Below are 117199 nucleotides of genomic sequence, written 5' to 3'. Positions count from 1 at the left end.
GATGGAAAATTTTATGTCAACTTCTTTCATACCACTTGAAACTTGCTCCAAAGGGCTTCCCTCGAAAATTTCCTTGATCTTCATATTTTTATGATAACTCAGTTTACATTTACATAGAATGAAGACAGGTAGCAACAAAAAGACACTTACTCCCTCCTCTTCATCTCCTATGAGCAAAAATAAAATTTGTGTCTTCTCTAATAGGAAACTGAGGTTCTGCCAAAATGGAACCTAATTCCTACATAGAGCAGGGACATACCTATGGGGAAAATGAGAAAACCAAGTAAGTAGGGAAGAGTTCAAACTTCAAAAACTAAGACTGAATTGTAGGAAAACAGTAATGATCTAATCCAGAAAGGACTTGGGTCAAGGTGGACATTCAGGGGAAGAAAATCTGTGCATTCTTAACAATAATACCAGCCAGCGATATGAATGAGCAAGCAGAACAACTGAGGCAGCTGTACTCGTGGGCGAAGCAGACCAGTGTGCTGGCTAGGCCTGGATATTCTGATAGCTGTAATCAATGGTACAGTTCCTGACAGGGAGGAACACATTTACAAAACCTACTGTCCAGCGCCTATGGGGAAAGTGACATCTACATAAATGAATTTCCCACATAAAATTGAAGGTGGTTTCTCTGATTCTCATCCAAATTATAAATTAGCCACAGGTTATATATTTCACTAGCTTCCTAAAGTAACTATTTGCTTTTTCTTCATTTGCATCATTTAAAACCAAGAATTAAGGTCCTGTGCTCTAGCAAATGTACAATACCAAAAGACCAACAGAAGCATATAGGCCTGTTTACCCCTATGATTTGTGATCTCTAGGTTTCTATATTTGCTTTGCTTTGGTCTGTTCTAGTAATCTTCCTTTTGATCTGTGGCCTGGGAAAATGTGGTTTCTTTGGGTTTCAAATAAGAGTAAAATAGTTCTTTGAGCGATTGTCTTAAGTAAAGTATAGAATTTGAACATTGGTTCTTCAGGGTCCTATCTGCTTAAAACTAAGTCCTTTAAAAAAAAATCTCAGCTCTATTTCATGGGACTGGGGCCAAAGTTAAATCTTGTCCTAGTAGGCAGTACTTTCTATTTGTGATTTTAATGAGAACTATGTAAGTATATATAAATTTTACTTACTTGGAAACTGGTTGCAGTGGCTACAGTGAACGGAGTTCATGGAAGAAAAAAGAGCAACTTTTAATATAAAAGTTCAACCTGGGACCAAATTACTGCACTCAGACAGTCGTTTTAGACTAGCTCCTGAAATCATTAAATTATTTTCAGTAGCCAAACAGGTCAAGGATAATAATTCAACTTTAGGAAATTTTCCATCAAATATTAAGTAAAATTAATTCATGTATAAGTACTTCTTCATCTATGTTTCCAAATAATCCTTTACTACTACTACTAACAATAACCCTGGCACTGTCCTGCACACTCTACTTACCTTCAGTAACCCTCACAATGAGAATTACTTCCCTGGTTGAATAACTAGTAAGTGACATAACCAGGAAGGATTCTGGTTCGTAACTATTCTGCTATACCGCCTCGTTATTAACACCTTTGACAGCTCCTGCTTTCCTTTGGTTACTTCTGGTCTCTGTGATTAGCCACTGGAAGGGAGTAATATCAAGTCTATACAGAACCCTAAAAATCACTGTTAGATTATCACTGTTAGTGGAAAAACTTACAAAAAAATCCATAATGACCAGGCAGACCATATCCCAGTTCATTTTTTTACTCCTCCCATCCCATTTGATAAATTTAACTTTGAAATTAAAAAAAAATCTTTATTTCAGATAATATTTCCATCATTTAGGATAAAGCAAACACTTCCTTGAGTCCAGTATTTCAGGGGATAATGATTTCCATGAATATCAGAGCTCTTGAGTATCGCTGAATATTTGCCTACATGCTTGTGGGAAGCTTCTGTAGCCTTTTCTTGGTAGGAATTCCAGTTTTTCTGAATTCTTCCCTTTCCTTCAGGTATTCCATTTTGCATTCTTCATAAAAGGCTGGATCATTATAACTAAAAAAAGGAAATGAATATCTCCTTTTAAAATGAGGTTTCGCAAGCATTTAATGTAAGCTTACTTTAAATAATATTCAGACATTTCATCAGGTATAATCTTTAGGAACAGATTTTAAGAAATGGTCATAAATACAGTGTAAACATTAGGTTATCAAACTCGTTCATTTTTGAAAGGCACCGTCCCGGGACAGAGCAATGAGAAGCACAGTACCCATCCTCAGAAGGCCATGGTGTTCGGAGCACATGAGTAAAGGCTGTGCCACAAGCATACAAAGTGCCGTGCCAGAGCGCAAAGGTGAGGAAAACCTGATGCACGAAGAACTGCAAGTAAGTTAGTGTCCTTGCAGCAGATCATGCACGTAAGAGACAGGGCCTGGGATGAAGCCAGACTGGGCAAAGGCCGCATCACGAAGGTCATTTTATGCCATACCAAGAAGTTGAAGTCTATCCTGAAGGCGGTGGGCCACTATTAACAGAAGAACTTGAAGATCAGTTTTGTGTCTTAGATCACTCTGACAGCATGTGACAGGCCAAAAGGGGGCAGCAAGGTTAGAGGCAGGATGCCTGTAAGGTAAGTAAACTGTTCAACTAATCTAGCCAAGGATGATGAGGGAGGGCCCTAAGCTAAAGGAGGAGCAGTTGTGATGAAAAGGACGAAATGGATCTGGGGGAGATTTAGGAAATAAAATCAACAGGAAATAACCGTTTAGAGTTAGGAGACAAGGAAAATTCTAAACTCTAGACACACGATGTAGAAGGAAAAGGAGGGGAGTTCAGTTTTGGACCTGAAGAAAGTAGCAAAGAAATGTCATGACCGAAGGAAGTAACCAAAGTCATGGGTGCAAACAGCTTTTGCAGACCTAAGCATGAGAAGAGAACCGGGAGCCCACTTTCTAAAGGATTCAGTTCAAGAAGATAAGGATGAGAAGAAGTAAGAGATGTTGGGGGAACAGTAAAGAGCGTAAGAGAAGCCAGGTAGAAGAGAGTTTTAAGGGGCTTCTGGAGAGGGAGGTCAAGTGAAAGAAAAAGGACTGAAACGCTAGTCACTGGATCTGGCTACCGTGAATCCACTAGAACCTTTAGGAGAAGCAGTCTCAGTGGAAGGGGGCAGAAGTCAGACAGCAGTTTACTGAAGAATGAATGAAGACGCGGGTAGAAATAAAAGCAACCACTTATGTTTCAAGATGTCGCTACAACAAGAGGAGAGAGGGCGGTGGTTGCTTACCTTCATTTCGTGGAATGTCAACAGTAAATAAAGCAGAGCACTTTCTTATTCAAAGATGAAGAAACACAGTGTGTTGAAAATTGAGGTCAAGTAAAATCCTTTACTCCATTTAGCAAATGTCATAACCCTCTTTTGTTTCCTTCACTGCTTTTCTCTCTTCTAAAGAGATGCAGCCTCCTCCAACCCCTCCCAGCCCCTTCCCCAGAACAGACTAGAACCTCTTATTTTTTCCTATTTCCAGGGGGTAAAAGGAAGGATATTTAAATAATATTCAGATAACAAAAGCTAACAAATACAATAAAAAAGGAGCTACCACTGATTGACTCCCCACTATGTGCCAGGCACTGTTGTAGTGAATTTACATACAGTTCCTCACAATCACTGCACCAGGAATAATTTCCTGTCTTCTATGAGGAACCTGCCCAAGGCTGTACCACTAGCTAAGCTTTGGCTGGTCCAGAAGGTCAGCCCCACTGCCCTCTCCACAGCCCGCGCTCCTGCCCTTCTGCTCTAGTGATGCCCATCTGGGAGAGAGGGATAATACGGCAAATTAAGAACAAGTTATTATGACAAACTGAGGTGTAAAAATTCTTTAATATATAAAAAAAGCATTCAACAAATCCAGTCACAAAGAAGTTTAACCAGTTCATCGATCCATCACGCATCTCTTAGGAGCATGAGGAACAAAACTGGAAGAAAAGTAAGTCATAGAAGGAACTCTTACCCCTCTATGATGAAGTGCTTAGTGCAGGTCCTGGCCCATAAATAAGGGTGTGTTTCCTCGTCTATAAATGCAGACATTAGTTTAACTTCCCAAGTCTCCTACCTACAGAATTTTTTTTTAAGTTTATAAATTTTAAATTTCTGTGTACATTATTTGCTATCAATGAAAACAGGGGCACCTGGGTGGCTCAGTCCATTAAGCGTCCCATCCGGTCATGACCTCGCAGTTCGTGAGTTCGAACCCCACATCGAGCTCTGAACTGATGGTGCAGAACCTGCTTGGGATTCTCTGTGCCCCTCCCCTCCCCACATTCTTCCTCTCTCTCAAAATAAATAAACATTAAAAAAAAAAATAATTGATTCAGATAATCACTACTTTTTATCTAATTCCCTAATAAGGAAGTATCAAACCATGCGGACCTATATGTTTCACAGGCTAGAGGAGCACAGTTAGAGAAGGAAATATAAGGGATAACCAAAACCACGACCTCACAGCTATCAATGAACAATACGAAAGTATTCTGCAATACTGTGAATAATGTAGATAATGAAATGTGTGGGGAGATACGGCAGAAAGCACTTGCATGCAAAGAACCTGCAAAGTTTTCCTTTAATATTCAACTAAATGTCAGTGAATGTATTTAAGACTTATTTTTAAATCGATTAATCTCAAAAATCAAAATTTACCTTTGTATCCTTCATTTGATGTAGTGCAACTTTCCTAGGAATTAAATTATATTAATCCCCCAAATCACCAGGCCGACAAATCATCTAATTCAGTACATTTTCATTAGAGGAGACAAATATAAACCCATCTGTAATATATTCTATAGATCAACTGTTCACGAAAAGGAATTTGGTAAGTCATGTGAAAAATCCTGTATTTTTGTTCGCGGATCTCATATTTTTAATCAGATACAATGTTGACACATAACTTGACAAGACCTTTCCTAAATACGTTGCTTAGTATGTAACAAACTGAAATCTCAGACTCAGCTAACAATACCAAAGATGTGATGGGGCTAGTAAAGGACCTATTACATGTAATGAGTTAAATAACACACTCTTACCTACTACATACGTCACACACATACACACACAGAGAAGCATAAACAATGGGGTGATGACTTACTGAGCAGTTAGACATTCTTTCAATGCAGAATTTTCTTTTCGGCATTTTACTACCATAAGGATTCCAGAGTCCTTGCAACATTTGGTAAAATCTGAAAAAATGTGGAAAGAACAAAACAGCCTGCAGTTACATCAACACAATTTTCAACAGCTCTAAAATATTCATCCACTTAACATCCGTTACCTAGATTGTGCCTGGCACACGGCACACCCTCCACAAAAGACACACACATGAATAAAAGGCAGAACCGGACGAGTGACGTTAACTCTGCAAGAATAAAGAAGGAACTCTGAAAGGGCGGAGAGAGGACCTCTGAGGAGGCGTCATGGAGAGAGAAGGGACGGAGAGAATAAGGGAGACTTCTAACAGAAATAGGGGATCTTTCACAAGAAATGAGTAAGGAGGGTAAAAGGGAAGCCGTTTCCAGACACGGGCATCTGGCGTCTAGTTTCGCGTGTCTTCGATGGCATCAAGGCACCCCCTTTAAGACAAAGCTGCCACGGTGCCTTGACTTCTGATGACAGAACTCCCACTCCATTCCCAAGGCAACTCTTAGACGCCCCTGAAAATTCAAACGGCTTTCTGTCAAATTTCCATTCTAGCAGTTTGCCTTTTAGATTGTACTGGTCCCTCGGTATCCTGCCTTCTCAGCACTGCCAACCCAGAAGAGCCTGGTGCCATAATCCGGTTTGCTTTGGGTCGGACTCGGTCCGACCTCCCTCCTGCCACAGGACCACGTGCCGTGCCGCAGCTACTCCTGACTATCCTGGTCCTTCCGCCTGTCCACCGGCTGCTCTAGTTTCAGCTCTGCCATCTCCAACCTGCTGCAAGTAACCAACCATGTCAGACTTAAATACGAGATCATCCTCACAAAGAAGCTGTAGGTAAAACAGTGTTTTCTGAGTATCTTTTATAACCCCTTTAATGCAAAGTTAGCAAGAATGCTCTCTTTTCTTGAGCTATGCCTTACCCTCCTAGTGCCTAAAGAATAGAATTTATAATGATCTCAAAGCAAGCAGGTAATTCAGGCGTCTCCATGAAGACACATAACATGTAATAAAATATTTTCAAGCCGCAAGCAAACTGGAAATAACTGAGATTTATGAAATGTATAAAAAAAACTCACGAGAGGGGCTGTGCTGGGATAAGAGTCCCAGAACACAGACATTTGTATCTACGCGAAGCGTCACAGCACGCTCTGAAGGATATGTGGCAGGATAGGAACAATGACAACAGATGCAGGAAATGACTTTAATTCAAATAGTTTCATGTGTGCGATCCCATGAAACTGTGGGTGACACGCAGTGACACTCCACATCAAAGACACACACGATTAGCTTCCTTTAGCTGCTTGTTCTCTACCCTTGGCAATCCCACCGGTGGCCTTCTGGCTCCTGAACCCAGCCAGGTATCGTGTTTATTTCAACTACAAATATTCTTGTTCCTCTCTGTGCACATGAGCTGAGCTCATGAGCCACATCAGACCAAGGGAATTTCCTTTGTGCTCTCTGACTAAAGACTCCCTACAACTCAAAAGGCAAATCAGACTCACAATCAGCTCATTATTAGTGGTGAACCTGAGGGGTGGCTACATGGCTATCAAAAAGTTCATTAACTTCCACTCTGGAATGTCATTAGCATCCCTACATGTAAATTCTCTACTCACATTATGATACTAAGATCTACCTTTCTATAAGTAACGGTTATGATTCCAGATAAGAACTAAGACCTGGGAAATCCTCAAAGGGAATGTGTGTACACAGAAGTGACTAAATCTGGGTAAGGGATTCTTGAAGGGAATTGCCATGCTCCATGGTGAAGAACCATGAGCTTATTCCTCTCCATCACCCAACCTTGGTATAAAGGCACTAGACCAGACCAGTTCATGCTTCTGGATAATGTCTAGAAGAAATATCATTAGCATCCTGAATTTGCCTAATGAAAATATGCTAGCTGATCAAAACCGTCCTTTTCTGGAAAACACAAACACAATGGCTATTAAAAAGCCCACTTTCTGGGTTATAACAGACCCAATACTTTTACATTTGATAGATTCAAAACAGAATACTTAGACACTGTATTGTTTTCAGATGCATTTTCCCTAATATGAATAAAAATGTTCTTAGTAAGGAATTGATGCAAGATATCATTTATGTGTTCTGACCACAATAAAGACACAGTCTATATATTTTCACACTTGTCCAAATCTCTTCAGGAATAACTGTGACTGGCCTAAAGCCTCAAGCTGTTTGTGAGGTTTTTGTCACTTGTTTGGCAACAAGATTTTAATGAGGATCTTTCATACCGTATTAGCATACACTCATATAATAATGATGTTGCGAATCCTGCTAACTGAATGGTACTCTAAGACAATTTAAATTCTTTGTCTTTCAGTGTTATGTTAAATGTTACAAAGTTTGTATGCCTATATATAATTTAACATTAATTACCAGTAAAGATTATCAAAATAAAATTTCATTTATTTAAGTACATCTGTAGGAAATACAAATGAAAATCCGTAAACAGTAAGAACAGAGAGATTGCTAAAAGAGTTATTTCAAAATTTAAAGAAAGGTACTTTTAAAGATAACATTCCAGACTTTTTTCTTAAAAATGTCAAGAACATGGGGTGCCTGGGTGGCTCAGTCAATTCAGCGTCCGACTTCGGCTCAGGTCATAATCTGGTGGTTCATGAGTTCAAGCCCCACGTTGGGCTCTGTGCTGACAGTTCAGAGCCTGCAGCCTGCTTCAGATTCTGTGTCTCCCCCTCTTCCTCACTGCCACTCCCCCACTCAGAGACACTCTGTGTCTCTCTTAAAAATAAATATTAAAAAAGAATGTCAAGAACATGATATCTATTCTTCTCAAACTATTCCAAAAAATAGAAGAGGAAGGAAAACTTGTAAATTCATGATACAAAACCAGTATTACCCTGATGCCAAAACCAGAGAAAAAACACTACAAAAAAGGAAAACTACGGGCCATTATCTCTGATGAACATAGATGCAAAAATCCTGAAAAAAAAAATATATATATAAGTAAACCAATTTCAACAATACATTTAAAAATGCACTACAATCGAGATTTATTCCAAAGATACAAGAGTGGGTCATTACTCACAAATCAATCAATGTGATTTTAATTAATTAATGTGACATTAACAAGACAAAGGGATCAAAAACCATATGATCATCTCAACAGATGCAGAAAAAGCATGTGACAAAATGCAACATCTGTTTATAATAAAACCTCTCAACAAAGTTCAGAGGGATCGCACCTCAACATACTAAGGTGACACATGAAAAACCCATGGCTAGCATCATACTCAATGGTGAAAAACTAAGAGCTTTTCCTCTACCATCAGGAAGAAGGCAAGGATGTCCAGTCTCACTGCTTTTTTTCAACACAGTACTGGAAGTCCTAGCTGTAGTAATCAGACAAGAAAAAGAAATAAAAGGCATCCAAATCAGGAAGGAAGAATAAAACGGTCACTATTTGCAGATGACATGATGTTATATATAGAAGACCCTAAATTCTCCACCAAAAAACTGTTAGAATTAATAAACTGATTCAGTAAACTTGCAGGATACAAAACTAACACATAGAAATTGGCTGGGTTTCTATCCACTGATAATGATTTAACAGAAAGAGAAATTAAAAGAATCCCACTTACAACTGCACCAAAAAGAACAAAATATTTAGGAATAAACTTAACCAAGCAGGTGAAAGACTTGTAACCTGAAAATCATAAAACACTGATGAAAGAAACTGAAGACGACACAAACGAATGGAAAGATATCCCATGCTCATGAACTGGAAGAACAAATATTGTTATAATACCCATACTACACAAAGCAACCTACAGATTTCATGAAAACCCTACCAAAATACCAACAGCATTTTTCACAGAATGAGAACAAATAACCTTAATACTGATACAGAACCACAAAAGAACCTGAACAGACAAAGCAATCTTGAGAAAGAATAACAAAGCTAGATCACAATTCCAGATTTAAAGATATGCTATAATTATAAGCTTTAATAATCAAAACACTATGGTATGGGCAGAAAAACATAGATGAATTAAACAGAACAGAGAGCCCAGAAATAAATCCACACTTATACGGTCAATTAATCTTTGACAAAAGAGGCAAGAATATGCAATGGGAAAAAGACAGTCTCTTCAACAAATGATGCTGGGAAGACTGGACAGCTACATGCAAAAGGATGAAACTGGACCACTTTCTTACACCATACACAAAAATAAACTCAAAATGGATGACTAAAGACCTCAATGTGAGACCTCAAACCATAGAACTTCTAGAAGAAAACATCAGCAGTAATCTCTTTGACATCAGCCTTGGCAACATTGTTTTTAGATATCTCTCCTGAGGCAAGGGAGACAAAAGCAAAAATAAACTATTGGGACTACATCAAAATAAAAAGCTTTTGCACAGCAAAGGAGACCATGAACAGAATGAGAAGGCAACCTATTGAATGGGAGAAGATATTTGCAAAAATCTACTATTTAAAAGAAATTAAAAAGCTTAAGGGGAATACTCAAGATTTATTATCTCTATTTATTAGAATATAAATTAATGGCAATAAGATGTGATTCCAACAAAAAGCATTTAGTATGTAACACTTGGAACAGAGATGACTTCTACTTATGGAAAGCCAAAGGACAATGACACATAAATGACACATATGACCCTGTCCAGGGTCTACAATGGTTCCTGGAGATGTTCTGGGGAGGACTGTAGAATAGGAAGATTCGAAGCTCATGTTGTCCCACGGATACAACTAGATAACATTCACATCAGTATAAAAGACCCAGAAAATGTCCCCAAGACTGGCAGAACAAACCGCACACTGAAGTGTAGAGAAGAGCCCACCTCAAAGAGGGTAGGAAGTGTGAAGACACAGTCAGGAACTAAATGGACTTGTGGGACTGTCCATTGGAGGGAGGGATGCCAGGGTTATGGGAAGGGAAAAGAAACAAACTCTTACACTGGGGATCCCACATGGGAAAGAAAAATCCCCATAACATTTGGCTTTGAAAACCAAAGGGGTCAAATTTCATGAGTTCTTAGAATTAGCAGAGCTTAACACCAGGAATATTAAAAATCAGCAGGTTCAAGCTCTGGGAGAGCTGAGAGGGCAAGAGAAAACGGAGTCCCTCATCCTTAAAGAGACAGTACAACAAAGAGCCCTTAGAGATGCAGCATGGAAGCAGAAGTTTGAAAATTGGGGCATAGAGAAGGGAGAGTTATGTCACTCATCTCGGAGCCTGTCCTGGAGGGACACAGATGGCTGGGGGACTCCTCCAGGGACAAAGGAACTGGTAGAACCATTTCCCTCCCCCCATCACCTAAAATAAACACACGGCCACCTGTGAGAACGAGCCTGGCACACCACTGGCCACCTAACTCGCTACTAGTATGCCATCCCCCCTCCCGCTAGAGCAAGCTTCTGCAGAGCTGCTCCCTCCAAAGCTCTTGGCTGGAACCCATCCAAAGCAGTACCACAAGCTCCAACTGTGTAAGCAGCTGTGACAGGGGCCAGTAACACTCCAAAGGGACTCCTGTCCTGGGGAGAGGGGAAGATAACCACACACACTAGTCCAAATGCGACTCCAGCAGTGGGGTGGGGGCAGGCAGGAGTCTGACTGCAGGTCCCACCCACCCACCAAAAGATTCTCAGGGGCAACACAGGGAAAGCACCCTGCAGTTGGTGCTACTGTATCTCTGACAGACGCCTGTTCTGACTCAACTCAAGTCCAAGGTGGCCCCCGACTGGCCCATGAACACCACAGGGACCAAACCCTGTCCACAACAGGCAAAGAGAGCTACTGCAGACAAATGAACCGAAGGAAAAGGGGCCAAACCGTAACACCAGGGTGCACGCGACACACACAGGAGACACCCCTGAAGTGCCAGGTTGTGGTGAACAGGGGATGCCGCACTGCAGGGCACTACAGGACCTCCTATTCATTAGGCCATTACTTTCAAGAGCTGGAAACATAGCTGAGTTTCCTGACACACAGAAACAGAGTTAGACACACTGAGGACAAAGGAAAATGTCCCAAATGAAGGAACAAAATCACAGCAAGATACCTAAGGGAAATGGAGAAAAGTAACATGGCTGATAGAGAACTTAAAGTAATAAATCATGAAAATACTCACTGGACTTGAGAAAAGAGTAGAAGACCTCAGTAAGACCCTTAACAAAGAGACAGAAAACATAAAAAAGAATCATTCAGAGATGAAGACCTCAATAAATGAAATTAAAGATAAGAATAAATCATAGACTAAAGGAAGCAGAAGAGTAAATCAGTAACCTAGAGGACAGACTAATGGAAAGCAATCAAGCTGAGCAGGTTGAGAGAAAAAAAAAAAAAAAACAGAATGAAAAGAGACTTAGGGAATTCAGTGACACCATCAAATATAGTAACATCCACATTATAGGGATATCAGAAAGGTAAGTGAAAGAAAAGGGGGCAGAAAATATACTTGAAGAAGTAATAGCTGAAAATTTCCCAAATATGGGGAAGGAAACAAATCTAGGTTGAGGTCGCACAGAGTGCCCCCCCAACAAAATTGACCCAAGGAATTCTGCAACAAGACACAGAATAATTAAAATGGCAAGAAGCAGTAATGAAGAGAGAATTTTAAAAGCACCAAGAGAAAACAAAACAGTTACATACAAAGGCAACCCCATAAGGCTATCAGCTATTTTTTTAGCAGAAACTTTGCAGGCCAGAAGGGAGTGCCATGATATTCAAAGTGCTGAAAGGAAAAAAACCCTGCAGCCGAGATTACTCTATCCAGCAAAGCTATCATTCAGCAAAGAAGGAGAGATAAAGAGTTTCCCAAACAAAGTTAAAGGAATTCATTACCACTAAACCAGCCATACAAGAAATATTAATGGGGACTCCTTGAGTGGAAAGAAAATACCATAAGCAGGAATAAGAAAAGTAGAGGGCACAGAAGCACCTGGGTGGCTCAGTTAGTTGAGCATTGGACTCTTGATTTCAGCTCAGATCATGAAGCCACGGTTGTAGGATTGAGCCCCACCATGTCATGCTCCATACTAAGCATGGAGCCTGCTTACAATTCTCATTCCCTATGTCCTTCTCCCTTGCTCATGTGCTCATTCTCTCTCTCTAAAAAAAAAAAAAAAAAAAAAAAGTTAAAAAAGAAGGAAAAGAAAAGTAGAGAGCACAAAAGCAGTAAAAATACTGCTTTTTTTGTGAGTCAAGGGACTCACAAAATAAAAGGATGTAAAGTATGAAAGCATTTACCTAAATGTGGAGGGGAGAGGTATAAAGAATGAGTTCAAACTCAAGCAACCATAAACTTAATATAGCATATGTTAAGATGTTAGATACATCTTAATATAGCATATAGCAGAAGATGTTATACACAAGCCCCAAATCAAAAACCAGTATAAGGCAAAAAATAGAGAGAAAGGAATCTAAATATAATACTAAAGAAAGCCAAATAACCGTGAGAAAGCAAGGGAAGACTGGAACAAAGAACTACAAAAACAACCATAAAATAAGTAACAAAACAGCAATAAGTACATACCTATAAATAATTACTTTGAATGTAAGTGGACTAAAGGCTCCAAAGACAGAGGGTGATGGACTGGATAAAAAAACAAGACCCATATACAAGACCCTTATTTCAGATCTAAAGACACATGCAAATTGAAAGTGAAGAAACAGAGAAGCATTTATCATGCAAATGGATGTGAAAGGAAGTCAGAGTAGCAATACTTCTATCAGACAAAATGGACATTAAACAAAGACTGTAATAAGAGACTAAAAAGGACATTAATCACAAAGGGGACAATTCAACAAGAAGATATAACAATTGTAAATATTCATGCACTTAACATGGGAAGACCCAAATACATAAAAGTTAATAATATAAAGGAATTAATCAATAGTAATACAATAATAGTAGGGGACTTTAATGCCCCACTTACTTCAATGGACAGATCATCCAAACAGAAAATCAACAAGGAAACAGTGGCTTTGAATGATAACATTAGACCAGGCAGGCCTAACAGATGTATTCAGAATACAGCAGAATACACATTCTTCTCAGGTGCACATGGAATATTCTCCAGAAGAGAGCAAATATTAGGCCACAAAACAAGTCTCAACAAATCCAAGAAGACTGAAGTCATACCATGCGTCTCTTCTGACTACAATGCTATGAAACTAGAAACAAACTTCAAGCAACAATCTGAAAAGAGTAGAGATAAATGGAGATTAAGTTGCATATTACTAAACAATGAATGGGTCAACCTAGAAATCAAGGAAGAATTCAAAAAAACGTATGGAGACAAATGAAAACCAACAGTTCAAAATCTTTAGAATGCAGCAAAAGTGGTTCTAAGAGGGAAGTTTGTAGCAATACGGGCCTAACTCAAGAAGCAAGAAAAATAAACAACTTGTTAATACATCTTAAGGAGCTAGAAAAAGAACAAAATCCAAAACCGGTAGAAGGAAAGATATAATAAAGATTAGAATACAAATAAATGAAATGGAAACTAAAACAAACAATAGAACAGATCAATGAAACCAGGAGGTGGTTCTTTGAAAAGAACTGATAAAACTTTAGCCAGATTCATCAAAAAAAAAAAAAAAAAAAAAAGAGAGAGAGAGCACTGGGGCACCTGGGTGGCTCAGTCAGTTAAGTGTCTGACTTCAACTCAGGTCATGATCTCGTAGTTCATGGGTTTGAGCCACGCACTGGGCTCTGTGCTGGTGTTGCAGAGTCTACGTGGGATTCTCTCTCTCCCCACCACCTCTCTCTCTGCCCCTTCCCCACCTGCGTGCTCTCTTGAAATTAATAAACTTAAAGAAAAATACTCAAATAAAATCAGAAAAGAGAAGAAATAACAACCAATACCACAGAAATACAAATAAGACAGTATTATGAAAAATTATATGGCAACAAACTGGACAACCTAGAAGAAATAGAGAAATTCCTAGTCATCTATAACCTACAAGGAAGAAATAGAAAATTTGAACAGACTGACTACCAGTAATGAAATGGAATCACTAATCAAAAAACTCCCAATAAACAAAAGTCCAGGACCATACAGCTTCATGGGTAAATTTTACCAAACATTTAAAGAAGAGTTAATACCTATTCTTCTCAAACTATTACAAAAAATGGAAAAGGAAAGAAAGCTTCCAAATTCATTCTGTGAGGCCAGCATCACCCTGATATCAAAACCAGATAAAGACACTACCCCCAAAAAAGGGAACTACAGGCCAATACCTCTGATGAACATAGATGCAAAAATGCTCAACAAAATATTAGTAAACTGAATCCAACAATACATTTAACAAATCACTCACCAGGATCAAGTGGGATTTATTCCTGAGATGTAAGGGTGGCTCAATATTTGCAAATCAATCAATGTGATACCTCACATCAATAGGAGAAAGGATAAAAACAATATGATCATCAATAGATGCAGAAAAAAGCATCTGGCAAAATACAACATTCATTCATGACAACTCTCAACAAAGTAGATTTAGAGGAAATATACCTCAATATTATAAAGGCCATATATGAAAAACCTACAGCTAATATATATATATATATATATATATATATATATATATTTTTTTTTAATGTTTATTTTTGAGAGAGAAAAACAGAGCACAAGTGGGGCTGGGGCAGAGAGAGGGGGAATCAGAAGCAGGCTCCAGGCCTGCTGTCAGCACACAGCCTGACACAGGGCTCAAACTCACAAACCATGAGATCACGACCTGAGCCAAAGTTGGACACTTAACTGACTGAGCCACCCAGGCGTCCCAAGCTAACATCTTATTCACAGTGCAAAACTGACAGCTTTTCCCCTAAGATCAGGAACAAGACAAGGATGTCCACTCTCACCATTTTTATTCGACATAGTACTGGAAGTCCTATCTGCAGCAATCAGAAAAGAAAAAGGAATAAAAGGCATCCAAATCAGTATGGAAGAAGTAAAACATTCACTATTTGCAGATGACATGATACTATATATAGAAAACCCTTAATACTCCCCCCAAAATCTTACTGGTAACTGAGTTCAGCAAGGTCACAGGACACAAAATCAATTTAAAGAAGTCTGTTGCATTTCTATACACTAATAATGAAGGAGCTAACAGAGCAAATAAGAAAACAATCCCATTTGCATCTACACCAAAAACTATAAACCCTGAAAGCTATAAAACACTGATGAAAGAAATTGAAGACAGAAACAAATGGAAAGACATCCTATGCTCACAGATTGGGAAAACAAACATTGTTAAAATGTCTGTACTACCCAAAGCCATCTACAGATTTTACACAATCTCTGTGAAAATACCAACAGCATTTTTCACACAATCCTAAAATTTGTATGAAACCACAAAAGGCCCCAAACAACCAAAGCTATCTTGAAAAAGAAAACAAAACCATGTGCCACAATCCCAGATTTCAATTTATACTGCAAAGCCGTAGTAATCAAAACAGTATGGCTCTGGCATAAAAATAAACATACAGACCAAAGGAAGAGAATAGAGAGCCCAGAAATAAACCCACACTCATACGGTCAATTAACCTTTGACAAAGCTGGAAAGAATATGCAATAGGAAAACGACAGTCTCTTCCACAAATGGTGTCAGAAAAACTGTACAGCAAGATGCAAAAGAATGAAAATGAACCACTTTCTTACACCATACACAAAAATAAACTCAAAATGGATTAAAGACCTGAAACCATAAAAATCCTAGAAGACAGCACAGGCAGTAATTTCTCTCACACTGGTTGTAGCTATGTTTTTCTGGATATGCCTCCTGAGGCAAGGGAAATAAAAGCAAAAATAAACTACTGAGACTATATCAAAATAAAAAGCTTCTGCACAGGAAAGGAAACAACCAACAAAACTAAAAGACAACCTACTGAATGGGAAATGATATTTGCAAATGACCTATCCAATAAAGGGTTAGTATTCAAAATATATAAAGAACTTCTACAACTCAACACCAACAAAACCCAAATAATCTGATTTAAAAATGGGCAGAAGACACGAACAGACATTTCTCCAAAGAAGACATACAGATAGCCACAAGACACAAGAAAAGATACTCAGCATTACTCATCATCAGGAAAATGCAATCAAAACTACAATGAGATATCACTGACACCTGTCAGAATGGCTAAAATCAAAAACTAAAGAAACAACACGTTGACAAGGATGTGGACAAAAAGGAACCCTCGTGCACTGCTGGTAGGAATGCAAACTGGTGCAGGCACAGTAGAAAACAGTATGGAGGTTCCTTCGAAGATTAAAAACAGAAAGACCATATGATCCATTAGTTGTACTACTGGGTGTTTACCCAAAAACTACATAAACACTAATCAGAAGGGATACATGCCCCCCTATGCTTACTACAGCATGATGTACAATAACCAAATTATGGAAGCAGCCCAAGTGCCTGTGGATAACTAAACAGATAAAGAAGATGTGGTGTGTGTACATACACACACACACACACACACACACACACACACACAGAGGAATATTATTTAGCCACAAAAAAGAATGAAATCTTGCCATTTGCAACAGCATGGATGAATCTAGAGAGTATATGCTATAGATTATAATGTTATACAAATAATATAATGAACAAAAAAGGTCAGAGAAAGAAAAATACCATATGAATTTGCTTGGATGTGGAATTTAAGAAACAAATTATCAAAGGTAAAGTGAGACAAACCAAAAAAACAGATTTTAACTCTAGAGAACAAACTGATGGTTATTGGCGGGGGGGGGGGGGGGGGGGAGGAGGGGTTGCAAAACAAGTGAAGGGCATTAAGAGTACACTTATCTTGACAAGCACCAAGCAATGTACAGAACTGTTGCTTCACTGTATTGTACCCCTGACATCAATAGAACACCATGTGTTGTCTACATTGGAATTAAAATTGTTTAAATTAAAAAATAAATTATGTATAAAGCTGTAAAAAATAAGTAAGCAATAAATAAATAGATACATAAAATGGTTCTTAACTCATTTCTCCACTAGAAGAAACTGATTTCAGGAAGCCGTTTGTTTTGTTTTCCCATTTTCCCATGTAACTTCCTAATTTTTTCCAAGGTATTTAAAGGTGTTAATAACAGCAATAAGAATAAAATGGTAATGGCAACTGAAATACACTGGTTATTTATTACGTACCAGAAACTATGCCAAGGACATTTATTAGCTCGCTTGAATTTTATAGAAGCACCACTAGATAAGCACTATTCTTATGTTCATTTACCAGATGAGGAAACTGACCTTTACGTTGATGTCACATTTCCAAGATCATAGAGCTTGGCACAGAGCTTGGCATAGAGCTTGGACCAGGCCTTTACTAGTTCCGGAAAAATACCCGTAACTACTGTCAAATCTCACTTACTCCTTCCATGATAAGAACACAGGAAAGATCTCCACACCTGGCTGAAATTTCCATGGTCACAAAACAGACTAAACCCAAGCCAGTCAGCTCACATGAGGTCACAACTGAGACCTGGGTGACGGGTGGCCCAGCACACCCCATCATCACCACACGAACAAATACAGTGCAGCTTGCTGCTCGGTTTTATGCTACTTAGCAATCACCTGAAATAAGGTAACATCAGATACCTTCCTCGCTCTCTGGCCCCACCCGTTTTCTAGAATTCCTATAAAATATAAATATTTAAAATGAGGATTTTGCACGTTAGAAAGTGGCTTCTCCGAAGGGAACCTCATGAAATGCTAAATTCGGTGTTCCAGAGTTTAAGCGCTACCAGAATTTGAAAGGTAGACATCAGCATAGCCTAGTGTTGCTGAGGAAAGCATCAAACCACCCCACCTTTGTAAAAAGACTGCATGTAGGAGGTGCTTTAAGTCTCCCCAGATCGCAGAATCCACGATCGTGAATAACAGCAGAGGTGGAGGCTTTAGGTGACAAAGCAAGAGAAAGAGGCGAATGAGCTTGGCTCGTACCATACATTTTTGTTACACGTTTCCTCTTTGCTCCCTCACAGCCTCCAACGTTAAAAGACCCGTTCATTAACAGGCACTGGTCAAAGCGGCTAACCAAGCGGCCCGCCTCTGATCACGGGTCCTTCTAGGCTCCCCTGCCCTCTCCTGGTGGACGCTCTGCCCTCTCCCTCCCCTAAGGAGAAGCAGGACCACACAAAAGTAGGATCAAATGCTTTTAATAACGCAAGCTATACAGGCAACAGACTAACCTCCCGTGCTTTTTCATTTTTGCTAGAGGTTTTACAGCCTCCTCTGGGGGGAGGAATATGAGCCACCAGTGGCCATTTACCACAATTCACGGAGGGTCCACGGAAGGATGAGCTGCCTTGTTCCAAACTTCTGGGACTGAAACGGTCAGAGTGGGGAGGACGTCACGGGCCACTTAATCTGAACTCTTACTCGATGCAGAAGATCCTTGTTAACCCATCTCTCTGTTTAAACACTGTGACAAAAAAGTCCTTATCTCCCAAGGTAGCCAGCTCCTGTGCGTGTGCATGTTGCATGCGTGTTGCAGGTGTGTGGCGTGTTGGGGGAAGGATTTATAGCCTGGGGGAAAACCCAGTAAATCTAATGCCGCTTCCTCATCAAATACTACAGGAAATAACATCCCTGTTGTTCCCTTGTCCTGGTTCAGAGCCAGTGTGAAAGCTGTTCCCTCCTCCTTATTGGACATCACTTCCAGATTACTGACAAAACGTGGTCACGCTCCTCATAATCTTCTGGTTTGTCAAATTTATTCATGTTTTTAACACCTTGCTTTGCTCCCAAAAGGATCTAAAAGAGCTCGGCGCCTCCCTTATAAAACAACATCTGTAAGGACGGTAGGTTTTTCAAATTCTAACACAGTAGGCAATTCAAATATGAAAATAACTATGGCTATGTCTTAACAAAAGTAAGTATGTATATAAATATATAACAAAAATCCTTTGAAGGGAGTCATTACAAGCATGACACATAGAAGCCATTCCCCACTCTGGTCTTCTCTTAGCTAAAGCCAAAAATATTTTTACCCAAGCAAAAAATAGCCTTTGACACCAGTGAAAGCCACTTATCAGCTTTCTTTTCCTCGAATACAGTCACATCAACAACCAAAGCAGAAACACTGTTCTGTGAAGTACTATGCAGCCACTAAAAGAAAGTACACTGATAGGGAATGATCTCTAGAACTCAAAACGCAAAACAGCTAAGGTGCAGCACCACACGGTAGAGCGTGTGACCATTTCTGTTTAGAATCCACACACATTTGCGTACGTGCGCATGTGTATGCATCTATATAGACAGATGTTTACACAGACACAAAATGGCTGTGGAATAGCAAGTAAGAAACTGGTCATCGTGGTTGCTTCAGAGGAGGAAAAGCGGGGATCGGGGGGCCAAGAAATAAAGACACACATCTGTACTGTGTTTGGGTAGTCTACACATGGGTCAACCTTCCAAAATGTAATTTAAAAAAAGCAAGCAAGCAAGCAATAGCTTTGGGTGGAGGAGTGGAGTCCAGCTTCGGCTTTGATGAGCAGCTTTGCTGAGCAGCATGAAAAACTACAATTCGTGCAACTTCCTTCTGAAGCAAGTGCTTCTCCCTGAACTCTGCTCAGCAACCACTTAGCGGCGACCCTTCTGTATATCACTGAGAACATCCGTTCCTCACACTCTGGGGATATTTCTGCACACAGGCCTTAATTTCATTAAATGTGAGTTGTTCTCAAATACAAATTTGGACATTCCTTTTCACCAAATAGCTACATAGATCCTCCTATTCCCATTATACCGATGCCAAACGAAAAGCACCATTCCAAGGTAAAATGACACTATCAAAAGTCACACCATTGGCTTTCCTGTAATTTGACACAGTCACAAAAACTGCCAAAACGAAAGAAATCTGACAATAACACGTGCTACCTTACTCATAAATAGGTCCAAATTCTCAGTTTTAAGAAGAAGAAAAAAAAAGAGAATAAAAGACATATTATGCTAAATTTAATTAGATATTTAGTAAGTATAAGTATCCCTAGTCAACAAAGCAAATCGATCCTTTCAGTTCTGGCTGCAGTTTATTTAAAGACTTTACAATGTTACTACTTAAGAGTAAGTCCTATGGAGGTGTTATCTCACCATTTATATTTTCACAACACTTATGATATTGTTATCACACTCTTAAAATAAATGAAAAGCCCATGCCACATTTCAGACCAAAGTAATGCTACAGATTCCAATTTTATTTCTAGAAATATACATTAAAATAATTCTGTATTGCTCACTTTATTCTTGCAATGTTGAACATTAAAAAAAGTAAAACTAAGGTTTTTGTTTTGTTTTGTTCTGTTTTAGGTCCCTGGTATACTTGGAAAGCAGAAGTTTAATTGCTTGGCTTTAACCTTAGGCACCAGAAAACAGAACAGGATAAAATTCTGACAACAATAGCGTTTTATGACAAAATTATTATGCTTTTAATTTTCTATTAAATTGTGATTTATTATTAGCTTGCTACTTTAAAAATTAGTTTGTGTACAGAATGAATTTAGTGGTGCATTTAATGAGACAAGAAGGTAGGATGATGAACATGAAAAGATTATTTCACATCGTAGTGCATGAGCTATTTGATAATTCTAACATAGTACAAAAGAAAGCTTCTCTCTAGATTGATCATGGTTCAGTTAACATCACTGAATATCTAATACCTCCAACTCAATTAATTCTCACCTGATTAAGATCAGACTGATATTCAAACTAAATCATCTCTCCAGTCAAGTAGAAATCAATATTTCTGATTTTACTTTTAAATTACAATAGAAAATAAAATGCACGCATCTTCAATATGCCAAGAGTAGCTTTTCTATTCTAGTCTACCATGGCATGGATAACACAGTTGATTAAAGAATTATTCTAATTTGAGCACCGATATGTAGCAGAATCTGATTAATTTGAACACAGAGATGGAATAAAGTAATTAAATATATCTTATACAGGGCAAATAGAAAATTGACATAAAGTAAACTTGACTTCTTTAAAACAAACCTCACTATTTATCAGCTCAAGTAGTTAGGAACATGTTTTTACTAAAGACTGATCACTCTGAGAGAAGAGTCTTATTTCAGGTACAGATATTTGTAAGATGGGCAGACACAGTTCTTTTAAAATCAAACTCTTTCTGCCACTGTGATCTCCAAAAAACATGCACCTACCTAAAGACAACCAAACATGACTTTTCCAGAAAAAAGACATACTGACCCATTCTTGCTAGACAGGGTAAAAATTAGTGAATCCTAACAGAACCAAATGCTTACATATTTGTAACTCTTACTCCTGAAGAGAATAATAGGTTTTCCTCCTCTTTCTTCCTTAATGTCACTTCAAATTTAAGATGGAGAAGAGTAAAGTCAAATTATTTGTTGGAGTAACTGAATACAAAGTATTGTTTCGCTTGTTAGCAAACTCAGTAACTCAGAGGAAAATGACAGAAAATTTTCAAATTTCAAATACACTGAAGCAAAGCAAAATCACAGTTAATGTACTGTTAGAATTGAAACTACTACAATTTAGAGAATACTTAGTGTGTGCTATTGTGCATTAGATATTTAATATACACTATGTACATGTCACATATAAAATACTTTTATAAAATACTTTATATATGAAGATATATTTATGTAAAAAATATATTTCACATACATTATTCTCAAACCTCACAAAATGGGTTATTACTACTACTAAATAACTCATAGATGTTACCTACCTTAGATGTACCTTTTCAGGTGTCTTAGATAGATCTATTCATAGAAAAGAACATGAAGAACCAAAAGTTATGCAAATTAGTCTGGAAATAAAAACTTCCAAAATTCATACCCTATGCGAAACAGCCACAGAAGTTACAGACCATAGCTAAGGGCATTAAAATTTAGATTTTATGTTAAGATAGGAATCTCTCCGAAGAAACAGAATCTGATGGTGGGCTGCCTGTACAACTTGCATGCATGGATGCAACTTGGAAGTTGGGCCATTTGCATGTTATACACAAAAGGATATTCTTTGTTTTCATGAAAGACTCGGTTCTATTTTTGTTGAACCACAGACATTTCAGTTTGATTTTCTTATGACCGAAACACATTTTTGGAGAAATATTTATTATGTATATATACAAAGAATATATATGTGTGTGTGTGTGTGTGTATACATATATACATATATATATGTGTGTGTGTGTGTGTGTATATACATACACACACACACACAAATATTGGTAAACATTATATATATAGAGAGAGAGACAGAGACAGAGACAGAGGGAGAAAGAGAAAGGAAAGAGAGAGAGAAAGTAACAGTACAAGCAGAAAGACTATAATGAACCAATGCACATGCCCCCCTGTTTAAAGGTACAGTAGAACTATCTTCCTTGCAGGAATGGAAACATCATTACCAGATCTGAGGATTTATACCTTTTTTTAGGCTGGAATTTTGGTTTTATGTAAAATGCTGTAATTTTCAATAGTTTAGCTAACTTTGTTTTCAAAGACGCTGCACAGAGGAAAAACAAAATATGTCTGCACAATGGCTCCTGGTTGAAAGCTGATGGTCTGTGTCATAGACTTGAAAGGCTTTCTTGAACACTTCACTAGAATAATTATGCACATGAGGTTATCCCTTCAAAAACTACTATCACCCAATAACTACTACAACCATTGTTTCATAATTATTCTAAATAACTGCAGCCCTAGAGGCGAGGAATTAAAGGCAGACTCCCCAGTCTCTAACTCTCCAGGCCTCATCCTTTCCACGGTGTCATGAAAAGCCATCTTGGTCATGATAGACTTAGCACGTTTGCTTCCCTTCAGGAACCAACTACAAGGAATCAAAATGGGCCCTTAACTGACAGTTTACAGTTCCTTCAGGCTAAGCCTTCTCTCTAAATTAATGCTCCAAGAAGCACTTGAGGTAAGAGTGTTCCCTTTGATGGATGCTACTTTATAAAATAAAGGGGTTTCTTTTGCTGGCATACTAAATTACCAGACACTCGGTAAACTAACAAAGTTTGCTGCCTTCAAAAATGTCCAGTGGCTCCGCAAAGCAATGACACACTTAAAATGTTAAACAATACAAAACAAAACCGCAATTACGAAGAAAACGACCACAAATATCACATGACGGTAACAGACTAACTGGCTAAAGAGGGCATGCGCGATGGCTACTAATACCAGTTCGAAGGTAGTGAAAGGACTCATCTCACGGTCAGCCTACTTGAAAGGCAGCACAAAATTTAAAGGACTACTCCAACTATCGAGAAGACAGCAGAATTCCAAGAAATGTAAAACGGCAATCTCTACTCCCCCCCCCAAAAGTAGTCTATTAAGCAATCTGTCAGTACAAAGGATAAAATGAAAAATTCATTAAAATACATCTGATAATTTTTACATTCCCAGAATCCAATGTAAGAGTGATTAATTATACTCATGCAAAAAGCATTATGGCAAAATCTAACAGGTCAACAACATGGAGGTTGGTCTTAAGCTATTTAAAAGATGCTGCCAAATAAGAATTTTACCTTTGTTCTATATTTACTAGTAACTTTCGTTGAGATAATAAAAGTAAAATATAAAATATTTAAAGTATAAAAATGAAAAAAGGATTTGGAAATTTTCCGTCATGAGAAAAAAGTAGAGAAAGTAACTGTCACGAAGTCCTATTTGTTAGATTCCACAAAGAATATTTTTAATTTTAAAATAGAATGTCAACAGGGTTGATTGAAATAAAGAGAAATAAATTAATGCTAAATAATTACTAAGGAAGTTTTGTTTATGGAAATGAATAATTCAGTGTTTTACAAAGTAAATTCAAACAGCAGCTGCTTTGCTGACATTAAGCTTTCTCAAAATACACAAACTTTAAAACTAGAGAATCATCATTTTTTTTTATGTCAAACGAAGTTATTTCCTAGGTCTTCTGGTTTTAGTATAAAATATTACATGGTTACAAGGGTAACCGACCAACTGTTTAAGGAGCCTCGGCATTACATTTTTCACGGGAGGATATCTGTCACATTCTCGTTAACTGAATATATGCATAAATCCTGGCTTGTTAAGTCTTATCACAGCTGGGGGAGAAAGGAATTCAGATTTCTAACAATCTGTTCCCAATCCACTTGGTCCAGGATTTATTCAGATCTCAAAATCAATGTTACGGTTGCCCTGAACTCCACTGCAGCTCCATTGCTGTCTCCCAACCACCACTTGCTCCCGTGTACGGCACAAGAGCCCTTCCTCCTTCAAAGAGAAATGGACTCAAAACACAGTTTAAAGAAATTGCATACGTTACCAATTAAGCTCATGTTTACTAAATCATGTATCCAAAATTATTTTATCCAAATAATTGATCCATACAAACAGTATCTCATAATAGCAGCGAATGGATACAGAAACTTGAAAAATAATGTTGCCGGTGCCCTGAAAGACCAATCTGAAAATAAGAGATTTCCAAACAGTCACATAAGACAAAAAGAAAACCCTAAGATTTTTTTTAGGTTTATCTATTGCACAATGCAAACGGTAGTCTGCAGTTTTAGTGAACCAGGAATACTGCAAACAGTATTTATTTTTAAAAATGAGAGGCACCTGGGTGGCTCGGTCAGTTGAGCCTCCGATTTGGGCTCAGGTCATGATTTCACAGTTCATGAGTGCAAGAGCCGCATCGGGCTCTGTGCTGACAGCTCAGAGCCTGGAGCTGCTTCGGATTCTGTGTCTCCCTCTCTCTCTGCCCCTTCCCAACCTCATGCACGTATGCATTCTCTCTCTCCCTCTCTCTCTCAAAAATAAACATTTTAATTTTTTTAATGTTTATTTGTGAAAGAGAGCGTGAGCAGGGGAGGAGCAGAGAGAGAAAGACAGACAGACAGACAGACAGACAGACAGACAGAATGTGAAGCAGGCCCCAGGCTCTGAGCTGTCAGCACAGAGCCTGATGTGGGACTCAAACCCACAAACCACGAGATCATGACCTGAGCCAAAGTCGGACGCTTAACCGACTGAGCCACTCAGGCACCCCTCAAAAATAAACATTTTAAAAAATGAAATAGAAAATATCGATGTACACTATGCATTTCATCTATATAAACCTATATATCTATATAAATATATTTCTATTTGCCCAAGTCCTGTTCTAGGCACTTGGCACAAATGAGTGAAACAAACTCAAGATCTCTGCCCTTGTGAAGCTCTGTGAACAGAAGAGACAGACAAGAGACATAATATTGTATAGTATGTTCAAATATGGTTAAGGGTTACAGGGAAAAAGGAGAGAGAGGTGAGCCACATTATGGGAGGGTGGAGACAGTGGGCTGCATTTGACACAGGGTCCTTAAGGTAGGCCCCTCTGAGAATTTGGGGGAAAAACTTTAAAGGGGTGAAGGAATCAGTATCACTTATATACCCAATGATAGTATAATATAAATGCTTTAGCTTCTAATTCTATACACGACAGATAAAAAAAAAAATACTTATAAGGAAAACAGACCGGAAGAAATAATAACTGTGGCTAAAACTAAATCTCAAGAACTGGATTCCAAAGCACAATACAGGTGTCCAGTCCACCAGCCAAAGGGGAGGGGGCAGGCTACTGATGAAGTTGCCCTTGTGGAAATCAGACAGGGCTTAATCTTAAGATGTCACTAAAATGAAAATAAAGACTAAAGACAAAAGAAAGACACAAAAAGTGATTTAAAATCTTAAAGCAAAAATGAGCTCAGATCAAAATGCATCTATCGAAAAAACATTGTTCACCAAAAGATATTTCTAGGGCAGCAAAATGTGAAAACAGCATTCTCCGCCTCTTCTAGAATCTACAGATTCTTTTGTTTTTCTAAAAAATCCATACCGTAAGTCAAGCGTCCCTGTAACTTCTACCTGGGTTACAAGAGAAAGAAGAAATAAGTTTAGTTAATTAACCCAAGGCTGCTTTCTACCATAATTAGCTCCCGGTCTTGGAATGACACATCTAGAAGTAGCCCTATTACACCTATGTCCTCTATTGTTTTTAGTCAGAGAACACAGACATGTTTCCTTAAAGAGAAAGTGGGGAAAATAATGTGAACACATCCTAGGTGAAAGCTATTTTCTCAATTCATAAGAATGAAATAGCATGAGCAAATTTAGGATGTCTGGTATTATTACTTTGTGTTGACTTTTACTTATCTACGTTAGTTTCCATTCGTGCTTTAACTTACAATTAGAGAGTTCTATTTCCTTCTCTTTATGAAATGCAAGTAGTAGTTAACTTCTGATACTTATCAATATCCACACAGCTATACAAATACTTTATCTTACTTATTTAGTAAAATCCTATGAAAAATGTCCTCAAATCCATCTGAAATGGTTGGTAAAACTTTATTTCTCCTATATTATAGAAGAAAAAGAGTTATTTCATATGACAAAAAGGAAATATTATCCCCACATTTTGCTACTTAACCACATAAGCTACAACTTCAAGCTATTCTGTAAGAAAATAAAGCAACAGGAATTTTTGCATATGAATGGGGAAAAAAAAAGAAGCATGCCTCTGTTTTGTACACACAACAAATGAGTCAGGGTCTCATAATTGCAATGCCAGTCCTGTAACTGTTTTTGATGGAATTCATTAATGTAATTACCCCAGAACTGGCATTAGGTATTATTAAAGGGCATGCAAGTTATGGTAGACAAGGAGATCCTGTGAAAGCACTTCTTACATAGCTGGGCATTAATATTTTAAAGGCCTTTTTTAAATTTTTTTTTTTTTCAACGTTTATTTATTTTTTGGGACAGAGAGAGACAGAGCATGAATGGGGGAGGGGCAGAGAGAGAGGGAGACACAGAATCGGAAACAGGCTCCAGGCTCTGAGCCATCAGCCCAGAGCCTGATGCGGGGCTCGAACTCACGGACCGCGAGATCATGACCTGGCTGAAGTCGGACGCTTAACCGACTGCGCCACCCAGGCGCCCCTTAAAGGCCTTTTTTAAAAAGAAGTCACTAACTTCACATTTAGTTTACCCAATTAAAATGCGTTCTTCAAAAAAATAACAAATATCCTCTTCCCTTATTTGAAACCCATACAGTTCAAATTTCATCACACATCCAAATTACACAAGGTCTTAGAAAGGAAATTAACACAAACTCTATAGGACTAAAGGGTTTTTGAGTTAGAAAAAGAACATTTTTACAAGGCATATGTTTTGCTTTAAAACTGTTTGTAATCCCATGTATTAGAAATCTCAGACACAAAGCAAATTTTTGTTAAAAGCTGGGTATCTTCTTATCTATGTCTCACCCCACTGACCTCAAACTTAATGCGTCCAGGCCCACTGCTTTGTGCAAATCACTGAAGTCAAACTTTTGGCATCGTCATACTCTTCTTCAGGGGTCATCTTTCCAGTAACCAAGTGCTGCTTCTCATTTTCACTGGCATCTCCCTGAAACAAGCCCTCTACTGGTAGCTTAATCAAAGGAAAAGCATCCCCTTCCTTTTATTCCTCCTCCATGCAGCCACCCCCCATAAATAGAATGTTCCCCAAGTTCATGTTAATATGAGAGACTCACACCAATGGCATTAGATCAGCATGTATTGACTGAAGAGAGGGTCGACTTGAGATTCAAAACAATCTCAACATCATGGACAACAAGGCCAAAAAAACACTTTAAAGGTGAAATTTCTCAGGGATAAATGCAAATATATGTGGCTTAAAAAAAAAAAAAAAGAATTCCAATTTTAGAATAGAATGACACATAAGCTCAATGCCATCCAAACAACATGAAACAAGATAAAACACCTAAACCCAGTATTAGTGCCCCAGTTGCCCATGCTCACAGATAATTGTGCTCTTCTCGCAGGACCATATATTTAGGTGGATCTTGACAAATAAGCATGTTCCTACAGAAAGATGATCAGGATATTGAAAGAAATAAAATCCACAGTGTATATACAGTTGATCCTGGAACAACATGGGTTTAAACTATATGGGTCCACTTATATGTGGATTTTTTTCAATACAGTACAGTACTGTAAAATCTATTTTCTCTTATAATTTTCTTAACATTTTCTTTTTCTCTAACTTACTTTAAGGACACAGCATATAATATATAACATACAAAATAAGTGTTAATTGTCTGTTTATGTTATTGGTAAGGCTCTGGTCAACAGTAGGCAATTAATAGTTAAGATACGAGAGTCTAAAGTTATACATGGATTGTCAGCCATATAGGGGGGAGAGGGGAGGAGGTCAGCGTCCCAAAACCCCATACTCTTCAACAGTCAACTGTATACACCATGTTATGTACTAACCACATCTTGGAAATCTACCCAGGGTGTGCGTGGCAAAATAGAAAAATTTTCAAGTTAGCCAGAAATGAGGCTCCAAAAAGGAAATGAGACTATGATTAGTAAAGTCAGCTTAAATAAAATCTTGGAAGGCCTTACATATAAGAGTTTAGACTTGATTCCTATGGGCAGTGGAGAATGACATGAACTAAACTGTATACTTCAGAAAGTTTTACCTAGCAACACTTGGGGTAAAGTTAGGGGAAATGAAGGAAAACACATTTCTAGATAGGGAAAGCTAGTCTATATGCTAATAAAACAATTCAGGCAACAGATATTGAGGATAGTTCTGGTCAAAAAAATCACAGGATACCACAAGCTCATAAACTCTTCTTCAGTAAGATAAACAAAAGGAGCTTCAAAAGAGGAAAAATTGGCCAGCTGCCACAATACAAGGAAAGAGGTACCGTCTCATGCCATAAACTTCAAAATAGGAAAGAAAGGACTCTGGCAAACTCAGCATGGCAAGGTTCGGCATGGCATGGCCCCTAGTCCCATTTCCACCCCTTAGAACACACTGGAAGAAAAAAAAATGAGTTAAAAAGTCCTGAGAATCTCCACTAATAGCATTCCTTATTCTTGAGAGCAGCAGACCGAGGGCATGAGCATGAATCCTAGAGAAAAGTAAAAACAAAACAAAACATAACAAAAACTCTTAGAATAAAAGCCTCTACCCACCTTCATAGGATCTCAGCAGGGGTAGAAAAGCCCAGAGTATGCCATTTTTCAAGGCTCCATGCTTAATAGATAGGATAACCCAAAAGTAACCCCACAGGAAGAAAAGAAACATTCCTGAAGGCTATTTAACAAAAACACTGCACTGCTCCTTCTCCCCCTCCCTCCAGGCTTCAGGAAAGTACACAGAAGAACACCTCAGCCCTCACACTATACCACAAGGGAACACAAACATAGTAGAGAAAGGTGGCAGGAGTGTTAAAGAGAATTCACCCACAATTTTTCAGAAAAACAGCAGGGCAACTCTGCAAACACCCCCTAAGGAAAAAAGATTCATCTCCAATGTCACACTATATGAGAACTTAATAAAAATATAAATTCAAGAACGCTAGACTTTGGGAATAGTTGATAAAATAGAGGGAAATTTAAGAGGAGGTAAAAATCTAAATTAAAGACCTAAACAAATCTGTAACAGTGTCAATATATTAGAAATACATAAAGAATCAACTACACACAGCTGAAATTTAAGTGAGAAATTTTAGAAGAATGACTTTAGATAACCACAGTAAATATAGAGAAAAAATTTTAAAAGCTAATGTAAAAACAGAAAATCAATATGTGGTAGGCAGTTTCAAAGATGGTCTCAAATGATCCCAGCTTCCTGGTATCCATGTCCTAAAATAAACTAAGCCACTTCTCTTGAGAGCAGGCTAAACCTAGTGGTTTCCCTCTGATTAAAGAACCAGGCAAGGTGAAGAATGGGATGTCATTGCCATGGTTAGGTGACATAAGAGCGTGACTTCTGTGCTGTTAGCAAATGCTCCTCGCCTTCCCAGCTTGCGTGCTTTAATGACAAAAATTACCATGAGGGAGAGGCTCATGTGGTAAGGAACAGAGGGGTGGCTTCTGGACAACAGTCAACAAGGAACTGAGACTGTTAGCACAACACCCCCTGGGAGAACTGGATGTGGCCAACATCCACTGAATAAGCTTCCCCAGTTGAGGCTTCGGATGAGAGTGCAGACCCTGAGCCAACTCGCTGACTGCAGCTTTGTGAGAGACCAAAGCAGAGGACCCTGCTAAGTCATGTTAGATTCCTGGCCCACAAAATTGTGAGGCAATAAATATGTGCTGTTTTTAGCGACAAAGTTTTGGGGTAATTTGTTACATAGCAAATAACATCAAGTGATAATCCTATTTCAAAGTTCTAAGGATGATTGGTATCTTTGAGGTAGAGAATTCAAAAAAGAAAATAATATTTTACATGATAATTTAATAAAGGTTTTCTGACACAAAAAACTGAATCTGCAAATCAAAAAGACACAGTATATTCCAAAAAGCACTGATAAAGAATAAACACCTAAGATACAGTCTAATTAAGTGACCTAACTCAAGAATAGAAAAAGAATTTTTCTTGGGGTACCTGGGTGGCTCAGTCAGTTAAGAGGCTCACTTCTGCTCAGGTCATGATCTCATGGTCTGTGAGTTTGAGCCCCCGCATGGGGCTCTGTGCTGACAGCTCAGAGCCTGGAGCCTGCTTCAGATTCTGTGTCTCCCTCTCTCTGCCCCTTGCCTGCTCATGCTCTCTTTCTCTCAAAAATAAACAAACATTACAAAAATTTAAAAAAAAAAAAAAAAAGAATTTTTCTCTATCCAAGACCAATCAAAACCCCTATGGTAGGGTGGTTGTAAGGTGGATGAAAATCAGGCTGGACCCAGAATCCCAAGAGCAACATTCAACGCCTTAAATACTAATGCAATGTGTACAAATTTCTAAGGGAAAAAAAATATGACCTAACGATTTTATACCTGTATATGGCAACAAGCAGTAATTTCCAAACATGATAGATATCTAGGATTCTAAAACCCAAAGATTCTTCTTAAACTATTTGACAATGAAATCTAGCCAATCAAGCAGTGAATCAAAACAAAGAAATAAGAGAGGGAGAAGAGGTGGTCAGCACTGAATTTACGATTACAGAAAAGAAGTATTATAAATGTCAACGATATAAAAATACAACGTACAAAAAAAGGAACCTAAAAAGCAAGATGTGGGGAAATATAATTACACTTTCAAACCAAGGAATCAATCAATACTGCCCCAAACTATTATATGAAGTTTAAGACAGAACAGTGATTCAAGATTAATGGCTCCAGGTAATATTTTTTCTTGAGATTTGAGGCACATTTAGACGTAATATAGTTTTTAATCAAGAAAATTTACCTGAACTTCAGTAACTCTTTTAGTCTAGCTCAGTTTTGTTTTGCTAAATTCAACTTGAAAAAAATAGCACCTTTTATGTAATCCATTCTGCATACATTCACAGAGAGATACCTGTATCGGTGAATGTTGAGATTTAGGGTAAAGTTTTGGGGGGGGGGGTTCATCATCTTTTTTATATTCCTTACATTTTATAAATGGAGTATTTATCATTTATATTAAAATACTGATGCTATTTTTCTAAAAAATTAACAATATTATGCAGGAGAAAGTAACTACTGAAAGCGTGAATTGGGATAGAGGTACTGAAAATGGAAAATTTCACATATTATTGTAAAAATTCCTGAACTGGGACTAATTACTCTCAAAGGCTCCATCTGATGCTAAGTTTCCAAGATCACAGAATTTCCCTGAAATAAAAATCTTTGCTACATGAAAAATCCCTGTTTTCTATTGCATCAAGTTTAGACTTCTTGGCTTGGCTTTCAAGAAGCACCAAAACATGACCTCAACTGTAACTAGTCTTACATAATTAGGTGAATCTGCTTGCTGTCCCACCAATTCGTTGTGCTATATTCAGCTTTCATGTTTTTAACTCCTATTTGGGATATCTTCTAAACAGAGGGGTACTGAGATGTTAACAATTTATAGGCTATTTCATCCCCAATACTCAGTAAGATACGCAGATTTGAATTTTTAAAAAGCTCTACAAATCTAACCTAGCTAAAATGTAAAATAAAACATAAAACAGAAAGCCTATCTGCTACATAAAGTTTTTCCTAACATCTTGAAAGTTACTACATTTTTTTCAGAATTTCTAGAGCATTCAGATTTTTCTATATAGGAACTTAACTCTAAATTAATACTGCTGTGTAAATTTGGTTAGTCTTAACTCATAAATTTAAAGACAACCTAAAAGAATAGGAAGTTTTAAATATTAAATATATTAAGTTGAAAAAATTTAAAACATTTTGAATTTTATTTTTATTTTTTATTTAATTTCGAGAGAGAGAGAGAGAGAGAGAGAGAGAGAGAGAGAGAGAGAGACAGCACATATGTGCAAGCACAAGCAGGGAAGGGCAGAGGGAGAGGGAGAGAGAGAACCTCAAGCAGCCCCACGTTCAGCTCAAATTCTGATGCAAGGCTCAATCTCAGGACCGTGAGATCATGAGCTGAGCCGAAATCAAGAGTTGACGCTTAACTGACTGAGCCACCCAGGTGCCCCGAAATGTTGTAATTAAAAATAAAATGAAAGGGTGATACAAATAAATCTTATTTGAAATATGTTTTTAAAACTTTGATGTGGTCTTCCCAATCAAATATTTCATATTGGGTATTTTATTTTTATTTTTTAAATGTTATTCATTTTGAGTGACAGAGAAAGAGAGTGAGAGCAAGCAGAGGAGGGACAGAGGGAGAGACAGAATCCCATGCAGGCTCCATGCTGTCAGTGCAGACACGGGGTTTAATCTCAGGAACCAGGAGCCGTGAGATCATAACCTGAGCCTAAACCAAGACTCAGGCATTTAACTGACTGAGCCACCCAGGTGCCCCTCATATTAGGTATTTTAAAAAGAGAATTTTATGCATGTATATAGAATGCTACAGCTTACAACCATTCACAACTATGTGGATGGAAGTAGAGGGTATCACGCTAAGCGAAATTAGAGAAAGACAAATATCATATGACTTCACTCATATGAGGAATTTAAAATACAAAACAGATGAACATAAGGGAAGGGAAACAAAAATAACGTAAAAACAGGGAGGAGAGAAAACACAAGGGACTCTTAAATATTGAGAACAAACAGAGCATTGCTGGAGGGGTTGTGAGAGGGAGGGATGGGCTAAATCGGGTAAGGGGCATTAAGTCATCTACTCCTGAAATCATTATTCCACCATATGCTAACTAACTTGGATGAAAATTAAAAAAATTAATTGATTAAAAAAAAAACAAAGAATGCTGCAGCTCACAAAGTGTTTTAATGCTCCTTTACCTCCAAAAATAGTTTTCTAGTTACAATTATCCATCAAAGGGCAATGAGCACATTTAAACACTAGAAACGATGAAATTGAAAATTATTTTAATTGTTTCAGTAAGAAAGAGTTTATGAAACTTCATAGATTTACCATAGAAATACATTCATCAAAATCCTCTTTAACAAGACAGAAGTACTTTTGCAAGTAAGCAGCTAAATATTTATTTGTTCTTCCTCTCAACTACAATTAAAGTATTTACATCCCTTGTTTTAATATTCCAACACATTCAGAATGACAGTTGTAATTCTGGTTTTCGCCCTTCACTGTAATTATAAAATCTAAAATTACGTTAGTTGACTCCTTGAATAAGACCTAAAACTTTATTAATAAACCCTCAACATTTAATGTTACATTTACAGTGATGGGAAAGAGCATGATAAATCAATGTAAACATGAATATGGCTTCACTAGACTCCTAAGGACAAGACTTCCATGTATTTCTACCACAAGATGGAGATAAAGTAGATGTATTTACACATTCCAAAAATATATAGTTTTTTAAGTTTATTTATTTTTGAGAGAGAAAGAGTGCACGAGTGAGCACGTGAGCAGGGGAGAGGCAGAGAGAGAATCCCAAGCAGGATCCGCACTGTCCACGCAGAGTTCAACATGGGGCTCGATCTCACGAACTGTGAGATCATGACCTGAGTCAAAATCAAGAGCCGGATGCTCAACTCACTGAGCCACCCAGGTGTCCCCAAAATATATAATTTTTTATTAAAACATTTGGTATCACTTAGTTCATAATCAGAAAATATATGCTGACCTTTAAGATAAACAAAAAGGTTAACATTAGTTCATATGAGATCAGTTTCAATTAAAGTTATTTCCAAAATATTCTTCTGATAAAAGAAAATTATAAAGACATAAAATGTTTTCATGTTTCAATTCATTTTACATAGGATACTACCAGTATCTTCAGATATTTTAAGACATACACTGAAGAAGATGACTCATAGGTCTGTACCAGTGCCGCCCAAAAGAACTTTCTGCAATAATGGAAATGAAAAAATAATCTGCATTATCCAATGTGAAAGCAACAAGCCACACTTGGCTATTGAGCATTTGAAATATGACTAGTGCTAAGAAAATTAGGGAGGGGGCGCCTGGGTGGCGCAGTCGGTTAAGCGTCCGACTTCAGCCAGGTCACGATCTCGTGGTCCATGAGTTCGAGCCCCACGTCGGGCTCTAGGCTGATGGCTCAGAGCCTGGAGCCTGTTTCCGATTCTGTGTCTCCCTCTCTCTCTGCCCCTCCCCCATTCATGCTCTGTCTCTCTCTGTCCCAAAAATAAATAAATGTTGAAAAAAGAAAATTTTTAAAAAATTAAAAAAAAGAAAATTAGGGAGCTAATGAGCCTAGTGACTACTAGCTAATAACTGCTACTAAATTCATACCATAGACAGTTTAATATTTTAACATATACATATATGTATACATATCAACATCTAATGGTATATTTGATATTAAAATAATAGATAAAACCTGAAATATAAAAATAAAATGACAAATCAATGGTACAAAAATAGGTTCTGACAATAACTGAGGTTTTTCCATGACCATGAGAATAAAAAAGGAAAAAGCTCAATATAATGAGAGGAAACAATGCTGTATATTAAAAGAAATAAAGTTTTACACCATCCTTTAAAGGGAATAAAAGAGCATTATTAAAACATACACACACTTGGGGCGCCTGGGTGGCGCAGTCGGTTAAGCGTCCGACTTCAGCCAGGTCACGATCTCGCGGTCCGTGAGTTCGAGCCCCGCGTCGGGCTCTGGGCTGATGGCTCAGAGCCTGGAGCCTGTTTCCGATTCTGTGTCTGCCTCTCTCTCTGCCCCTCCCCCGTTCATGCTCTGTCTCTCTCTGTCCCCAAAATGAATAAACGTTGAAAAAAAAAATTAAAAAAAAAAAACATACACACACAATACACATAATCTTTTGAAAATATATCAATCACCATGTGAATTTTCATATTTGATATAGAAATGTGCTTAAATATTCAAAACGTCAAATATTAAATAAATGCACACAAAATAAACTCCATATTTACCACTTATTCAAGTCCAAGATTAGTCAACGTTTTCAACAACAACAAAAAATTGTTCCCTCTTACCAAACAGCAAGTCTAACTGTACAATTACAAAGTAGGGCACTTTGCACCAGAGACAGATTCCAACAAAAATCCATTGGAAACTCAAGCAATTCCAAGCCAGGTACTGTTTAGACTAGAGAGGCAATAACCAGGGGGTTTCTAACCAGAAGTACTCTTCCCATCCAGACAAAGATGCCGATCAAAGGTGCTGAAACCAAAAGGAAAAAATTTCATGATCATGAAAGCAGAAAGATTCATGATCACACCATTTCACTGATGTCTTTATTAGGTTTGGGCTGAAAAGGGAGGGAGCCGACCTGAAGTGTTATCGAGGCAACACTGAGGAGAGATAAGAGTGTTAGAAAACAAACTGTAGATTGGTCACCGAATTATTCTTGAAAATATGTTGATGGTGGTTACATTATTACGGCATAGGTGCTCTGACTTTAAAACCAAAAGAAACAAACAAGAATGTTTAATTACCAGTAGGTTACAAACTCAGAATGTTCTCATTTGCAAAAAAACAGTTAAAATCGGCCTGCCATTGACTGGGCACACTCTAACAGAAAACACAAAACAGAACTCTTCTAGTCAGCAGATCTACCCCTCCCCCAAAAGATCTCATTAAATGATTTCTGCATGTGCTGTGTTAAAACTGAACCCCTAGAGGGCAACTGAGCTTCAATTTTTACTTCTTAATACACTTCAGTTCCTAACTGCTTTACGGATACCATGACCTCTTTCCTTATACCTTGGAACTTCTTTAAAACAAAAGGTAAATGGAAAGAAGAAACCAAAGATATTCCACCCACTAATACAAAAATAGCATTAGTGAGTGTATTCTTTAACACTGATAATTCAAAGATGAAGAATATGGTATATTCTTAGAGGCATAATCCTGAATAGCACAGATCATAAACGAGTATCAGAATATCAGCACTCCCGTTAGGACGAAGTAACAGATAGGAAAGCTGTACTTAACAAGTCTGTTTAATAAAAAATGCTTTGCATAACTTTACATTCATTAAAGGGCACGTTAAAATTTATAGGAAAAGAAGGTGAAGAACTTAATCTCAATAACAATTAACCCTATATAAACTACCCAGTATAACCCACTATAAGAAAATCAGTCTTCCCTCAGGGTCAAAAATGTGACAAGGTTTCCTAACTGCCCTTCTAAGCTAATTCCTTATCATGAGGTACAAGTGCTGACATTCAAATTTTTTTTTTTTCAACGTTTATTTATTTTTGGGACAGAGAGAGACAGAGCATGAACGGGGGAGGGGCAGAGAGAGAGGCAGACACAGAATCGGAAACAGGCTCCAGGCTCTGAGCCATCAGCCCAGAGCCTGACGCGGGGCTCGAACTCACGGACCGCGAGATCGTGACCTGGTTGAAGTCGGACGCTTAACCGACTGCGCCACCCAGGCGCCCCACAAGTGCTGCCATTCAAAGAGGCCCACTCACAACACTGATGTACCAAAAAAGAGAAAAAAAAAAAAAGGAGTTAATATATCACTGTGAAAGAACACTAGCTAGCAAGGCCACTACACTAACCTGTATAATGCAACAATGCTATATTTAACTTTTAGTGAAACGGCTAAATTAGGCATACACAAGTCTAATATGTATATACCAGCAGAGTAACACAACAGAATGAGCTGAGCATTTACTTGCATGACACATGGGATTACGAAAGCAACTTGATAATTTGATTAGTTACGTGTGTTTTTTACTTTATTACTTTATTTAAACAAAATTTTTAATATTTATTTTTGAGAGAGACAGACACGGAGTACTAGTGGGGGAGGAGCAGAGAAAGAGGGAGACACAAAATCCAGAGCAGGCTTCAGGCTCTGAGCTGTCAGCACAGAGCTCGATGCAGGGCTTGAACTCACAAGCCGTGAGATCATGACCTAAGCCGAAATCAGACACTTAACCAACAGAGCCACCCTTTTTTAATATTTTATTATTTTATTTTATTTTATTTTATTTTATTTTATTTTATTTTATTTTATTTTATTTTATTTTATTTTATTTTATTTTATTTTATTTTAATTTTATGAGAAAGAGAAAGAAACTGAGCAGGGAAGGGGCAGAGAGAGAGGTCTGCACTGTCAGTGCAGAGCCTGATGTGGGGTTCCATCTCATGAACTGGGAGATCATGACCTGAGCTGAAAGCAAGAGTGGACACTTAACCAACTGAGTCACCCAGGCACCCCCCTACACGTTTGGTTTTTTTTAATCCAAAAAGGCTTTTAAACATCAACTCTCAGACTTGTATATTTACTTTATAATATGTACTTGTTAACTGGAACAAAATTTTAATTCAATCCACAAAGACTTATTGACTGTAAATGTGCAACCACACAAGGCCTTCCTCCCCACCAGGGTATGTCACCAGTGGCTCAGCGCCAGAACCAGCATCCTCCTGAAGGCACAGAATACATGCACATGCTGGTTAAAGACCTTTTCTCCATGTCACAATAATTTTCTTCACTAACTTTCTAAACTATTCACATTTGCAATTACTTGTAATTATTCACATGACATCCTGTGGACTCACGGATCCAAAATGATCACAAATCAAACTCTGTTCATGTAGGTTAGAATCTGTATATGAAATATGACAAATTAAGCATGGACTAATGTAATACAGAGAAGAGAGAGGCTGCTGAGAAGCGTGAAGTTTGTGTGCCATGAGGTCAGTAATTTTCAGAACAGGAAAGAGGGACAGGGAGTAGGACAGGATAAAAAGGGAATCAAGGTTTAAGACTGCAAGAGCATCCTTGGGTTCATCACTTCCTAAGAATCTTTGGCCCACTAGAAAAGAATTTGAAGGCTGACCCAGATAATGTGGGGCTCAACTTCCAAGATGGAAGTAAAAGAAACAAAGTTTCAGAAATAGAAAACACACACATACCCACAACCAAGAATAACAACAAGCTTATAGTTCATATGGAAGAGTGCTCTAGATGGTGAAGTACTAACTTTAAGATACACAGAATGAACTGAAGACAGAAGTAAAATCCACATGGCCTGTTGCCACGTGCTACTTTAAGGAGCAATTCTGTGTCTGGCCAACCCCTTCTCAACCTTGCCTGCACATTCAAATCACCTTGGGAGCTCTGGAAAAAAAAAAAAAACACAAACACAAAAACCAATACCTTTCTTTGTAGAGAGTAGCCTGTGCACTGGTATTTTTAACATTCCCAGGTAATTCTAATGTATAGGAAAGGTTGAGGACTACTGATCTAGTGTGAGAAGATAAAATCGTAAAGGCAGAGCAGAGGTTCTACCATAAGAATATGACAATTCGAATCTCATGAGGGAGGATGTGAAAGAAAAAGATAATACAGAAGAAACTACATGAAGCCTTTATCAGTGAGGTACTGAGTAAATAGATCCACTCTGAAAATCATGGGGTACTAATGAAATTAGAATTCCTTAATAAACTCAACCACATGTAAGGCAACCATAAGGTCTCATCTCGAGGACTATTAATAAGAGAAAAACAAAAATACCTTTTTCACACTAGTACATAAAAAGTGCGGTAGGTCAAACCTTCAATAAGATCAGAATTTTTCAATGTTTCAGAAGTTTAAATTTTATGAGCCTGGCATATCTTTGGGAGATATATTGGGCAAAGAGCAGGATGTAACATATCTTAAGTTTTTACCCTGTATTGACACAATCTAGGATTCAGTGAAATCTCTAGCTCCTTTTAAAGTGGGTATTAAAGAGGGCACTTGTGATGAGCAATGGCTGTTATATGTAAGTGATGGGTCACTCAATTCTACTCCTGAAACCGTTATTACACTATGTGTTAACAAACTAGAATTTAAATAAAAACTTAAAAAAAAATAAGAGGTATCAAATGATAAAAAATGAACAAATAGGGGCGCCTGGGTGGCGCAGTCGGTTGGGCGTCCGACTTCAGCCAGGTCATGATCTCGAGGTCCGGGAGTTCGAGCCCCGCGTCGGGCTCTGGGCTGATGGCTCAGAGCCTGGAGCCTGTTTCCGATTCTGTGTCTCCCTCTCTCTCTGCCCCTCCCCCGTTCATGCTCTGTCTCTCTCTGTCCCAAAAAATAAATAAACGTTGAAAAAAAAATTTTTTTTAAATAAAAATAAAAAAAAATGAACAAATGAAGAATTGAGAAGGGACGAACGGAAAATTAAGCAGGGAGAGAAGAGAATAAAAGTATAGGAAGGAGAAGCAGAAGAACAGAGGAGTAAACAGTAGTAAAGACAGGGAGAGCTTTCTATCAAATTCAGCTTTCATATGACATGGCCAAGGCCATATGGAGAAACTGGTCTTTACTCTGTTACCTCCACACCAGGGTGACAGAAGGTGGTTGAGACAGGTTTTGAGGTAGTGTCCTATGATCTGAACTTTCATGAGGATTAAATGAGATCATATAACAGCAAAAGAAGAAGAAGGAGGAGAAGGAGGAGAAGAAGGAGGAGGAGGAGGAGGAGGGGGGGGGAGGGAAAGAAAGAGAAAGAAAGAAAAAGAAACAGAGTTTCAAATTTCCAAATACAGTCTTGACTCTTCTCGGATGATCTACTTCGTGGAGGTGAGTGAATGAGAAAAGTAGGCAAGGGGTCTAACTGCATTAATCTGCACGGAGTTGGAATAAAATTGCTCCTACTGGTTCAATAAAGGTATCTTCCACCACAATAAAGGGCTTTTGTCTGGAACAGCCAGAACGGAAAGGAAATTATCTAAGCTCAAGAATCCAACAGGCTTAGAAAGACAATTCGAAGAGTGAGACAATGTTAATGCACGAAGAGATGGGTTCTAATCATGTATTTGATATTAACCCATGGTTTGAACTAAGGTTAGTCAATTACCTAATCTCTTACAGAAAGGACACTGAAAAAGATGACATTTAAAGATTCTCCCCAGGGGCGCCTGGGTGGCGCAGTCGGTTAAGCATCCAACTTCAACCAGGTCACGATCTCGCGGTCCGTGAGTTCAAGCCCCGCGTCAGGCTCTGGGCTGATGGCTCGGAGCCTGGAGCCTGTTTCCGATTCTGTGTCTCCCTCTCTCCCTGCCCCTCCCCCGTTCATGCTCTGTCTCTCTCTGTCCCAAAAATAAATAAACGTTGAAAAAAAAAAAAATTAAAAAAAAAAAAAAGATTCTCCCCATTACTTAAATTCTATGTAATACTTGGCTCTTTGGCAGTGTTACTGACTAGGGAGGTGTAAATATGGGGTTGAACTAGAGAAATAATTTACAGTAAGCACATGGCGAAGTTTAGAATGTCCAGAGGAAGCTGAATTTGTGCGTGGTGACCTGAAACTCTTACATAAATATGTCCTAATAAATCCAATTAAGATTTTCTCAAACTCTGCTAATAGAGATGTTTCGAATTAAAAAGACATCTAATAGTATGGATTCAGACTTAAATTTGTGCTGTATTTTTTAGTTTGGTTATCATTACAACTGGCTTTGGGGTTTTGGGGCACAATCAAAGGGTTAAAAAAATTCAATGCAAACACATTATTCGTTCATGCATTTTAAAGGTAAGGGCATGAGTATTACATCAGAATGCAGAATAAAACTACGGGGGGGGGGGGGGGGGGCGGGGGGGAGAAGCCGCCTCCCAAGGTGAACTTTCAAATTAGGTCAGCAGAAATCAACTGCCATTAAATTAAGAGAACATGCTGCTCTTTAGCTATTTCACCATTCTTAGATCAAAGAAGGTTTTTCTTTAGCTCTGAGGACTCAAAATGTTGTATTTTAAAAATGTGACAAATCAGTCTAGAGAGGATAATAACACGTGCCTAAGGATAACTGCAAAAACGAAAAAAAAGCTATGTCACAGTTAACTCTGTGGAAGTGCCACACTGCAGTTCATCCTCATCCTCACTCAGTAGCCTGACACTTTTCATAAATGCCAGCGGTTATGCTACAGCAGCCTGAGACGGGGTGTCCCTTTAGCTCTGGCAAACACACATCACTGCCTGTCACTTTAATGAACAATACCTTCTAGTTTTAAAAGAAGGCAGAGGGGCGCCTGGGTGGCGCAGTCGGTTAAGCATCCGACTTCAGCCAGGTCACGATCTCGCGGTCCGTGAGTTCAAGCCCCGCGTCAGGCTCTGGGCTGATGGCTCGGAGCCTGGAGCCTGTTTCTGATTCTGTGTCTGCCTCTCTCTCTGCCCCTCCCCCGTTCATGCTCTGTCTCTCTCTGTCCCAAAAATAAATTAAAAAACAAAACAAAACAAAAAAAAAACGTTGAAAAAAAAATAAAAGAAGGCAGAAAGCCAGATTTTAGGAAGGAAATTTATCAGGATGTCCTGTGTTCTACTGCAGAACTAACCTTCTTTCAACTGTGTTTGTATCGAGTCTCTTCCTGGGAAGGGAGGAAAGAAGAAAGGAGAGAGGGAAGAAAGTAAGGCAGGGAGGAAGAAAGGGCGGACTTCAGATGCTTCTGGTTTCTTACTGGAAAACAAATCTAAACTCCTGTTGTAGGTTTTTTAAGGCACTCCGAAATCAGGCTTGACCCCCAGTTGTTACTGGTCATTATCCCTCAAACGCACTGCCGGTCTCCTAAGGTCAATCTCCCTACTGCTGTATAGACCCACTATACCCACTACTACTTCAGGGCTTTCAACCCTGAATCTATGGTGAAAAGGCTTTTCCAGCATCCCTGGACTCACCCAAATCATCAGCCACCCTTTAAGGTCCACTTCGTAGCCCACGTTCTTCTTTCAGTCTCACCTGACTAAATCAGAATTCACTGGCTTTTCTTTTTTCTAAACTAACATGCAGGTATTTCATTATAAATTGCTTTATATGATGTAATTCTATTTTATGTATGGCTGGTTTGTCTCTCATCCAACCAGACAAATTTCTTAAAACCAAGTCTCCTTACTCTGCCTCTATAACACTTCTCACAGTGCTGAACATGTGAAAGGCAGTCAATAAAGATGTAAGAAGAATGCTACTAACATGAACTATGTAAATTAAGAGCAGGTTTTTTAAAGAAATGTTTTTAAAAAGTTTCAGCAAGTGTCTGGTTATCTTCTTAATCTTCTTTATTTTTATTTAAAATTTTTTTTAATGTTTATTTTTGAGAGAGAGAGAGAGAGAGAGAGAGAGAGAATGCAAGCAGGGGAGGGGCAGACAGAGAGGGAGACACAGAATCTGAAGCAGGCTCCAGGCTCTGAGCTGTCAGCACAGAACCGGACGCAGGGCCTGAACTCATGGACCGCAACATCATGACCTTAGCCAAAGTCGGACACTCCACCGACTGAGCCACCTAGGCGCCCCTATCTTCTTAATCTTCTCGGTCTAAATCCAATCAAGAAATAATTGCCAAATATAAAATAATTCTAGAAAACTTAAGAAAAAGTGTAGCTTTTAAAAAATTCTTCTTTAAAGACTTTATGTTTAAGTAATTTCTACACCTAGTGTGGGACCCAAACTTAAAATCTTGAGATCAAAAGTCACATGCTCCATCGACTGAGCCAACCAGGAGCCCTGAGAAAAAATTTTTTAAATCACCAGTACTTCCAACAACTAGAAGTAACTTCTGCCAGCATTACTTTATAGCCCTCTTTCTTCATAATTATTAGTCATAATTAGTAATCAGCCATAACTTCAATTTGAATACTTACTCGTACTTATTAAGTAAGGAATCTGCTTATTAAATAAGCATCTCCCCTGCTTAAACTCAGGAAGAACAAGGGCTGAATCTGCTTCTGTCACATTGATGTACACAGTGTAGTGTATGTGAAATGCTTGGTTCATGGGAGGTGCTCCAAGTTTATGGAATGGGTTAGTTTTGGATAGCCCTTCTTGTGTCTTCTCATGTAATTAAACCAAGGGTCAGGAAATTTTTCATGCAAGAGTCATATGGTAAATATTTTACGATTTGTGAACCCTATGGTCTCTGCTACTCTGCTACTGCAGCCACAGGCAATACTGAAGTGATGGTCAGAGCTGTGCTCCAGTAAAACACAGAGACAGGCACTGGGCCAGACTGTGCCAGGAGACTGTAGACTGCCAACGTCGGAATAAAAAAAACGTATTGTGTCTAGTGACTCATTGCAACGATGGGTTTATTAGGATTGCAAACGCATACATATCATTTCCTTTAACATTTTTTCTAATTTTTTTTAATGTTTATTTATATTTGAGAGAGAAAGAGAGCGCGAGTTGGGGAGGAGCAGAGAGAAGGAGATACAGAATCTGAAGCAGGCTCCAGACTCTGAGCTGCAGCACAGAACTGGACACAGGGCTCAAACTCATGAGCCGTGAGATTGCGACCTGAGCCGAAATCAGACACTTCGCTGACTGAGCCACCCAGCGTCCTACAACATTTTATATAATCAACCAGACTCTGTTGACGTCTAAGTTTGGGCAATACTCCATATTCCATATAATGTGGTACTGAACATACGATGTGTATTTTACTGAACATCTCTGATCATTTCCTTAAGAGACATCGCTACCACTGGAAATGCTAGGTTAAGCAATAGCCATATTTATGAATTTTTGTTAGAAAAAATACTCATAAGCTGGAGGAGCTTGGAAAGATAGTGGAGGAGGAAGACCTGAGCTCACCCAGTCACACATTTACAACTACACATCATCCACATTCCAGTCAATAAACCAGAAAGCAGTGGGAAGTCTGGCAGAACAGACTCTACAACTAAACATAGAGAAGAAGCTGTATCTGAAAGGTTAGAAGGTCAGAAAGGTGGAGGTGGTTATCTGCAGGAGGGAGAAATCTGTGGACATGGAGAGGGCAAAGAAACCGGCCCTTGCACCTGGGAGCTCATGCAGGAAAGACTAACTCCCATGTTTGGTTTTAAAAGCCAAAGCGGCTAAATTCGGTGAGTTTATTTAAAAAAAAAAAAAAGTGGGACTTGAAGCCTGGAGCTTTAGAAATCGGCTGACTCAGCACGGGGCAAGCCTGGAGGGAGAGTGATAGGTGGGTCACTGCCCTTCAAGGCAGGAATCAAGGGGGACCTACCTGAGTGGCTCAGCTGGCTAAGCATCTGACTCTTTGACTCCGATCAGGTCATGATCTCACAGTTCATGAGACTGAGCACCCCCCCCCCCCCCCCCCCCCCCCCCCCCGCACTGTAGCACAGAGCCTGCTTGGGATTCTCTGTTCTCCCTTCTCTCTGCCCCATCCCCACTGTGGGCACACATACACCCTCTCTCTCTCTCAAAACAAATAAGTGAACGTTTAAAAAACCTGCTTATCCTTGTGATATTGTGATTCATGATAAAAAAAATACTTAAAAAAAAAAGAAAAAGAAAAGAAACAGCAGCCTGAGCAGAGAAGCAACATAAAAAGTTCAGTTTACAAACAATGGTGGCAAACAGGAGACAGATCTATTAATACTGACTTCAGGGGGGTGGGGGCAGGCAGGGACTCCTCCTAAAATGAGGGAGCTGGCAGGCACCATTCCTCCCCCCACTCGCCAGCATAAATACAGGGGCATGTACGGGAGGCGGGGCTGCAGGCACCTGCTACCTAGACGGCTAGCAGTGTGCCACGCCCCCCAGGCTCTCCTGAGGACTTGCCCACTCAAAGCCCGCTAGCATTGGTCCTGGGCTCAGGACAAATTTTGTTGGCATATGTGTACCACATCCACCACCAGATGCATAGCTACTGCTGCCCACAGCACCCAAACACGCACCCCCAGCTACCAAAGCACATTGGGCCCAGCCATAGCCAGCCATCATCTCATGCCCCACCTAGCCTCACACCAAGGGCAGCAGCATTTTTGTAGATCAGGCACAGGACTAGTGGTCCAGAGCAAATTTTACTAACACCACCATCCAGTTGTCAAATACCCCAGCAGGCACATCCCCTAAGAGCTTGCCTGCCTGGGTCCCACTAAAAACATTGAGAGCAAGCATAGCCCACACAGGCAACGACCTTCTGCCTCCATTCGTTCCACTGAAAGGAAAAGTGACTACAACAGCAGGGCGTAAGCAATACACATAGGGTATTTTCCTGAAGTGCCAGGTTCTGGAGAACAGGGGACACTGCACTGCAAGGCACCCAAGGATCTCTTCCACACAAAGTCACTACATTCAAGATAGAAAGACACAGCTGACTTTCTTAACAGAGAAACAAATACAAAGAGGCAGGCAAAATGAGACAGAAATTTATCCCAAATAAAAGAACATGACAAGGCCACAACCAGAGATCTAAGCAAGACAGATACAAGTAACATGCCTAACAGATAATTTAAAGCAATGATCATAAGGATACTCACTGGACTTGAGAAAAAAATGGAAGATAAGAGTGAGACCCTTAACACAGTGATAAGGAACAACACAGCAGAGATAAAGGGCTCAATAAACGAAATGAGAAAGATGCTTGCTAGCCTGGAAAGTAAGATGGAAAAAGCAGAGAAACAAATTAGTCACCTAGAAGACAGAGTAATGGACATTAACCAAACTGAACAAAAGAGAGGAAAAAGAATTATGCAAAATGTGACTAGACTTGGGGAATTCAGGGATTCCATCGAACATAATAATACTCAGATTATAGGAGTGCCAGAGAAGAAGAGAGAAAAGAGGGCAGAACATTTATTTGAAGAAATAACAGGTAGAAACTTTCCTAATGTGGGGAAAGAATCAGATATCCAGTTCCAGGAAGCACAGAGAACGCCCATCAAAATCAACAAAAGCGGATCTATAGCAGGACATATTATCATTAAATTGACAAAATATAGTAATAAAGAAAAAATTTTTAGAGCATCGAGACAAAAGAAAAACACTAACTTTTAAGGGAAAACCCATAAGGCTAGCAGATTTTTCAACAGAAATTTTGCAAGCTAGAGGGAGTGGCATAATATATTCAAAGTGCTGAATGAGAAAAATCTATAGCCAAGTAACTATGCCGCAAGGCTATCATTCAGAATAGGAGAGGAAAAGTTTCCCAGACACACAAAAACTAAAGGAGTTCATGACCACTAAGCCAGCCCTGCAAGAAATATGAAAGGGACTCTGTAAATGGAAAGGAGAGATCAAAAATGAACATAAAGGTAGGAAACACAAAAGCAGTAAAAATGAGTATTTCTGTAAAAAATCAGTCAAACATTCACAAAAACAGAATATAAAATATAATAACATATGCCTAAAATGTGGGGAAAAGAGAAAAGAATGGGTTCAAAGTGAAATGACCATCAACTTGATACAGACTGCTGTAGAAGAGGTTATATACAAACCTAATGGTAACCACATATCAAAAACCACTAATAAATATGCAAAGAATAAAGAGAAAGAAATCCAAATATATCACTAAAGCAAATCAGCAAAACATGAGAGAAAGACAAGAAAGGATCAGAGAAAATCTTCAGAAACAACGACAAGTTAGATAATAAAATGACAATAAACACATATCTATCCAAAATTGCTTTGAATGTAAATAAATGTTCCAATCAAAAGGCATACGGTGTCAGATTGGATACAAAAACAAGACCCATCTGAATGCTGCCTACAAGAGGCTCATTTCAGACCTAAAGACACCTGCCAATTAAAAGTGAAGGGACAGATAAACATCTAGCATGCAAATGGATGTCAAAAGAAAGCCAGGGAAGCAATACTTATATTGGACAAAATAGACTTTAAAACAAAGACTGTAACAAGAGACAAAAGAAGGACACTTGATAATAATAAAGAGGACAATCCAACAAGAAAATATAATTGTAAATATGTGTGCGCCCAACACAGAAGCACCTAAATACATAAAACAGTTAATAAACATAAAAGAAAGTATCGATAATAATATAATAAGAGTAGGGGACTTGAACACCCACTTATGTTAATGGTCAGATCAACTAAACATTGTATCAACCAGGAATACCAATAAGGTGAATGACACAATGGAACACATGGATTTAACAGACATATTCAGAACATTCCATCCTAAAACAATGTAATATACATTCTTTCCAAGTGCACGTTGGACATCTTCCAAAACAGACCACATATTAGTCCACAAAACAAATCTCAACAAATTCGAGTCCACAAAACAAAAACAAACAAATGATATGTGGTTACCATTCTCAACAAATTCAAGAAACTCAAAATCAAACCATGCATCTTTTTTGAGCACAATGCTATGAAACTAAAAGTCAACCACAAGAAAAAGTCTGGAAAGACCACAAATACATAGAGGTTAAATAACATGCTACTAAACAATGAATGTATCAACCAGGAAATAAAGAAAGTACACATAAGCAAATGAAAACAGAACAGTCCAAAACTGTTGGGATGCTGCAAAAGCAGCTCTAAGAGGAAAATTTATAGCAATTCAGGCCTACACCAAGAAGCAAGAAATATCTCAAATAAACAACCTAACCTTACACCCAAAGGAGCTAGAAAATAAACAAAACCTAAAACCAGAAGAAGAAAGGAAATAATAAAGATTAGAGCAGAAATAAATGATAAACAAATTTAAAAAAATAGAACAGATCAATGAAACCAGGAGCTGTTTCTTCAAAAAAAACCCAAATCAATAAAACTGATAAACCTCTAACCAGACTTATTAAGAAAAACAGAGAAAAGGACTCAAATACATAAAATTATAAATGATTTTGTATTTGTAAACACAGAAATACAAACAATTGTAAGAGAATATTGTGAAAAGGCATATGCCAACAAATTGGACTACTTAGAAGAAATGGATAAATTCCTGGAAACATATAAACTACCAAAAATGAAACCAAAAGAAGTAGAAAATTTGAACAGACCAATAATCAGCAAAGAAAGTGAATCACTAATCAAAAAACTCCGAACACACAAAAGCCCAGGGCCAGATGGCTTCACAGGCAAATTCTACCAAACATTTAAAGAAGAGTTAAAACCCATTCTTCTCAAAGTATTACAAAATATAGAAAAGAAAGGAAAACTTCAAAATTCATTCTACAAGGCCAGTATTATCCTGATACCAAAACCAAAGACACCACTGAAAAAGAGAACTACAGGCCAATATCCCTGATGAACATAGATGCAAAAATTCTCAATAAAATACTAGCAAACTGAATCCAACAATACATTAAAAATATCCACCATGATGAAGTGGAATTTATTCCTGCGTTGCAAGGGTGGTTCTATATTTGCAAATCAATCAACAGGGTACATCATATCAATGAAAGAAAGAATAAGAACCATATGATCATTTCAATAGAGCAGAAAAAGATTTGACAAAGGACAATATCCAATCATTATAAAAAAAAAAAAAAACCAACAAAATAGGCTTAGACTGAACATACTACACCATAATAAAAGGTCATTTATGAAAAATGCACAGCTAACAACTTCAATGGAAAAAAAACTGAGAGCTTCTCCCCTAAGATCAGGAGCAGAACAAAGTCACCACTTCTATTTAACATAGTACTCCAAGTCCTAGCCACAGCAAACAGACAACAAAATAAAGGCATCCAAATCAGTTAGAAGTAAAACTTCCACTATTTGCAGATCACATGGTACCTTATAGAGAAAACCCACCAGACTCCACCAAAAAACTGCCAGAACTGATAAACAAATTCAGTAAAATCACAGGACACAAAATCAATGTACAGAAATCTCTAGCATTTCTATATATCAATAAAGCAGCAGAAAGGGTACAATTATTATTGTACCCAATAATTAGGAATAATCTTAACCAAAGAGGTGAAAGATCTTTACTCTGAAAACTAAAACACTGATGAAAGAAACTGAAAAGAACACAAAGAAATGGAGAAATATTCCATGCTCATGGATTGGAAGAACAAATATTGTTAAAATGTCTATACTACCCAAAACAATCTACGTATTTAATGCAATGCCTATCAAAATACCAATTGCATTTTTCACAGAACTGGAACCAAGAATCCTAAAATTTGTAGAGTACCACAGAAGACCCCATATAGTCAAAGCAATCTTGAGAAAGAAAAGAAAAGCTGGAGGCATCACAATTACAGACTTCAAGTTATATTACAAAGTGACACAAAAATGATACTGGCACAAAAAGAGACATAGAGACCAAGGGAACAGAAAACCTAGAAATAAACCCACAACTATATGATCAATTAATCTTCGACAAAGCAGGATCTGTTGGGAAAAGGACAGTCTCTTCAACAAATGATGTTTGGGAAAAGTGGACAGCAACATGCAAAAGAATAAAAGTGGACCATTTTCTTACACCATACACAAAAATAAACTCAAAATGGGGGCGCCTGGTTGGCCCAGTCAGTTAATCACCTGACCTTTGCTTTTGGCTCAGGTTATGATCTCACTGGTCCAGTGGGTTAACTGTCCAACTCTTGCTTTTGGCTCAGGTTATGATCTCAGTGTCATGGGATGAATCGCTGTGTCAGGCTTCACACTGGGCACAGAGCCTGCTTAGGATTCTCTGCACTACCCCCCCCACTCTCTCTCTCTCTCTCAAAGATAAATTAATTAATTAAACTCAAAATGGATTAAAGACCTAAATGTGAAACCTGAAATCATAAAAATCCTAGAAAAGAACACAGGCAGTAGTAACCTCTTTGACATTGGCCATAGCAACTTTCTTCTAGATAAGTCTCCCGAGACAAGGGAAACAAAAGCAAAAATGAACTATTGGGACTACATCAAAAAAAGTTTCAGCACAGTGAAGGAAACAATCAATAAAACTAAGACAACCTACTGAATCAGAAACGATACTCACAAAAGACATATCTGCTAAGGGTTAGTATCTAAAATATACGAAGAACTTATAAAACTCAACATCTAAAAACCAAATAATCCAATTTAGAAATGGACCAAAGACATGTACAAAACATTTCTCCAGAGAAGACATCTAGATGGCCAACAGACACATAAAAAGATGTTCATCATCACTTACCATCTGGAAAATGCAAATCAAAACTATAATGAGATATCATCTCACATCTGTCAGAACAGCTAAAATAAAAAAACACAAGAAACAACAGGTGTTGGTGAGGATATGGAGAAAAAGAAACACTTACGCACTGTTGGTGGGAATGCAAACTGGTGCAGCCACTGTGGAAAACACTATGAAATTCCTCAAAAACTTAAAAACAGAACAACCTTATGATCCAGCAATTGCACTACTGGGAATTTACCCAAAGAACACACACACACACACACACACACACACACACACGCACACACAAATTTCAAAGGGATACAAACACCCCTTTGTTTACTGCAGCATTGTTTGCAACAGGCAAACTACGGAAGCAGCCCAAGTGTCTGTGGATTGATGAATTGAAAAAGATGTGATATATACAATGGAATATTATTCAGTCATAAAAAAGAATGAAATCTTGCCATTTGCAATGACATGGAAGGAGTTAGTATTATGCTAAACTGAAATAAGTCAGCCAGAGAATGACAAATACCATATGGTTTCACACATATGTGTAATTAAAAAAAAAAACAAAACCAATGAGCAAAGGTGGGGGTGGGGAGAGAGACAAACCAAGAAAAAGACTCAACTAAAGAGAACAAACTGTTACCAGAGGGGAGGTTGGTGGGGATAGGTTCAGTAGGTGATGGGGATTAAGGAGCTCACTTGTCATGTACTGGCTGGTATATGGAAGTGTGAGTAACTCCACCATACACCTGAAAATAACATAACACTGTATGTTAACTAACTGGAATTAAAAACTTGAAAGGAAAAAATCCATTAACCCTTTTCATGACACTGTGCTGATCTGTATTCCTAGCCAGCAGTGTAAATACCTGCTTCTCCAAAACCTCAACATTATACACTACATGTGTTTTCTTACCCACAGATACTTTTATCATGGACAGGATTAGAATTCTATACTTGTTTACTTTTTTCTTATTAGAAAACATTTATAAACAAGGAAATAAATCTTTCTTTAAAAATGTTTTTAATGTTTATTTTTGAGAGACAGAGAGAGAGACAGAGACAAAGAGAGTAAGCAGGGGAGGGGCAGAGAGAGAAGGAGACACAGAATCTGAAGCAGGCTCCAGGCTCTGAGCTGGCAGCACAGAGCCTGACGTGGGGCCTGAACCCATGAACCATGAGATCATGACCTGGGCTGAAGTCGCTCACTGACTGAGCCACCCAGATGCCCCAAGGAAATAAATCTTAAGTATAGAACTCAATGAAACAAAGAATATACCTTTGCATCACAAACCAACAAAATATAGAACATTAAAAATCACTCCAGTAAGTTCCTTCAAAGTTCCTTTCCAATCAGTCCCACTCCTACCCTAATGGTGCGGTTTGGATTAGTTTAGCCTATCCTAGAACACAGTATCAACTGTGTCTATTCTAGAACATATTTTTAAAAGTATCTGCTTTTATACTTTTTTTATATTTCACTCAAAATAATAGTTTTGAGATTCATCTGTGTAGTATATAACAATAGTTTGTTCAACTGTATTGCTGAACAGTATTCCATCATGTATGCCACAACTGGGCTATCCTTTCTCCTTTTAAGAAATACTTGGCTATTTTCCATTTTTGGCACTTGTAAATAAACCACCATAAGTATTATTATACAGAAATGAAAACTTGTGTTGAAATGATTCATTTCTCCTGAGTAAAGCTGTTGGGTCATTGTGGGCAGGTATGTGGTTAGTATTTTCAGTGTTTTAACTGTAGCTATTATGCTGAGTATGCAATTCCAATTATATAACGGTCCTTAGTATACCATTCTGCAGATCACTGAGATTCCATTCATCTTTTTAAATTATTTTTTATTGTTTATTATTTAAAAAAAAATTTGTAATGCTTATTTATATTTTTGAGAGAGAAACAAAAGAGTGCAAGTGAGGTAGGGGCAGAGGGAGAGAGAGGGAGACACAGAATCCGAAGCAGGCTCTAGGCTCTGAGCTGTTAGCACAGAGCCCAACACGGAGCTCAAACCCACAAACTGTGAGACCATAACCCGAGCCGAAGTCAGATGCTTAACCGATTGAGCTACCCAGGTGTCCCTATTTTTTTTTTTTTTAACATTTATTTAACTTGAGAGAGAGAGAGAAAGAGAGAGAGAGGGAGGGAGTGTGTGTGTGTGTGTGTGTGTGTGGTATGGACAGAGAGAGAGGGAGAACGAAAGTTCTGAGCAGGCTCCACACTGTCAGTGCAGAGCCTGATGCAGGGCTCAAACTCACTGGGAGATCAATGACCTGAGCCGAAATCAGGAGTCAGATGCTTAACCAACTGAGCCACCCAGGCATCTCTCCTCTTTTCCTTGCCTTTTGTATTTCAGTTGATCTATCTTTAGAGTCATGATTCCTGCCATTTCCATTCTGAAGTTCTTACATCAGACACTGTATTTTTCAGTTGTAAAATTTTGATTTGGGCCTTTTTTTATTATTATTATTTTGAATTCTCTGTTAAGATTTACTCTTTTTATTCATTGCAAGTATACTTTCCTTTACATTCTTAAGCAATTCCAATAACTGATTTAACATTCTTCTCTGATTCGAACTTCTTAGTTATCTTCAAGTTAGCCTCTGTTGATTGCTTTTGAGAATATAGCATGTTTTCTTGTTTCTGTGCACATGGAGTAATTTGGCATTCTATCATGTATGTAAAATGTTTGGATTCTGTTTTCTTTTTAATTTTTTATTTACACTTATTTCTTTTTGAGAGACAGAGCACAAGTGGGGGAGGGGTTGAGAGAGAAGGAGACACAGAATCCAAAGCAGGCTCCAGGCTCTGAGCAAACTGTCAGCACAGAGCCCGAGGAGGGCTCAAACCCACGAACTGTGAGATCATGACCTGAGTGGAAAATCAGACACTCAACTGACTGAGCCACCCGGGTGTCCTAGATTCTGTTCCTTTTTGGGGGAAAAAAAAAAAATTTTTTTTTCCTTTTTCATTTAAACAGTCAATTTTATTTGCTGATCTCAAACTGTGGAACCTGAAGTCCCCTGCAAGGTATAGTGGTTCTTTACCCTGAACCGAGTGGCTTGGAATTTGCTCCACATGTAGTTTAAGATTGAGCCAGAGACATACACAGAGTTTATACACCATGAGGCTCACCTTCTCTAGCTCTCAACTTGCTGGGATTTATCCCTTCCCCTCCTCTTACACCATCACGCACAAATACCAAGTTTTCTAAGTAGTTACACCAAACCCTGTTTTTGATCCTTCAGACCAGTAAGACTAGAGGGTTTTATTTTGTTTGCTTATTAGGTCAGAGTTGTAACCACCCTACAGGGTGGAGACCCACCCGGTACTATTCCCTTCCTTCACTGTGATTCCTCTCCGATTTCCACTTGCTTTCTTGTCTACTCTCCAATGTCTTCATATAGTTGTTTTATATTTTGTTCATAGTTTATAGTTGTTTTCTGCAGAAAAACATGTGCAATAACAGCTACTAGGCCATGCCAGAAGCTAAACTTCTGTTACGGACTTTTAAATCATATCAAGTTTATAGGTTACATATAGTACTGTAGGGTGTGTTTTGCAATGCACTCACTGAAAGTAAAAGCAGCTATTTTTCTTGTTTAATAATATGTAATTTGTCAGGGCACCTGAGTGGCTCAGTCAGTGAAGTGTCCAAGTTCGGCTTAGTTCATGATCTCGTGGTTTGTGGGTTTGAGCCCCGTGTCAGGCACCACGCTGACAGTGTGGAGCCTGCTTGGGATATTCTCTCTCTCTCTCTCTCTCTCTCTCTGCCCCTCCCTGACTCATGTTTTCTCTCTCAGAATAAACTTAAAAAATAATAATAAAATTTAATTTGTCCAAAAAAACCTTTTTGTGCTCTGCTTATTTTTTAAATTGGATGTTCACCAATTCCTTACAGGTAAGAAGTCTATAAATTAAGGATAGCAAACCTTTGTTACACATATTACAAATATATTTTCCTAATCTGTGAACTTTCTATTATGTTTGTAGTGTATGAACATAAAAAGGTTTTATTTTTTATATTTTTAAAGTTTTGTATTATTAAATATAACATCTGATTCTTTAAAGTTTTTTTTAAAAAACTACATGTTCATTATGGAGAATTTTTTAAAAATCCTTTCTATAAAAATAAAAATTACCCAGCATTCCTTCTTTTTACTCTCATACCCTTTTATGGCTGTTTTTTTAAACATCAGGTATACTTCCAGTCATCTGGAAGTCTGTTTAACATTTTCTGCTGAAATTGACATTATATACATTGTATGATCCAGAAATCCCATTTCTATGCTATAAATCATAGCACATCCATATAATGGTACTATATAGCAATGAAAATGAAGGAACCATTACTACTTACAAAAACATGGATGAATCTAACAATACGACGTTGAGTAAACAAAGCTAGACACCAAAGATCACACACTGTATGGTTCCATTTAAATCAAAACAAAGGCAAATTAATCTATGTAGTTCTCAGGCAAAATGTGGTTGATTTTAGCAAGGAGAAAAGGGAGAGCGATTAAAAGAGGGCCCAAAGAAGGCTGGCTTCTGGTAATTTCTATTTCCTGACTTTAATTCTGGCTACACATATATGTTTACTGTCACAATAAGTCATCAAGCTACAAACTTGTTATTTGTGCATGCAAGATACAAAAAAGCTTATGTTTTCATTCTGAAGAATATGAAAAAGCTATGCAGAGGAAAAGAAACCTATTATCCACCTTCTTTATCCCATGTTTCCAGATACTTACTACATTTTGGATGTATTTTTTTTTCAACATATATTTATAATGGTATTCGAATTATACCAGGTACATGATATTTTTAAAAACTTTAGAGACACAGAGAGAGAGAGATGGAGAGTGAGGGGGGGGGGGGTGGGCAGCAGAGGAAGGGGAAGAAGGGGAGGGGGGGGAGAGAAGGGGAGAGGGGGGGAGAGGGGGAGAATGTCAAGCAGGCTTCAAGTTCTGCGTGGAGCCTTGATGCAGGGCTCAATACCACAACCATGAAGTCATGACCTGATCCGAAATCAAGAGTTGGATGTTTAAATGACTGTGCCATCCAGGCACCTGACGCTGTTTTTGACTGATCCCCTTCATAGTATGCGAGGCAGCCACTTCCAACTGATTAAAGTCAGCATAGATAAACTATATTTGCAATGTCTGACAATTAAATGGGATGTTAATTCCAGCACTAAGCTGGGAATTAAGATACCTGGATTCTAATATCAACTAGGACATATTAACAATTCCTACGATACTGAATAGGTAACTTAATCTCTTCATTGTGGTAGGAGACCATAACCTCATATTCCCCTCAGTACTTAGCACCATTATTTTCCCCACTAGTACTGAAGCATAGTTTGTTAAATTAACAAATCAGCGCAATTATGATTTGCTCTGGAAGGGAAGTGGTCTATGTGGAATCTTAAAGGAAAACCAAGAAATAAAAATGTTAGCTTTTAATCTAGCATCGTTCAAGTTAAAATTGTGTGCCAAATGTACACTAGGAGAACTTGCACTATTTACATAAAAATATTGGAAAAACACCAGAACCACCGCAGTTGGATAAACATTCTACCCCTTTGTTTCCCTTTAAAACAATGATTAATTTTTACTACTGTTTAACACAATGGTTTCAAACTTACATGCCTAATAGACATCTCAAGAGTTAACCTGTCCAAAACTAAACTCTTAATATATCAATCACTAAAAACTGAACTAAAATAATAATATTTCTCCACACACATTCTTCCTCATCCCTGCTAACTACAATTTCATCCTTTTACTTGTTCAGGACAATAATAGGGAGTAGTTATGTCTTTCCCTGTGCCCTCTTACCTTCAAATTACATCTTGGATGTGCTCATTCTATTTTTTAAGGTTTATTTGGAGAGAGAAAGAGAGAAAGTGCACACAAGTGGGGGAGGGACAGAGAGAGGGAGGGAGAGAGAAAGAGAATCCCTAACAGGGTCTGTGCTGTCAGCACAGATCCCAAAGCAGGGCTTGATCTCATGAACCGTGAGATCATGACCTGAGCTGAAATCAAGAGTTGGACACTCAACGGACTGAGCCACCCAGGTGCCTGGGATGTGCAATCTCATCATCTCCACTGCTGCCACCCTTTTAATCCACCATCACTTGCCTCTTGCATTATCACAATCACACTCTTAAACTGGTGTCCCTGACTCTGCCCTTGTCCCTACTGCATTTATACTTAACAGAGCAGTTGCTATTAAACAGTAAATCAGACCCTGTCTCTCTCCACTGCTCTAAGCCATCCGAGTTTTCCATTTCTCTCCCTAGTACCTGTGAGTCCTCGGTACTTTATTCTGCCCCCAATCACCCTGCTGAACCCCTCACTTTTCCCTCTCCTCCTCACTCATTCCACCTCACCACAGTGATCTTTCAGGTGGTCCTCAAACATGCCAGCTCTGTCTAGCGCTTCAATGTCTGCAAGTACTGTTCACATCACTCTTCCCAGAGACGCCTGCACATCTCACTCCGTCACCTGTCACACATTTTGTGCAAACGTCCCTCGGTGAGACCTACGTTGCCCACCTACTAAAAACTGCTGCCCCATTCTAGCACCAGTGCTCCCCACGGCCCTCACTCAACTTTAGTTTCCTCCACATCACTTGTATTTACTTATAATAACCTACAATATTTATCTCCCTCCGTTGAAATGTAAGGTCCATAACGGTAAAAATTTTTGTCTGCTTTATTCACTGTTCACATAATGGTGGCTAGGAAATACTCACTAAACATTTTTGAATGACTTATGTTCCATATAACCCTCAGGTTCCATTCAACTGTTTAAAGGAACGTGAAAAGTCTGTTTTTGCTTATAAAAACATACAATCATTGACTGACACTAAAATATTTGCAAACAGTATTATCAAATATAAACACATTGGAGAAAACCAATGTATTAAATACATTAAACATATTAAAATATTAAAATATATTAAATATGATGCCAGATAAACTTGTTTATGGGCCTCAGATTAATATTTCTGTATCTGTTTAATTGAATGGTACTCCAAAAATCTGAGTACAATTTCTCTTAAAGTGAAATATTTAAAATTCTTATAGCAAAACCACTGAAAGGCAAGGAATATAATAAAAACTTGCTAATGAAGTAACGGCAGAATAGTTAGCTTATATTTTGTGTTAATATTTATTCACTGTAACGATATTTCTAAGTTTCAAGTTATGTAATTCTTTGCTTTTGTGTTCAAATGTACACTTTTCACACTTAAACCTTCAAAAATAAGTTGCATAAATTAGATGTCTAAAATAGTAAATTCATCTGCCCCGACAAAATTCCCAGCTAAGTCAGTCATTTAAAGATTTAGCATTTAAAGGTTTAACTTACTTCAAGGCTCCTGGGTGGCTCAGTTGGTTAAGTGTCCTACTCTTGGTTTCTTGGCACAGGTAATGACCTCACGGTTTGTGGGATCAAGCCCCGAGATGGGCTCTGTGCTGACAGTGCAGAACCTTCTTGGGATTCTCTCTCTCCCTCTCTTTCTGTCCCTCCCCTGCTCTCACTCTCTCTCAAAATGAACATTTTTAAAAAAGATTTAACTTACTTCTAAAACAGATTGCACTTTTCTCTGTGAGAAGAAAACTAGCCAATTTATTCAAGACTATTTATGTACAATTATAATTTTATTACACAATTGCCTTGTTATTCAGAAACAAGACAGTCATAATAAGCCATTCAGTCCTACAATACAGGCATGAATTAACAAATGTAACTGAGAACCACTAAATCAATGAGTAACGACCGCTACATACTTTGCTCAGTTGTTTTAAAAACAATTCAGCTGTATTTGTCAGATATAGGTCTATTACATGCAGCGAATGTTATGACAGCAGGCCTGATAGGCATACACAGATACTTATTGGCAATTAATTTGTATTACGTCCATGGCAGACAGGGGGGAAACATGGTGGGACTGACGCTGCCATCCTCAGAAAAGCCTGTTTGTGCGGTTGGCCTTTAGCCGGTGCCTGACAACTTGGATTTTGGGAGTGTTCCCACCATTCCCTAATTGCTAAGAGTGGCTCACCGTGTCTAAACTGTTTGTGCAAACCATATGGTTTATGCTGAACACCTGCTTTCCTTCTGGGAGTCTGAAATTTTGGTAATGCTAACCAAAGGATGCCCATGTGACAAACTCCTCATAAAAACTCTGTTTCTAATGGGTTTCCCTGCTGGACAACATTTCACACATGCTGTCATAGTTCAACACTGGAGGAATTAAGCACATCCTGAGCGACTCTATTGGGGAGAGGACTCTTGGAAGCTTGAGCCTGGTTTCTTCCGAACCTCATCTCATGTGCCTTTTTCCTTTGCTGGTTTTGCTTGTGTCCTTTGCCTGTAATAAATCTTAGCCATGAGTATGAGTATGTGATGAGTCCTGTGAGTCCTCTTAGCAAATCACCAAACCCAGCAGGGGTTGTGGAGATCCCTGCCACAGTTGCAGGTGCAGAGTTCTTCTCCGTAGAGCTGTACCTTAATGCTCTGTATTTCTATATATTTTTCTATATATTCTCTGTAGAGCTGTACCTTACTGCTCTATATTTCTTAGAGTACATAGCATAACCTTATACATAACAGATACGAATCATGTTTGGAGATTTTATATACTACCCTCCTAGTCTATCCAAAATAGCTGCATTTCCACTTCAGCGTTCGTCAACATTGGTGAACTACTAAATGGCAAAAATATATGTGGCAATAATAGCACCATTCAAACAAAGGAAAAGTTTTTGGCAGGTTCGAGTAACACAGTTGGATAGATTGATGACTTTGACCATCTGCAGTCTACAGCCCTCCAATTTGTTTTACAAATGTTTGGGTAGTTTTCTGCCTGTAGACATCCTAAAGAATATCCAAAGTATTCTTAATTTGATTTTATCATCAGCTCACATTCTTTGGGATTCAGCAAAATGTGACATATTTAATTGCATGTGACTGACAGAAGTCAGGCAGTTTTTCAAGCTTCTGTGTTCACTACTGCTCTGGAATGTTTCAAAGAAGTGAACAATCCATGCTTCCTTATGCTTTATATAATTTCTTTAGAAGTAACCCCACCTGGGGCACCTGGGTGGCTCAGAAGATTAAGTGTCCACCTCTTGATTCTGGCTCAGGTCAGAATCTCACCGTTTGTGACTTTGAGCCCCACTCAGGGCTCTGCACTGACAGTGAGGAGCCTGCTTGGTATTCCTTCTCCCTCCCGCTCTCTCTCAAGAATGAATGGATGGATGAATGAATGAACATTAAAAAAAACAAAACAAAAAAAAAAAAACAACTAACCCAACCTCTTGGCCAGAAGATCAAAAAGACTGCAGAAGACACTGATACAGAAGAAACATTAAAATAAGGTAAAAGAAGACCCAAAGGCTGAAAGGAGTCAGTGAGCAGGAGGATACACCTAGGTTAAAGACCGATCCAGGCCACCCCAGTACATCCCTGTACAGGCCACCCCAGTACATCCCAAGAGTACTTTCTTGGTCTTGAAGTGTCATAGCAATAACAACAAAAAAAGCGTTATTATATTTAAAGCAAAATTCATTATCAAACATGGAAACTTTATATCAAATGCCAACTATACAATTCAAAAAAAGCAACAAAACAATGAATTTTTACAAAACAGCAATTCAGGGACTCTACCTCTCATGGACTATTTCCAGAGGAGAAACTATAACATTAGAATGCATACTTGACTAATATATACATATGATCTACAGTATATATATGACAAACTATATATTACATACAACATATATGACAAGTGATATTACTAACACAGAAAATAGAAATCATTAAATTACTAACATAGAAAATATAAGTCATTAAATTAGCAAAGAGTCAAACACATGGAAAAAGTCACGGGGTGGAAGTAGCCTCCAGAGGTCATCAAAGCATCTTCCTTTTAAAACACCACACGTTGGTAACTCCCAGATCCAAGAAAAGCAATGATTCCGCCATCACACTTGATGGAAGAGAATTTCTGTTTTGGCTTTTGGGAAGTGGGGATACTGGGAGACAGGACATTCTAGAATTTTCCTTAAGTTCCATTCCCAACATAGTGATCATTGTGCTAACGTCTACAAATGCACTTTGGTAATTTACGTCAGCAGCTCTATTCACTGTCAATATCACTGGCAGAAGAAGAATATTATGAAGTTTCATTTTCTATCCAAATCAGTTGATCACTTGCTTTTCTGTTGATACATGTCCTACCAACAGTTTATGATCTTGTCAAAGTTTATGTAATAACAAGATCAGGATTTTCAATTCTACATCTAATCTCTAGGTCAAGCTACCTTTACTCATCAAATCAAAGTGAAATTCCGAAAGAAAACGTGAGGAGTACTACTTTTCTTTTCAGAAAGAACACAAAAAAGCCTATTTTATAAAGACAAAGATTGTCATGTCGACACCAGTTTAACACAAACACTGCTTAACTGTCACCCAAAAGCTGAGATTTTTCTTGTTTCAGGTTATAGTTTTCACTATTTTGAAATCGTAAAGTTACTGCGACTTTATAGAAATCCACTGTAGAATAAGGATTATATAATCGTAAATAAAAGTTAAATTTCCGAAGTATTAAGGTATGTAACAATGAAACATTCGAAATGCGATCTGCTACTTAAGACAAACTTTAATTCTGTTTAAACATAAGATGAAATGTGCAACTCAGACTAAATAGTGTATAGTAAAAACCAATAGTGTATATATAGATAATGAAGGTATCACGGAAACTGGTTAAAAATTATAATGAAGAGAGAACTAGTAAGAATATAGCAACCTGGCTGAAATTGATATTCATTAGGGTACTCGTCACATCAATAGGGAGCATTTGGACTCTGTGGTCTTTATCAGTGTCCCAGCTGGTAATGGTTGAAGGTTAATGCCTTACCCCATTCTGTTCAATTTTCTATCCTAATTAGCCCTCCAAATCTATAGCTGTGAGCACCAAGTGTCTGTGCTCAAAAGAAACTAATTAATGCTAGCAAATTAGATCAAGTCCAAAGATCCAACAGCCAAACTCTTAGTTAAATGCTCCTTGTTAATAGGAAGTGTAGCTGTCAATAACTGCTGTTGGTGACTATAATGAGGCATCTTTCTTTCATTGAAAGTGATTTCATTTCTCTTTGTCCCTGGAAAAGCTGTTCCATTCCCTTCACAAACCTAAGTTGCTGGCAGTCTGACCCAATTCTTATGATCAGCTGGGTTGAAATGACATGCAAAAAAAATCAAACAGAAAAGCTTTCCTACATAATCAGGTTTCAGGCCCTTAGCAGAAAGTCAGATCACTTATTAAAATTCCTATATCTTTATCCAAGAACTATACAATTAGCACACATAATGCTTTTATATAAAATCCTATAAGTATTTAATAAAGCAAAGGCCGTAAACAGTAAATAAACTACAAGGGAAGTGTCCTGATTCTAAATTACATCTTATTGTTCAGTTCAAATGCAGCTGTTCTGCTACTACTTAAGCATATGATACCAGTGCATGTTCTTTACTAAATCACATGGTTAGGCAGGAAGAATACTAAAGATTATTGTTTATAAAATAATCAGTTTTAGATTCTCTAACTCTGTTTTGGACCACATGGCCTAAAAAAAAAAAAAAATCAATATACGATTATCTATAAAATATTCAAATATTCAAAAACCAATAGTTAAAACATGTTCTCATAGAGACAAATGCATTGAAGTAACCCAAGCAGACCTCAAATTTTAAGATGCTTTCAGTCTTCTGAAGATTTTAAGCATATTTAAAAAAAACAAAAGCTTAACCAAGGCAATGCCCGAAAAACTTAACTTTTGATAAAGAAGTGATGAATCACTAAATTCTACACCTGAAACCAATTTTACCATATCTGTAAACTAGAATCTAAATACTTAAAAAGTGAAGAGTAAAAATTTTTCTGTACCATTATGATAGTAGTTGTGCAACACAAACTAATAAATATTTTAAAGTTATACTCTCTTTCCTTCATTTCAAAAACCAAACACACAGTTACATTGACTAAGAGTAAGCAAAGGCAGTTCTGAAACCCAAACTCTAATTATTCTGCATTTTCATCTGAACCATGTGAGTAAAACCTCAATCTATAATTGAATTAGCTAGGTTTATTTCATTCTAGATATCAGAGTAATGTGTTAAAAACACCATAAATATAGCTCATATTCATCACTTTGGACCAATTATCAGTAATGAGTAAATTTTCCTAGTAGTGACAAGTTAACCCTGTAACTTCATTACACGTTGTTAATTTTTTTCCTCCCTCACCTGAGTCAGGATATTTAGTTATTTTTTAAGTTCTGAGGCAAGTGGAGGATTACCTCTTGAGATGATCAGCATGACACCTGCCAATGCCAGCGTGGCACCAAACCTGTCTGCAGGTGGCAATGGGTTAATTTCTCCTGACACCTGGGGGTGTGGGTGGAAGGGAGGTGCTCTGATTAAACAACTAATTCATGGTGAAAGCAAAGCTAGTATCGCAGAATGATACTATCAACTTATTGATAATATACTGATTTATGGATGGATTTAATTTAAATCTAATTTATGAATGGCTCTCAAACTGGAATAGGTCATAGGAAGTCATTTAAGAAACAGAAATGATCATCACACAAGGTCCGCTCTAAGAAATTACTCTTTCACTGCTCCCATCGATTCCAAAGGTCATTCTCAAAGAAGAGCATTAAAGGGACAGAAATGTTCCCAGCATCCAAACGTTGTTGACACAGTCCCGAAACACAGTTGACAGAGCCTGGCTCTCCTGTCGAGAAACTTGCTATGGAACTGCAGCCCATCGTCCTCACAAAGAATCACTGAGGTCCCTCAAGGAGGAAGAGACTACAGGGAAAAGTGGCTCCGCAGCCAGAAAAACAGTCTACATCAGCAGAACTTTGCTACTCCTTTTAGATGGCCATTCCATGAGGTAGAATTTCTTAAGAGGGCATTTCTGCAGCAATACTGCGTCTGCTTTTCTAATTACCCACCATTTGTGGTCTCATTTTTCACCTTCTGCTGCTCCGTTTACATTTTTTCACTAAATGTTATATATTAATCAACCATTAGCTCTAGATTTATAGAATACAGGAATAATTCACGTTAAGAAACATTTTCCAAAGAAAATATGTGCGTGTGGGTGCCTAGTGCATGCATTTACAGAAATATCTTTCACTCAGAGATGTAAAATACAGAGAAGTAAAAATAAAAACAAAAACAAAAAAAACCCGGCCTCGTTGTAAGTAGTACTGGGATTCCATTAACAATTCAATAATAGACAATGACCTCAAAGAAAATCATCTTAGAATATATATGTCTGTGTGGATATGTTGATGAGGAAAAAACAGGTACATGTTACATTTGATGTTTCTTCTTTCCCTATCAAAATCGCCAGAATAACTTGTTTCTCTAAAATACTCATACCAAGTTTTTCTCTACATACAACTGTACTTCTGGGAAAAAATATTTTTTCTTAGTAATTTGGGAGAATATTTTTAAATTGTAAATGAATTGAACACCGTCTGGAAGTTCTGAAAGCTGAAATATTGGTATCTCAGTGAAAGGGTGAGAAACAATTCATACATATTAATTCATTGACTATTTGACTCTAAGGCTAAGGATTAAATTCAGATCATATTATAAAAAATGTATTTGATCTTTATATGAATATTTGAATCTTACCTTGAACTTGTTCAGAACATCTCTCTCGGGCTTTCTCTCTCATTATTTTAGGGATCAAAACATCCTTTTCGACATGTCTGAGATGCTGCTCTGGAAAAAAAAAAAAAAAAGATCTTTCTTTAATATAGTGAAGTTTCAATTAAATCACCAGTTTAGGGAAGAAATAAGCACTCTGGTTTATTCAAAATAAAAGCCTATACAAACATACTAAAAACTGACTCTTAAAGCCTCATAAAATTGTGGCTATTTTCGTCACTAAAAATCATTCTAAATATTTCTTATACACAACAGAAAAAAATGTGGGACATAGACAGTGTCTTTCTAAAAATTTCTGCAAGCTATATTGTAACACTTTATTTGATAACATATTCTACGCAATCTTGTCAAAATTAAAGTCATAAACTAAAACAGTATAATTTTGCTTTTTAATACAATCCACAAAAAGAGAATTTTTATCAATAGTGAGATCCAAGGATAGATGAAGAGATCCAAGATTAAGAGATTCTCAACCTGGTAATAAGAGTAGCCTAAGAAAGAAAGAACCGTCAGAAGAAGAAAAAGTAGAACTACATGTGCACATAAACACAGCATGTGAGATTTCTGTGCATTTTAAACAAAACTACCACAATTAGACTAAAATGGTAGACAGAACACCTGCTTCAGGGTCCCACCAGTGTCTTAAATTCATAGAGAGTCCTGAAAAATAAAAGCTACTCCGATGTAGCTTGGGCCGGGGTCGTCAGAAAAATCAAAATGATCAGGAATCTCTTTGAAAGACAAAAGGCAGATGAGATCAGATTAAAGGAGGTAATCATATACCCACAGGTTTTTCCGAGGGAAAAAAACTGATGCCAAAAGTAGGCACTGCTCCATGCACCGAAGCAGCAAACACGGGCAGCCAGAGACTTCCCTGAAGAAAACCAAAGCATAATCGGTTGAAATACCTCAGTAGGAGCAAATGGATCACCTCTTCTGCTGCCTCCAGACCCATGGGTAAAAGAAGTAAATACATGTATCTATCCCCAAAGGGTCAGAAAATTTCCCAGTATCTAGCGACACCTAGGAAGACCAGGAACCCCTCCACTTTCCCTGGTACAATGCGATTCCTAACAATCTCTGGATGCAGGCAGCTACGAACTGAGAATCTGCAGACAGTGTAAGAGGGCATGTCAAAAAGCAAACAAAATCAACAATAAAACAGCCGAGGATCACCTAAATTTGATGGACAACACAGTGAAAGGGAGAAACCAACTGTAATGAATCCGTAAGAATCCAAATCTTGAGAAAAGAGTAAAAAAAGAAAAAAAAAGATTTTAAAGTAAATATACTGAGATAAATAAACAGATGTGAGTCCTCAGACAGAAATGGATCAGAGATTTGCCTACGTGCACTTTGAAATGTCTGAAGCTCAAAAATCCGAAAAGCTTCAAAAGGGAGAAAATGCTACCCTCACCGTGGAATGAGCATCAGATTTACATCATGTTTCACTGGCAAGCCATGGACGCATGAAGACAACGGAGAAGTAACCTCGAAGTTCTGAGAGTGCATTATTTCATCACCAAGAATCCCAAAACCAATTAGGAATGAAGTTCAGGTATGAAGGGACTGAAACATTTACCTCTCGCATACCCTACTGAAAAGAAGGGTATTGTTGTCTGATAAGCCACCAATCAAACATAGTGGTATAAAAGAAACACTTTGTTATAGAGAGAGATCCTACAGGTTAGTAATTTGGAAAGGAAAAGCAGAACTGACTCCCCTCTGCCTCACAGTATCTGGGACCTCATCTAGGAAGAGTCAAATGACTGGTATTGACTTCAACAGCTGCAAAAGCGGAGTCTGGAAGACCTACTTCGAAGAGGACCTCTTTCTTCACTTGTGTATTTGACATCTGGGCTGAACTGGCTGACGAACAGGCCCAGTGAGGACTGTAAACTACAGCACCTACACAAGGCCTCTCCATTCGGTTTGGCTTGGCACAGTAACAGGTAGGTCAGGAGAGGTAGGAATGTTTAAAGGAATTGTCTAGAGAGTAAGTGTTTCAGGAAAACCAAGTGAAAGCTGTAGGTTTAACCTTTCTGACCCTGTCACAGAAGCCATGAAGCATCATTATCATTTCTACGGTAGGTACTACATTGATCGAGTCGCCAAGGACAGGCTATACCCAAGCACAGGGAAATTAGGTCGCCATTCTTTCTTGCAAGGCCACATTACAGAAGAGCATGAGGAATGCAAGATAATGTTGTGACCTTTTTTTTTTTAATTGTGTTTTTTTTTAAGTTTGTTTATTTTGAGACAGAGAGAAAGCGGGAGAGAGAGGAGAAGGAGCACAAACGAGCACAGGACGGGGGCAGAGAGAGAGAATTCCAAGCAGGCTCTGCATTGTCCGTGCAGAGCCCGATGCAGGGCACAAACCCACAAACCACGAGATTAGAGATTATGACCTGAAGTTGGACACTTAACCAACTGAGACACCCAAGCGCCCAATGTTGTGACCTTGGTAAAATAAAATCTGCCACAAGAAGTAAGAGAGAATATCCTCAGGTAAAATAAACATGAATTCATGATGCACAAATGTAATATAAAACATGGATTTAAATTTATATGTTAAAACTACAAAGTATCTGAACCATATCATCAATTAGTTTGACCCATTTATAGAATATTCCACTTAATAAGAGCTGAATATTAACCAAGATAAACCATAGTCTAGACCATGAAAAATATCTCAATAAATTAAAAGAATTCAAGTCCTACAAAGTATGTTCCCCGACACCAACGTAATTAAGTTAGAAATCAGTAACAGGAGGATGTCTTAATAATCTCCAAATATTTGGAAACCAAGTAACACGCTTTAAAAAATTTTTTTAATGTTTATTTATTTTTGAGAGAGAGAGAGAGAGAGAGAGAGAGAAAGACAGAGCATGAGTGGGGGACGGAGAGAGAGAGAGAGGGAGACACAGAATCCAAAGCAGGCTCCAGGCTCTGAGCTGTCAGCACAGAGCCCTACACAGCACTCACACTCACTAATTGCAAGGTCACAACCTGAGCCAAAGTCAGAAGGTCAGCTGACTGAGCCACCCAGGCGCCCCCCCTCCCCCACCAAATAACACACTTTTAAATAACCCATGCAGCTAAGAAGCAATCAAAAAGGAAATAAACTATTTTGAAATAAATGAAAGTGAAAATATATCATAATTTGTGTGAGACAGTTAAAACAGTACTGAGAGGAAAATCTGTAGCACTACAAGTCTACATTGGAAAAGAAGAATGCTCTTAAATCAATGACTTAAGCTTCCACCTTGAGAAACCAGAAAAAGAACAAACTAAACACAAAGCAAACAAAAGAAAATAAATAATAAAGATCAAAGCCAAAACAAATAAAATAGAAAATAAACAAAATGATACAGAAGAGCAATGAAACCAAAGCTGATGCTTTGAGAAGATTATTAAAATTGATAAACCACTAGCCAAGAAAAGACAGCTATCACAAACATTAAAAATGACACACAGGGGCGCCTGGGTGGCGCAGTCGGTTAAGCGTCTGACTTCAACCAGGTCACGATCTCGCGGTCCGTGAGTTCGAGCCCCGCGTCAGGCTCTGGGCTGATGGCTCAGAGCCTGGAGCCTGTTTTCGATTCTGTGTCTCCCTCTCTCTCTGCCCCTCCCCCCGTTCATGTTCTGTCTCTCTCTGTCCCAAAAATAAATAAACGTTGAAAAAAAAAAAATGACACACATTTTGGGGGCGCTTGGGTGGCTCAGTCAGTTGAGCATCTGACTCGATTTTGGCTCAGGTCATGATCTCATGGTCCGTGGGATCTGAGCCCCATGTCAGGCTCTGCATTGACACTGTGGAGCCAGCTTGGGATTCTCTCTCTCCCCGTCTCTCCGCCCCTCCCCCACTTGCATGTGCACAGGAGCAGGCTCTCTCTCTTGAAATAAACTCTAAAACAATGATTTTTAAATGATAATGTACTCAAATAATCTTTAAATGTACGCCAATAAAATTAACAGCACAAACAACCAAAGCTAACTCAAGAAGACATAGATAGAGAACCACTCCAGCCCTGTATCTATTTAAAAAAATGAATCAGGCCGTCTGGGTGGCTCAGCTCCCTAAGCATCGGATTCTCGGTTTTAGCTCAGGTCATGATCTCACGGTTCCTGGGTTCAAGCCCTGCGTTTGAATTTTATCCTGAGAACAATGGGAAGATGCTACAAATTTTTAGGCAAGGAAAACCTTCTTTCATTTTCACTATGCTGACAGAGCCTACTTGGATTTTTCTCTCCCACTCTCTCTCTCTCTCTGCCCCTCCCTGGCTTGCTCTTTCTCTCTCCCTCTCTCTTTCAATAAATAAACAAATAAACATTAAAAAAAAAAAAAAGGAAATTCAATCTGTAGTTAAAAGCCTTCTCCCAAAAAATAATTCCAGACATAGATAGCTGCACATGAATTTGACCAAACATTTAAAAAAGAAATAATACCAATTCCATACACTCTTAAAAAAATTGCTGAGGCCAGCATTATCCTGATACCAAAACCAGGCAAAGACATTAAAGAAATCTATAATATCCCATCATAAGCATAGATGTAAAAATCTTAAAAAAAAAAAAAGAGAGTGGCAATTTAAAATACAATAGTATAAAAAAGGATAATACTTCATGACTAAATGAAGTCTATTCCAGGACTGCAAGACTGACTTAACATTCAAAAATTGATAAATGTAATTCATCAGATTAAAAAGCTAAAAAAGGAAAAACATACGGTTATCACAACAGACACATAACATACATCTGACAAAAATCTAACATCCATTCCTAATAAAATCTCTCAGTAAAGTAGCAACAGAAGGAAACTTCCTGAACATGATAAATAACATCTACAGAAAAAAACCCACTTGCAGATGTTTTCCCCCTAAGACATGGAACAAGGTAAAGAAGTCTGCTCTTGCCACTTCTACTCAGCATTATACTTGACATTCTAGACAGTCTAACAGAGTAAGAAAAATAAAAGATCATCTATCTAGAAAATCCAAGAGTCTACAAAAAAGCTATAGAACTAATAAGGTTTCCAGATATAAGATTAATATACAAAATTCCAATGGAGATGACAAAATAAAATAGAGCTTTTTAAAAAATGAGCTAAATAAGGCTCAGGGACCTGCAGGACAAAGAATAAAAGAAATTAAAAAAAAAAAAGTCTATCACTTATTTTACCAGAGTCTGAGAAAAAAACAAATAAGAATGCAGAGCTAAAAAAATACTTGAAAAAATAATGGCTGAAACCTTTCCAAATGAGGCAAAAGAGGGGTGCCTGATGGCAGATTAAGCATCTGTCCTTGGCTTAAGTCATGATCTCAAGGTTTGTGAGTTCCGGCCCCACATCGGGCCCTGTGCTGACAGCATGCAGCCTGGTTCAGATTCTCTGCCTCCCTCTCTCTCTGCCCCTCCCTTGCTCATGCTCCATCTCTCTGTCTCTCTCTCTCTTAAAAATAAATATTAAAAAAAATTTTTTTTAATGAGGCAAAAGACAAAAACCTATTAATTCAAGAAAAACAGTTAAAAACCTAAAGAAACACATCATAATAAAACTTCTGAAAATCAAAGGCAAAGAAAAATCTTCAAAGCATCGGAGAGACATATAGTAGAACAAAGATTCAAAGGACAAAGGATTTTTTTTTTAGGATTGAAGATGAAATAAAGACAACTGAGATGAAGAGAAGCTAAGGTAATTTCTTGCCAGCAGACCTATTCTCAAACGATGGCTAAAGGAAGTTATTCAGACAGGAAGGATATGGTAACAAAAGGAAACTCAGAACAACAGGAACAAAGAAAAGGCAACTGAAACTATTCTTTCCTTGAGTTTTAAATATTCTTTTTTAATGTTTATTTATTTTGAGAGAGAGAAGAAGAGAGTGCGAGTGGGGGAGGGGCAAAGACAGAGAGGAAGACAGAATCCCAGGCAGGCTTCCTACTGTCAGTGGGGAGCCCAACACAGGGGCTTGATATCAGGAACCATGAGATCATGACCTGAGCCAAAATCAAGACTAGGATGCTCATGATCTCGCAGTTCTTGGGTTCAAGCCCTGCATCCGGCTCTGTGCGGACAGCGTGGGGCCTGGAGCCTACTTCAGATTCCGTTTCCATCTGTATGCCCCTCCCCTGCTCACTCTCTGTCTCTCTCCCTCTCTCTCTCTCTCAAATATAAAATAAATAAATAAATTAAAAAAAAATGACTATACCATAAAGGAGAGAGGGTAAAGTAAACTTTGGGGGTAGCAAGATTACCTATATTCCGCTTACATGATAAAATGTTCATGCTAACGGACTGTGATAAACTATACACATACACTATAATCTTTACAACCACTAAAAAAAAAAAAAAATTAAAAACCATTATAGATAAATCAAGTGGAATATCAACAAATTGAAAGTATTTTCTCTGACCATAATGGAATCAACTAGATACCAAGAACAGAAAGTAGCAGGAAAAATTTCCTAACAGTTGGAAATTAAACACCACTCTTCTAAAGAATTCCTAGATTGAAGAAGTATCAAGGAGGGTAGAATAATACAATGACCTGAATGAAAATAAAAACAAAACTTACTAAAAGCTAAAGCAGTGCTTGTAGGCAATCTATAGCAATAAATGCTCATATTAAAAAAGAAAGTCTCTTGGGGCACCTGGGTGGCTCAGTCACTGGCTTAGTCAGTTGAGCATCGGACCCTTGATTTCAGCTCAGGTCATGATCTCACAGTTTGGTTTGTGAGATGGAGCCCTGTCTTGGGCTCTGCTCTGACAGCAAGGAGCCTGCTTTGAATTCTCTCTCTCTCCCAATCTCTCTCTCTCTGCGCCTCCCCACCTCATGTTCTCATTCTCAAAATAAGTAAATAAACTTAAAAAAAAAAGTCTCAAACCAACACTCTACATTTCTATCTGACAAAACTAGAGAAAGATCAAAAAGAACCTAAAACAAGCAAATAAATAAAAATAGGAGCAGAAATCAGTAAAATTGACAACAGGGAAACAAATGATATAATCATTACTGAATAGTTTCAGGTTTTTGGTTTTTTTAGGGGGGAAAAAAAAGAAAACTGGCCCAAATGTCCTTGTTGACAAAGTCTATGAAATATTTAAAGAATAACACCATTTCTAGTCTCTTCCTAGCACATTTTATGAGACCAGCACTGCTCTGATATCAAAAGCAAAGGCAATATTAAAAACATAAAACACAGACCAATAGTCCTCATGAATATAGACTCAAAATTCTCAACAAAATATTAGTAAATCAAATCCAGGAATACAGAAAAATAAGTTGGGTTTATTCCAAAGATACGAAGCTGGTTCACTATCCGAAAATCAATCAATATGATTAATAGTCGAAAAGAAAAACGTATGAATCACGTCAATTGAAGCAGAAAAAAACATTTAATAAATTCAATACCATTCATTAAAAACAAACAAAACTTTCAATAAACTAGGAACAGAAAGGAACCTAATAGAGTGCCTACAAAAACCCTATAACTAACATCACACTTAATGGTAAAACACTGAATGCTTTCCTTATATGAACAGGAATACAGAATAAGATTGCATAGAACTATATACACACATTGCATATATAGATAAAAACTGGTGAAAATTGAAAAGGTATATAGTCCAGTTAATAGTATTGTACCGGCTTCAATTTCCTGCTTTTGATATTATACTACCATTATACAAGAGGCATTGTGGTAAGTAGCATGAGGGCATGTAGGACTCTATATAGTATTTTTTTTTGTAACTTCCTGTGAGTCTGTAATTGTTTCAAAATAAAAAGTTAAAGGAAAAAACTTCTATAAGAAACTACAGAAGAAAATCTTCATGACCCAGAGTTAATCAAAGACTTATATATGACACAAACTCATGATTCAGAAAAGGGAAAAAGAATAAATTCTACTTTATCCAAATTAAAAACTTTCACTCCACAAACACTGCTTTTAGAAAGATAAAAACAAGCCACATATGGGAAAAATTATTTGCAAATCTCATATCTAAAAAAGGACTTGTATTCAAAATATATAAAGATTTCTGTAAACTCCAACAGTAAGAAAACAATCCATTTAGAAATGGGCAAAAGACTTGAACAACCACTAGACAGGAGATATAAGTATGGCAAATAGGCATATGAAGAGATGCTCAACATCATTAGTCATTATGGAAATCCAAATTAAGGTTACAAAAGTTATCATTAAAGACCTATTAAGATGGCTAAAATAATAATAATAATAATAATAATAATAATAATAATACCACCAAGTGCTAACAAGGATGCAGAGTAACCGGATCTCTCATACATTGCTGTGGGAACATTAAATTGCACAGCCATTCTGAAAGATAATCAGGTAGTTTCTTATAAAGTTAAACATGTATTTACCATATGACCCAGCACACCCCTCAGGATTTAGCCCAGAGAAATGAAAAGATGTTCACACAAAAACCTGTATACACATGTTCACTGAGGCTTTACTTGTAATAGCCAAAACTTGGAATTAACCCAAAAGTCCTTCAATGGGTGAATGAATACCAGTTCATCAACATAATGGAATATTACTCAGCAATAAAACAAAGAACTACTAACATACAAGAGCAGCAGCAATTTGAATGGATCCCAAGGGTATTATGTTGAATGAAAAAAAGACCACCTCAAAGGGCTACGTATTACATGATTCCACTTAAATTGACAAATTAGAGTGATGGAAAACAGATCATTGGTTGCCAGGAACGAGTGGAGGAGGCAGTATGACTATTAGAAGGAAACATGAGGGGTTTCCTTTGTGGTGACAGAACAGTTCTGTATGCTGATTGCGATCATGGTTGCTTTCGTCTTCATATGTAATAAAATGTCATAGAACTACACACACACAACATGTAAAATTTGGTATAGTTCAACTAAGATATGTACCTGAGTTAGCATACTAATGTCAATTCCTGGGTTTCTCAGGCACAATTAATTACAGCTGTGTGTCCCAACTTTTTCATTCTAAGAGCCCTTTTTAGACTTTTCTTATCGCTAATGCTCCCCATGAAATGTTAATACCACAGGAACACTGCATGCATAACAGTACATTAAAACAACAAGATTATTTTCTCCCTCCAATACCAATTTTTGCTCTTCTGAAGGCAGTATCATACTCAGTGAAGACCTGTACTATGGTTATGAGAGAAAATAGCATTAGGAAAAGCTGGAGAAGAACTACATGAAAAATGTCATCTTTCACAGCTTGATAAATTATTTCAAAATAAAATAATGTTATTTTTTTAATTTTCTTTTTACATTTATTTTTGAGAGACAGAGTGAGACAGAGTACAAGCAGGGGAGGGGCAGAGAGAGAAGGAGACACAGAATCCCAAGCAGGCTCCAGGCTCTGAGCTGTCAACACAGAGCCTGATGTGGGTCTCAAACCCACCAACAGTGAGATTATGCCCTGAGCACAAGTTGGATGCTCAACTGACTGAAGCACCCAGGCACCCCTAAAGTTATAATTTTTAAAAAAGCTTAAAAATGTATAAGACAAAAGGAGTGAGAATAACCAAAACAATATTAAAACAGAAGAACAAATTTGGATGACTTCCACTCCCTGATTTCAAGTCTTACTACGAAGCTAGGGCAATCAAAGTGGTGTAGTACTGGAGAGAATTTGGATAAATAGATTAATGTAATAGAGTCCAGAAATGCTTCCACATTTATACAGTCACCTTATTTTGACAAATTCACCAAGGCTACTTAATGAAAAAATAAAAGCATTTTCAACAAATGGTGATAAAGACACCTAGATAAACATTGAGGGGAGAGGATCAGTCTGAACCATCTGACCTCCTACTTCATAATACCCAAAAAAGTTAATTTGCCACAGATCACAAACCTAAATATAAAAACTAAAACTATTAAGCCAACCAAACAAACAAACAAAAACTCAAAAACAAAAAACTTCAACTCCTCGGAGTAGACAAAAATATTTTAAAGACACAAAGGGAAAAAGGATAAATTTGATTTCATCAAATATAAAATCTGCTGTTCATCAAAAAAAAACACCGTGAAGAAAATTAAAAGACAAGCCACAAACCAGAAGAAAATGTTCACAGTATATAGACAGAGACACAGATCTATAGAGAGAGATTTGACAAGGACTTGAATTTAGCATATATAAATAACTCCTACATATCAATTACAAAAATACAAACCACCCAGTACAAAAGGGACAAAAGGTTTGAATGGACTCTTTGAAAACAATATAGACAAACTGTAAATAAGTAAATGAACATGTGTTTGTTTAAAATCATTAGTCATGGAGAAAATACAAATGAACCCCATGATACTATTTCATACCCACGAGGATGACTAAAATTAAAAATACAGGGGCACCTGGGTGGCGCAGTCGGTTAAGCGTCCGACTTCAGCCAGGTCACGATCTCGCACTCTGTGAGTTCGAGCCCCGCGTCAGGCTCTGGGCTGATGGCTCGGAGCCTGGAGCCTGCTTCCGATTCTGTGTCTCCCTCTCTCTCTGCCCCTCCCCCGTTCATGGTCTCTCTCTCTCTCTCTGTCCCAAAAATAAATTAAAAAAAAAAAGTTGAAAAAAGGAAAAAAAAAAAAATTAAAAATACAACACCAAATATTAGAATGTGGAGATACTGGAACTTTCATATATTGCTGGTAAGAGTGTGAAAAGATAAATTCTTTGGAAAACTGCTTAAGTTATAGTGAAATATACACCTAACCTACTTTCCTACTTTCCACTCTTAGGTATTCATTCACCTAACCCAAATGACAACATGTTTCCAGAAAATGACTTGTGCAAGTCTGTTTATGGAAGCATTCATAATAGCCCCAAATTGGAAAGAACCTAAATGCCCGATTGAATATTATTTAGCAATGCAAAAGAATTAACTACTGATATACTTAATGTGGGTGAATCTCAAAAACTCTGTTGAGAACAAGAAGCCAGGTGCAAAAGTACCTACCACATGATTCAAGAACATGAAACAAAATCTATGGTGATAAACAGAACACTGGTTATCTATGGGAGTTGAGAAGGATATTCTTTTGCGGATGTCCTGATTGGGTTGTATACATTTAACAAAACTCAATCTATAAATTTCACTGTACATTTTACCTCAATTTAGAATAGATTAGCTGTAAAACATTTTTTAAAAATCTGTTCTCATGATTTTCACACACAACTATCACAACTTTGTGTGATTTTAACACACAACTACCAGAAATTAAGTAGACAAAAAGTTTTATAATTCTCTCCTTAAAGACACTGTTGATCTTTTATTAGATTTACTTATACTGGTAAAGGTAACCTTTTCATAAGCAACATGTAATTATTTACTGCTATTATATAGGTTCACCTGAATTTTTTATATTGTTCTTACAACCCAACACAGTCTTACTTAACTCTCATTAGTTCTAATAAATTGTCAACTGTCTCTTCCAATTTCTATGTACACAATAACAGAGACAGCTCTGCAGCTCTTCTTTTCTGGCTCTGTCCTTTAGAAAAATGGTAAGCAGAAATTAACAGCACATCTGTCTTGGATGTTCAAATTTTATTTAGAATTTTTATAGTCATCTTCATGTTGAGATTTGCCTATGATTTTCCTCTGTATTGCTCTGGTATCTCAGTTACATTATTTAAACAATAAACTAGGGACCTTTCCTTTCCTTCATTTTCTCTGGAACACCGTATAAAATAAAGACTATTATCAATTCGTTCGTTCTTTCTTTTGAGAGCAAGCAAGCACAAGCAGGGGATGGCAGAGAGAAAGGGAGACAGTTCCAAGCAGGCTCCCTGCTGTCAGAGCAGAGTCCCACACAACGTGGGGCTCAGTCTCATGACCTGTGAGATCATGACCTGAGCCAAAGAAATCAAGAGCCAGAGGCTTAACCGACTGAGCCACCCAGGCACCCCATTATCAGTTTCTTTAAAGTCTGATAGAAACCACCTGTGACAGTCAGTTTTATGATTCCACTTGGCAAGGCTACAGTCTCCAGTTATTCAAACTAATCCAGGCATTGCTGCAAAGGTACTTTGCAGATGTGATTAAAGTCTATAATCAGTTGACTTTAAGCAAAGGAGATTATCCTAGATAATGTGGGTGGGCCTGATACAATCAGTTGAAAAGCCTTAAGAACAGAATTCCATCTGGGAACTATAGCTTCAGCTCAGAACCAAGAGTTCCAATGCTGTTCTGATAGCCTGGTCTGCCCTACGCGTTTCAGACTTGCCCAACTAGCCCCCCCAGTTACATGAGCCAGTATCTGGCCATATACATATGTATGTGTATATGTGAACATACACACAATAGCCCTATGGTCTCTGGTAGTACACCAGCTATTAGGGCCTAGGTCTTGGAATACGTGGGAGAGAGACAGACACAGAGAGCTTTAACTACTGATTCCATTTTCTAAGAGCTTTTTATTTATTTTTAAGTCAGTTGCAGTTTTAATAAATTTCTATTTCTCAAGGAAACTATCCATTTCATCTAAATACTCAAAATAATGATAGGAAGATATTCACATATTTTCCCTCTTTACCATACGTATACTTGTTTCCCAGTTTTCACTGCTTACTCCAGGGCTCAACAAACTATTTCTAGTGAAGGACCAGACCGTGAATACTTCAAGCTTTGCAGGCTACAGACCATCTTTACCACGTATGTTCCTTTTCTTTTTTTTTTTTTTTAAACGACCCTTTGAAAATGTTACTAACCACTCACAGTTTACAGGCCTTACCAGATTTTGCCCAGATCATGCTTTGCTGAAATCTGGCCTATTTAAGCCTTCTCTTTCTCCTTAGCTTTGCCAGAGCTACTGTTTAAGATGAGAAAAAGAACAGTGAGCTTATAAAAGGCACTGTAAGTATGGATGGAGCGAAAAAGGACAGTTTCAAGGGAGATCCTACAAGATGCCCAGGGCTTAAAGGGACTAAATAAAGAGGGTTCAAAGAAGGTTCCCAGTTTTCTGGCTCCTGGTGAAATCGCTGTGACCACTCACTGACACAGGGAACACAAAAGGAAACACCAGGGGGGAGAGGAATTCAGCTGTGGACATGGTGAATTTCAGATGCCTGTGAGACATCCTGCGGAGTGGAAAGCTGATCTCTCCTTGAAGGGAAATAATAAAACTGGGGGCTATCTCCACATACTTCTTTTCTCCTGGTCTGCAGCATACATCATATGAGGCATCAGTGATTAACACGATAATTACTGAATGGAGAAGAAATATTGTGCTATACTGACCTATTTTATAAAATCAGTTTCGAAATGTTACCTCTTCCTTTCGCTTACATAGCTTTAATCTATACAACTTATTAATAATGTGTCTTAATGAATCTACTTTTCGCTCTGTAAATTTTGCAGTGGTCTTAGATAACAAAAGCACCAATTTTTTAATCACTTCCTTAAATACAGACACAGCTGTGTAATATTAAACCATTTTTCCATAAGAAATTATAATAGAAATGTACCTATATAATGAATTCTAGGTTATAATTCCTATTTAAACACGGTTTTTACATGGCTTGCAAAAACTTCTCCTGATTCCTCTCAAAAACTTCCCTCATTCCTCTAAAACCTCCTAGGGCAAAAAAACAATTCTAGAATCACATGAGAACTGATTTAGATTTTCCAAACTCCTGGTGTTAAATCAGAAATAACAGGCTAAAAAATCTATAAATTCTGCTAAAGATTTTCCCACTTGGTAGCATATCAACCACTGAGTATATTAATTATGGTTTTATATGTATTACAAAGCTATCTTCAACACCACAAACACTGTAAAGATGGTACTTTTTATTCATAAAATTACAGAGCGATTCTCTCAAAGTCAATGTGATGATGCATATATGTTATACATTTGTATAAGAGTCTGAAAAAAAAATCAAATTTTGAGAGTTTGCTACATATATAGTCATATGAATTTATACTGAGATAAAGAATCAGGATAATACCACCAGGGAAAATTTCCAAAGCTCTAACTTCTCAACATTCTATCATCACCTGAAAGTCAATTTTCACCTTTTTCACTGGCTGAATTTGTTAGCTCAGATTTTGCTTTGGGGCTCACGTGTTCTTGCAGTATGGCAGTAGTAGATTAGAAGTCTACTGACAACAACACTTGCTATGAATCCACAAAGATAACAGTGAGGCAAATCAGAATATTACAGAATCTTTGGAAAGAAGTGACACCTGAAGGGCAAGGTATGCCTTTTCAATAGTGAAAATGTTCTAATTTAACTAAATTTGATTCTTGTTTAGATAATGCCACTTTTTTTTTTTTAACTTTCCAGTTCTATTTATTTGCTCCTGAAGACCTTTCCACACTACTGTTACTCTGGAGGAAAAACAAGAAAAATGCTTGCAGTAAATACGCAACAGTGTTCTCATTAGCAACAGTTTCTATCTTTAGATTCCTCTTCTGTACTAGCTAACAAGAGCTTCAAATCCAAGTGCCCCAGGGCAGATACTAACATGAACACTACACAAAGACCAGAGTTCTCAACTGCTACATTTCCAAGAAGTGCTTCGCACCAGGAAGACCGGCGGACTCCAGTTCTCGACCGCCCAAAAATAGGGATCGGATTTCCATGGTCTTGCCAGCTTGTTGGTTCCTTCTTGCTCTAATAAAATGAGGAAGGGGGGTGAGGGGCAGAGGTACTCAGGGAACATTAAGACAGCCAAGATCAGTGTTCCTTTCACATTCTTTCCTCCAAGCCAAACGTGAACGGACAAAACGAAACCGGAAAAGGAAGTCAGCGATGGGAGAGATTTCCTTCCGCACAATATTCCCGCCTGCCTCCGGCCACGAAACCTCCAGGTGAGGGTGATCAATGCCCTGCAGCCTACTTAACAGCCCTCCCAGGTGAAGGGCTTTATTCCAGTTTGCAGATAAAGGAGTGGAGGCTCCCAGAGGTGAAATGGCCCAAGTGTGATAAACTGGCAATGCCAAGATCACACAGCCCAGGCCCCGAATCCCTTCCGCGACGCACCACACACATGGGGTGATGGCCTTTTTAAGGGGATTCCAACAAACAAGGTTGTCTGAGTTTCTGAAGTTAAGGGTGAAACAACCCTTACACAGTAAGGGCGTTTCAGGAACTTCAGAAGCACAAGCAAAAATAAAAAATTCCCTCTTTAGATTTTCTGATCAAAAGGTAAAGGTAAACGGAATGGTGATCCTCTGATTCCTACCATGTAGAAAATTATTTAAAAGAGAAAACACACACACACACACACACACACACACACACGAAGCCATTTGTCAGTTGGCTGAAAAAAAAAATGTCTTCAAAGAAAGTAAACATCATGTATTAGCTCAATCGGTAACAATCTAATGTCCTATAAGCTCACCCTTAAACAAAACATGGAAAGCACATCAACGAGAGAGATGTGCCTGTTTCTGTCTGGCTTCCGGGTCAAATACCACCTATCCCTCACAATAGTATGCTTCATTTGAACTACTTTGTCCTATCAGCTTTCACTGCTAATAACCACCTAGTTCACACTAGATGTGCCCACTTCCCAAAAGCACCTATTTCTTGGACCTCAGATTCTGCAGATTGCTAGGTGTGAACACTTCCTCTTCCACCCACATTACTTTAACCCATGACGAGGCCAAAAGGGGACAACCAATTAAAAGTATACCAAAGCAGAAAATCAACTTATGCAGGAAGACATGTCAACTTTAGCAGCATGCTGCAATGTCCACGGTGGCCATAATTTCGTGAATGAGAAGGTTTCACATTTACGGTAAAATTTCGGTAAAACTTCAAGACTATCTTTTCCTGATTTTCTAGTAGAAAATCAGCAGTGTTGTGGGAGACAGGAGTCGGTATTTGAGAAAGGAAGAAATGTCAGGATGCCTGTGCTTTCTCAGCAATTCACACCTAACTGATTTTTCTGATGTACATCTAGAACAGGGTAGACTATCCTCAAATCTATGACCGCTCCTCGGTGCCTCTGGCCACTCTACTCCACCATTTCTTTTTCATCTTACAATACTTCGTAACATTTCTACAAAAACAAAACAGAACAAAAACCCTGTGCCACTCTGTAACACAGTGGGGGGATTAATTTTGCATCCACAGGTTATTCACTTACTTCAAAGATTCAAATTTTGCTCATGCCACTCATACTTCTTGGCGTGGCCTTCAGAGCCAGTGTGCATTGACGGGAAAACGAGTCCCACAATACAACTTCTTTTGGGGAGGAGCGTTTCCCAGGATGATTTCCTCTGGCTAACCACCTTGGCTGAAATACCAGGTCTCTTCTAAACAATAAGTTTCCCCTAAATGAGGATGCTGAGATGAACAGACTGTAGAGGCTGAAGGCAAACCCTAAAGGAGTCTCAAAAATATTCTGCAAAATGGCAATAATCCTAGGAAAAGGATGAACGCTTCCAAGGTAAGAGCTGCTCCCACTCCTCTTGCGGCTATCCCACAAGGTTCTACCTTTAACAAAAATTTTTTTTTTCAACGTTTATTTATTTTTGGGACAGAGAGAGACAGAGCATGAACGGGGGAGGGGCAGAGAGAGAGGGAGACACAGAATCGGAAACAGGCTCCAGGCTCTGAGCCATCAGCCCAGAGCTTGACCCGGGGCTCGAACTCACGGACCGCGAGATCGTGACCTGGCTGAAGTCAAACGCTTAACCGACTGCGCCACCCAGGCGCCCCAAACAAGGCTCTACCTTTAAAGATGCCGTTGTTCATGCCATGTTCCCAGTGCTTATTTCCATATCCAAATCTACTCTGCCCACCTTTTCAAGCAGCTACCACACAATTAGCAGCCATCACAATTTCAACTTAAAATTTCAACAATTTAAATCTTCATCCTGCCATCCTGATGGTTACATTATCCTCCTTGCCTAAAAAAAAAAAAAGCAGCTTATGTGTATAGGGTGCCCAGAAGAGGCACAATAAATATTTGCAGAAGGAAGGAAGGAGAAGTAGGAGTTGTTTTACAAACGTCACAGGCAGGAGAAGGTACTTCTGAGCAGAGGCTCAGAAAGCTCAAAGCCATCTTCCAACATTACGCAGCAAATCAAACTCCAGCTCAGTCTTCTGCCTTTATTTTCCATCTTCTACCTCTTATTTTCTTACCAAGGTCTTCCGATTTAAACCCAAACTCAATACTTATTCCCTCCCAAAGTTCTGCCTAACCCCAGCACCTGAAAGTGCTCTCTCCTTCTGTAAGCCCAAGATTTTGTGTGCACCAATGATCTGGCTCTCATCACATCCGGATTTAATATACAACGTCACACCATCTGTGCAACCTTCTTCTCCCGACAGATTGGTGGTCGCCATGGACTGAATTCTGTCCCACTTTCCCCACCCCAATCATACTGAAGCTCTAAACCCTAATGTGACTATATTTCAAGAGGCAATTAAGTGTCAAAAGAGATCATATGCGCAAGGCCCTAATCCGACAGGTGGCCTTGTAGGAAGAAGAACCAGCAAGCAAATTGGCCAGCACCTTGAGCTCGGACTTCCCAGCCTCCGGAACTGTGTTAAAATAAATTTCTGTTGTTTAAGTCGCTCAGTCTGTGCTATGTATGCTGTTATACTAGGCCGAACAGATTTAAGACAGATTTTGGTACCAGAAGTTCTCAATTTTAGCTGCATCTAACAAACCACCTGAGAGTGCTTTAAAAATTCTGATGCCTGGGTACCACCCAGACCAGTTAAATCAGAAATGCTGGGATAAACCCAGGCATTGGTATTTTTAAAAGCTCCACAAATGATTCCAATATGTAGCTAGAGCAAGAAAGCTGCATGAAACTTAAATTTGATGGGGTTCAAGAACATGTCTAACTCATCTCTATAATTCCCTCTAATGGCTGGCACATGGTAAATATGCAAACTGTTTAAAAAATGACACATGATTGGGGCGCCTGGGTGGCTCAGTCGGTTGGGCGTCCGACTTCAGCTCAGGTCACGATCTCGCGGTCCGTGAGTTCGAGCCCCGCGTCGGCTCTGGGCTGATGGCTCAGAGCCTGGAGCCTGCTTTCAATTCTGTGTCTCCCTCTCTCTTTGCCCCTCCCCCGTTCATGCTCTGTCTCTATCTCAAAAATAAACATTAAAAAAAAAAATGACACATGATTATGAGAGTTTCAGTATCTGATAATTAATATTCATTCTGTTAACAAATATTAGGCACCTACTAGGCATCAGTCACCATGCTAGGGGCTGTATACACAGAGATGAGTAAAACAGGCTAGGTTCCTTATGCAGCAGCCAACATAAACATTCGAAACTCTACATTTCAACATGCTTAATTAATATATCCTTTGATCCATAAAAAAACTCTAAGTTTCTCAGCAAAAATACAATGCAGGATATTAAATACCATGTTCTTAAATTGTTTTTCCCTCAATCTCTTTACTTAAAAATATTAAAATAAGAACAGGTGAACATAAGGGAAGGGAAGGAAAAGTAAAATAAGATAAATAGTGGGAGGCAAACCATAAGAGACTCTCAACTACAGAGAACAAACAGAGCTACTGGAGGGGAGGTGGGTGAGAGGTGGGCTAGACGGGGGCTGGGCATTAAGGAAGGCACTTGTGGTGAGCACTGGGTGTTGGATGTAAGTGATAAATCACTACATTCTACTCCTGAAACCAATACTATCCAATGTGTAGTATTGAATGTAAATAAAATCTTGGAAATATAAATAAAAATGCTAAAATATAATCAGGGCTGGTGGGGGGAGAAGGTTAATTTGGGAATCAATGTTCTTATTTGGCACGGATTGATCCACTTATATCAAGCAGAAGGTAATATTTCTTGCATTTTTTTGACGTCCATAAACTTAGAGGATTCTACAATAAGGATACTAATCCAGTCAATGAGAACATAAACTTGGAAGTTATTCTCCTGTGGTGAAAGAACCCCTTGAGACCAACTGCCAAGTATTTACAATCATACAGGTTTGAGGCTTAAGAAGCTTTAGCAGTTATCTGAGAAACCCTTCTCTCCTTACCCCAGCATCCTCAAACCTGAGATTATGCCACTTAGAATAGGGCCTGAGGTTAATGACAAAGTCTAAAACAAGAAGGCATCCTTACTCATTCCCAAATTCAACTGGATGCTTCTCCCAGGATTGGTGGGCAATCTCTCACTGTCTAGATGTAATTAGCTAGTTTATCTTTTCTAATCATCTAGTCTCCAGTAAACCTAAAGACGTGAAATCATATGAAAAGCATTTACTGTTTACTACAGTTAAATACTTTCATTCTCCACCTGACATTTTTCTTCATCTCTCAAATTATTTGATACATACAGACAAATCATACCTGTAGGTTTCACTTTACTTCTCAAGGAAAAACCTCTGGATCTAGAATGGAAACTCTATACCCAGATTATTTGATAGTTTGGTAGTTTTTAGAAATTTCAAATATTTTTAAAATTGTTTCTTGAAAGACTGTGGAATCATGCAAATGATTCTACAATAAGGTGTGGGGGCACCTGGGTGGCTCAGTTGGTTAAGCGGCCAACTCTTGATTTTGGCTCAGGTCATGATCTCAGAGTTCCAAGTTCCAGCCTCACATCGAGTTCCACACTGACTGTGCAGAGCCTGCCCGGGATTCTCCTCCTCCTCCTCCTCTTTCTGTCCCTCTCCCATTCCTGCGTGCTCATGCACTTTCTCTCCCTCTTAAAGTAAGTACAACTTTAAAAAATTTTGTTTAATAAATAAAGTGACGTGTGAAAAATGAACAAGAACTAGACAGATTTGGGGATGTAAGAGAGGGAAAATTCTAAAAAGAAGGAACAGCATGTCAAATGGCCTGGAGGGAAAAACACAAAGCACAGTTTGGCGTATGTTAGGTATAGCTCAGGCCAACGTCATTACCACAACCCCATGATACTTCACACCTGGACTCAGAGCACACACTTGTGTGTATTTACATATTTGTGCAAGTACCCCTTCCTACCTGACCTACCACTATCTGAACTCTCACTACCTGAACAAAGGTTCCTAGTGGCTTCAGATAAATGATTTTTAGGACAGAGAATGTTGAAGCCTTCACACCTGCAACCTTCTCAGGACGGCCCTCGGGCATGGCAGCTTTCCTTCCTGTGGCCCCTCTCCCAGTCTCCTCCCATGGGCAAGGACTGCCACATGGCACAAAAGCCCAGCACTCTGGCCTCCAAAGTGGGTCAGGCCCTGTGCTTTGTGGTGCACCAGAACTGATCAGGTTGCGACAGGCCTTCCCTGAAACCACATCCTTGCTGAGCTTCCTCCCCTTCCCTGTCCTGTTCCCTTGGTCCCTTACAGGTTTTTTTCTAACAGCACTCCATTAACAAATCATTTGCATGTAAAACATCCAATGGTACCCAGACCTTGTTCTCTGATGTCATGACCAAACAAAGGAACCAGGGTTTGTCAAAGAAATGACTAATTCTATGCATGGGCCAGAATAGGTAAGAGATGAACCAGAAATACTTTGTGTGAGAAAAAGAGAAAATGCTCAAAAACAGGATGGGAACATATCACAAGGGCCCAGAAGCTAGTTTAAAGGAACTCCCTCACTGGCCAAATCTGGGAAAATGTAAGCACCACAATAATTACATACAGTAACAAATTATAAACCCCTGGAAAAATAGGAATTCATGAGTCCACACCTATAATGAATCTACAAATAAATGAACAAGAAACAAAGTGGTCTCTTGCTTACAGCAAAAGAGCAACAACCGACAATGTGGAGAAAGTGCTGGAGGCAGAAAATCACCATTCTGCAACCATTAAGGGAAGACTGAAACAAGCAAAAATCATCAATGGATACTATATCAAAAGGGACATTTCCATGAGGAATGGATATCTGCATAGTCTTAAATTAGATTGTACTCTCCACAAATTACTTATTAATTACAAGAGAGGAAAAACAAACCAAAGCAATGGGACAAGCCCCTGACTGATCAAACTTAGTATAATCTATGAGAGACAGAAAGATGTCATATACCTCCGGATGTGATACCACGAGAAAGACACGATACCACTTCTACAGTATTCTGCTGAGAACACATAACCTGGATCTAATGAAAAGTCAGGTGAACAAAAAATGAAAGCATGTTCTACTTGCCTAAAAATCTGGAGTATCTTCCCACTGTTCTCAGGATAAAATTCAAATTCCTTGAACTCATTTACAAAACATTTCCTGATTCATGATGTACAACTCTCATCACAAGTATACTCTGAGTTTAGAAATATACAGAATTTACAAGTGAGGGGAGCCTGGGTGGCTCAGTCGGTTAAGCATCTGACTCTTGGTTTTGGCTCAGGTCGTGAGCTTGCAGTTTGGTGGGTTTGAGCCTGTGCCAGGCTCTGCACTGGCAACACTGACCCTGCTTGAGATTCTCTCTGCCTCGCTCCCCCACTCAGGCTGTCTCTGTCTCTCTCAAAGTAAATAAACTAAAAAAAAAAAAAAAGAAATACATAAAATGTATAAGTTAAACATACTTTTAGCTCTGAAATACCAACGTGATTGATACTATCCAGATACAGAAGCAATAATCAAATTAAAAATTTTCTAATCAACTACATAACCTTTTACGTATGAATCACAGTGTTCTCAGAAAAGGTTCTTTAAATCTGTTTAGGTGTCTCACTTACAAAGTAAGAATTTCCTAAAGCTAATCTACCTACATCCCCATAGGAACCACTAAAAGAACCCCTGCAATCCAAATACTCTAAGAGCTGCCCTGACGACATCCTCCCAAGATATACCTTCAAATTCTACTCATGGAATATCATGAAATTGCTGATCCCACTTTCTACTCCCTGAGCCCTACAACTGTCCCATCTTCCTCCCCTTATTAGATTTCTGGAAAACACCAATAAAGTGGCACACACACAATTAAGGAAACTTCTCTCTGCTGCTATCCCTCCATCATGCAAAAGTAGAGAATGAATCCACACTAACGGACAAGGGAAGGGAAACTACCTACCCCCTAAGAGAGGGAACCATACAAGAAAAACAACAAAAAAAGAAAGGAAGCCCTTATAGTTATTAGAGAAAATAAGCAAAATTATTAGGCCCAGGTTTCTGGAGTTTGTGATCTGGGAATACAGTCATGTGGGAAAATGTATCTGGAATCTGGGAACAGCAAAGAAATAACTGGGTGTTCTTTAGTACAGCCCTTGACTTGACTTTCCATTACCAGGCTTGACTTTCCATTACCAGGCCCTTTTAAAACTTGTTATGAGAGGAGGTTAATGTCTAGAATTTTGTTGAATAAAAACAGAAATAGTTTCTGACCGGTGGAAAAGATAACCCCAAAGATGACAGTGTATGGCCTGCTGTAAACTAACCACCATTACCAAGCCATCGATCGAGGTACCATTCACGGCTAAAGAGGTAGGGATAATTTCCTCTGGAAATAGGAAGATCAGACTGATAAGAAAACAAAGCTAAAGACTAAGTCAATAAAGTGGAAGAGTTCAGAACAGCGATTTCTCCTCTACTCTGTTTGCATATTAGAACTGCCTATGGACTATTTTAAAATGTCAGAGGCTTAGCAAATTAAATCTGAACATCTGGGAGCGCAACCCACACACTAGTAGTTTTTAAAAATTTAACCTCCTCAGCCACTTTTCTTGGGTGTTGTGGACCCCCTCCAGCTTTTTCTCTCTGCATTCAAATAGTAAGAGAAAATAATGAACCTAACGAAGTACGGCTGAGAGACTTACAAAGCGTGCCTTTATTACCTCTACATTAACAGTAAGGAAAATAATCTAAATAAAACTACATATAAGTATGTAGCCTGCATTTCACTGCTGGGTTCAGAGTTTCTTGAGAAAAGTGGACCCTACGAAGTTAGTTAAAGGCTGTTGCCAAATGAAGATCAAACCTGTATGAAGATTTTGAAAAATCTAACATAAACCAGTGAAGGCAACCTACACAATGGGAGAAGATATTTGCAAATGACATATTTGATAAATATTCCAAAATATATAAGGAACTGATACAACTCAACACCCAAAAAACAAATATTCCAATTTAAAAAAGGGACGAGGAACATTTTTCCAAAGAAGACATCTAGATGGCCAACAGACACATGAAAAGATGCCCAACATCATTCATCATCAGGGAAATGCAAATCAAAACTACAATGAGATACCACCTCATGCTGTCAGAATGGCTAAAATCAAAAACACAAGAAACCATAAGTGTTGGTGAAGACGCGGACAAAAAGGAACGCCGGGGCATGCAAACTAGTGTGGCCACTGTGGGAAGCAGTATGGAGTTTCCTCAAAAACTTAAAAACAGAACTACCCTATGATCCAACAATCACATTGGGTAGTTAGCTAAAAAATTCAAAAACATTAATTCAAGGGATACATGCACCCCTGTGTTTACAGCAGCATTATTTACAACAGCCAAATTATGGAAGCAGCCTAGTGTTCATCAATAGATGAGAGGATGAAGATGATGTGGGGTGTGTGTGTATATATATATAAACATATATATCAAGCGTTGCACACACATATATATGTTTATATATATACACACACACACACACACACACATATATAATATTCCCGTGTGTGTGTATATATGATGTGTGAATCTTATTCAGCCATAAAAAAAGAATGAAATCTTGCCCTTTGGAACAACAGGCATGGAGCCAGAAAGTATAATGCTAAGCAAAATATGTCCGTCAGGGAAAGACAAATACCATATGTTTTCACTCGTATGTGGAATTTAAGACTAAAAAAACAAACAAATGAAAAAACAAAAACAAAAGAAAGAGAGACAAACCAAGAAACAGACTCTTAACTACAGAGAAACTGGTGGCTACCACAGTGGAGGTGGGTGGGGGGTGGGTGAAACAGGTGAAGGGGATTACAAGTACACCTATCACAGTGAGCACTGAGTGGTGCATAGAATTGTTGAATCACTATATTGTGCACCTGAAACTAACATACCACTATGTCAGCTATACTGTAATTCAAATTTAAAACTTAAAAAAAGATTTTTAAAAATCTAACATAGGGGCACCTGAGCGGCTCAGTCAGTTAAGCAGCCAACTTCAGCTCAGGTCACGATCTCGTGGTCTGTGAGTTCGAGCCCTGCGTCGGGCTCTGTGCTGACAGCTCAGAGCCTGGAGCCTGCTTCAGATTCTGGGTCTCCCCCTCTCTCTGCCTCTCCCTCTCCCTCTCTCTCAAAAATCAACAAACATAAAAAAATTAAAAAACCTAACAGAAATCAGTGGGAAAACAGACTTGGCTATATTCACCTCAATTGACCTAACTATCTACTCATCTACTCAGAAACACATCTACTCAGTGTGGGCACATACCACAGTATAAAAAGCAAGAGAAATAGCAAAATGTAAATCTATGCTTCAATCCAGGAACCAAACACAAATGAACTTAAACAAAAAGGTGGCTTCAATACATTTGTATTCTGGAACTTACACCGACAAGAATATTTCAAAACTTCCTACTTGCTGACTCCACTTTCTTGTTTCCCATTCCAATCTTGCTTCCATCCCTGCTTAACAAGTTTCCAATGATCATACTGTTGGCTTTGACCATAACCAACCACCCAGTTGCTAAAGTAAAAAACCTGCTAATTATCCCTAATGCCTCCCTTTGCCTCACCACCTTTATTCAACGCAACAGCAGGTCCTGTCAATTAGTCCTCCAAAACATCTACTGAAGCTTTCTATCTCTTTCCAGCTTTTCTACTCCCACTCCAGGCCAAGACACTAACATACCTAGCCTGGACCACTGCCACCATCTCTTAACCCGTCTCCCTGCTTCCACTCAGGACTCCTCCACACTGCATGCTACCACTGCAGCCAGAATAGTAAAGACATCATTTCTATTGTGCCACTGCCCTCATTTTTTTTTTTAATTTAAAGTAATCTCTACACCCAACATGGGGCTCAAACTCACAATCCTGAGATCAAGCGTTGCACACTCCACTGACGGAGCAGGGGAGCCAGCCCTGTCACTGTGCTCTATAGAAGCCTCCAGAGGCTTCTGAGGGGTGCCTGGGTGGCTCAGTCAGTTGAGCCCCACGATGGGCTCCATGTTCACAGAGTAGAGCCTGCTTGGGATTCTCTCTCCCCCTCTGTCTCTCCGCCCCTCCCCCACTCACGTGCACGCTCTCTTTCAAAATAAACAAACATTAAATGAATGAATGAATGCAAGCCTCCAAAGACTTTTGATAACATCAGGAAAAGTCCAAATGCTTTCTTATCAGGGCCTTCCAGGTCCTGCAGCATCTAGCTCCTGCCTACTTTCCCAACATCCCTCCTTATGAACCTCCTCCACGCTCTGGCCCTCATTCCAAACATTTTAAGCATTTGCTGCTTCTGACTGCCCAGCATACTCTTTCCCTACCTCTTCACATAACTGCCTCCTCTTGTCCTTCAGATTCCAATTCAAAGGACACTTCCTCATAGAGCTCTTCACTGCCTACTCTGAGGTCAGTCCTCTTTTCCCCACCTACCACATGATACTGCTTATTTTCTTCATGTTGACCATAATCTGGCAAAGTATATATGGGGGTGCAGGGGTGGGCTGTCTTCTTTCTTCTACCATTGTATGCTTGTGACATATAATGGGCACTCCCGTTTTTGTTTTCATCAGAGGCATGGTCTATAGCATGGACCCGGAAATGAAATTACCAGGGCTCTATTCCAGCTTGGGCTCTACCAGCAATTAGCAGTGTGGACGTGGGCACACCACAAGATTGAGTGGGTTAAGAGTAACTGGACAGTAAGAAAGTGGAAACAGCAAGTGAGACTTTTTTCTAAATTTCATGTATCTAAAACTCAGAATATAGACATATGAAAGCCTTTGACCTCTCTGAGTCTGTCTCCTCATTTGTAGATTACTTTGAATGTCACTTTCAGCTCAGATGCACTAGAATTGTAACAGGCGTCAATCTACTTTCCAACCTAATTTTTCTTACCCCTCATTTACACTCTGCAACTAAATATCACACAGTGATATTTTACCACCTATACATTTGTTCATTCTGCCGCCTCCTCTCCAAGTCCAACCACTGGAAATTATCCTTTAAAGGCTAGATCAGGGGCGCCTGGGTGGCGCAGTCGGTTAAGCCTCCGATTTCACCCAGGTCACGATCTCGCGGTCCGTGAGTTCGAGCCCCGCGTCGGGCTCTGGGCTGATGGCTCAGAGCCTGGAGCCTGTTTCTGATTCTGTGTCTCCCTCTCTCTCTGCCCCTCCCCCGTTCATGCTCTGTCTCTCTCTGTCCCAAAAATAAATAAACGTTGAAAAAAAAATAAAAAATAAAATAAAAAATAAAGGCTAGATCAATTATTAATGGCCTCATAAAGTCTGTTCCAATCACCTGGCCCAAAATTGGTGTGCTTGTGAAGTGTTCCAGAAATTTTTATGCTTTAAATTAGATTAGTCCCTAATCTCTCTCCACCTCAGTTTTATAATCCATGAAATGGTCTACAATATCACATACCATTGCTGGATAATTGAGAATACTTAGCTTGATAATAAAGCGTTCAAAAAATGTATTATTTGTTGGCTACAGATATTTTCCGCTCTTCTTGAGAGCTACCAAATGAGTTTTCCATTTCTGAATCTCCAAACGTTTGAAGCCATTACTCCTCCCAACGCCTTATGAATAGTTTTCCTATTCATAAAACGAAGGGCGTGGACTAGACCAATCACCACCCCTTCAAAAACGAAGTCCTCTATACTTACATGAATAGTCTACAAAGATACCGTACGTGAGCTTCTGTAACACAAACAGCTTAAAGCAAAGGCAGCGCAGGTGAGCTTCTTTAAGGACGGGAATTCGAGGGAAACTACTCCCTCATATAGAAGTGGGCTGGAAGCACTAACTGATCGAGACTCTGGGGATCCTTTCTAAAGAAACTGACCCCTGCCACAATGACGGGTCCTTTGGATTGTTGTTTTTAAGTTATCTTACAGATACTTAAAGGAGTCAGTACCCGCCCCCCGCCCCCCAGAGGGACGAGAAAGATGAGACCAGCCGCGTTAAGAAGGAAATGTTTGTAAGACAAATGGACGACCGCTTGGACAACAAACCCAATGCCTTTCACCTAACCCTAACCCCAAGGAGCGAGCCGATGACCCAAGACTGCAGGGAAGACGCTGGGGCCGCCAGAAACCCTAAAGCGGCCAGCCGGGCGGGCGTGAGCAGCCGTCTGCGGAAGCGGTGCAACCTCAGCGCTCGGCACCTTTCCCAGACCGGTACCCAGCCGCAGGACCACAGTTAGGGACCCGGGCCGGGACTCCTCAGCAAACCCCGCGTCCCGCCCCCGTACCTGCGGGGTCGAGCGCCATCGCGGCTGGAGGAGAGGAAAGCAGCCCGCGGCCGCTCCCGGGCAGGGGGAGGGAAGGGGAGGAGCCTGGGCTGGGAGGCACGTGCGGCCGCCCGGAGCTTCCCTGAGGTGGAGGAAGCCACGGAGGAGGAGCGCAGTGCCCTTCGCGGAGCCCGGCAGACAGGCCCCTTCCCTTCCTTCTAATTTCCCGAGTCGCTACTTCCGCTGCGCATTGCGCCTGCGCCCTTCTGGCCCCACCCCGAAGCCTGGAACGGACTTTGCCCAGGGAATGACTGGGAAGGGGGCGTGGCCTTGTGTGCCTTGGGGGCGGGCTGTCTCAGAGGCTCGGGGCCTCGCTTGGGGCGGAGCGCTAGCGCCCGCTTGCAGACCCGGGTCTGCGGAGACCCGAGCCGAAGCTGCTGGCCTTTGGGACTGCGCCTCCCGTGGCGACTAAGTTCACGGCCAAACCCTTCCCTCCGCTCCCGTCTTCGGAAGACGGAATGAATCACCCTGTTTATTTTATCTTCGTTAACGTTCATTCATTCATAAATTTCTATTTCATGCCTGCCAGGTTCCAGCCACGGTTCTGAATACGAGGGGTAAATACCTAAATAAAAATAAGGGCCCTATTCTCGAGAAGAATCGTGTTGGCAGGGGAGTCAAATACAAGCAACACGCTGTTAAACGTCATAAACGCCACACGTGCAAGATATGAACAGCTTGTTCTATAGAGGTGGTATAGTTCGTACAGTATCATTATTTGTCCCACAAATCAGCAGCCTGTGGCTTCCCTGGAGGGGAAAATTAAAAAAATGGGCTCTAGGACATATTGTCCTTAGGGCGTACAGCCTGATTTGGGTGATATTACAAATCCCGATTCTGCCAGTTAAAGCCGTATGTTTTTCAGAAAAAATGAAGGAAGGTGACAGCTATACTCCAGAAGAGCCCCAACTGCCCTCTTCTCGATAAAAGAAACTTTCTGGTGGCAGTTATGCTCATTTCCGCTCACCAACCGGCCTTCAGAAATGCTTCCTTGTCACATCCATGGTCAGCTAGTTCGAGCCTCCAAAGGGTGAGGTGCGGCCCGGGACAGATGGGACAGATGTTAGAAAAACAAGGAGCAGCTGCTTCTTCCCTGGGAGGGATTTAGAGCTTTCAAAATGATCCCCTCCCCACCTACCTGCAGTCCCTCCTCCCCTGCTGCTGCTTCAGCCTGGTCAGTTGGCAGAAAAAGCAGCCACAGTCGAGCCGGTTGGGAAAGTGGGTCTCTGCCCAGCAGGTCTTCCGTTTAAGGGCCTATTTGGGCATAACGGCCCTTATTACAGCTGTAGGTTGAGGTGCCAAGGTGAAGAATTAATGTTTCACTCAGCCAGGCAGGAAAGCAGGTCTGTTTTCTTGTGTGTTTTATAAATGGGTTTTGAAACATACCAAATTCATTCTGATGCCCCTTTTCTTTTTCTGGAGATGGAAGATTTAGTTTAGAAAATAAATCTTTTTAAGGAGATGAGGTGGGGTATAAAGACACAAGCCAGACATTCACACTTGGGTGATTACACTAAATTTTCCTATATATGCAAAAGGATGTCAGGGAGAGCTTTAGTCAGAGACCTAAGTACCTCTACCGGAATCCTGCATCACCACCTAGTAGATCTGTGACTTGAATGAATTCCAGCGTTTCTTTGGACTTTAGTTTCTAATTTGTAAAGACGTTGTGAGGAATAAATGTGTTATCATTTAACACTGTTTCAGTCGCTGAAAACCCACTTGATGGCCTTTGCCATAACTGAGTATTGCTTGAAGCTTTATTATTTAATATTTTTATTTAAAGTAACTCACTGAAAAAAACAAACTCAGATGGGCACTATCTACTTCAGCTTTATCCTATGCAATAATATCTGTAAAATCATGGGTTTTGTGTGTCCCATAAAATGGACTGTTAGACATCTCACACTATGAGAAGCACTAGCATCTCATTGCCTGGTACATAACAGCGTGCCCCTCTCCTGTCTCATAGATCTCCTTGATCTATGAAATTAGATCATCGGGCGGCAAAGTCTCTATAAAGTACCTGGGAAAGATAACTCATGTATTAAAAACTAAATCATAGAAATGTAATTGGTAATTCAAAACAAATTTCCTAAGATAGCACATTATTTAAAAAAAAAATTTTTTTTTAATGTTTCTTTCTTTCTGAGAGGGAGAGAGAGAGACCAAGTAGGAGTGAGGGAGGAGCAGAGAGAGAGGGAGACACAGAATCTGAAGCAGGCTCCAGACTCTGAGTTGTCAGCACAGAGCCCAACGTGGGGCTCAAACTCACAAACTGAGCCGAAGTTGGACACTCAACTAACTGAGCCACCCAGGGACCCCTAAGATACGGATAGTTCTTTGAACAATAGCTGAAATAAGAACATAAAGGGGAGGAGAGCACACTGTCCTGGAAATGAGGAAATCTGTATCAGCCAAGCATGATCTCTAGGGCTCAGACAATATGTGGTACCTAATGGCCGCACAGTAGCTTTTCACAAAGGACTGAATGCCAGAGTGGCTAGGAAGGACTTGAAAGATGAAGTAGAAATTATGGTTGGCCTTGAAAGATGGGTAGCATGAGTCAGCAGAGAAGAATGTATGTCACACTAGGAGAAAAATAAGCAAAAATGTCTGAGATTTGAGGTGTTCTTGAGGGACAAATGAAGCATGGAAAAGACAGAAGGCAAGAAATAAAAACATACATGCAAAAGCAAAAGCATAGGGGTAGGAAGCCCAGGGCTGTGTGACAGTCATGTTGGAGGGCAATGTCTGACGCCATTCATTGAGGATTTGGGAAGCTAGGATACTTACGAATGCGACTGAAAATGTCAGAAGAGCCAGATGCTCAAAGCCTTAAACATTAGGCTGAGGCGTGTTTGAAGCTGTAACGGGTCAGGGGCTGTTGAAGGTTAACAAGTAGAAAAATGGCCTTTTGTCAAAGTGATGTGTTTTAAAGACGATTTTGCATAGGATAGATATAAGTGGTGACGAGAGACGCAGGGGGTAAGCAGAACGGTAAGGAGCTTTTGTAATAGTTCAGGCAGGATCTGAAAAGAGCGTGAACTAGTCTATGTGGCTATGTAAAAGACAGGATGGATGTGAATGAATGTAACTGGGAAGGAAAAATCCATTCTTCATAATCGACCTGGAAGAATAGAACAAGGAGTCAAGAAGGACTGCTAGGCGATTCCGTTCCTTGGAAAATGTACACAGACAAATGAGAAAATCATGGCCATGCACCCATTCATGCCTCAAATGATCTGCTCTTGATCCTCATTACTGGGGAGCCAATACTGAGACGGAGAGACCAGTTAGGAGGAAACTTCAATGACCCGAGGGAATATTTGATCCATGGCAGAGCATGTGAAAGCAGAGAAGTGAGGGGCTTAGTATGTAGACTAGACATAAGCACACACACACACACACACACACACACACATACATATCTCTTAGTCTAACATCTAAGGAATTCGCAGGTACAAACAAATATCTTAATTGTTTATTGCCTCAATTCTAACTAGATCTAGCATAATTTTTGGCTCTATGTGGATACCTATTAGTTACAATAAAGGTTGAGATAACCCCTGCTTGCTTCCAACTCTGCCCCAAATCAGAATTAAAGATTTCACCTATTGCTTTGTTCTGCCCTGTCTTTGAGCCAATGAGAATTACATTTGGAGGAATATTAGAAGCCCCATCCCTACCAGTACCTGAAGTTTGAAATGGCTAGCCAACTTCTTGGCTGGAAGATCACTATCCGAGGGGTCCTGGTGGCCTTGTCTGCTTACTGAGCTGCATGATTTAGCTCCCAGCCCCCAGGGCCTGTGCCTTCTCCTTTTTCGATAGGCACAGGTCCAGATTGGTACTTCTATTCGTTTGTTAGGGCCGCCATTACAAAGTACCACAGAATGGTTGGCTTAAACCACAGATTTTCTCACGATTGGAGTCTGGAAGTCCAAGATCAAGGTATCTGTAGGTTTGGTTTCTTCTGAGGCTACTTTTCTTGGCTTACAGGTGGCCATTTTCTCTTTGTCACTTCACATAGTCTTCTGGATGTGCGTTTCTGTGTCCAAATTTCCTTTTTATAAAATAAGGAGACCAATCATATTGGATTAGGGCCTACCTTGATGACATCATTTTTAATTCATTTTCTTTATAAAGACCCTATCTCCAAGTACAGACACATTCTCAGGTACTTGGCTCAGGACTTCAACATATAAATTTTGGGGGGACACAGTCTAGTTCTTTACAAGGACCAGAACATTTCCCGGAATCCCAAATCACTTGGCTAGAGCCCTGACAACTTGCCTAGATTTAGCCTCTCCCCAGAACAATATACTTTGTCCCTGACTTCCTGGTGGCTGAATAGGTTCTGCTTTGCTATGGCTCATTCCACTAACTCCACCTGGCTCTGTAACATATCTTTATTTCATCTGCCAACAGTACTGTTGTAACTCTTAGTCTAAGATCTACCCGCCTTTGCAGAGATGTTTCCAACAGTCTCCTAACTTCTCTCTGGTCCTAGGCTGATTCTCCTGCTATCCATTCTTTCTAACTCATTTCACCCACAACAGCAAATATGATCATAAAATTTCTTATGTAAAATCCCTCAGTGGTTCCTCATATACATAAAATCCAAACCGTCTCCTTTAATAACATTCATGAAGCCTTTGACGGACTAGTCCCCCCATCTAATACATCATCTTTTCACAACCAAAAGGTTTCTGCTTGTACTGCCACTGTATGAACCTATAGCAATAGTTTATAAAGTATCTGTGGAGACTTTTCTGTGCACTATCCCAGTAAAAGAGGTAAGATTCTGTATTGAATGTAGAAACTTAAAACTGATTTCAGAAAGAATGTATAGTTGGGGTGCCTGGGTGGCTCAGTTGGTCAAGCGTCTGACTGTTGATTTCAGCTCAAGTCATGATCTCACAGTTTGTGAATTGGAGCCCCACATAGGGCTCTGCACTCCCAGTGCAGAGCCTGCTTGGGATTTTCTCTCTCTGCTCCTCCTCTGTTTGTTCTCTCTCTCTCTCTCTCTCTCGATAAATACATAAACTTAAAAAAAAAAAAAGAGTGTGTAGTGGAAAGAGAGGGACTTTGGAACCAAACAGAGCTAAATTCTAATTCCTCTTGCCTTCTTTTACTTTTTAACTTTTTTATTGAAAAAAGTTATACTTTCAGGGATCGTTTCTATAGTTCATAACTTTTTTATTGAGATATAATTTATATACAGAAAAGGGAACAAATCTTTGTGCAGCTGAAAAAATTTTCATGTATGGATACACTTTTGTACCACACCTGTGTCAAGACCTAGAGCATTTCTAGTCATCCAGAAGTTTCCTTGATACCTCCTCTTAGTGAAGCCCCACATAAAAATAACTATCTCCTGACTTCTATGAGAATTGATTAGTTTTGTCTGTTTTTGAACTTATATGAAAGTAACAGTGCAGTGTAACCTACCATTATCTGGTGTCTTTTGCTCAACTCAATACCTGTGAGACTCATTCACATGGTTGAATGTATCTACATATCTGCTTTCCCACTTCTAATTTAGATTTGGTAAATCGTTTCTCCCTCTGAGCCTCAGTGTCCTCAGTCACACCATCCCCACCTAATTTATTTGAGCATTAAAGAAAACCTGCAACAAACAGTGATAGCGGTTTCTAGCACACGGTAGGCCATTGCTAGATTCTAGCTATTGTCGCTGTGATGATTATCTTTTATTTTTAGAATTCAGTTCTTTTGAACTATTGCACTATATTCGGGGGTTTTTTGATGTAATACTTCAGAGCTACTCTGCCTTCAAGGCTGAAATCTGGGTAACAATATGTTTAAATCAGTATTATGTGAACACCCTTCAAATGAACAAAGGAGATTTAACAGTGTGCCCTATCACTTATCAGGTGAGAAAAAAAAAGTGTGAAAAAAAAATCACCTCTCACCTCTGTGGAAGGTTTTTTTATGTTTTATGTTTTGTTTTTACTGTGAATTATTTTCTGGGTGGCCTCCTTTAAGCAGACCACAATTTTTTCTAGGGTCGCAGACTTCTATTCCTAAAAAATGCTAAAAAAAAAATGATAATAAAGATAATGGTAAGACTATGACATGAGTTATATTGGATTTCTCTTACCTTGTCTTGTGCAGATGCCATGATCCTTTGTAGAATTTCTCACAGGAGCTGGCAAAGTTGACAAACAAAAACAGAAGTGCTTTTCATTGTGCAGTGTGTCTGAAATGACAATGACATTCTGGTTAGATGGCCAGCTGCACTGAAAACATCTCAAGGATCTTTTGCTTATTTAGAGAAAATAAAGTTAGTGAAAACTAACAACTCATTCCAGATGTTTCTGCACCATTGATCTGTCAGAGGACAAACTTCCTGAGTTTATTACCCACTCCTCCCCCAAGACGGAGAACCTTCCATGCGCCAGGCACTGTGCTGAGTCCTGGAATGAATAAGTAAGATGAAGTCCTTGCCCTTAAGGAACTCAGAGTACAGGGGGTGTAAGACAAACACATGAACAAATAATTACAGTCCAACATGTTAGAAGATGATGCGGGAACCCAGAGGGTGAAATTAATTTGACTTTCAGAAGACAAACATAAACATGAACATTAATGCTTATATTTGAAGTAACTTCTTAAAAATTATTCAATAAGAGAAAGACAAATGGAGTCTTAGTCGATAGCATTTTGCTGTATAGAATAGGCATAGGTTAATCATCATGTACCACAAATATGGTTGAAATAGCTAGATTGGCCACTATTAGTTGGGACCACATAGACAACATCCAAGGACATAAAAATCAAGTGTTGAGAATTCCTATCAAGTTTCGATGCTTTCTCCCTAGTGATGCGCTCAGACAAAACAATCCTATATCATTGATCCTGGTATATTGATCAATAGGACATGAAGCAGTAAGTCCAAATGAAGAGCTCCCAAAAGTTCAGGCCTTGACCTTCAGTAAAGAAGAGTGCTTATACAGATCTATTTCATTAACTAAGTTCTACGTCATGGAGCCAGGGATCCCAAGGTATGGATGAAAGGCTTCCTATAGAAATGAGGTATTGCTGTTGCTAAGCCACGTGACTGCCCTTTGAGGGAAGGGACTGTATCTTCTGCATCACTGTAGCACCTCTCAGAGGACTTGGCATCTGGCAAGGTAGTAAGCTCCTGTTACTGGAGAATATAGGGGCACCATGTGAAACTAATATGGGTTACATGACCCACTGATTATTACTCCTTAACATCACTTCCATCTCTTCCCTGTCCCTAACCTCTACCTTAATTCAGCCTCCATTTTGCCATTTCTGATCTTTGGCTAAAGATAACTTTCAGGTTTTACATGCTTTAAGATATATTTTCTGGTCAAGACACCCCCCTCACTTAGAACACGAGATGCACATTTATGGCATTGTCGGCTTGGCATCTTGTTCTTCTTTTGGACACTGCTCCTCCCCTAATTCATTTTATTAGATTGGTTTCTGCCAATGTCTTCATGTTCTTACATGACATCTCTCTTTAACCGTATTTATTTGTCCAAGAATGAATACATGACCTAGAACAGACCAGTAGAGTTTTGCCTAGAAAATATTAGCTGTGGATCTAAGTATACCAGTTCGTCTCCTGAGGGTGGAATTTTAAAATGCAAAATGTAGAAGCCGTTAAGAGACTAGTTTTCTGCCATGTAGAGAAAGTCATTGCTAAGGAAAAAGGAAAGGTGATGCCTAACAAAAAAGGTACAGAGATTCTCCCCACACTCCCCTTACTAACACACTTTAGGGCCACACATTTAGGGATGACAACATCCATACAGGGTTTGAAACTCAGGTTGTAGCTGCTGAGATTCATTTCTGTGTCTGCCTTTCTGGGTCTTGGATCTTTGAGCTACCAAAGACTTATACGTAGGACATGTCTTATACATGACTGCAAATCTTCTCAGCCCCAATTCTTGCGTGTGGCCACTAGTTCTCTGTAAGCCTTCAAATACCTTAACATAAGCTGGTAGTGCCTTGTACCTCTCACTTGCTTTTTTGACACTACTGCATGAAACATCCATGAGGATCCTCTGAGCCGTCACATGTCTACAACTCAGAAGTGTAGGGGAAGTTAATGCCTGTGCGGTCATCTTGATCAATAGTGAATGGAATCCAACGGATAAATGTGTCCCACTTTTTATTCCTGCTTCAGTTCTGAAGCACATTTAAAAACAATGTTTATTTATTTTTGAGAGAAAGTGAGCCAGAGTGCAAGCTGGGGAGGGGCAGAGACAGAAGGAGACCCAGAATCTGAAGCAGACTCCAGGCCCTGAGCTGTCAGCACAGAGCTCGACGTGGGGCTCAAACTCACAGACTGTGAGATCATGACCTGAGCCGAAGTCGGACGCTCAACTGACTGAGCCACCCAGGTGCCCCCTGCAGCACATTTTATCAGACCCCTCCAACAGCCTCATGGGATCTAACCAGTCACCTGTGAAATGGGACACTCATTAAAACATGCACGTATTACCTTTCCTTCCTCCCCTGCTTCACTCTTCCCTGACCCTCCCTCCTGTTCCTTGGGATAATATTCAAAGACCATCCACTTGCACGTTACCTAGGCAAAAAGAGCACTTATTCATTGCTTCTGACATTTTGTTTAAACTGTTTCAAGTTGGTTCCTGCTCTTTGCTACTCAAAGACATGGTCCAAATTAATTCAAAGTCCTAATAATGGTTCCCTCATTGCCCATAGAATACAATCATACAAGCAACAGAACTGGATGGGAGCATATGGCAATCTGATCCAGAATTTACATCCTTAACATATCAGGTGCCTTGTAAATGTTTATCACCCTCTTCCAGTCGATAGCTAATCAATTTCTGCCTAAGTATGCCACGTGCCTTTGAGAATACATAAAAATCCAGGCACATACACACACAAAATCTTACTGTCTCCAGGATTACCCCAGCTCGCTATTTGTTCTTTTCCTATTGTCACCTGTGTCTAGCTACCACACTTTATTTCACTGTTTATCTATTGTTGAAGTTTTAGGCTGCTTCTAGTTTTTATTTTAAGGTTAACACTGAAGTGAATATTATAAAAATAAAGTTTTCATCTCTAGCTCTGTTTATTTCTGAAGAATAATTCCTAGAGGTGGAATTATTGTGCTAATTGCTGTGGACAGATCACCAAATAAAGTCACTTTAAAGATATTTGCTAAATTGATGCAAACAGGCATTTTGTTACAACTCACTAATTTTTATTAGTAGTGATAAATATTTTGCATGTATTTTTAATAGCCTTATTTTCCTTCTATGAATTGTTTATCCATATTCTTTCCCATTTTAAACTAAACCACTGCCATTTTTCTTACTGATTTGTCTATTGCTTTTTTATATGAAGCCTTGTGGCACTTATTATTTATTTATTGTCATTGTTGTTTTCCTTTTATTTTTATGAATAATAATTTGACAGACTCACATACATACGCAGTATTTTTTTTTTTTTGGTTATTTATCCCATTATTTAATTCTTGGTGAGAGATAACCCATTCTATTTTCTATATTTTTTATTTTCTATTTCTTTAAATAAATAGATTGCTATTTTACAGTTATTTTCTTCCTCTTTATTTCATTTTATTATGATGAGACAAAAATATCTATCTTTTTCTCCAAATAACTAACCAATTCTTCGGACACTGTTTTCCGAGAAGTATTTACTGAATAACCTACCTTTTCCTTTTAAGTTTTTTTTCTGATCTTGGATCTATTTCCAGGCTGTTTGTCCTGTCCATCTCCCTGCCTAATTCTGTGATTGTGGCATAGTCTTTTCATTTTCAACTGACTCTTAAACTTTGGATAAGTAACATGAAAGTACAACTAATGTTTCATTTCTTCCTGTATGAGGCCATGTCTCAGCATACTCGAGCACTGACCTTACAGAAGGCTCAAGACAATGTCTCTGATTGGTGTGTGTCAGGACAATGAGCAGTGTCGCTTGCCCTGTCCATCCTGGTTCTGTGCCTGCTGGCTCCTAGTTTGGGAGCGGACAGATGAGGGATGGGCTATGGGGGCCCATATCCCACTCCCCAGGTTCAACTAAAGAATGATTCTTGACTTCCCATACTTGGTTGCAGAGCATGTTTATATTTATTCCATACTATCCTGCATCGTATGTTGGATCCAAGGGAAGCGGATGCTGAGGTGGACATTAGCACACAGAAGTTTGCTAGAAAGTGCTTTGGTGGTCAAGACTTTTGGGAGAGAAGAGAAGGAAACAGGATTAGGTAGAAGAAGGAGATGAGCTGTGGTGTAGTCCTAACAAGGACTTGGCCAAGTTCTGAAGCTGGATGACCTTTCTGAACTTGTTCTGAGTTGAGGCAAGGGGGCTAGGCTTCATAGCCCCGCATTGACCAAGCACTGGTAGATGGCCATCCTAGAAAGGGGCATGGCCTTGAGTGAGGCATGTCTCTTTAGCGTGTAGCACTAATCATAATTATAATGGCCATAATTATAATTACAAATTAACATGAATTTGTGAGATGCATTCATTATTATATGTCCCTCTCTATATCATAAGCTCCAGGAAGTAAAGGACGGTGTCTATTTTTTAATCACTATTGCAGCCTTAGAGCATAGCAATTTTTTGTTGAGTATATACTTAGAGTTAAGCACTCAATAAATAATTTCGAAGAAATAAATGACTAGAGGAGGCGATATTATCTTCTTTGTCTATATTTCACAGTGAAGAAAGTGAGGCACAAAATTTAGCTAATAAATGCTAGAGCTGGGATATAAGTCCACATCTGTTTGGTTCCAGAGGCCATACTCTTTCCACTATGACAGTGTCTTAGCTCAGGCTGCCAAAACAAAATACCACAGCCTGGATGGCTTAGACAAAAGAAATTTATATTCTCACAGTTCTGGAGACTGGAAGTCCAAGATCAAGGGGCTATTAGGATTGGTTACTGGTGAAATCTCTCTTCCTGGCTTGTAGGGACACCTTCTCGCTGTGTCCTCACAAGGCCTTTTCTCTGGGTTCACACATGCGCACGCACACACACACACACACACACACACACCTCTCTGGTGTCTCTTCCACATCTAAGGGCACCAGTCCTATCAGATTAAGGCCCACCTTTATGACCTCGTTTAACCTTTACTACCTCCAATCACAGTGGGGATTAGGGCTTAATATGAATTGGGGGGAGACATGATTCAGTCCATAATGGAAAGATTTCCAGGGTTTATTATAAAGACACACAGGTTTAGGGGAGCCTACCCTAGGCAGTATTGTGGCTCTCTCCTTCTGCCTTCTCTGCTCCTGTTATGGAAATAATGCTGCCATTTGTGTCCAATTATGTAAGAAATAAGAAAAAACCTGAAAAATGTTGAATGAATGATATGAGAAACTTAAAAAATAGACACCAGTAGGGCTCCCGGGTGGCTCTGTTGGTTAAATGTCAGACTTTGGCTCAGGTCATGATCTCATGGTTCACGAGTTTGAGCCTTGCATGGGGGTTCGCACAGATGGTGTGGAGCCTGCTTGGGATTCTCTCTCTCCCTTTCTCTGCCCCTCCCCCACTCTCTCTCTCTCAAAATAAACACACTTAAAAAAAAAACAGATGTAGTACTTCAACATTAGGGTTATTGGGGCCTCCCCTAATAAGCCATTCCAAATTGCTGCCAGACCATGAAGAAACTTAACCACTGTATCAAATCTGCCCCATATTTTCTCATTAAAAATATTTGGCTTTCAGCTTCTCTTCCTTGTATTCTGCAATAGTTATGGTCTTCAGCCATTAATCTGGTTCGTCCTCCATATTTGGGCTAGTTTGCACCCTGAGAAGAAAATAGGACCTTATCATTCCCTTGCTTAGTCTCATTTCTTCCTGAGGCAGAAAGGTTCTAAAACTTCATTGTACGTCAGAATCACCCAGAAAAGTCGTTAAAACACAGATTTCTGTCCCTTCAAACCCTGCTTCCCCAGCTTCTGATGCTGTATGATTGGGGATAGACCTGAGAATTTGCACGTCTAACCTGTTCACAGGTGATGCCAATGAAACTGAATCCGGGACTACCTTTGGAGAACCTCTGCCCTACAGATAAGGCTAACCACAACTTTTGCCTCTGTCTGGCCCCCGTTTGCTTATCCCTCTCCTTCTTATCCTTCTGCATCCCCTCCTTCTGACTCCCATAGATCTTACATTCTACCCATACATTTTCACCATCTCTGGAACACCAGGCACTGTCATACTTCATGCCTTCGTGGCTGGCAAAGCCTATTTCTTACCCAGCTCACATGCTCCTTTTCTGGGCAGCCTTCCCTTACTCTCTCAGAGTATTTTAATGATGATTCCACACTGTGTTCATATCTCTGTTTTATATTACTGCTTTATTTTTATTGTTTTTCAAGACTTTCTCCTTCACTATGCATTTGGGCGGTACAGGGGACATGTCTCACTTTTATATTCCTGATGATTCACACAGTGTCTGCCAAGAATAGCTGCTTGGTATATGTTGAGTTTGTGTTTAAGGTAATTCAGTTTAATTATTCATAAAAGGCTTAAGCCATTTATGAGATATACGGTAACTCTGACATCCTGTAAGTTCCCTTTCATTCTATTAGGATCCGAGACCCTACAGGGGAGCATTTCAACTTCTCTCAGCCACTGTGCATGGCTTTCCTTATTCATTAGATCTTACCTTCAATTTGTCTATGTAGCTGACCTCCAATCCAGGCTTTGCTGATCACATTCTTGTCTGGCACCCTCTAGCATTCTCTTGGGCTTACACATTTAATTCTTGAGGTTCAGACTGGGTTCTCTAGCTCTCTGCTCACTAGCCTCCCTGGCCTCTACCTCCTGCCAGGATAGCATATTTTGCTTGATGTGATTTGGCTCACTGGTTCCTGAATTTGAAACTGTCTGTAATCACTAGACTAATGGCCCATACACCTGCAGTCACTAGGATCTGGAGAAAGGCTCCTGATTGAACCTCCCTCCTTGCCTTCCCTTTTCCCTAGTGCCCACCTGTCAACCCTTTTCCACTGCCCATGATTCATTATTCAACCATCCTTCAATTCGTTCTTCTATTCATTCTTCAACTCAGGGCTCGCAGGTGACAAAGGGTATTGCATCATCTACTATATTTCTGCTTCAAACTACTTATGATTACACTCTGAAATCATAAAAGGGGGAAAATGCTGAACTGGAAAAGAAAGAAAAAAAATTCCTGGGTGGCTCAGTCGGGTAAGCATCCGACTTCAGCTCAGGTCACGATCTCGTGGTTCGTGATTTTGAGCCCAACATCAGGCTCACTGCTGTCAGCCTGCCAGTGCACAGCCTACTTCAGATCCTCTGTCCCTTTCTCTCAGCCCCTCCCCACCTTGCACTCTCCCTAAAATAAATAAATAATAAAACATTTTTTTTCAATCACAACCCACCTGTGAAATATTGCTAATGACAGCCTCTTCAATTTATCATTAAGAGGGCAAAATAAGCTGGATTTTCAGAAGATATGAATAACCTAACTCTTCATTAATTATACTGGAAGTATATAGTATTCCAATTACACAAATTAACAGCCATGAAAAATTTCATACCCTGTTTACTTTCAGGGTGAAATACACCTTCTTAGATTTGTAGATTATTTTTACTTTATAGGTTGGGCTTGAGTATAAATGATAATACATTTCTCAGATAAGCTAATAGGTTAAAAACAAAAAAGAAGCCACTGTCAACTTCTGGTAAACCAGATGCAAGAGATAATAGCTAAGCTACTATGTCGAATTTCAAATTAATAGTTTTAATTGTACTTGAGCAAAATAAACTGACTTTGTAAAAAAACTCTTTAGTCTTAGAAATTATGGCATTTCTCATTTATATAAGAAGTTTGATTTTATCTTTACTAGATTAAATTCCCAATAATAGGTAATTTCAAATAATTACTCATATCAAACAAGAATAGGTGATATATGGCCTGATAAATATTATTCTCTAGGGTTAAAATGTTTCCAATTTTGATTCTTTGATCTCTTGTTTCCAAGAATGGATCCTTTTCTCAGTTTTAAAGGTATAGAGATATTTCTTTCTACTACGAGGGGAATAAAACAATCTTGGGATAATAGTAAAAAAAAAATGAGGAACAATAATTCTTAATAATGTCCAACTTGCAGTATTATTGTCAATGTTAAATAAAGGAATAATTATGGAAATGCTAGCCAATACATGGCACACAGTTGGCGGTCAATAAATGTTAGATGTCCCATAATAGCACCACAATCTGTGATTCCCAGAAATAACTTAGGCATCCACAGGCTTACTTACAGGAAATAAAAATGGTCATAAACAGTTATATTTTCTGGTCAAGTAGAGTTTATTGCTCCTTGGAATGTTCTTGAGAAGAATTGTTGGAGCACATGAAGTACCCAGTCAGACACATCTGGTATTCTAGAAAGCTATTGGAGGTGGAAAATCTCAGTGCCCTGGGGAATATGCATTTTCCACTATGCAAAACAGGATCACATTCACCAAGAGATTTATTGTCAAGAGTTGAGACAAATAGGAAATCATTAAAATTGCTGCTTCTGCAAATGGATTTAGAAGCTGGATGTATTGGGATCCAACCACAGCCCTCATTTTTCTGATTTTCTGTGACCTCCACCCCCAACCCCCACCTCCATCTGTCCTTTTCGAATGCCCTTTTCTCTGAACCAGATTGAAACTCTATTCACCTACTTCTCCCCATGCCTTCTGGCCTTTTTTGCTCTCTGATTAACCCTCTTCCATTTTTATTTATTTATTACAAAAATTTTTTTAATGTTATTTTTTGAGAAAGAGAGAGAGACAGAGTGCAAGCTGGGGAGGGGCGGAGAGGGAAGGAGACACAGAATCCGAAGCAGGGTCCAGGCTCTGAGCTGTCAGCACAGAGTCTGACGCGGGGCTCAAACTCATGAACCGTGAGATCATGACCTAAGCCGAATTTGGACGCTGACCCGACTAAGCCACCCAGGCGCCCCCAACCCTCTTCCATTTTTAAATCCTTGACTTTTCCATTATGCTTGATCTTGAGATCTATGGCCTTCTCTGTGGCCTTTCTCTTGAGAATTAATCCATTTTTGGAGATGCAACTGTTGCAGTTTATATGGAAGGTTCCCAAATAGTACTTGAGTTCCAATTTCTCAGCTTTCAGGTTTGCATCTTCAGCTCTCTGCTGAATAATGCTGACATCATATCCATACCTCAAACTCAGCATATTAGAAAAGACTTACTTTCTGTCATCCATATGTCTCGATATTCTCAGAACTCAGTCCATGCTTATCATTTCAATCATGTTTGAATCAGTTCTGCGTTTCACTCCCTAAACCTAAATCATGTTGTGTAACCTTCCGTAATACCATAGATCTTTCCTTCCTGACAGTAAACATCTTTCTTCAGACCCACATCCTTTCCCTCCTGGACTATTTTTGTAGGCCGCCAGCTACTTCAGACCTGCAGACTTTCTTCTCGACAATTCATTCTGTGCACTTCAGGTAGATTACGCCTTTTAACAGCCCTTACTAACTCATCATGGCATTGCTTACTGAAAATTCTTCAATGACACCAGATTTTTCACAGGCTAATTTCCAAACTTTCAGGCCTCCTGGGCCCACGTCTGGCCTACCCTGCCTTTATAATCCCACTCCTTCCCAGTTATCACAACTCCTCTGGGGCCCCATTTCATTCCATTTATAGGAGATTTCAGATAGGTGTAACTCTTTAAAGGGAGGGTAAAAGGGACCTAAAACCTTCCTGAGATACTTTATTTTCTGTCCAGAACACCTCCTCATGATTACAGACCCCTACTTTAGAGACACAACTGATTCCACAAATATAAAGTGGCACTAGGATTCTAGAAGTTGCTTCTAAAAAGCATTTTTTGTCACCCTGCTATAATCTATATGCTGAGAACTAGCAAATTACCCAAGTGTTCTCTTAATTCACATAAAGATCATAAAAGGAAATAGATCCTTCAATGTTTGCATTTTTCATCACTTTAGAAATTAAGATTTTTTTATTATTAAGTATTTTAAATAGACAATATATTAGGTACCCTCTGTACCTATCATCAGATTTAATAGATGAGAAAGGTAAAAGAAAGGTCATATTTACTGAATGTCACTTTAAAAGATGTTCTTTATTTTAGTTCATTCTACTAATTAATGATTTGCTCACTGAGAACTATTAATAATTAGATACTATGATTTTAATCTATTGATTAAGAAGCAAATAAACTTGCATTCATTTATTTGGCTGTGTCTAAGAGAATAACAGGATACAGTGAATCCTATGACCCAAACTTCTTATTCACCTGAAGCTCTATATATTAATACTATGCCAATGACTCAGAAAATATTAAAAAATATTGATAGCTGTGTAACATTTGTGTTTTATTTTGTCTGCTACTTGATGGGAATGGAAACAGTCTATCTAGGAAACATTCTTTTATTAGACCCGAACTGAGTTAGCCAGTGAGTTTCCCATCATATCTTAGCTGCCAAGAAACTTGCAGTATTTAATTGCTAAACTTCATAAATTATCTCATCCCAGGTCCCTGTACATCTGTTATTCTCCTTATTTTTAGCAAGTTTTGTACTTTTAATTCTTACCTGTCTTTCTTACATGTCTTAAAAGATGACTATAATCATTTATTGAACATGTGGGGGTTTAAAAAACACAGAAACACACTAATGTGACATACTGATGAAAAGCATCAGATAATTCCAAGATCAGTTTTCCATGGCAAATTAGTCAAATTTCTTAAGATATGACATCACTAGTTACTTGTTTTAAATGGGAACAATTAAACCTAATTTTTTTATATGTATATGAAATCCACAGTAATCTAAGGGGCGCCTGGGTGGCTCAGTTGGCTGAGTGTCAGACTGTTGATTTTGGCTCAAGTCATGATCCCAAGGTCATGGAATCAAGCCCCGCTGAGCCTCGAGCCTGCTTAAGAGTCTCTCTCTCCTTCTCTCTCTCCCACTCTCCTCCTCTACCCTTTCCTCTGCTTGTGTGCATGCTTGCTCTCAAATTAAACAAATAAATTAAATAAATAAATAAATAAATGCTTCAATTTCATTTTAGTGTTTACCTTCTCTTTAACATCAGACTTCTTACCAGACCAGTTAGATAATAAACAAAGAGCTGATAAAGATTTGTCAACTTTTCTTATCATTTTGATAAGATTGTCAAGGATTCAAATTCAAATGATTGAAAAAAAAAAGGAAAAGAAATAAGATACGCGATTAATTTACAAATGGAGAACTATGTTGCCCACTAAACTATCTCATTGTACAAGCGAGGCATCTCGGTCTCTGTTCATAGCCCATTCGTAAGTTTGGCCCCTGAATTCACTAAAGGAAAACAGTGGCAAGAAGTGACAGGACTTCCAAGTAGAAGAATAAGTAGATCTTCACTGACTTGCTCGATGGAAAATGAATCCATGCCTAAGTCCAACCTAGAGCCCAGATTTCTTGAGAGGCTTTTCCAGGAACATTACAGCTGAAATAGAGAAAGTTTTCATTGTTTTTGAGTAATAGCATAACCTGAGAGTTGGCTAAAGTAACCACTTTGAAGGACAAGATTTATTTGAATTTGTAATTCTCTCATGTCCGTTGAAAATCTATTCCCACTCTTGAATTACTACAGGCTAGGCATTTGACATAGGTGCTGATCATGCATTGGACCTCAAGATGCTATGTCTACAAAGTAGTTATTAATTATTATAATAATGTTGAGAAGTGGGTTGAGCTTTATGGAGATTGGGCATAAGAGGGGTACCTAATCTAGCCGTGGTTGGAGTGGAGCTGAAGGTCAGAAGTCCAGAAAGTCTTCTTAGAGGGACCGACATTTAGAATGTGAGATCAGGGGCACCTGGGTGGCTCAGTCGGTTAAGCGTTTGACTTCACCTCAGGTCATGATCTCGCGGTTCATGAGTTCGAGCCCCATTTTGGATTCTGTGCTGACAACTCTGAACCTGGAGCCCACTTCGGATTCTGTGACTCCCTCTCTCCTTGCCCCTCCCCTGCTTATGCTCTGTCTCACTCTCTCTCTCAAAATTAAATAAACATTAAAGAAAAAAATTTAGAATGTGAGATCAATAGGAGTATTCAGACTAAAAAACAGGAGTGGGAAGAGAACAATGTTCCAGATTGAGGAAAGCATATGCAAAAACTCTGAAGGAAAGAAATCTTGATAGGTTTTAAAAACCTAAGGAAGTTCAGTCTGACTGAGGCCTAAGAAAAACTGTAAGACGTGAGGTTGTAGATACAGGCCCCTTCACCTTATAGGTAATGTTAACGGGGTTAGCATTGGTCAAGGAGCAAGGAGAGGACACTTACAGGTTAAACAGTGAAGTGATACGAGATTACATTTTAGAACAAAAGACTTCAAACAGGGTAGGCTCATCCACTGGGGCTCAAGGGGTCACAGGCATGAACAGTTTTAAATAATCAATGTTCAGTTCCTCCGCTTCCTTTTATACTCTTTCTGAAAGAGGATCTCCTTAAGAAAGCACACACTGGCAGTGAAGGCAGCATGCAAGGTTCTTTTCCTTCATGTATCTTACACCTGGCCTTCCTCTTTACAAAAAAAGAGACTTTCCCCTCACCCATTCTGAATCTTGCTCTGGTGGGTTATTCAGGAGCTCCAAATATGTAGACAAATCACAATACTGCTATCGGTGAAGTCTTCATTTCTCAAGACATAGTAAATCTGCTTGTAGATTTGAGATTTCCCCTTGTTTAAAAATAGTTTTAAGTGCAAAACATGAAACCAGAGACAGATTGTTAGAATTTTTGAAGTTAGGCATATAGCAGAGTGGAGATGCAGGAGTAATGCTAGCTCTTACTTAATAATTTTGTCCCTTTTGGGGTGTCTGGGTGGCTCAGTCGGTGAAGTGCCCAGCTTCGGCTCAGGTCATGATCTCACAGTTCAGGAGTTTGAGGCTCAAGTCGGGGTCTATGCTGACAGCTCAGAGCCTGGAGCCAGCTTTGGATTCTGTGTCTCCCTCTCTCTCTGCCCCTCCCCTGTTCACACTCTGTCTTTCTGGCTCTCTCTCAAAAAGTAATAAATATTAAAAAATTAAAAAAAAATAAAGTGGTCTGGTTTCTTTCTTTTGTATGATGCTGTCCAGTTTTCTTAACACCATTTGTTGAAGGGACTGTCTTTTTCCCATTGGATATTCTTTCCTGCTTTGTTGAAGATTAACTGATCATATACATGTGGGTTCATTTCTGGGTTTTCTATTCTGTTCCATTGACCTATGTATTTATTTTTGTGCCAGCACCATACTGTTTTGATTACTACAGGTCTTATGTTGAGTGCATAAATTATTATAGTTGTTATAGCTTGCTGGATTATCTCCTTTATTATTATATAGTGTCCTTCTTTGCCTCTTGTTACAGTCTTTGTTATAAAGTCTATTTAGTCTGGTAGAAGTATTGTTACTCTGGCTTTCTTTTGACATCAATCTGCAGGTGTCTTTAGGTGTCAAATGGGTCTCCGGTAGTTAGCATACAGATGGTTCCTATTTCTTTATCCATTTTGTCACCCTATGTCTTTTGATTAGTCCATCTGCATTCAAAGTAATTAGTGACAGATATGCACATATTGTCATTTTATTACTTGTTTTGTGGTTGTTTCTGAAGATTTTCTCTGATCCTTTCTTGTCTTTCTTTCTTTTGTGTTTTGCTAATTTTCTTTTGTGATACATTTGGATTTCTTTCTCTTTATTCTTTGCATATTTATTAGTGGTTTGATATATGGTTACCATTAGGTGTGTATATAACATCTTCTGCATATAGCAGTCTATATTAAATTGATGGTCATTTCCTCAGCCACAGCAATTTCTTATAGAACACATCTCCAAAGGCAAGGGAATTAAAAGCAAAAATGAACTATTGGGACCTCATGAAGATAAAAAACTTCTGCACTGCAAAGGAAACAATCACAAAACTAAAAGGCGACCGACAGAATGGAAAAAGATATTTGCAAATGACATATCGGACAAAGGGCTAGTATCCAAAATCTATAAAGAACTCATCAAACTCCACACCTGAAAAACAAATAATCCAGTGAAGAAAATGGGCAGAAGACATGAATAGACACTTCTTTAAAGAAGACACCCAGATGGCCAACTGGCACATGAAAAGATGCTCAACGTCACTCCTTATCAGGGAAATACAAATCAAAACCACACTGAGATACCACCTCACGCTGGTCAGAGTGGCTAAAATGAACAAATCAGGAGACTATAGATGCTGGAGAGGATATGGAGAAACAGGAACCCTCTTGCACTGTTGGTGGGAATGCAAACTGGTGTAGCTGCTCTGGAAAACAGTGTGGAGGTTCCTCAGAAAATTAAAAATAGACCTACCCTACGACCCAGCAATAGCACTGCTAGGAATTTACCCAAGGGATACAGCAGTGCTGATGCATAGGGGCACTTGTACCCCAATGTTTATAGCAGCTCTTTCAACAATTGCCAAGTTATGGAAAGAGCCTAAATGTCCATCAACTGATGAATGGATAAAGAAGTTGTGGTTTATATATACAATGGAATACTACTCGGCAATGAGAAAGAATGAAATATGGTTTTTGTAGCAACATGGATGGAACTGGAGAGTGTTAAGTGAAATAAGTCATACAGAAAAGAAACAGATACCATATGTTTTCACTCTTGTGTGGATCCTGAGAAACTTAACAGAAGACCATGGGGGAGGGGAAGGGGAAAAAAAAGTTGGGGAGGGAGGCAAACCATAAGAGACTCTTAAAAACTGAGAATAAACTGAGGGTTGATGGAGGGTGGTGAGAGGAGAAAGTAGGTGATGGGCATTGAGGAGGGCACTTGTTGGGATGAGCACTTGTTGGGTGTTTTATAGAAATCAATTTGACAATAAATTTCATATTAAAAAAATAAAATAAAATAAGAACATAAGTATTAATATTTTAAAAAATAAAAGTAAATTGATGGTCATTTAATTTGAACACATTCTTTTCTCCTGTCCTTCCCACATTTTAGTTATATGTCACCATATTTTATATCCTGTTTTTGAGAGGTGTCTGACTGATTTTTTTACAGAAAAATTCATTCATACTGCTTTTGAGTGTCCTATTCTAAACTATTAATTTTTGGTCCTTGCCCCTCAGAGTCCCTTTTGATATTTCTTGCAGAGTTGGCTCAGTAGTCATGAACTCCACTAGAGTTGCCTCCAGATTTTTCTCATTCAGCACTTTGAATATATCATGAATATATCACGGCACTCCCTTCTGTCTTGGAAAGTTTCTGTTGAAAAATCTCCTGTTAGCCTTGTGGGTTTTCCCTTGTAGGTTAATGATTTCTTTTCTCTTTCTGTTTTTAAATTTTTTTTCTCTGTCACTATATTTTGCAAATTTAATTACATTATGCCTTAGTGTTTGTTCTCTTTTGAAAAAAATTGGTTTCAGGAGTAGAATTTAGTGATTCATCACTTACATGTAACATCCAGTGCTCATTGCAGCAAGTGCCCTCCTTAATGCTCATCCCCCCACCTGCCTTCCCTCTAGCTACCTTCAGTTTGTGTTCTATAGTTAAGAGTCTCTTATAGTTTGCCTCCCTCTCTGTTTTTATCATTTTATTTTTCCCTCCCTTCCCCTATGATCATCTGTTTTGTTTCTTAAATTCCACATACAAATGAAATCATATGGTATTTGTCTTTCTCTGACTGCCTTATTTCACTTAGCGGAATGTATTCTGGTTCCATCCATGTCATTGCAAATGGCAAGATTTCATTGTTTTTTTTTATGGCTGAGTAATATTCCACTGTGTGTGTGTGTGTGTGTGCGCGCGCGCGTGCATCTGGGCTCTTTCCATAATTTGACTGTTATTGGTAGTATTGCTATAAACATTGGGGTGCATGTGCCCTTCAAATCTGTATTTTTATATCCTTTTCAATAAATACCTAGTAGTGCAATTGCTGGGTCATAGGGTAGTTCTATTTGGTGTGCTTTTGTTCATTCTGCTTGGGATTCTCTGTGTCTCCTGGATCTGAATATCTGTTTCATTCCCTGGATTAGGGAAGTTTTAAACTATCATTTCTTCAAATAAGTTTTCTGACCCCCCACTTCTCTTATTATTCTGGGATACTACAATATGAATGTTATTACATTTGATGGAGTCACTGACTTCCCTAAGTTTATTTTCATTCTGTATAATTGTTTTCTCTCTTTCTAATTCAGCTAGATTACTTTTCATTACTCTGTCTTCCAGGTCACTAATGTGTTCCTGTGCTTCTTCCATCCTGCTTTTCATTCCATCAAGTGTGTTTCTCATTTCATTTATTGTGCCTTTTATCTCTTCTATATTATTCTTTTCTTTCTGTTAAGGGTGTCACTATGTCTTCCAATCTTTTCTCAAGTCCTGTGAATATCCTTATGATCATTGCTTTAAATTCTCTATTAAAATCTATTTTGCTTTGATCTCTGGCTGTGGCCTTGTCCTATTCTTTCATTTGGGATAAATTTCTCTGTCTCCTCATTTTGTCTGCTTCTCTGTGTCTGTTTCTGTGTGTTAATAAAGTCATCTGTGTCTTCTGCTCTTGAAAGTAGTGACTTTCTGAAGAGGATGTCCTGGAGTGCCCTGCAGTACAGTATCCCCTGCTCACCAGAACCTGGCACTTGAGGAGAGTACCCTATATGTGTTGTTTATGTCTTGCTGTTGTGACTGAATCACCTTTCCTTTTGGTTCACTTATCTGGACTGACTCTCTGCCTATTGTGGCCTTTGCTTACTCTGTAGTGTTAGTGAGACCCAGTCAGGCCAGCTTTGAGGGGTCATGAGAACCTGGGAGCAGGGCAGCGGTGTTAGCAAAATTTGCACTGGGCTAATAGTCCTATGCTTGATCTTCCAAAGTGCTTCAAGGTAGCCTGGGCACAAGGCTGGGCATAGCACGTGACAGTGGCTAGAAGTGAGTGCCTGGGTGTGGTGTGGTGGCTTGGCCAGGTACATGGCGGCTACGGTGTACCTGGAAACTGGGTGCATCCTGCATGTATGCAGATTTGACAAAATTTTCCCTAAGCCCATGGCTGAGGCTGATGGGCTTGGAGTATGTTGAGTCCTCAGGAGAACTCCTGATAAGTTTTGTTAAAGCTTTTTTGGTATACTTCTCAGACATTGGCCAAGAAAATATCTCTAACAACCGGTAAAACATCTTTCACAAGTTAAGCAGTAAAACTGCTTTCACAAGTTAAGCAGTGTCCAATTGTGTGATTTTTATAGGATAAAGGAGGACCTAATTATGTTATCAACTGATATATCAATGTAAAAACTTTAATAATATATCATGTGTTTTTTGGCATATTACTTGGAAAGAATTTAAAGACATGACTGTCATTGCTATAACATTTCTCCCTGGCCCACATATGGAATCAAAGCTTATCAAAAGTTATATCTATAAGGTGAAAAAATGGGCATAGAATTTATTCTGAATGCTTTATCATTCCAGAAATATGTAATGTTTATTCATATACACATAAACTAATAGAAAAAAGATTTATCTATCTCATTAAGAGATGGTTTTCTTATAAAATTTTACTTTCATACGTAATAAGTATTTTTCTAGACAGGTAATATATTTCTGTTGTTTTCATCAGTTATTTTGTAACATAATTATAACAGTAACTCAATCATCTGTAAGAACATAATAATACAGCCTTATGGTCACAGGGAATTTTTAAACATTTATGTATACGCATACTTTTTGCAGTGTGATAGGACAATCAACCAGGACTGAACAATATTCTTTAGGATGAAACCTGTGGGAAAAAATGTAATGGAAATACAAGTTTATGAGAAAAAAATAAACCCTTGACATTTCTAGTTGTTAGAGAAGTACTTGTTCATATATTTTTTAAAAGGACGATAGATATCAAATCTTATCATTTAGATACATTTGGATCTATTTGAAAGAGAACACAGCTGTTTTACTTATTTATTTTTTGTATCAGTGTTACATCATACTGGATATTCCATCCTTTGTAATCAGCTAACCTTATAGTAAAATGATTTTATGTGAACTTAAAAATGTGTAAGAAAGTACACATATTTTTCAAATTTTCCATAGGAGGTTTGTAAGCAAAACAGTTTAACAATCATTGTAGAAAATCTGTTTGAGTACATATGAAAAGGAACAGAAGTGGGGCAAAACTGGAGATAAGAAGTCTAGCTAGTATGATGTTGCAGTACATAAGGCAGGATAATGGTTGCCCGGACTAGGTAGGGCAATGGTGATCAATAGAAGTAGTTGAATCTGAGAAACATTTGGGAGGTAGAGTGAGTAGGATATGCTGAGAGATTAGATGTGGAGGTATGAGAGGAAGGGGGAAGGATGACACCCAGGTTCCTACCTGGGTCACTGATGTTACTGAGAGAGGGAAGCATAGTAAAGGAGCAGGTGTGGGACAGAAAGTGATGCCCTGTGTGTGTGTGTGTGTGTGTGTGCATGCACAGATGTGTGTGGTGTGTTTGTGTGTGTACTTTCATACACTAATATGGAATTGAAGGTGAGGAGAGATACTTGGGCTACAGGTTTGTTTAAGAATATATACATAGTAACTGAATCTGCAAGAGTAAATGAGACCTCCTAAGAAGAGATGTAGGAGGAAAATTGGGACCATGTGATGGCATGGAAAACAAGAGAAGGCAATGTTTCAGAAAGAAAGGATTATTCAGGGCTAGCAAATGTTACAGAAAGGTAAGGTAAAGGAAGATGGGAAAGACCTTTTCCAGAATGGTTTCAGCAAAGAAATGGAGACAGAAGCCAGTTTGGAGGGGGAGAATAGATGTATGCATACACCTATACCCACACCCACATTCAAGGTGGGGCCATACAACTACAAGTTTGAACAGCTGACAGTGTATTCATTTGGTGGTGATAAGTAAAATTGCTAGTTAGTAGAAAACATCTTTATATGTAATGAAAAAATGTGTGGCCAATTTATGAAGTGAAAATTCATGTTGTTTATGCTTTAAATAATTAAGTTTTTCCTGGAAAATGCAACTTTATAACAACTTTTGCCTCATCCTTTAGTATTTAGCCTTGATTCAATAGACAGGGATGTCTACTCAGTATAAAGCACTGGCCGAATCTGGGGTGGGATAACGAATCAAGCATATAGCCAGATCTCACAAGATGCCAGAGAAGTTAACATGTCTTGAAAAACACCACACTATAAAGCAGTAAGTGATATGTGTCACAAATATACAGCTTGATTTTGAAAATATAAATATGGGTAAATATTTTTACACACACTGTTTAGAGTTTATTTTTATTTATTCTGAGAGAGATAGGGGGCAAGCAGGGGAGGGGCAGAGAAAGAGGGAGACAGAATCCCCAGCAAGACTCATGCTGTCGGCGCGAAGCCTGATGTGGGGCTCGAAGTAATGAACTGTGAGATTATGACCTAAGCCAAAATCAAGAGTTGGACACTTAGCCAACTGAGCCACCCAGGTGCCCCGATACGGGTAAATGTTTTTATCTAAAGGCTTTAAATACAATGTACACAGAATACTGGTTTTAAAGTTCTAGTAATTACATCTGCATTCTTCCACAGTGTCTCTGCCTTTTCCCAATTGTCATTTCTTTTTTTTTAATTTTTTTTTTTTTTCAACGTTTATTTATTTTTGGGACAGAGAGAGAGAGAGAGAGAGAGAGAGCATGA

At 38.8% G+C, this 117199-nt stretch overlaps 1 protein-coding gene across 1 annotated transcript; it reads right to left on the bottom strand.

Moving 5' to 3' along the window:
- Nucleotides 1-1971: 1971 nt before the first annotated feature.
- Nucleotides 1972-103722, bottom strand: CMC1 (C-X9-C motif containing 1). Its single transcript, XM_043593319.1, has 8 exons — nucleotides 103501-103722; nucleotides 92628-92743; nucleotides 91805-91933; nucleotides 91451-91713; nucleotides 64124-64213; nucleotides 21909-21942; nucleotides 5113-5203; nucleotides 1972-2029 (listed from the first exon to the last, which is right to left on the bottom strand). The coding sequence occupies exons 1-8, from the start codon at nucleotides 103720-103722 to the stop codon at nucleotides 2024-2026; spliced, it is 951 nt and encodes a 316-aa protein (XP_043449254.1). The 3' UTR covers nucleotides 1972-2023.
- Nucleotides 103723-117199: the final 13477 nt, after the last annotated feature.

This window comes from Prionailurus bengalensis, chromosome C2, assembly GCF_016509475.1.
Source record: "Prionailurus bengalensis isolate Pbe53 chromosome C2, Fcat_Pben_1.1_paternal_pri, whole genome shotgun sequence".
In the NCBI taxonomy this organism is placed as follows: Eukaryota; Metazoa; Chordata; class Mammalia; order Carnivora; family Felidae; genus Prionailurus; species Prionailurus bengalensis.
The sequence above is the reverse complement of the archived record's forward strand: the minus strand, read 5'-3'. Positions and strand labels throughout refer to the sequence as shown.

Excerpts from the sequence above, each read along its gene's own strand:
- CMC1 (XM_043593319.1), bottom strand. The coding sequence starts at position 103,722 with ATGAAGTATGACAGTGCCTGGTGTTCCAGAGATGGTGAAAATGTATGG. Across the intron at positions 91,934-92,627 it reads CAGGGGAGGAGGGACTGCAG|ACGGGAGCGGAGGGAAGGGT; the intron begins GTAGGTGGGGAG and ends CGTCTTCCGAAG. Across the intron at positions 91,714-91,804 it reads GCGCTAGCGCTCCGCCCCAA|GCTTCGGGGTGGGGCCAGAA; the intron begins GCGAGGCCCCGA and ends AGTCCGTTCCAG.